Source organism: Haemaphysalis longicornis, unplaced genomic scaffold (genome assembly GCF_048455015.1).
Source record: "Haemaphysalis longicornis isolate Haplotype H1 unplaced genomic scaffold, Haemaphysalis longicornis Haplotype H1 scaffold_4, whole genome shotgun sequence".
Lineage (NCBI taxonomy): Eukaryota > Metazoa > Arthropoda > Arachnida > Ixodida > Ixodidae > Haemaphysalis > Haemaphysalis longicornis.
This window is the reverse complement of record NW_027526361.1, coordinates 100,867,964-101,011,443: the sequence shown is the minus strand read 5'-3', so window position 1 is coordinate 101,011,443 and position 143,480 is coordinate 100,867,964. Positions and strand designations below refer to the sequence as shown.

The 143,480-nt window shown below is 48.4% G+C and overlaps 5 protein-coding genes across 5 annotated transcripts; 4 read left to right on the top strand and 1 right to left on the bottom strand.

Annotated features, from left to right (window-relative positions):
• Positions 1-2,862: 2,862 nt before the first annotated feature.
• On the top strand, positions 2,863-23,403 carry LOC144179882 (disintegrin and metalloproteinase domain-containing protein 10-like). Its single transcript, XM_077708305.1, has 7 exons — positions 2,863-2,929; positions 3,486-3,639; positions 8,572-8,693; positions 9,491-9,756; positions 11,796-12,185; positions 18,527-18,677; positions 23,294-23,403. The coding sequence occupies exons 1-7, from the start codon at positions 2,863-2,865 to the stop codon at positions 23,401-23,403; spliced, it is 1,260 nt and encodes a 419-aa protein (XP_077564431.1).
• A 5,408-nt stretch (positions 23,404-28,811) lies between these two features.
• On the top strand, positions 28,812-30,621 carry LOC144179879 (disintegrin and metalloproteinase domain-containing protein 10 homolog). The gene is made up of 2 exons (XM_077708304.1): positions 28,812-28,969; positions 30,379-30,621. The coding sequence occupies exons 1-2, from the start codon at positions 28,880-28,882 to the stop codon at positions 30,619-30,621; spliced, it is 333 nt and encodes a 110-aa protein (XP_077564430.1). The 5' UTR covers positions 28,812-28,879.
• Positions 30,622-40,622: 10,001 nt separating this feature from the next.
• LOC144180462 (disintegrin and metalloproteinase domain-containing protein 10 homolog) lies at positions 40,623-57,943 on the top strand. Its single transcript, XM_077708805.1, has 6 exons — positions 40,623-40,826; positions 42,099-42,197; positions 44,316-44,506; positions 51,747-51,952; positions 53,449-53,571; positions 57,820-57,943. Exons 1-6 carry the CDS (start codon positions 40,819-40,821, stop codon positions 57,823-57,825), a joined length of 633 nt encoding a protein of 210 aa, XP_077564931.1. The 5' UTR covers positions 40,623-40,818; the 3' UTR covers positions 57,826-57,943.
• A 2,394-nt stretch (positions 57,944-60,337) lies between these two features.
• Positions 60,338-109,453, bottom strand: LOC144179878 (disintegrin and metalloproteinase domain-containing protein 10-like). Its single transcript, XM_077708303.1, has 13 exons — positions 109,439-109,453; positions 108,686-108,860; positions 101,167-101,429; positions 99,918-100,286; positions 96,726-96,912; positions 89,542-89,735; positions 87,720-87,912; positions 83,351-83,507; positions 81,623-81,721; positions 80,601-80,791; positions 79,412-79,611; positions 75,567-75,719; positions 60,338-60,664 (listed from the first exon to the last, which is right to left on the bottom strand). The coding sequence occupies exons 1-13, from the start codon at positions 109,451-109,453 to the stop codon at positions 60,467-60,469; spliced, it is 2,394 nt and encodes a 797-aa protein (XP_077564429.1). The 3' UTR covers positions 60,338-60,466.
• On the top strand, positions 72,264-75,080 carry LOC144178755 (uncharacterized). The gene has a single exon (XM_077706855.1). The coding sequence runs from the start codon at positions 72,264-72,266 to the stop codon at positions 75,078-75,080; it is 2,817 nt and encodes a 938-aa protein (XP_077562981.1).
• Positions 109,454-143,480: the final 34,027 nt, after the last annotated feature.

The window sequence follows — 143,480 nt, the reverse complement described above, 5'->3', positions numbered from 1 at the left end:
GCACGAAGTGCCAGTACTCTTAACCGTAGCTTGTTTAGTGATGTTAGTTCTCTCTTAGCTTCTTGTAACTAAGGCCGGTTGCTCGAGTCCGGCTCCTGCCATCTTTATTTCTTTCCCATCTAAAGCTTTCATTGTAATTTTTGTGGCTTAGGATAGTTTTCGGGGTTTTAAATGATTTGTTTCCAGTTCTTTAGGTTCTGTTCGGTTAATTTACGTTACGTTTCAGTTAATGGAGACGAATTAGTGCCAGACGCGGCATATTTTCATCGAAGCGTCGATGGACGTCGCTTTAGTGGAATGCTTATAGTACCGTCTGATGGCACTCTGGACACAGCCTACGAAAATTCAATTGCCTTCCACATTGTGACGAAGTACGACCAGCGAAGCTGTGGTGCGTAATGTCACAGTCGTCTTAGCGTCTAATTGTCATATAATTTGTTTCGGGATAGTTCCTGCAAAACAGCAGTTACAGCTGTCTTCTGTGCCCATACTGCCTACGTGACACCAAACAGTAATTCTGTATTGTTCACAACTTCACTGTGAACTAACTAATCCTGATAAGCAAACGAAATTCGGCGTAATGGTGGAGTCGTCTTAGCGGCTAATTGCCATTTACTTTGCTTCGTGATAGTTTTGATAACACAAGCCGTTTTCTGTAACCATGTAAGACGGCATGCTTCACTGTGCCGACCACGATGTGGAAAAGGCAGCTTACAAAGCCCAGGCTTACACCGATCTCCTATGGTTGGCTTCACCTCTAAGCACAAGTTCATTGCTGGGAATACTTCATTTTGGGTAAATATTAACCGTCTAGTATCAGAATATGAAGGCACTATAACCTTGTTTTCATTTTGTAGCGTAAGCTGCACTGGCCAAGGAGGAGGAGGATAAACATCTTTATTGAGGTTGAGCAGTTTCGCGTGGGCCGTGAAGGACCGTTCTGCGCAAGCGCGAGGAGCATTGGATTGGTTTGGAAGAATAACCAGCTGAACCTTAGCTCACGCTACGTATACCCTGGCATAGCCGAGCTAAGCCACTGCTAATTTTAAATGCAGATCATTTCTTTAACTCACGATGTCACCCGTTCTAGGCGTCCGTAGTAGTCCGCACCCCTCCCCCTACACTATATAAAAAATAATACTTACCGGCGCCTGGTTTCGATCCCACGACCCTGCGGGCGGAACGCAAGGTACATGGTGCTCTACCCACTGCGCCACAAAGCCGACACAGAATGGAAGGCTACGAACGCGCCTTATATCCTTGACTCATTCAAACTACGTCAAGAAGCTGTTGATACAACGCATTCACTACCTGTGGGCGGAACGCGAGGTACATGGTGCTCTTCCCACTGCGCCACAAAACCGACACAGAATGAAAGGCTACGAACGCGCCTTATATCCTTGACTCATTCAAACTACGTCAAGAAGCTGCTGATACAACGCATTCACTACCACCAACTCCCCAAAACACTAAACGTTAACGCAATACACCCACCCCCTATGCGACGCATTTACTCGAGTCCCCCTCGCGGGGAGATGGGCCCAATTTTTTTAAATGAATTTTTGCAATACACTGAAGGTACGGCGCAGTTTTGCGATCAAAAGGATTTCAATGGGAGCCGGAAGGTGGCGCTCCGCTTGTGTGTGTGTGGGGGAGGTAAACAGGGGTGCAAGGGCAGGATGCGAGAGGGGGAGCGATGGGAGTTTAAAACCCGGGGGGGGGGGGGGGGGGCAGGATAACCCATAAAGTTAGTGAAGGGTAGGGCAAACTAATAAAATAGCACAGGAAAGTCGGTTGGTGACAACCGACGTCCTGATACAACTGGAGGGCCTCTAATCGTCATCATCATTCTAGGGTGCCTCGACGCCAGCGCCGCCGTACACGCGTGAATCGGGGCACCCTAGTCCTATTCTTGTCTTCATCGCTACGTTGCCGGAGATAATCTGATGGATCCTAGCCATAGGCAGCAGCTTCGCGGTAAAGAGCAGAGTGGTGAACTGGCCGGATCACAGCGGTGCAAGTATACATGGCAGACAGATCAAGCGCAGGTATTTGTGGGTGAACGTCGTCGTCTTCAGTCAAAAAGGCTGTCTACCGCACGCGGCAGGTGCCCTCAGCCGGGGCATCGCATGATGCTGACATTCCCAACGTATTGTAGGTGCCTTATCATTGACATTTAATCCGTTACCCGCCGCGGTGGCTCAGTGGCTAAGGCATTGCGCTGCTGAGCACGAGGTCGCGGGCTCGATTCCCGGCCGCGGTGGCCGCTTTTCTGATGGAGGCGAAAAGCAAAAACGCCCGTGCGTTCGAGATTTCGGCGCACGTTAAAGATCCCCAGGTGGTCAAAAGTAATCCGGAGCCCTCCACTACGGCGCGCCTCATGGTCTGCGTTGCGTCGGCGCGCTAAACCATACAATCAATCGACATTTAATCCGTTAAAACTATACCGCAGCGCCCATCATCCCGATGTGGGTACATGACACCTCAAGCTGTATAACATAGTGTACGCCATTATAACAGCGTCATCACAACAACAATAATAATAATCATAATAATTACCACCGCTAACACCACCATCATTACCCCCATTATCATCATAACCAAGGAGAAGTGCACGCACAGCCCGCGCTCCTATCACGCGCCGCTCGCGACGAGGTGGAACGATCCTCCATTTTTTGCGTTCGCTTCGCTCGCTGCTACTGCTGCGTCACGCTCTTAGGTTCGCTGCCAGTAGCCCACGCCCACTGCAGCAGCTTCACTGCTACCTATTCACCGTGGTCATCCGCGTCTGCTGCCTTGTTTCCGCCAATTGGTGACCCGTACTCCGCAGCTACGATTCCGACATTCCGTCCTCGGGAGGCAATGGTGGCGAACACGGGCGGAAGCCTGCTACTGCTCACCTGCTTAGCATTGGGAACGGTCGTACAAGGTACGCAAGATCAACGCATTGCTCGCTTTACTGTCGTTAGCGCCATCCGAATGGCTGCATCGAAGCCGACGACATGTAACCTTGTGTTGCTACCGCGCATGGGCATCAGCACTATGAACTTGCTGCTTTATATGCAGTCCACCACACCTTTGGGGTCATAGGCGGGGCCTCGGCCCAGCCCCGAAATTACGTAAGGATAGAAGAACGCGCCTATAATAGTCACTGCCCTCCCGCGGGGCTTCCCCAGACTCTTTAGTCAGAGCTTTGTCTATTTTAGCGAGGTAAATATTTGAAGACGATTTCTCGTGGCAGTTACCGCAAACGTCTGTGAGATCAGTTGGTCGAAAGTTAAACGAACATGACTTTGTCTGTACTAAGCGCTTCGGATAACGAGATATTGTATCGTAACCTAAAGAATACGTGAACGCATACATTAGGTTCCCCAGCAGGGCTTGATAGTGTGGGTGGTAGCCTCCCCACTCACATCGAGCACTGTAGTAAGCGCACCCACGAATATAGCAGTGCAGGGTAGAATAAGCTGTATACGCACGCGCAGCCCGTTGGCTCAACCAGTTCGTGCGCCACTTCGAGCCCCTGTCGTACCCGCCCCTGCCCGTGCACCGGGGACACATGCGGGTCAGAAGGTCGCTTGCCCACCGCGAGCAGCAACGGCCCGGACACGTCTACCTGCGCTTCGGAGGCTTCAACAGGCAAGCTGAACCGCCCTCTGTATACGAGGCGTCCACGCATCTGTCTAGATCTGGCGTACTATCGCAGAGCATGATCCACACGCATGACAGAATTAGCCTTGCTGCGAGAAAAAAAAAATTGTTCTCAAGTACGTACCGCGCGACGAATGTCATGGCCATCAAGGGGAAGACTAGGCCCTCATGGGGGACCATTCCGAAAGGGTGGAAGAAAATAACCCAGAACCTTCCATCTTGAGAAACGTGATTGTAAGCCTTTTCCCCATAAAAAATAGTTATCAATGCCCCCATTAGCTGTCACAATATTTTATGATTGTGTCTATTATCCCGGCAACCGTGAGAATTACCGTCAGATATCAGTCGCCTCTCATTGGCTAAGCACGCTAGGCGGAGATTCTATGGGATAAATACTCCCTAAAAACCTGTATTTACAGCTTCCCCTGTAGCGCTGTGGTGTAGTAGTTGGTTTTAAACTTGAAGTCTCAGATTCGAGTCCTCCCACCAATGGGATGTTTTTTTTTAGCTTTTAGAATTTTTCGGTCATCATGATTTTATTTTTTTACTCTGGTTTTTACTATATCAAGAAAACGACGCACATGACTTCTCGAATGGGTCGAATTACGTTTAATATAGGTCGTGTTCTATGTCATTGGGCTGGGTAATATTAGGTTTGTTACAGTTGAACTGGATTTGGGTAGGTTGTGACGTGTTCGGTTAGGTTGCGCTAGGTTCGGTGAGGGTATATTATGTTTGGCTACGTTGACACGTAATATTATTCAGCAAATTTTAGGCCAGCCAGCTTTTATGGAAACTGCCGTGAGAATTCCCCGGAGGTAATTCTCACGGCTGCCGTGAGATTAGACGCAGCCATATTTTATATACTTCAGAATTTCATCGATGTATGTATTAATGTACCGGTGAAGCCAGAGCCAGTGAGATAGTAGACAGTTGTAGTTTCACGTACGTAAAAGCTCCTTGTACGTAGAAATGTCACAGGTAACCAGTGCGCATACTCAGAACGCAAGGTGCCTACGTGAGTCTTACGGACGTACGTGAGATTCAATTTTTTACGTTGCGGTGTTCACGTTGTTTCCGTACGTAGAGTTGACCAAACATGGCGGCGCCCTGCCCCCCCCCCCCTCCCCCCCCCCCCCTCGATTCACAGCGAAAACAGCTTCATCGCTTATCCTTCGGTGCGATATCATGTTCTAAGCTGTTGATTTAGCCTTCAATTTGCTCATTCTTACCCTCGCCTAAACTTTAAATCGACAAACAGCTTTTGTTTCTCGGATCGAAGAGCACTTTTTCAGCTGTTAAGTCTGACGAAATAGTGTTTGTCGTCGTCATAGCGGTGTGCTCGTGAGATCACGAATGGCTACAGTGACCTAATTGTCGCAATTCGGTTGGAAAATGATACTGAGCTACTCTTGGTTATGTTTCCGTAAGAAATCAATCTGCACCTTTTTGTTTTTCTTGCACAGGAAGGCCCTCCTGTATGACCTACTGAAGACCCATTAAATTCAATGTACAGCCGCCCAATTTTTTACCAATATCACGGGAGCGTCGACCGTTTGGTCGATCAGCGCCGCGTGATGGAATGATACGGCAAACTCGGCGAGAGTAGCCACATGCGCACTAAGCAAAGGCAGCTGCTCCCGTCATCTGCTAGGCTGTTCCAAGAGCAGACAGCCACCGCCGATTTTTTTTATTCGCTTATCACACTGGCTGCCACACTGGCTGCCATAATCAGCGTTGTAAAATGAACCTTGAGTTCAGTAACGCTTATTACTGTTTTCAGTTGGCGCCACGTGCCTGGTCTTGAAAAAAAAAAATTCGAGTATGGCAGGCAGTGTGATAAGTGAATAAACAAAACGCGTCATCCCTATTTCATATTTGCCGCGCTTTCGAGGCGCTTTTTCAAAGAAAGTGGTACGAGTTGTGCCGCGCCTCCGCCAGATCGCGCCCCGGGTCCCGCGACCGAGAGAAGACGCAGTGAAACATCCCCCTCGCGAGGGGCACGATCAAATGCAGAGCATTTCCAGGGGCGCACGACGTTAAGTAGTTTGCGTTACGTTAATGTTGTTGCACTTGTGGCAACTGCTGACGAGAGAGCGCTCGTCAGCAGTAATTTGAATGAGTCAACGATATAAGGCGCGTTCGTAACGTACCATTCTGTGTCGGCTTTGTGGTGCAGTGGGTAGAGCACCATGTACATTGCGTTCCGCCCGCAGGGTCGAGGGATCGAAACCGGGCGCCGGATAGTATTTTTTTTTTATATAGTAGGGAGGGGTGCGGTGCGGACTACGGACGTCAATGCGGGTGACATCGTGAGTTACTGAAATGCTCCGCATTTACAAAATCGGGGGTGGTTGTCTGCTCTTGGAACAGCCTAGCAGACGCCGGCAGAAGCGGCCTTTGCTTAGTGCGCATGCAGCTACTCTCGCCGAGTTTGCCGTATCTCTCCATCCCGCGGCCCTGATCGACCGAACGGTCGGCGCTCCCGTGATATTGGTAAATAATTGGGCTGGTGTACATTTCTTAAGGTTTATTTTCAAATACTTTGGACACAAACACCTTAACCGCACATGGCGTTGATCTAAATATCGCTGAGACAAGCCCGGGGGTGGTGGTGGTGGTGGTAGAAACCTTCTTTCTTGAGCGGTTCTCTGAGTAGTCTCTCAGTCTATAGGGATTCATTAGCAGGGTTACCAGGCCTCAACGGAGTTATGAGGCAAGGACCTTATTATGCCCTTGCTGCGGAAGTACTCGAATTATGCTCCTCGGCACTGCAGCAAGGACTTGTCTTCACCATTCATTGAGGGGTACCAGGCCATTGCGGGCTGGCTGGTAACGACTGGGCTGACGAGGAGGCAAAGAAGGTTTCTGCAAACGCAGATGTCGTACGTCTACCCTTCGCAAGGACGGACACGAATACCCTTCTGTCTAACATTCTCCGCCTCGCCTCGGCGAGTCACTGACAATCGTCATAGAAGACTTCACCGCCTGGACCTCGACTGCAAGTTTCGGTTACCTCCTGGTATTCAGAGAAACCACGCCACGCTGTTTCCTAGACTATGGCTTGGCGTAGCTTTTACCCGTAGCTACAAGCACCTCATAGGCATTACGAGTGACCCCGATTGTGAAACATGCCGTGTACTAGAAACCATTTCGCATGTTCTCTGCCACTTTCCACGCTACGCGCATCCTCGAGAACAATTAGCGAGATCATTGGCCCGTTTGGACTGTCGTGTGGTGTCAGAGGAAGTACCGCTCAGCCCTTGGCCAGACGCTCAGCGTTCCCACAAGGCATTTAAAGCTGTGCTGACATTTCTGCGCAGCAGCGGCCTCTCAGCGATATTGTAGTTGAGGCCCGTCCAGCTGAACTTTCACACATGTCCATTACGATGATAGGCATCTTCTGTACATAGTCATTTATTCATTTCTCCGCGATCTTCATCTCTCTCGTCCTCTATCCACGCTCTTTTTTGCCTTTTTCCTTGACCACACACAGAATAGCCGGCCAGATACACTACCATCATGCCGACCTTTCTGTGTTTTTTCATTTCAATAAAATCCCCCCCCCCCTCTCTCTCTCTCTCTCTCTCTCTCTCTCTCTCTCTCTCTCTCTCTCTCTCTCTCTCTCTCTCTCTCTCTCTCTCTCTCTCTCTCTCTCTCTCTTGTTTTTAAGATTCGGTTCCAATAATTAAGTCAATTTATGGTATTATAACGAATAAAGTCAGAACTTCCGCGATATCCGCATTTTCGAGGAAATGCAGGGAGTTACGCGGTTCGCCTTTTCCTCTATTTTTTATATTTTATTTCTTGGTTTTTCAAAATTCCGTTGAACAAATAAACTAAATCTTCGCTACTGCAACGATTAAAAATGGAACTTGGCGAAATCTGCCTTTTCGTGGAAGTGCAAAGCGTTACACTATTCGACATTTTGATTATTGCTTTAATATATTCTTATGTTCCCGTTTTTCAAAATTCCGTTCGAACAATGTCTCCATGTACGCTATTTTAACGATTACAGGCAGCACTTCCGCGAAATCTGCATTTTTGGGGAAATGCAGGCCTTACACGGTTTGTCTTTTGCGCTATGTTCTTTTATTTTTCTCATATTTAGTTTTTCAAAACTCTGTTCGAGCAATTATCTCCATTCACGCAGGTATAATGATTAAAGGTGAACTTTCGCGAAATATGCATTTTTGTGGAAATGCGGGGTTTTACACGGTTCGCCTTTTTCGCTGTTTTTATATTTTTCTTCTATTTGGCGTTTCAAATTCGGTTCGAACAATTATCTCCATTTACGCTATCATAACGATTAAAGGTGGAACTTCCACGAAATCTGCATCATTGGGGAAATGCAGGGCGTTACATGGTCCTGGCTTGGGGTACCCGTCAAAGAATGCTACGCATTAATATTCCTTCGTGGCTGTAACACAGATGCACATGTATCGCATTGATTCACTTGTTACGCTCAACAACCAACTCTTAAGGTGCTTCTTGAGCCTACAGTAAGCTGGGTGCGATAAGACTAAGGGGAACACACAACCTGTTAGAAAAGCATTTAGCAAAACGTGTAACCATCTCGAACCGAACTATAAAAGCAAAACAGTGGCGGCTGCTTTGCAAGCTCGATAATGTACCTATGAAGAAGTTTCGGCATGTGAAGAAGCAGAAATAGGGACAAGATCTAGTCAATAAAAAGAGGCCTCATCAACTGTTTTGAAAAGAATATGGGAAATAAGCTGTCCTAAAACAAAACGTCCCCCTCACCTCCCCCAATGAAAACGAAAATGTCGGTGACCCGCAGAGCCTAAGCTTCGGGTGTCATCCCATACTGGTATCCTGTGAAAGAGAAGAACGCTACTTGTAGTGTGTCGTGGATTATTAGAGGGGACAAATTCAAACAAGTCGGTTTTTCCTTCTCAGGATATTTCAGTTGAAGCTGAGGCCGGACACGTCCGTGTTTCACAAGGACCTAGTTGTGGAGACTTCGAGGTTTGGACGAGTCAAGCCAGACATCAGCCACATCTACAGCGGCGAACTTGTCGGTGAGTGGCGGAGGGCTGAGCCGATTGGGTATCTACGGGCATCTACTCGCCTCTGCTCGTATATTCTGGGCATTATTTGTGCTCAGGTCTCCTTTTATGCTTCATTCAGTCAAAGATGTAGTGAATGAGTGTGCAGATAGCTCTCCCGCGGGCAGCATGAGGGTCGTAGTAAATTTACACACGCTGTTTAAGCGCGAGTTGATAGATTTAGAACCAATAGAAACGGAGGAGTATATGCACGGAGAGTAGAGAGCAAAAAATGGGGAATAACGATGGTGTGAGAGAATCGCGGTGAGTGGGATAGTGGTGGTGGGGGGTGTGGGTCCGGGATGGGGGGGAATAATGAAACGGAGGTGGGTGAGTGGGAATGGGTAAACGAAAAAAAATACGACGGAGAAGTGGTGGAGGAAGAGGAAGCATTGGCGGAGGTGAGATTAGGAGGAGGAAAACCATGTAAGGGGGAGACGTGGAGAGGAAAGGATTGAGAGGGGCGTGGTGTAGGTAGGGGAAGGAGCAACAAAAGGAGGGTGGACGAGAAAAAGGACGAGGATGCAATATTTGAGGTGTGAAAGTTGGAGGATGTGACAGAGTGACAGACAGATATTGAAATCCTGAAGGCTAGAATGCAGCTATGGGTGGAGCCCTCGGTCCGGGGTTCCAGTCTCCTGGGCCCCTTTCCAGGCCCGAACGGTCAGGGGTCCCCTAGGCCCCGTTTTCTGAGCTGGCCAGAGCTGCCTCCCATAGTTACCACCGATGAATGGCGTCGTAAGATTAGGCGGTGGGCGTACACAACCCAGGGGACCCGTCGAGCCGCGTGTTCGGCGGACTGCACGGCGGCGTCTTCGAAGGCAGCATCCAGTCCCGCCGGGGCCACTTCTACGTCGAGGCGGCGCACAAGTTCTTCTCGCGCGGCACGCCCTTCCACTCGCTGCTGTACTCCATCAGGGACGTGCGCATGCCCAGCGCCGGCGGTGCGCACGGCTGGTGCGGCGTCCGCGGGGAGACCGCGCGCTGGATGAGTCAGCTGGCTGCCCACTCGAGGCTCGTGCAACCGCCACACAAGGTCAGTTGCGCCTACGTGGCAACGTTGGGAGGACACCAACTGCGCCTCTCAACGATACGGTCGGTCCGCGTCTCTGAAAAATACTTCTTCATGCTGCAGCTTCCACCTGCCTGTGGAGAAGGCAGGGCACGTTTTAGGGACGAAGCACCTTAAGGCCGAGGCTTGCCCGGCGTCCATGCTCACGGCACAGCACCGTGTAAATCGAAACATCTGTGAACAAAAGGTTCACAAAAGGTTAGAGAGAGAGAGAAAGACTGCTCCTGGAAAGCTGTGCTGCGCATGCCCGAGGATCATTGGATTGGATTGGATTGGATTGGATTGAATTGAATTGGATTGGATTAAATAGAATTGTATTGGATTGGATTGGATTGGAAATTGCCTAGCAGCAGTAAGCCCTCTCACGGGTGATTTACGATAAGAACGATCCCCAGTGCTTCGCCCATTCGTGAGGATTCACTTCGTGGAGATGCGTGAATTGTTCAAACAGCAGATCTCTGCATCTTGAGATTGTTCATTGGCGTTAGCAAAAAAATATTAAAAAAGGACTCCACCGGTGCGAGGCACCCGGCAGGACCTTCAGATAATGGCTTTAGCAAAAAAAAAAAAAAAAAAAAAAACTGGCTTCAATTTATGCGGTGAAGGTGGTTGAAAAGCAAAGCTTTAGACGACACCCATAACAATTGCCCGTGCGACGTCACTTGCATTCACACACGTGGCTCTGCAAAGAGTGAAACCAGAGATTATGCCAGCCGTTACCTGGAGTTCGCGGGGGCAGCGTCCGAACGCAGCCGCAGCGTCAGCCACGGCCGTGCGTCGGCGGGAAGAAAACGGAGAGGAACATCTTTCGAAGGGTGAAACAGCGGAACCTAGCAATCCTGATGTGCTAGCTCGGGGCTACACCGCTGCGCGACACAAGCGCTGACACCTAAACAAACAATTTGGCATGTGAGCTTAGTGATTTCCATTAATGCCTAGTAAGCTTGAGAATTGCGAGAAAGCTGAGGGAACTGTTATAATCGCAATTTATCAGAACTAGCTGTTGCATTCGCATTTTCTAATACCTCTTAAAACATAACCGAATTGGTAATCACCAATTTAGAAAACGGACTCCCATTCGAGGCAAGCAGTGCGCAAAAGGTAGAGTTTCTCTAGCGGCCAGATGTCTATGTGGTCTCTGCATTTTGTTTTCTCATCATGCAAACCAATGCTTAACCGCTTAATTACGTCGGGTCCGGGTTACCCAGGAGGTGCTGTCGAACAAGTTAATCAAGCCGTGCGAAGGAAGCACGCAATGAACGCGAAACTGCGCCAAAACAGGCCCAAAACAACCGTCGCTAAAACAGACGACAAAACAGTCCCGCCGACGGGCCCGCCGGTGTGTACAGGCACGTGCGCGCGAGGAACGCTGGGTAACGATTCGCCGCGCCTTCTACACGGTGCTCGATAAGTGAAAACCGCCCTCCCCCTGCCCCTCCTCAGATGCGTTGGGAGTTTCTAGTCGAGGACGCCACGAAGGAACCGTTGGCTGGTAGAGGTAGAAAGCTTTGCGCGTGACTGAATAGCGGCATCTGTAAAGGCTGGATATGCAGAAGGTAACGCCGGTTAGACTCGTAGTACTCTTGTGATAAGTGCGAGCCGATGCCACCGTGTGCAGCTTTGCTGCTCATGGCAGTCTTTTCAACAGTAATTACTCTGTAGTTATTTAGCGAAATCTAAAGTTTTTTGCGCAGCTAATATTGGTGGTGAAAACTTGCTTTGTGCACAGTTGCAAGTATCGCACGTTGCGGGACTAAGTCCCTGAACCATGGAAACTAACCCTTAGAAATGCCTGGGGAGTAAGATTTGACAGCGAATTACACAAAAAATATTCAGAATCCTGGAAACTTCTTTTAGCGTTTTCATCATCGCGTTGCTTTCTTCCTTTATTTCAAATATCATTTTCCTGAAGTGGTTTTAGTAGGTTCCTGAGAGGTGGGAATTTTGAGCGGGAAAGCTAGGTATCAATAGGTGAAGAAAATGAACATTTTTTTTCTGCGCAGGAGCGCCCGCCTAAAAGAACGAATTTAGAGCGCTGGCTTGGCCGAAGGCCCTTGGAGGTGGCGAAACACACCGAGGATTACGATGACGTTGAAGCCGACGACGACGACGACGACGACGACGTCGATGATGGGCACGGCGGCGGCAGTAACTCCAGCAGGAGGTCTTCACGCCGCTCGAGGCCCCACCCAAACCGTGTGTGTGGCCTGTTCGTCTCCATCGACCACTTGCTGTACGAGAAGTTCAGCGAGGCCGACGCCGGGGACCCGGTGCGGACGCGCGAACGCCTCTCGACCCTCATCGCGGGTCACGTGGCACGCGCCTCGCAGGTCTACCGCAAGACGAGCTTCGGTGGCATACAAGACGTCAGCTTCAACGTGCACAGGATTCAGGTGCGTTGATTAATTTCAACCGCGATGTACGGGGGTAATTTGTGTTACAACCTGTAACAGCTCAGGATGCAGTAGATTCGATGAATTTTGTGGCCCCAGCATTAGGTGTCCTGTGCTAAAGTGGCCATGTGCGTGACATGAGACATGACCCGGGCAATAATAACCTAACGATGATGTCATGATTTAATGTAAGAAAAGCAGCAGCTCTTTTACGTCGGCGTCACGCAATTTTATTGCTTCCTGCAGCTGTTTTCCTGACGTAAGCTCTTGTACTGAGCCCCTGTTCAGTACCAAACCGGCGTCACAGAGAGCTGGCTTTAATGTAACATTCCCTCAATCGCCGCTCTGCGCAGTGCAGCCGTGACGAGCCTTGGCAATAACAAAAGTATTTGCCACTACCCTTCCAAAATTTTAAATAGGGTAGTCCTGGTTTTAGGCGGGGTTCTGATAAGTCCGGAAAGGCACTCGTGGCTGATCTGAAACGAAGACGATTTGGTGGGAAATTACTGCCTATTTACGCTACTATACCGCTTAACTACCTTCACATTATGAATAGTGTATTTTGATTTTTGATTGTTGGGTTTAACGCGCCGACGCAACGTAGGCGATGAGGCACACCGTAGTGGAGGGCTCCGTATTAATTGTGACCACCTGTGGATCTTTAACGTGCACCGAAATCTCGTACACACGGGCGTTTTTGCTTTTCGCCTCCATCAGAAAAGCGGCCGCCGCGGCCGGGTATCGAACCCGCGACGTCGTTCTCAGTAGCGCAACGCCTTAGCCACTGAGCCACCGCGGCGGGTGAATAGTGTATTTTAAGGAGTAGCATTTTTTGCCAAGTACCCCCACAGCCCGGACCGTGTAACGCACAGATAGGCCTGCATTCGCACAAAATTTCAGAATTTCTGGAAGTAGCACATTCAATCGTTATAATAGCGTAATAAAGGTGTAAATGAAGGTACTTGGCCAGACAAAATTTCGAAAAACCAGAAAATAAGGAAAATAAACAAAATAACAATTTTACAATAACAATCTGAGGAAATCAAAACTGTACATCTTTTACATGTCCACTAAGCAACGGAGATTAAAAAAAATGTTACGAAAACATGAAAATTAGCAAACCATGTTAACGACCTGAACTTCCCCAAAAAAGCAATCCTGGAGGAATTACAAAAAAAGTAACCGTCATAATAGTGTGAATGGAGATAATTGATCGCACGAAATTCTGAAAGACAAAAAAGAAGGGGGAAAGAACAAAACAAAATAAGATTTAAAAAAATTCGACAAAACAAAAAAAATATGCATTTACACATCTAGAAAAAACGAAGATTAAAGTAAAAAAGCGCGGGAAAGAACATTGGAAACGTGAATAAAAAATAGCGAAAACGGACCAACCCTGCACTACTACGCCTTGTATCTGCGGAAGAATACACAATCGGCGAACTGAAGGCACTTCATCGCTATAATGGTATAAGTATACATCGTTGGCGCGAAGGAAGAAAAGAAAACCTAAAAAGCAATAAAAACCCCAACGTCCTTGCCAAATCTGACTGTCAAGAACTCACACTCTACACAAGCGGCATAACAATGCTACGCAATGGTAGAATATTTTCTGAATTTCTGCAGATTTCTTTGAAGATGGTAGGCATAGCGCAAGTCTGGTCTGTTTCGATAGTTTCATTTGTTTCAGTCATTGTTCAACGTGCTTTTTAAATGTTGTCTTCATTTTCTGGGACGGTGTTTAAGGCGCATATTTTTAAAGTACGCAATAAAGAAGACGCCGACCACAAGGGATATTTAAAGGAGCCATGAAGACAAAATACAAGTTGGGTTTATTAGAAAGACTGCTCAGTCCCGATAACAATGATACCGATATCATCGCAATCTTCGAAGAAATAACGGAGATATTAAAACGTTTGAAGCAGTCGCGACACCCTAGCCAATTTCCCGCAACTTTTCTATGACGTCACGGAACCCTGTTTGTGCTATTGGCGGCCGCCTAACCGACCTGTCGCGATGACACATGACTGCACGCCTGAAATGGGGCCTCTAGTTCGATTTGACCGCATCACTTGAATGCTAACGTGCAGTTAACGCACTGAAAATTGTTTTATTGTTGGCCCGTATGACGTCATTCTTGCTCATAACACGTCACTGTGGCGCAAAATTTGAAAGTTTTTAAATACTTCTTGCTTTTTTTCGTTAAAAAAACGTATTTTGTGGCTGTGATGGAGCTGAGTGACCTACTGAATCCTCGTTTTTTCAAATTAAACGAAGTTGTATTTTCTCTTCATGGCTCCTTTAAACAACGACGTTTCGGCACGCCGAACGGGAGCCTTGTTCAGTGAGTGGGCGGCGTCTCCTTTATTATATACTTTAATGTCATTCCCGACCAGACGGTCGTCCGTCGAAGCCTCGATTTCGCGCATATTTTTGATTGCCCTATTTTTCTACCTTTGACATTTTGAAAACTCTGTTCGAACTCTTATCTCCATTCTCATATCCAGGGCATTACACGCTCGGTCCGTGTTTGCTATTTTTAATTCGCATTGTTGTCGTTTTTTTCCGGGCTCTTTTAGTGTCGTTTTTGTTTTATGGGGTACACGTATAAAATTAGTGCTATAAATTTGCTGAATTTATTTCTGTAGATGTTTTCTAACTTTGTATTTTTTGCTTTATTAGTTGCCTTCCACCACTTATCTCAATTCTCGTTGTTATCGCGATTCCTTGTGTTACGTTGCATCCAATTAAACGGTTCCTGGCAAATTTAGAGAGTTACACGCTTGGCTGGTTCTCACAATTGTTTTATTCGTGTCAACAAAGGTTATTATCTGGATGTTATATGTTGGTTTTAATTTTTTGGGGTTGTATAAGATAAAAATATTTAGTTTGGTTATATCATTTTGTTAAATTTTATTGTTTTATTTTTGTTCTGCGAACTTCGGTACGACCAATTTTCCAAATTTACGATATTATAGCGATTTACTATGTTGCTTCTACCAGTTAAGTAGTTCTGTGCAAATGCAAGGCATTACATGTTGATGGCTCGGCGGGTACTCGGAAAGAATGCTACGCATTAAAAATCATGGAGCAGGATATACCACAGAACAGTCGTGGTGAGGGCTTGAGGCGTTTACCGTTATTGCGGTGCGACAACGTATTGAAAATTGCCACAACGTGTGCTTACTTTGCGCCCCTTTAAATGCACTGTTCGGCGAGGTTTCGCTATAATTCCACAAGCTTTCATGTGTATTTTGCTTTGATGGCGGCAAAGACAGAGTATGCTGCTTTTGTAACGTATACTAAGCACTCGTTCGTGTGTGATGGTTGGAATCGCTACTTGAATATCTTGTGATGGGATATATTCCAGTATGGCACCCAGAAAACTGTCATTCGGGGATGTACTAACACGTGCACACTTTCATATGTACATAACTTTTTGCAAGGCGCACACTAAAAATTTTCTGGGCCATTTGAGCCTTCTTACGTGCTCCGAAGGGGGAAGGAAGCCTCCCCTACAATTATGACGTGTGCCTTTTATATGCACGTCCAATTGTCGATACTGCAGCTACTGTGTTTTACTGTTCTTAAACACTTTAATTCTCCTTAATGCATTTGCTGCCTTTTTAACCCATGTTAACCTGTTTCAGTTCATCCACCTTCATTCGACTATCGTTAACCTAGCGTAAGAATAATAAGTTCTGTTTCATGCTCTGTACAACACAATAAAATGAATAACATGAATTGTAATACACCCTAATTCGTTTATATTCACCTTAACCTACGTTGATATAGCCTAAAACGTCTAAATTCCCCTTTATTCACATTAAATCCGTCCCTAATCTACGTCAATCTATACGAGGCGGCGTCCTAATTCGCGGACAGCTTGATAGACAGCTTGTGATTATAGACGTCTAAAGGAATAAGAGTCGGAGCGGCGCAGCGGTCCCGAATGCAAGCCCAACGCAGGCGACAACCTCGTAGCAGACATGTTGAGTGACGCAAGCCGCTGGGTTCGTAAATAATATTACCGTTATTATTACAAACATTAAATGATTTAAAAATTAAATAAAATCACCTTCACCGCTAGTTAGTGATGATAAATATTTCAATAAAACAACGAGTGCTTTTCTTACAGCATAAATAGACAAAAAAGTGGCTCTGGCGTCACCTATAGTTAAGACAGGAATGTAGCCTGCCTCGCTGCTGACTTTCATGCCGCATTCTAGAAGCAGTCTTTGTTGACTGCTATCATTCGAATTGTAACGGGGCATAACATGGCGGTCTGTCCGCGAAGACGCCAACGAATCTGTCTAAAGAAGACATTGGAACGCACCCCCTAGTCTACCTGTAGTCGTCTTAAGTAATACCAATCCAGCTTGTTCTATCTCAATCCACCGTTTCCCTACGTTAATCTAGTTTAACGCATCTTACTCCCTTTAATTAGTCATAACTCATCTATGTACTTTACTCCATTTTATTCTACCGTAATCCCACCCCACGTATCATTATTTTCATTCAGTATACACCATTAGATTTCCATCATGATTGATTTATTCCACCTTAATTCTTCGTATTCATCTTAATACACTGTAATTTAGCTTAATCCCACCCTACTAGAGCACGTGCCCGCTCGGGGTGTTCGAATGAGCGTCACGTCGGCTCCATTGAAATCGTTCAATTTTAATGAAAAATCATGACCGGCGACTGCATCTGACCACCGAACGTTCTTCCTAACTTCACCAGGAACATGAGGATACCATTAAGATCCCTGTGAGTCCTGAATTCGCAATTTTAGCAGCATCACAAGAGGACTGGCGCGCTAAGCCTAACGCCTCACTGGCGAGGCAACAACGCCGCCGGCTCCTTTGCCTCATGGAGCATATCCTCCTCGCTCGCCTCCAGCGTCACATAGACGATCGGGATCTCATGCCGGCCTCTATGTTTGGCTTCAGACCTCACCTCGCCACCAAGGACATCCTCCTCCAGACTAAAGAACAGGGCATGACACCGGCCACCCGATAATCTCCCACAGCGATGCTGGCATTGGACTTCAAGGGGACATTTGACAATGTTTCTCACTAAGTCATTTTGTCCCACGAGCGAGAGATGCATTCCGGGGAACGTGCGTACGCATACGTGCGAAACTTCCTCTCAAACAGGTAAGCGGTGATCCACGTCGGTGAAGTAAACTGAAAAAGCGTGGTAGTGAGGGCTTGTTGGTACATACATACTTTACAATTGAACACCAACCCTCGAAGAAAAAATACAGAAAAGAAAGAACCAAATAGCAATAAAGAGATTGTAAAGAACATATCTACACACAGACACGCGCGAAGAAGGTTGTCATCAATCAAGATATTCATTATCCTTTTGCAGCAAGTCAATAGATGGCTTGCTGACGGATGGATCCTTTTGCCTACGGATGACGTGCGTCTCGAAGATCTGTCTTGTGCACTGACCTTTGTATTTTCGAAGCACACGTGTCTGGTAGAATTTGGGCGTGAACTTGCACTTGGCATAATGTACGGCGAAATAGGTGCCTGTTCCTTTGCCGAAAGTGCCTGCATGTTCCCGCAGCCCGTTTAAGCGCTGTTGTTCAATTGTGAAGGTGAAGTGAAGTCCCACCCCGTTAACCTGGCGAGAAGAGGCACTCCACAGAGGCTCTCGCCATTGCTCTTTAATACCGCCACAATCAAACTGCCACAACGCCTTGCGTCTCTTCCAAACATAAGCATGACATCTATGCCGACGATGTGACAGTCTGGACAGTCACAGGCTCATGGGGGAAATGGAAGCTCACCTTCAAGAAGCGGCCGATCTGAGTACGCCAAATACTGCGGACTCTCTTGCGCCCCGCAAAAGTCGGGAACTCCTCGTGGTCCAACCAGGGACACGCAAGCGGTACCCATCCCCACCGATAGAGATACATCTAGAGGGCCACACCAATCATCAATCACAAATACTACCAATCACGAATTCATAAAAAAAGCTTCACTCGTAGAGGCCGGAACGGCAAAATTTGACATCAAAGGATGCCATCTAGACGCAGCTATTCCGGTGGACGATTGAACGCTGAGCGGCCGTTTCTCCTCCTGCTGTGTCGTGGTCACCACTGCCACCACTGCTTCGTCACGGGTGACAGTTTAAATTAAGGTTTTTCATACAACAAAAAAAAGGCATTAAATGACAAACGTGCTAGTTGTACAACAAGCATGCTGGTATAGTATAAAGCCCGAATTTCTTCCTCGTTTTTCCAAGGGCCGGTACACGGGAGAAGGGAAGCAGCCAGCCTGACTGTACAACGGTGTGATTACCTCCTCGCAAATGCTTCGTCGCAGATCAACGACACGTCGAGCTGCCAAAAGAGCCGCACCGGCTTCTGCCAGGAGAACATGGACCCATCGTTGTTCCTGTTAACTCTGGCCAAATGGAAAAAGTTCGACGACTACTGCCTGGCGTACGCGTGGACGTACCGCGACTTTGACTCGGGTACCCTCGGGTTGGCCTACGTTGCGAATTCTTCATGTAAGACTTTCTCTGCTCATGCGTCCTTGGGTCTAAGGACCCTAGATTTAAATAATCAAATGGTTTGGTTTCGCTAAACTCTGTATTTGGGTGAGCAGGGGCTGTATTTATTTGAATAAACGGAAAGGCCAGGAAGTACGGCGGAAAAACACGCGATAATGAATGAAATGCAGGAAAGCCGCATTTGACAGCGGATATGCTATGCATGGTGGAGATGTTGTACTTTGGAAACTAGCAAAACTAATCTCAGAATACTGCAGGACAAGAAAGGTTCCCTTGCCTCCCTCCCCCCCCTCTTAAAAATAAAATACAACAAATAAAAAAACGCGTGATGCCAAACAGCTGAAGAATTTCGGACTTATCTCATGGAAAACAATCAGATGTGTGCTAAAATAAGTGATGTTCACCTTCTTCAAAGGATTCTGAAAGAAAATAATGATGCGTGTTTTCATAGTATTAACACTTAGATAACGAGCCGCAGACCAATCCATAGATTTAGTCAGACAAAATAACATCAAAATAAAGCAACTGATAATAGGAGACCATCATTTGCATATTGAAACAAAGGAAGAGGAACGTGTCACCAAAGTCATTGAAATATGCAATAACTAATACATTAAAATATACATTAACTAAGGAAGGGCTTAAAATAAAGCCTTGTGGAACATCAGCTGTCATCGAAGTGCACACCCGCCGTGGTTAATCAGGAGATAAGGGGTTGTGCTGCTGAGCACAAGAGCACAAGGACGCGGATTCAGTTCTCTGCCGCGACGGCCGTTTTCTGATGGAGGCTAGAAGCGAAAACACCTGTGTGTTCGAGATTTAGGCGCACGTTAGAGATTACCAGGTGGTCAAAATTAAGCCTGAGCTCTCAACTACAGGGCGCCTCATCCCCTGTGTAACGTCGGTGCGATAAATCTCACAATCAATCAATCAATCAATCAATCAATCAATCAATCAATCAATCAATCAATCAATCAATCAATCAATCAATCAATCAATCAATCAATCAATCAATCAATCAATCAATCAATCAATCAATCAATACAGCTTACTGTCAATAACCGGCGAAACGCAAGAAGCAACAGCTTGTTCAATAGCAGACTAAGACATACGCTGTCGAATGCCGTGTTAAAATCTAGGAGTACGCAGGCCATCTGATTACGCTCGCTATTGCTCGAGATTCGAATGCCGTGTTAAAATCTAGGAGTATGCAGGCCATCTGATTACGCTCGCTATTGCTCGAGATTATCAGATAATTGGACAAGTATTTGCGTGACTTGATCAAGAATGAACCCGCAGTGGATTGACGAAAGGATATCAATGCCCTCCAGAAAACTTGTTAAGGTTGCTAGCACATGGTATTGAACACTCGACCCATGCATGTCAACACAGAAATGGGCCGATAGTTCACCCTTTCATTGCGTGCGCCTGATTTGTGCAGAGGACGCCGTATAGCAATTTTCATGTCAATACGAATGACGCCAGTTGCGATTCCGCGTTTACATGAATGCGACAGAATGCGATAGCAGCGCGTCAGATTTCCTAGCGCATCACAAGTAATGCGATGCGCTAGCGTTTACATGTAGCGCATTACCCCTGGTGCGATGGTGGCGCCATACGGTGTCGCACATCGAAGGTAAAGCAGCGTTTCTGGCGCTCCCAAACCTTCCGGAACGGCTGGTTCTGTTCTTTTTTCACGACTCGCAATTTCTGGCGTTTTACACTCGATTTAGACGTTTTTAAATGCAAAGCTGCGTTTACAGGGCTTACTTTTCTTGTCGGCATAATTTCTAATGCGATGCGCTCGCGTTTACATGCACTTCGAAAGTCTACTTACGCGTTTCAATCCACCCCGGTCTGGCGCATTTATGCGACGCGCTTTCCTAGCGCATTAGCCCCGTTTACATGGATGCGATGCGCTCGAAAATTTATGCGAGGCGATGCGATGCGCCACTTGTCGCATTCATGTAAACGCGGCTCGTGCTTCATTGTGTGAAAATTCCAGACCAAATCACTGATAAAAATTTTGCTCATGTGCGGTGGATTCTGGAGTTTTAGGATAAAAATATTTGCTCTGACTTAAACTTCTGTTACAAGTAAGAGGTAATCCTAATTGATTGTTCTTTTAAAGCAAAGCTTTCTACCTACGCTAGGCAACGGTTTCGTCGTGGCGTGCGCGACAACAAACTCCTAACGCGGCTTGGGAGGGGGAGAGCGCTTTTCACTCACGGGGCACAGTGTAGATGGCGCGACGAATGCTCATCCCGGCGGGCACGTCGACGGGACCCATCCATCGGATTTGTCGTCCGCTTTTGCGACGGTTGTTCTGGGTTTGTTTTGCCGCAGCTTCGCGTTCATTGCGCGCTTCTTTCGCACGGCTTGATTAACTTGTTCGACAGCACCTTCTGGGCAAGCCGGACAAGACGGAATTAAGTGGTAGTACGGCAAAGATGCCTTAAGGATTGGTTTGAAGGGCGGGAAAACAAAATGTAGAGACCACATACAGACATCTGGCGGCTAGAGAAACGCTACCTTTGGCGCACTGCTCTCCACGAATGGGACTCCGTTTTCTGAATTGATGAATACCCATTCGGTTGTGTTTTGAGGTGTATTATAAAAGGCAAAATGAACAGTGGTTCTGATTAATACCGATTATAAAAGTTCCCTGAGCTTTCTCGCAATTGTCAAACTTATTAAACTAACTAGTTTAGTATGAGGTTAATTGGAATCACTAAGCTCACATGGCGAATTGTTTTGGTGTCTGCGCTTGTGTCGCGCGGTGGTGTAGCACCGAGCTAGCCCATGAGGATGGATGGCTCCGCTGTTTCACACTTCGAAAGATGCTCCTCTCCGTTTTGTTTCTGCCGACGCACGGCCGGGCTAGAGCGGTGGCGTCCGCTGCTCCAGCCCAGCAGTGGCCGATGCTGCTGCGTTTGGGACGCCGCCACCGCGAATCCCACGAAACGGCTGGCAGAATCTGTGGGTTCAGTCTTTGTAGAGCCACTTGTGTGAATTCAAGTCACGTCGCATGGGCAATTGTTTTGAATGTCGTTTACAGCTTTGCTTTACAACCCACTTCACAGCGTGGATTGGAGCCATTTCTTTTGCAGGGACCATGGTTGCGAACTTTGTTTTACGCAGCTGGTAATTCCAGAAAAAACACCAAACTCAGGGGCGGAAGATTGCCCGTGTGCCTCCAATCCGCGTCCAGTATGCACCAGCGGCTGGTTCGTAGTACGTACGCGATCGAGCTGGCGTGCCTCCTCCGCCCGCTGTAGGTATTCCTGGACGTCAATGTTGAGGCCGTCGTCTTCAACGTGTGGTAGCATGGCGTCTAACATCGTCGCCGGCTGTCGAGCGTAGACAAGCTCGAAAGGACTCATCTGCATGGTTCTTGTGAGCTGTGTTGCATGTGAACGTGACATGAGGGAGTATTTCGTCGCATATCTTGCGTTCAACGTTGACGTATATAGACAGCATGCCCGCGATTGTCTTGCTCAGACATCTTGTTCGGTTCGCCCGTTTGTCTGTTGGTGGTACGCCGTCATCTTCCGGTGATCCGCATTGCTGTAGCGTAGGGCGCCTTACAAGAGCTCTGCAGTAAATGCCGTTCCGCAATCCGTGATTAGGACCTCAGGTTCTCCACGTCGCAGCACAAGTTGGGGAATGACGAATTTTGCGACTTATTCTGCAGTTCCCTTGCGAAGAGCGGTAGGCTCAGCGTAGCGCGTCATGTATAGTCTGTGACTACAACAATCCACCTGTTTACGGCTCGTGACGCAGGGAATGGGCTTAGAAGGTCCATTCCGATCTGTCGGAAGGGCGGCGATGACGGCACCGCCATGGGTTGCAGCACTCCCGCGGGCCTCTTGGCGGCGTTTTTCGCCGCCGACAGTCACAGCAGCTTCGAACGTAGTGGACGGCGCCAAGTGCAAGGCGGAACCAGTAGTACCTCGTCCATATATCTTCCCGAGCGAGCGTGCCTTGCCGAGATGCCCTGATGATGGGTCGTTGTGGCACGCGCCCAAAATTTGTTCGCGGAGGCAGGTGAAGACGATGAGAAGGTACTTAGTTCTCGCTTTATGTTCGAAGTTCTTCACTGGCACCAAGTGTTTCAGACAGAATGCAGCGGAGTGATTCTTAAATGTATTTTGGCACGGCAACGTTGCGTCCTTCGAGGTTGTAGAACATGAAGTGTAACTCGGGTCGGCTCGCTGCTGGGCGGATAGGTCGCTTTTTGTCACAACTCCGAAGAACGCAGCGTCTTTGTCGGAGTCGGGCCGAGAGAGGCGCGTGACAGGTAGTCGCGTCCTAATGATTTTCTCTGACTTGCAAACGATAATCACGTCGAACTCCTATACGCGCAGGCTCCATCGGCCAAGGCAACCAGAGGGGTTTATCATGTTTACGAGCCAACACAGAGCATGGTGGTGTGTTACCACGTTAGAGGGCCTGTCATAGACGTACGGGCGAATCTTGGAAATGGCCCATATTATGGCGAGGCAGTACGTTTGAGAGGCCGAGTAGTTTCTTCTTTTGATGAACTGTGGCTCACATACGCGATTACCTTTTAACAGCCGTCGTGCTTTTGTACGAGGACAGCACCGAGGCCCACGTCACTGGCGTCTGTGTGCAGTTCTGTCTCGGCATGCTCGGGGAAATGGGCAAGCACATGCGGGCGCTGTAGGGGATTTTGAAGCTCACACAAGGCATTCTGCTGCTCTTCCTCCCAGCCGAACTGAAAGCTGTCTTTAGTGAGGCGTGTGACAAGTTCGGCGATTTTTTCGACGAAGCTCCGATATTATGTGCTCAGTCCGAGGAACCTCCGCCCATTTTCCTGTCGTTTGGAACCTAAAAGTTGGCAATGGCGGAAGTTTTCGCTGGGTCAGGCAGGACCCTCTTGGGTTTGACGACGTGGCCCCAAAACCTTCGGTTCTTCGTATGCAAAGCGGCACTTTTCAGGTTTCAGCGCCATGTTTCGATCATAATGTTCTGTTTACCTCAAGTACCGACTCCAACCTTGCGAGGTGCTCGTTAAAGCTCCGGGTGAATACGACTAAGTCGCTGAGGTAGGGGAGCAGATGCGGCACTTTAGACTGGCTAGCACAGTGTCCATGACTCTTTGGAACGTTGCAGGAGCCGTGCGCAGTCCAAACGGCATCACCTTGAACTCGTACAGTCCGTCCGACGTTATAAATGCCATGTTCTCGCGGTCCCTCTGGTCGACTTCGATTTGCCATTACACGGTTTTCAAGTCCATCGAAGAGAAGTATACTTCGCGTGGCAGAGGTGGTCACTAGCGTCGTCGATACGTGGGACCGGGTATTCGTCTTTTTTCGTGATTTTGTTCCTTCGTGCGAAGTCAACGCAGAACGTCAGATTACCGTCTTTTTTCTTCACGAGCACAACTGCGGCCGAGCAGGAGCTGTTCGAGGGTTGCATGATGTCGTCGTTGAGCATGCGTTCACCTTGCGTGGGGATAACGTCGCGCTCATTTAAAGACACCCGGTACGGCGACTGTCGCGTAGGTCGGGCTTTATCTTCGGTGATAATCCGGTTCTTCGCCAGGGGCTGCCGTCGTAGCTTATTGAACGAGGAAAAACAGTCACTGTAACGCCTAACAGAGCTCCTAACCTTTCCTGTTTTTATTGCGGTACCGCCGGCTTCACGTCGAAGAAAAGGTGAGGCTCGGAGGAGTTCTCGGGAAAGCGTTCAAACTCGGCGACCGCGATCAGGTCACTTGCTTCGGGCATATCTTCGTGAAACACAACTGCGGTGCGCTTGTAAGTGCTGATACGCTCTTGAGAAATTTGTGACCAGAACGCGGGATTTTTTTTCTGCAAGCGCACAATGCCTTTTGCGACGAAAACACCATGCGCGAGAAGCAATCTTTGGTCGGTTTTCACAATTGCGTCGGTGTCAGAATCATCTCTGCAGTAGACGACGATCATCCGGCTTGCACGGGGTGACGGTGACGTGTTTATCAGCAATCCTTGGAGCAGCACACTGTATGGGGCTGGGCTCCGGCGGCATGGCGCGATCGCCAGAGAAGCTTAGTCACTTGGCATGCAGATCAACAATACCACTGTTGTCCGTAAAAAAGTGCATTCCCAGAATCGCTTCGCGGGAGCAATTATTAGTTGACGAAAGCAGAGGGGTACGTTTGGCCATTTATGATGACGCGCGACGTGCATGTTAACTGGGCGTGACGAGGTGACCCCCTGCTGTGCGGGCGGATATGTGGACCATAACAGATGGTCGTAACTTCCTTCAGCTTCGTCGCGAATGATCCACTCATCACTGACTGGTCGGTCCCGGTGTCTATCAGCGACGACGTCAAGGTCGTCAATGCATAGCCGCACGTCTATAGGATGTTTTCGTATTCGAGTTTCGGGTGCGTCGGGGCGTCGTATCTCGGCTTGCGCGCGATGATGGTCATTCGCTACGCGTCGTCGTGGTCGCCGTCTTGATAATGTGGGGCTGAGTCCTGTCGGTTGTGCGTCGCTCGGTGTGGTGGTCGTCATGTCCGGGTGTCACGGCCGGTTAGATCGGGCCGTCGGGCTGAGGGCGCGTCGTGCATCTTGGCCTTCGGTGCGTCGTTGCATCGTTGGAGGGTTTTCGTTTTTCCGCCGAAGTGCAACTTCACCTCCAGGAGTTGTTGATTTTAGTCCCCTCTTCCTTGGCTGGGGAACCTTCCACATGCGACGTCAGCGTTGCTGCGGCGGCTGGATGATCTGTGTGGATAGGGCGACGGCGAACAGTTCGACCACGCTTTGCCTCAGCTGCCACGGTTGACGTAATCATCTATCTTGTGAGGGCGCTGTCGAGGTAACGGACGAGGTGTATCGTCGGGGAAACCTGGCAGTCCTAGTCGCTTGTACGGGCAGCGTCGGCAGATGTGTCCGGCTTCTCCGAAGTGGTAGCAGAGCGGGCGATGATCGGGAGTTCGCCTTACGTCTGTCGTCTGGGGAGCGTTGTGTTGCATTGCTGGCGGACAGGCGGGCGACGTTAGACGGCGGAACAGCGTAGCCTCCTGGCGACGAACAACAGGAGGGTCATGGTGGCGAATAGCTGCGGCCATGGCTTTGGATTCTTGATGTTCTTATGGCGGCGTAGATATTCCTAGGGCCTGCTGCACTTCTTCCCGGATGGCCTCGGTAGGGGAACAACTGCGGGCTACGGTGCAGTGGGGAACAGCCAGCGCAGTTCTTCGTGGACAACGGCGCGAATGGTTTTCCGTAAGGTGTCCGTTGGCACTCCAGCGGTATTGAAAGTATTCGCCGGCAACGCATTGACTTACTGGTCGTATTGCTTGAAGCGCATGTCGAGGGTCTTTTCGATAATGGTAACCTCGGACAAAAACTTTGCAACGACTTTTGGGGGGTTGCAGATTAGTCCAGGGAGCTGCTCTTTTTTGACGCCATGTGGAGAAAGGGACGAGCCGTGGAGACCCCTCCCGATGATGCCTTTAGTTGAACACACTTCTGATGATGATAGTGGGGCACGAGAGAAGGATATACACTTATATCACAACATACTCCCCCGCGCGACAATGAGCATGGTTCGGGGCCAAGAAATTGTTCAGTCCATGGAGAGCTAATTTCATGTCCTAGTGGGCCAAAAGAGTTCAACACATGTCGGCTTCCACCTCCATCGATGGAAACAATGCCATGGCTTTTGTGGGCCTGCGAAGCAAGCTACTGCAGCCCCTTAATGCAGTCTTTTGCTTTTCCGGGTTGCGGGTATTTTTTTCTCTTTCTACAAGTCATTTTTCCTTGTAGCAGCCGGGTGCACGTGAGTCGTACTCTCCTTGCGGCTCTTTTCAGAGCGCACGGTTCGGTTTCTAGTGTTCGCTACTGTACCAGCAAAGTGCTCTGAGCCGGGGTGGGCTGCGCGCCTTCTTGTCAGGAGGTGAAGATGTTTTCTTGGTTTTCCTAACAGGAGGTGGCGCCGCTGATTTTTTTTTTTTTTTGAGCTGTGGTAAGGTATGAGCAGAGCCCCCCTTTGAGGTGCTCCGTCCTTGGACGCTTCTTCTTTGCAGTTCTCTGTTCCTTTCACGTGTACTGCTTCACCAGCGCCTTAAGTTTGAACATTGGAGGACACAGCAGGTCAGGACATAACAGATCTTCGGCAGAGTAATCATCGTCTCTATAATTGGTCAAGTAAAGCGCTGTTTCCCCTTTGCAAGAAGACTTCTCTTGGAGTATCTTTGGAGTCAGGTCATCGGAGTCAATGTCATTCGGGGTTTCTATTGTTTGCGATTGCTCATTCCAGGCAGAAATCATTGCATTTTGCGCAAGGAATATATTAAGGGTGGCCACTTCTTTGTATTGAGTCTCTTCGGGAGTGTGATTTCCATTTGATGATTTTTCACTATTCAAATATCTGGTCCAATTATGTCGGTTTTTCCTATGTTCTGCTTGAATTCGGTCTTTGCTAAACGCCCTCAGGTTTTCTCGAGCTTTCCTTGTTTTAAATATTTTAAGTTCGAGGTTGGCTTTTGCCACACAAACCAGGTAGTCAAAGTTGAATGCGTCTTCAAACTCGGCCTCCAGATCATCACTATCTACAGCCCCTTCCACTTCTCGGTTAATCTTGCGTACTGCGTCATGATGTTCGGTAAATTTATTAGCAAGATCAGTCAACTCACTTATTGCTGGTCGGGTTGTCGGGAGAATGTCTTCAACGTAGCCGATGAGTGCCGTGATGTCTTGTCGGACGATGCGCCGCCTTTCGAGAAGGGCCTCCGTGGTCCGGTCCAGCGTCGTGTCGATTGTAAGAGCTGGCGACCGGACTCAGAAGGCAGAAGTCGGCGTCGTCTCCGCGTCGGTCTTGTCTACTCTCACGGACATCTCGTGCTGTGTCGGGCAGATATTTCTTGCAGCTGGGTTTGTTCTGTCTTCTTCTTCTTAGGTTGCCCCGCTGTTCTCCGAGTCGGTTGCTTCCCTGTGTGGCTTCACTCCCGATCGCCAGAGGTGAGAAGGTGGTCGAACAGAAGCGAAATACTCTCGCTGTAGCTCACCTCTGGAGGTCCCTTCTCCCGGGTTTCACGGCACCAAAATATGTGGAGAAAAGGACGAGCCGCGGAGACCCCTCCCGATGATGCCTTTAGTTGAACACACTTCTGATGATGATAGTGGGGCACGAGAGATGGATATCCACTTATTTCACAACCCGCCACGCATTAGAAAACGCAGCTTCTTCTCTTTCGTCATTTCGAGGTCCGCTATTCGGAACAGCACCTTCATTGCTTCGACACCACCGTAGTTCTTCGACAATATAACACAGCCTTCATTAGGGCGTTTAGTGTGGGTCTGCAGCAGAAGTTCAGCTCGTTCTTTACGCACTACGGTGGTAAACGCTTTTATAAGTTCCGTTTTCAAGATAGACCATGACGTTAGAAAACTTTCGTGGTTTTCAAACCACACTTCACCCGAGTCCCCAAGGTAAACACACAATTGCCTTAGGATTTCTTCTTCGTCCCTTCGGTGGAAGATGATCACCCGCTCAAGTTTTTCGAGCCAATATTCTGGATCTTCGACGCATCTTTTTCTTGAAGGCTTTCTTTCTATTAAAGGCTAAGAAGAAATCAGAAAAAAATATTTCAGGGTGTCTTATTATAATGGCGGCTTTGATACACAGGGAAGAAAATGGCCGCAGGCAGCAGCAGCAGCAACGACAACAAAACTAACAACTACAACATTAGTTGCCACACGACAACAACAAAATTGACAATAATGGCAATAACAATAAAAAGAACCACAATCAACAACGACAACGACCACAGCCACAATGGCAATACAACAACAACAGCCGCCGTAACAGCAACAACAACAACAGCAAGAAGCAGAAAGACGTGATCACGTGCCTTTTGCGTTGTCGCGTTAACGGGAGAAATGATCTCACGGGGGTTAGCAGCGCTACGAAGGGACCAAGTTAAATAGATATTACATCACAGACCCAAAACACGTACAAATGCTACATGTGGTGCCTCCCTTTTGTTACACCCTCCCTAAAGGTTTTCTCAGCGAGGAGAGACCTAATCATACCGCGTTACATGCGCAGCGGACTCAGCGGGGTTATGCGACAGAAACCGGTTGGTACCAGCGGACCCGGGAAAACCGGCGAGCGGCTTGGTGAAGATCAACCTCAACACTGGAATCATGACGTTCATAAACTATGGCCATTACGTTGGCCACGCCGTCAGCGAGCTCGTCTTGTGCCACGAGATCGGCCACAACTTCGGCTCACCCGTGAGTGCTCTCGTCTGGCAAACCATCGCGCTAGAACGTCTTGCGCCTTAAAGACGCGTAGGTTTTTGCTCGAAGACATGAAAAATGCACAGTACCCTATAGAAACGTGGCCTAAAAACGCGCTTCTACACTTGGTTGCGCTTTACAGAAGCACTTCCCTGTGAACGGGCATAATAAAACTCATAAGAAAATCCCCAAATTTGTTAAGCGAAGTGGCTCAATTTGCTAGGAATCCCTTGAATATGAGCATGCGCGCACCGAACAATACGTTTTGTCTTTTTAAAATGTAAAGGCCTCTTTCGATGGGGTAGGCCTGGGTTTCGCAGTCACTGCCAAGCGCGTGCAAAGAAGTCGCAATGAATTCAGCGGCACAACGACATCAAATTTAGTAAAGAGTATGGTCGTCTAATATGGGTTGAGGTGCCCCGCGGTATTAGATTCCCTGGCAAAGCCATGGCATGAGGGCGCTGCGGAGTATTGCTGGACGAAATTCTGCCGCAGTTCTGGTCTTCACTAAGCTGTGTTTGCGGTAAAGAGAGGAGAAAACAGGGCTGAGAAACCAAGACGCAGCAGGGTTTCAATCACGGGTGTCACTGGGAGGATACCATCTGAGCTTCGTGTCGCTCGGTGCTGAAACGGAATCCCCCGTGCAGGGAGTTCCGGTACTTGGGGTCGCTAGCTTTGGGTGAACAGGTTAATTATCTTCAAGTGCGAATAGTATTCGCGGAATTCTGTTATGTGGGATCGTTTGGTGCAGTGGGGAATGCCTATGCAGTGTTTGGGTATTATTCCTCTGCTCCTTCGGCCCCGGGGAGGTGACTTTATCGGGCATCAGCCATTGGCGCTAACAGGAGGCGACAGCTCCACTAAAAGCGGGATTTCTAATGTTTTTACTGACAAATCTTCGGGAACAGCTGAGAATGTCGGTAACTGTGTCTTCTTCAGATGCAATGCCACATTTTTAATTCACAAGTGTGCAGTGGTGCCATCAATAATGATGTAAGACTAACTGCCACTAAGACTGAGAATGCGGAAGCACGTGCTAGTAGCTGTTCTTTTAATGCACATTAGGCAACAGCTGCGATTGGCCAGCGCTCAGTTTTTCTTATGTCGTGATTGACAACGATTGGCTTAATTGAGGTGGACTAATTTTAAAATTTCGCCCGTGCTTCTTAATGCGAATAGTACTTCTCTCTCCCCGTCAAAGCATGTCGCACATTCGGCACAGCTTCTCCGTGTCAGTCCATGGTACGTCTCTCTGCGAAGTTATCCCGTGCTTACAAAACAGTGGTTCCGTGCGGTCACTCATCCGTTGGAAGTATAGATAGGGAAGCGCATAGCCAGACAACATGGGGTGTGTTTTGGTCCCTAGAGCGTCCGTGCAAGTCCCTTTACTGTGCGCCGTGCAGCACGACGAGCCAGATTCGAGCCCGTGCGTACCAGTCAAGGAAAAGGGCGGCCATTACATCATGTTCCCGCACGCCTCCAAGGGCAACGAGCCCAACAACGACCGCTTCTCCAAGTGCAGCATCGCCAACATGACCAACATCATCAAACCGATGCTCGACGGCACGAGCAAGCGCGAGAACTGCTTGGAAGGTGAGCGCGATGCGCTCGCACTGGGAAATGCACTGCAGAAATATATTGGCTAATAACAAATGAGGCGATATCATCTGCTCCGCGGCGCTCGCCAGCCAGCGTTCGAAGCCATGTGTGCTGCTAATGCCTTCGGCAGTGAAGCGCCTACGGTCTACCTAAAAGATGTGGGTTGTTCGTAATAAGAATTGCAATATGTTCTTGTAACCAATACGGGAATGAACAGGGAACATTGGTGGTGTTTGAATGAATAGCTGATCAGGCCGCGAGAACATTCTTGGAGAGGATATACCTGCTGTCTCACTGTTCTCTTCAGTCGCAGAAATCCCCAGTTCCGCCCGCATTTCCGCCTCGCTGCAGTGGCTGCATTAGTGGGGACGTCAATAGAAGTAGTAGTGACGTCATAAGCGGAAGTTGCATTACTTACAGGTACGGCTGCTGTTCCACGTTGGCGTGAAGTATTGTCCAAATTGTAAAGTCCCGTCTTTCGTTGAAGATTATCACCAGGCCCCGTGGCCTCAATGCACACTTCTGAAGTGGGATTGTAACGTCGTTACGGCACCCCTACTGTCGTCCTAGAGGCAACATAAAGCCACCGCCAAGACATGACCGTGGGATTTATTGGTGCCCCTTGCTCCGTTTTATTGTACCGCTTATGCTAACAAAGACTTAAGACATTGCCCGTTCTGCTTAAATTACTTTCTTGTTACGTCCCTGCTGATGCTGTGTAGCAGAAATTTTTTTATGTATGTATGTATGTATGTATGTATGTATGTATGTATGTATGTATGTATGTATGTATGTATGTATGTATGTATGTATGTATGTATGTATGTATGTATGTATGTATGTATGTATGTATGTATGTATGTATGTATGTATGTATTTATTTATATTAATTAATTAATTAATACAGTCCTGCCGCTCATGAGACAAGGGCTTAGCTCTTTGGTGCCCGCGGTAAAATCGACCGATTTTTCGGTTTCAAAGAAAAACATTCTTTTTCTGCTAAAAACATCGGTTAGGCACTAATTACAGGAACACAAGATTCAGCTTATTTAACGCCCTTTCCTATAACATCAGTTTTTTTAATCAGAATATTAAAATCAAAATTTTTGTGAAGGTGTCGAAGAAAATGATAAAGAAGGAGTTGTGTATAAAAAACCACCAGTAGTAGAAAAAAAAAAGAGTATACATTTTGTAGGGAAACATATCAAAAACACGCCCTGGAAAAAATGTCGACTTGCAGGGAACAGTTCGTCAGATATATATATATATATATATATATATATATATATATATATATATATATATATATATATATATATATATATATAAAGGGGTTAGAATGCCTGGTGCTCATGCCTTGCAGTGAAACCCAACCTCTATTTCAAAATGTGGAATTTCGGGTGGTTCCCTGGAATAAATCTGGCGGTTTGACATTATCAGAGGCACGAATTTGTTGCCATGTAACGTAAAAACACCTTCCCAAAAACTGACTTTGCATTTACGGCCAGCACAGTATTTGGGACAAGCACGTGATGCGGAATAACATGCAAGAAGTTGATAATGGAACTCCGTGGTTGATGCTTGTTGACGTTCACTGTCAGTTATTCCTCAAAACATAACATTGCGCTTTATTATCTTCTTCCGACTCGCTATTGTATCCTTGCTTGCAGGAATGAGGTGCGATGTGTTAGAATTGTGCCCTGCAAACTTTGGCCGAGTAGCTGTTGCGTGATTAAAAAGATCAGCACTATGAGCTTCCTGCATTGCAGCACACACTAACATTTTTGAAATGAAACAGAAACAGTACAAAACGTATTGGTGACTCCGTCCAAATAGGCAGGTCAACTAAGAAGCAACTCTAGATCCCTGGCGATACCCTGGTATGAAAACGAAACTGGCAGGGGAACAGCTGGCGGTGTGTAAGTCCGGTTTGAAGCACTCTCTTCGTCGCAACATATATATAGTAGTCCAAAGTTCGACGAAAACTCGTCTGGCGAGGAAATAACAAATCCTGCCCACACACAAGCCTAATATGAGCAAGGAAACGTAAGCGAGTGAAGCCTGTGCGTAAAGCATGCAGTGGTAGGGCAGTCTTTCAAGCTGGCTGGTAATCGGTTCTACTCGCGTATAGTCCGCGGAAAGAATGGATTTTGAAAGACGTTAGTTCGACAATAAATCTCGGCTAGGTTTATAGTGTGTAAAGCTCGGGTCGAGCGCTTATCGATACGTGTTAAGTATGCGTTGGTAGCAAGACACAGGTTTTCATTCTACAGTAAATATAAGTGTTTCAGGCGGTCGCAGTAACGTCTTATTTGTAAGGTTAAAAGCTGGCCTAGATATAAAAGCGCTGTAGGGAAAATATGCCAACCGTAAGCATTGTAGACAAATCTGATGAATTTTCTTTGCACGCCTTCGAGCATGGATATACTATTCTGGCCAGTGTACGTGTCCCGCACGATAGACGCATATTCTAAAAGCGGTCTTGTGAAAGATTTATATGCGAGTAGTTTAATATCTGGGGGACAAGTTTGCAGTGATCGTCGAAGGTAACCAGTCTTTTATATTCAAAACATGTGCATTCCACCTAAGATCTGTTAAAATTGGGACAACCAAATATTTAAAACTCTTAACACTGGAAATACATTGGCTTTTGATGAAGTACGAGGATTTCAAATGGTTACGTTTTCTTGTTAGTGACATAGAGACAGTTTTTTTTAAATTTATAGTCATTTGCCAAGTGGATAACCATACGTATATTTTCGTGAGAGCTTCGTTTAGGAGCATTTGGTCTGCATTATTGTGTATTTTGTGATAAAGAATGCAATCATCGATGTACATGTTTTTTTTTGACCGGTACTTTTGAGAAGATATCATTGACGAAATTAAGAAATAGCAACGGTCCAAGTACCGAGCCCTGGGGGAATGCCAGAATAACTAGTGAGGGTGTGGAGGGCGTGCTACCTCTACATACACACCTGTACCGAAGGTTAAGGTAAGATTTTATCCACGACGTGAGGGTATCATTTTTAAGGATGAGTCTGAGTTTTAATAAGAGTTTGCGGTGGGAGGCGCGATCGAAGGTCTTTCCGAAATCAATAAATATTATGTCTACTTCACTTTGGCGATCTAGGGCTGACAAGAAATCGGGGAGACGCGTTACTGTAGATCGCCTTGATGGAAGCCATGTTGACGGTTGTCAAGTGCACTGTGTGTCGAGAAAGGCCACGAGATGCTTATATATGATATGGTCAAAGATTTTGGCGCATGCGAACAAGGAGACAGGACAAAATGATGACACTGTGTAGGAGTTGCCCCATTGGGTATAGGGGTAATTTTATGAAATTTCCAGTCATGGGGTAATTCGGCTCTAGATAAAGATGCCTCGAAAATAATGCACAAATACTTTCATCACCATTAGGCGAATCGCCCAAGAAAGGCGTTTGGTATAAAATAAACTCCTGGGGATTTTTTCGTATCAAGATTTAGTAAGCGAGGCAGCACAACACTTTCTGAAATGGAAACACTACCAATTGGCGGGAGGGAAACAAATTTGTCAGTAGGGGGCGTAACCCAATCATCGTGAGTGAACACAGAGCAGAAGAACTGATTGAACAACTTCATAGCTACTTGTCTGTCCGTTACAGTTTCGCCGTTATTATGAAGGTTGTAAGAATGCTTCTTTTTGGGAGATTACTGCTGCCAGAACTTTGCGAGGGACGAAAGGAGAAAGTTTTTATTTTGGTGCTTAAGTATTTTTTGCGCTTGTTAGTTTTCCTTTAACTGTAGGCGTAATGCAGATAGCTTGTTCCGGGTAGACAGCAGGGTTTTTATGCGGAGCTGTTTCCTGATCTTTTTCGTTTTACGTTCCAATTTGACTACTTCTTTCGCCTCCCAGGGGTTAGAGGGTCTAACCGTTTTCACTTTTGTGGGCACAAAGCGAGCTATACACTGATGAGCAAGGATTTTTAAATAACACCACATGTTAGCAACCGTCGAAGTCGGTGATTCACAAAGGGACACAAAATCAGAAAATGCGAAGTCTAGCTGGTCTATAATACTGACATCAGCTCGTGAAAAAATTGGGATTGCTTGGGCATCATTGCGCGTCGTTTTCACATGGTTTAAATGGACAGTAAGAAACACGATGTCAGGATCAGATATGCCTTAAAATATGTCTATTGCAGGGTTACGACGAACCTTGTTACTGCTAACGAAGAAAATATCTAGAACAGAGCTTGAGCCACCTTGGAAACGAGTGGGATAAAGCACCAGTTGAGTTAGATCGTGATAAGGAACGATGTTAAGTAAATGTCCCGCAGGCGCGCTAAGCGACTCTGGAAATTTTTTGTTTGTACGGCCCATTAAAGTCGCCTGCCAATAACAAATTGCAAGGCTCTTTTCTGCAGGAACATAAAGTTGCTGATTTCTCCAAAGAACTTGAGGTCGGCATGAGGTGGGCGATAGAAACCGTCAACGATCGTATTAAGCTCCCCTAGAAATACCTTTAGCAACACGCAACTACTCCAGCCAATTCAGGCAATACAGTAACATTCAGCGACTCTTGGAAAAGTATGGCTACGCCCCCACCCCTAGAATCTGCTTTTCGATATAATTTCTATCCGGGAGGCCAAAAGTGTTCATTGAATATGTTGGAATTCAACCAGGTTTCCACTATCACAATGATGGGGGTGTGTGCTCTAGGACAACACTTTCGAGGTCGTCAAGTTTTTTTTTCACAATGCTTCCAGCGTTAAGATTTAGGCATCGAAATAGCTTGTCACAACTGGTCTGTTGTCAGGGCTGTTGCGAAAAGGAGGAAGACCGGTTGCTAAAGTAAAGATCATCGAGTAAAGAGAAGGTGATTAAACGGCTGTTCCCAGCAGAGCCATGGCGCGGGTCTAGTTCCTCAACAAGGGCGACGCCCGCCCAGATTGATCATCGCGCCTTTCAGGGAGCCTGTTTATTGGAATGCTCGCCTGTAGATCATCATCCCATTTGTACAACACGTCGCATACTTCGTCAAGTCTTACTTTATACCGTCCCTAGCTCAGGTAGCAGCCGTGTCGTCCCACAGCTTCTATCTTGTTTCACGTGTGGTCTCCGAAAAGCCTTCCGAGATTGAAATGGGCGTTCCCTTTAACTTACTGCTGTTTCGTAGAACTTGCTGTTTCTCGCGGTGGTCGATAAATTTAAAATCACAGGTCTTAATCTGTTCGCTACCTTCCGTCCGATTCGATGTATTCTTTCGGCTAAAGAAACTTTTACTTTTAAGACAAAAAAAAATGTGTTTGACCACAGTTCCGAAAATGCTGTCAGACGTTTCATCGAGTCGTCCATCGATACCAAATATGAGAAGGTTATTGTGCCGACTATGATCTTCTAAATCCACAAGCTTGGCTTGTAGGTTACGTACACTCTTTTCGAGGGAAGGTATTTTGGAACAAAACTCTGAAAATGTAGAAGCTAAGGTTTTTATCGTAGCAAGCTTTTATTCTATTTCGGCAAGCCTTTCACGGATACTTTGCTGGCCTTGCAGCAGTTCGGGAAGAAGCTGCTCATTCGTCTAACTGTGCATACCCGGGTTTGGCCCGTTATCCCCGCATAGCATTAAAAGCGACAAGAAAAACTTTTCAGCAGGACAGAACACGTTATGAATGCGACGTGGGCACGTCAGCTGAATGAATCCTATATCACTTGTCTTAACAGATGAGGCATCACAACTAACCTGCATGAAGGAGACGAAAGGGCTTGGCACACTGCTGCCTGGCCGGCGGACGTGCCCACTGAAGGTGCTGGCTGGCTGCGGGCTCTTTATATCTGGGATAGGCGATGTCGATGATCCTAGAACGGAGTAAGAGGTCAAAACTGTTAACAACAGCGCGTGAACGCGTGGACTTCGGTACGTGCAGCGCAGCCTGCTGATAACCACCGGCGTGACCAGCGAGATTAGGGGACGGTGCTGCGGTAGCTAGGCATGCGAAAGCTATTGCCGATGCTTCCTTGTTTGGGTGGAGAGGTTCGACACCGAAAGCCCCTCACCATACGCTTTATGTGCCTGCGCATGCGTGCTAAAGCTTCACCGCACCAATAATAAACGTCTTGAGGCAATTTCTGAGTCAACGCTATGCTTCCTCCTTTCCTGCACAAGCTACGTTAGAATGGCTCTAGCCGACCCACGTTCAAGTTTTTTTTATATCGGAACGATACGAAAGGCAAAAAAATTAACGCCAATTCACTCTGTGAATGTGTTTGGAAAGCAAAGCTGTGAACGGTACCCACAATGGTTACTAATGCGACGTCACATAATTCACTCACTTCGCTCTACAAATATTGAAACCAGAGAGAAGTGAAATTCACTTTGCATACCCTTACCCTCTACTCCTTCAAACAGATATTCTTGGAAAGGTTAAATTAATGCATGAAGCATGAACGGTGCTTGGTTGAGTTGTTTTGGTATAGCACATGAGTGGAAACGGCTTTCACGAAATTAAAGCTCAAACCCGGTATTAGACGATCTCACTTCTCCGTCTCTACCGTCGCGAACGGAGGCGACGAGATCAGCGGCAGAGGCGGAGCAGGATCAGGAGGAGGAGTAGGAGAGGCAGAAGAAGGAAATACTTCTATTCAGATTCCTGAATAGCCCAGAGTGTGGTCCAGGGGAGTGGTTCCTCCTTCACTGTAGCCCATATTCAGTCCGCGCCAGGTGTGCTCTCTCTACCAGCTGAAGTTGGGTAGGCAGAGAGGGGCCGGACAGCAGCATCTCCCATGGCTCTTGTTCGGTAGTTGACGGAAAGAGAGGAGGGTGCTCAGGGCTAAAGTCGCACACCCCGATTATGTGGCAGAGGGTTCCTACTTCTGAGCAAAGTTTACATTCAGCGTCGTAGCGATTCGGGTGCATTAAGTGAAAACGCGTCGGGTGTGGGAATGAGCCAAGATTGTATGAGCCGTAGGGTAGATTGTTGTTCTATGGAAAGGTCAGGGTAAGGCGAAGGTAGGGTCTGTCTCGGAAGGCGATAATGCTGGGTTACGTCCATGAATGAGACAGGCGGGTGACCGTCACCATGCAGCTTCATAGCAGGGGGGCTAAAAGTACGGCTTGGTGGACGTATTCGTTGCCTTCCATGGAAGCATGAGCGGGCACCCAGATGAGCTGAATGGAACCATTTGGGGAGTGATTTTTTAGCACACGCAGTGCGGGTCGGGACACCAAACTCGACAGGTAATTCCGGTAGGCTTGCTGGGAAGTGGTGACTACCTTACGAACCCATGGTTGAGTGACAGCCAAGGCGATAGCTGCCTCTTCTGCTGCCGTCATGTCTTCGGTCTTGAGTGAGGCACAAGCAAGGAGGTTGGTTCTGAAAGTAGCCACGATGATGGCGTACTGCTGCCCTCGATGTTGGGAGGTGTCTGTGTAGCTAACTGCATGATCCCCACCGAGGGTGGTGTTGAGCGCTTGAGCCCGTGCTTGTCGGCGACCCGTGTAGTGTGAGGGGTTCATATTTCTAAGCAAAGGAAGCATCTTTGTTTCTTGTCGCCAAGAAGTCCAGGAGTACATCAAGCGGAGTGACATTCTGTGCTGCCCAGCGAACCTCGTGAAAGATAAGGTGACCCGCCGCAGTTCTGCTCATTCGGAGCTTCAGGATAGAAAGATGGCCCTCTATCAGCTCTTCAGCTCTTCCACCGTGTTGTAGAGCCCCGTGCTAAGCAGGGTCTCTGTGGACGCACTCATTGGAAGACCAATGGCTTGCTCAACCACCTTTCTAATCATTATATAAGGCATGTTTACGTACTCCTTGCCGAGAAGAAGACACGGGGTTGACGTAAGTGATTCTCGAGAGGACAAATGCTTGAACTAATCGAACGGTATGGGATTCCTTGAGGCCTCACTTCTTGGTGGCAACTCGCCTGATCATGTGTATGATTTATTGATGGTGTGTTTGAGGCGTTGCAAGGATACGTCACTCTTGGTGTTGGCGTAAAGATGGAGGCCCAGGATCTTGATGCTGGGGCTTTGAGTGATGGCCTGGCCATCAAGGAGTATTTGAATGTGTTCATTGACGTATCGATTGGCGTGATGGGGGACGACAAGGAGCTAAGATTTTTTTACGTGAACACTGAAAGCCACAGGCCCATTGGCGTACTAGAAGTGAGATGCCATGGGTTGGTGTGAGCTTCCTTTAATCGCTTTCGCGTGGCATTTAGCAAGAATGCATGGGTTATACCCCTAGATGTGCTTCGTGAGTGCACCCCTTGTCTTCCCCGACTCCGCGTGGGCTCGTAGCTTAATCACTAAGACGACGGGCTCTTGCTTTGTTGCTCTGTTAGGTCCAGGTTCGATTCCTGGCGGTGCAGGAAATTCTTTTATTTCTTCGCGGGAGTTTTCTGGTGACACCAACGGTCACGAAAGAACCCTTGGGGGGTAGAGGTAGAAAGCTTTGCTTTAAAACAAGAGTGCACTGCTTATCAGAGTAAGATAACTTTTATTGTAGGTATTAGCGGCGGTCGTGGTGGGCGAGTTTCGGCGTCGAACCGTGCCCCCCAAAACACGAAAGCATCGGTAAAAGCTTTCACATGCCAAGCCGCCGCAGTGCCGTCACCTAATCTCACTGGTCACGCCGGTGGCTATCAGCAGGCGGCGCTGCACGTATCGAAGGCCTAAAGTCCCTGAAATTAATTTCAGGGGCCTTACGAAGGCCACGCGTCGCGCGTTGTTGTTAACAGTTTTGACCTCTGTACGTTAAGTTTCAACGTGATGGCGTTTATAGGCTCATTTCTCGAATTTGCTGTGCCCGCTAGCCGTACGCTATCGGCCGTGCTCGTCAAGTGTCCACGGAAATACGTCACCACTGAAAACCGGGAACTACGACTGAGGCAGCCAGATGCAAAGGTTAACTGACGGGTGGGAAGGAGGGCAATGATGCTACGGCGGATGTTTTGACAGAAGTGACGCGTGATCCATAAAGCGTCGCGATTGCACAGTTGGTTTGCCCCCCTCCCCCTCCCAACGTTGGTGCATGTGCCGATCAGCCGCTATTGACGCGATACCGTCGCTGGGCTCATTCAGCTACTTTCCATAAATGCTTATTGTCTCCTATCAGCCGTGCTCATGAAGCAACCACGAAATACGATGTCCCCGTCAACCGAGAAGTATAAGTCTGCGCACCCAAGAGAGCTCGCGCCAGAAGCTGTGGGCGTAGTTGTTTAAAACCGAATGTGGAAAGGAGAAGGCGGGCTGGTAGGCTTGCCGACAATGACACTGCTGCGCAAAAGACAAAGGATACGTGGTTTCCATTGCCGCTTCTGCGCAGTGAAGTTCCTCCTCCCCCATAAAGCCGTTGTTCCTATTTTCCTTAGGTCAAACTTCAGCGCTCGGAGAGCATGACCGGTGAATGCCTCAGCTCTGTTCGGAGGTCTCCTTTGACGACGAGGTGCTACATCGCGTCAAGGGAGAGCTTCGCGTGTTACATCCTAAGACCTCAACGTAGATGTCTGCTGAAACTTTTTTTTTTTCATACGGTGATACTGCGGAGTATCCGACGAAGTACGGTGCCTGGGTTATCAGGCATGCATTGTCCCGTTGCACAGTGCTGGCCGCGGCTTCCGCCAGGAAAAGAAGCGGCATGAAGAATACGGAAGGGTTTGACATGCGGCTGCGTGGCCAGCTATCATGCCCACTGATTGATTGATTGTAGGGTTTAACGCGCCGACGCAACGCAGGTGATTGGGGGCGTGCCGTAGTGCACTGTAAAAGAATTTCTTCGGTTTACAGAACAAACCGGAGGTAATGTATTGCCGAGCACTTTCCGTAATTTCAAAAACAGGCAGCCTGTAACACGAACTCTTTGCATCCTAAACAGCGCTTGACAACACACCCACGAGGAAGAGGGGACACAAGACTGCGCTGACTCTCAACTAAACCTTTAATCGGAAGAAAACACACATATACACAAGCATACACCACACGTGTCTGTAAACGTCATCACATATATATCTCGGCTCAGAACTTTCGCCACTGCTGAGTGAAACCACTGGACGCGTTTCGTCTACTTTTCCGGGAGTGCTGTTTACTAAAGAAACTCTTGTCACCGGCTCGTGCAGAGGATAGCGGACCCATATGCGGCAACCACATCGTCGAAGGGCAGGAAAAGTGCGACTGCGGATTCACAGAGGCGGAGTGCACCGAAAAGTGCTGCTACCCTCGAGAAGCCGGTCCAGGGTTGGCGTGCACCCTGAAGAAAGGGAAAATGTGCAGGTCAGTGCTGCTCTGGAGCACGCGTGCAGCATAACGAACATAAGGGAAGCGCGGACTCCAAAGTGATGTTGCAGAAAGCATTAACGTTTTTTATGTGTGGATTGCCCAATGTCTGAGAGTAAAGCGACTGAACTGTAAAATTGTGGTTACGTGCGGAGCGCAATGGACACTTCAAACACTCGTATGCTCACTTTCAAAAGAACGAAAAAAAAAAAAAAACTAGAGGGGATGAGCACAGCAAGGAGGTAAAGAAAGTCAAAAATAGAAATACTAAAAACAAAAAAAGCAGTAAAATATGCGTTTGGGTGTTCCCATGTCAATCTCCTCTATGGCGGAACAAACACAGAAATAGCAGCCTCAAGAGCCGCGTTTTGATCCGCTGTGGTGCTTTCTTTCCCTCTAATAAGGAGCTTCAGTCGTTTGGGGGAAGCTAGTTTAGCCTGTCTAACTAGAATACATTTAAAGCGCAGCTCTTAAGCGCATGCTTCTTTGGTTTCGCTTAGTCCGTCACCGTCGGCATCACTGTAACCAAACTAACGAAGAGGACACCAAAGGCATGGAGTTTCATATCTGCCGCTGCAGTCGCGGGACGCCGTAGGCGGCGCCATTGCCGCTAGCAACGTTCCTCGCCAACTTGGTTTAGCTAGCCATATGGCTTCTTTTTGTCTCGAAGCAATATACAACGAAAAAGGGTAACATTTTTTTCTTGTTCATCGTACATGAAGCTTCTAAATAATCACTGACAAATTATTCTTTTTGGAGGTTCAATTTTATAATAAAAAAACAAACTATGAACCTTCTACAGCAATATTGTGGCTTTTTTGCAGCCAGCGCCAACTTTTCAGCCTGTCCATGAGCCATGCTAAGGACAAGTGGAACGTGCCTACCCGGTACATGACAGAACGCTCGCTGAAGCGCGGCTCCCCTAGACATTGGCGCCAGATTTCCCTCTATTATATATTACCATGAAACTCTACGACCGAAGGTAGGCGAGGTAGAGCAAGCAGGAAAACGGAAAAGGAAAGTATGGCGAAAGTGTGTAGGGGAGGAGCAGCCTGGGCGGCAGCGACGCGCTGCGACATAACGGCAGAGTAGCGCATGCGTCGTGCTGCCTTCGCTTATGACGCGATGCACTTCGAGAGACGCAGCAGCTATGGGTCGTCGCCTAGGAGATTGCAGTTCCCGCTGCGCTCAAATTTCGCATTAGAGAGTATCGTAATCAGTAGCCAATTCTTGTATACACCTGTTTGTGTCTCTCCCTTCTGCCTACAGTCCTTCGGCGGGCCACTGCTGTGAGCAAGACTGCACATTCTCCGACTCAAGCAAGGTCTGCAATCCTCCAACTGAATGCCGGAACGAATCTTTCTGCACGTATCCTTTTTGCTAGAAGGCTAATAATTTATACTTAGGACAGGGGTGGTAGGTAACGCCATTGCGAAAGAAGGAACTTCAGAGGGACAATGAAATGATGACGCCAGTTCCTCTAAATACCGGCAAGATGTTGAATGCATTATCCAATTGTAGCCAGCGATTGTTATGTGTTATTATGTGTTATTTTCGGGGAAATCTCGAGTAATGCCCCCACGCATGTCATTTGTGATGGAAGCAAAATACCATGCAAAATATATAGTTTGCGGAGCAAGCTTATGCATTCTGCAGTTGTTTTGGCTTTCAATTTTCATAGCTGTCATTTTTTTCACACAAAGATTCTGGCGATGTGCTCTAAGTGGAGTGTAACTTTGCCAAGTTTGCTACCATTATGATCCCTAGAAGTCATGCTGCAGTCTGAGTGAATTTAGAACAGGTGCAGGATCTCGTTTTTCAATAATTGGTCGTTTCATCTCAGGAACCCGTCGTCACCTACCGCTCGTGTGAACCTCAAATCACGTGCGACCATAATGAAGCACAAATACCGCTTGAAAACAAATTGTACAACCGCAGTAACCATGTCATTACAACTGGAATATTTTTTATTTAACAGCTTTACCGCTTCTTGCGCCTTTAAGCAGTTATTGTTAGTACTCCCAGAGCATTGTTCGGTAATGGGACGCTGCTTTCCCTAATTAGCATTGTTTATTCCTCGTGTGTCCCTCCTTGCTCAATGCTCTGTAATCGAGCCAGCAAGTTATTTTACTAAAAATAAATGAACACATAAATGAACGCATTGGAAAACATTGAGAGATACGTTTTATTGCGAAAACACGCGTTAACACTTCGGGTATAAAATCTGGCGTAGCCGTGGCCAAGAGAATCGGCCACGAGTACGCCACTTTTTTAGCCATCGGCCAATTTTTCCGTGGCGGAAAAATTGGCCGGTGGCTAATAGAACAGAGAAAATGCGAAAGATGCTTGGGTTAAAGGCGAACTTCTCGGGGAAACTTCTGTAAATGAGGCAAAGTGGTACAGCTGAAAATGAAATCGGCGCATATTTCGGTCTGTATGGGAATTGAAGCAGGTGCTTTGCAATCCTGCATGAGCAAGCACCCCCGTGGCGGTTATAATGCACTAGATGGCTCAAGGTGGATTCAGGGGATGTGTTGGGTCTTTAGACTTAAATAGCTTGTGTTAGAGACAGGTGCGAAATCCTACATTAGAGGTTTGAGCATGCTTATTATGTATGTAGCAATTATGTGAGCAACAATTAGATGTCCGCTAATAACGTGTGCATAGATTCAACAAGAAACCCTTGTCCTTGTCCAACGAGGACAAGGGTTCATGCTTGCTATCGGTGAGAAGAAACAAAGACGCAAAGGGAAAATTATAATGGTAACGTCAGCACCCACCCGTATCATTGGCACATGCCGTTCCAGCCAATGAGAAAAAAAGTTGAGTTAAAGGGTGATAACAATAATAATATTACAGGTTCAAGTATTGGAAACTAAGGCTTTCGCACTCACTGTATACAAGGAGTGCTTAGGAGTCCTCAGAATTTTGTAAAGATGTCGTCGAACAAAGTCATGTTTGGCACCTGACGGGTAATAGTGTTTGTTTCGCTATCGGTAAAACTGCAGTGTCCCCGCGCTCGCTTCAGGAGTTTGGTCCTGTGGCGACTGGTTGCAGATTCGTTTTTAATGCATTGTTTTGTCACAAATACCCGTGCAGCTCTTCCAGATCGGTTAACACAGAGCTAATAGTTTAACAGCCACCTCTGCTGACAACAAGGCAGTAGATGGCCATGAATTCCAGCGGTGCCATTTCAAAGGAGGAATTGTCAACATTGGCAAATCTGACATCAATCACTGGAACGGGGAGGTTGGGTTGCAGATGAACGAAGCACGTTATCGTCTACATTGGCGATGACAGTTGGTCAGCACTAGTCAAAGCGACTCCAGTGGGGAAATCGCCAAGCGTACTTATGTTAAAGCTGCTTGAATTTCCATTGGGTGTTCGCTCTATGTAGGTAATTATAGGGGCTGTACCAGGGTAAGAGGTGAGACCGAACGGGTCTTTATAAGTGAGAGTTTTCGTCTTCCTTGACCGCGCCTCCAGTGGAGACAACGCGACCTGTCCTCAGGGAGCTCCAGTTGCGAACATGACTGGTTGCAACAATAATACGCAAGTGTGTGTCAGCGGCGAGTGCGAAGGGTCGGTGTGCCTGATGTATGGGCTGTCGGAATGCACCTTATCCGGCTCGGCGTACTCGATCGACCAGAAGTGCCTGGTCACCTGCATTCATGATGGTACGTGGCCTAATGTTCACTTCCGTCGAGGAGGCATAACGCAGCTGCATGTACAGACTTAACCCTAAACCCCGAACTAACACTTCTCAAAGGGACACTAAAGGCGGAGTAACTTTGAGTTTTAACTAAAAAAAACATGCGTTTCGTAGCTCTCTTGTCTCCCTCGGCTTTTGTTGAAAGACAAACGATGCCTTGTTTGCTGGGAAATACTGAGATTGGCATTTCTGCCTGCCGTTTACCTCGCATTTTTCTACGATCATGACGAGCACGTCACGAAGCGCTAAGAACGTGCGGAAAAAAGACTTTACTCGATAGCCGCCCGTTTCCGGAAAGCTTGTTCTCATTGGCTTTCACTGTCGTCGCGAGATAGGAAACCATTCGGAAAGCGTCTTTCTACGGTCATGTTATGGCGGCGCCGAGGCTTAGGTAACAGAGAGTTTTAGCAGTCCGTCTGTTTCGTCGTGTACGTTGTTACCGTGATTACCGGAACCCGACTGCGCATGCGCACGCGGAAAGGCGAAGAGTAAGGGCGAGGAGGCTCCCCCACCGTGGCGAATGCACGGACATGGCGAAGGCCCGCCCGCGGAATTATTCCCCTACCGCGACGAATGCCCAAGTGCCCAGAAGAGTCCCGGTCAACACGGTAACTGCGTACATGACGGAACAGACGGACTGCTAAAACTCTCTAATAAAGCACCACCCCGGTACGCCACCCCGCGAGAAACTTGCGTGCTGCCGCGTGTAGGAAAGCGCACAAAATACACGCTTCAAATCGGCTAGCAGGGAAGTTTGCGGCGCCGCCTCCCGGTGTCTTGCCGACCGCGCTAACAATCTCACTAGTCCCTCTGGCTCCTGTATACGCGTACATATTTGCGATTAAAGTATGTAGGTACATAAAGCTCTCACGTTCGCCGATTGTGCTTGTAAGTTAAGGCGAAACATTTCCGATAATGGTCATTCCATGCCAAACGTACCAGCCGTAATATCGACCATCACGGATTTGCTCAATAAAAATTGTGGCTCATCCTCGCATGGCCCACAATGCTCCCTGGAAGTGTTTTTGTCCAAAAAAATTTTGTTCTTTTTCTAGCGGCCCTTTAACCTCCAGGGTTTAAAGCAAACTTACGTCTGTGAAAAAATTCATGAAAAAGTCACTTCTCTTACAATCGCCACCATTTTTTGTGAACATCATGTTGAGACCCTTGGCTGCTCTACGCCGACACGCCCGCTGGTGTGAGCAGGCACCTGCGCGCGAGGAACGCTGGGTAACCGTTCGCCGCGCCATGTACATTGTGCTCCGTGATTGAAAACCTCCCTTCCCCTCTCCAGCCGCGTTGGGAGTTTCTTGTCGCGCAGGTCACGAAGGAACTCCCTAATTCGAAATTTGCTCTCAACGCGAACTGTGGTATTCTCGGCCAAGGCGCATACCTGCTGTGCCTCAGAGTGATCGTGTGATCAGCGTACGCACGGAGGCACTCGCTGCTCTGCCGTTATTTCGCAGCGCATGAGCGCCGCCGCCGAGCATGTTGTAAATCGTGTTTGTACCTCACGAGCAAATGTAGCGTGGTTCGGATAAGCCACGCAACGACAACGAAGACGAAAGATAGGAAGGACCGTTGAAAGTGCAGAGGCTAGTGCTGGGCTTGTGTGCTTTTTGTGAAGCTGAAAGAACAACACGCTTGCTTCCAAGGATGCCAGGTTTTGCGTTACCTTTTTTGGGTGCCAATATGCGCTTTGGGGTGGTTTTCACACACGTATCTGGCGCGGGCTATGCATACAGCCCTTCCCCTCACACCTTCGGAGGAGGGCCGCGCGCCACCTCGACAAACCGCCGTCCCCGTCGCAGTTTCGCGACACCCTCCGTCTCCGTTATCTTTCAGTTTTCGGCCTTGCCATCTTTCGCTCGATTACGATGCCGCCGCTGGTCGTCAAAGTGCTGCAAACTAAAAATAAGTACAAATTGCGAATATTGACAAGCTCGCGTTCGGGTGCGTTCGCTCAGCGTGCTCCGCAGTTGTCGGCTCCAAAGCACCCCGAGTCCGGAAGGGCACTGTGTTTAGTGTCCAGAAACACATGTAAAATAACAAAACATGCGTTAATTATGTGAACTCATCAAATGACCCATTGTCGGCGTCGGAAAAAGTAAAACGGATCCTTGAGAAGCTTTACATATCGGGATCCTAAACACGTCTGTACACTAAAGATAAAATGACGGAGCGAAATAACTGAAGTGCATGGACGAGTGAACACCAGGAAGCGGAATTAAGCAGTGTTCTAAACTACCCCATTACAGGTTGGGAGGAACGATCAGCGGGACAACGCTCTGGGGACAAGCGGAAACCATTTGAAAACGCGAAGGCAGATCGCGAGGCAAAGTGTCTCGAGCGGCAAGATTACGAAATCCTTTGACAACGCGAGTCGGAAGTGAGGCGCATTAAGTTTGAACCGCATGGCGCGTTTTTGCACGCGATACGGGCGCGTCGGCGTTGCGCGTGCGATTTTTTGGCGCCCGCGTCGACGATTCGGCGCGCCGGCAGCTTCCTTGCTCAGAAAATGACGCGCGTCGCGCGTGGTTGTGGGAGGAGCCTGGTGACTTGCGCCAATGTAGGGTGCCTGGATGTTCCTCCTCGCCGCCCCTCCGTGACGGGTGGAGACAACTGCGTCGTCTGCTACGGAAACCGCCATGTTGAACCCCGCCGCTGGGGCAGCGCGCTGCAAGCACGGGGATGTCCTATCGGATTCTTATATGCACACGCATTCCGTGGCCACAAACCGCTTCCAGAGGGAAGGAGAACTTATTTGTGGGCTTGTTTGTACGTCTTAACAGTGAAAACACTGCGCTAGCTAAGTCGACAAGACGAAATAGCGGGAGAAACACGGCACACAGAGGCGCATCCGTGCCTACCGCCTATACGTGCGTCTCCTACTTTTTTGTTTTGTAAACTTAAGTCAGCGCAATGTCTCTACACTTTTAAATGTAACACGCATAACAATGCATCAATGAGGCTCGCTTCTTGATCGTTAGTTTTGGTGTTAAATCTCATCTGCGAAAAAGTTACGTCTTATATAAGTGCGTTCGACCGGCAATGTATTGTGAAAAGACTTCGCGGGAGAGGTATGTTACATGAATCGCCCTGTTCTTCCACTAAGTCTGTCTGATTTCGCAGTTAACTGATATTAATCATGAGCCTTCTTTGCCGAAAATCATAGCCGCAAAAAGCATACCTTGTATATGCAAGATAATGCGCAAATGGCGAAGCGAGGACTCAGTTGTTGTAGTAGTGTATGTAGTTGTATCTCCAAGGGGAAAACAAAAGCTAAAAGTGAATGGACGAAATAGCAGAGGCTTATCTAAAGCACCGCGGTTAACACATAAAGAAAAAAAAAGGAAAATCTGCCAAGAAGCACCAAATGTAAACGCTTTGTAAATGAACAAAAATGCCTAATCGGCGAAGCCATTTAATAGGTACAGTAAATAGTGGCGCAGCATGCAAAAGTTAATTTTGGGTGAGGGGGTGGACCTTAGAGCTGTGCACGGGCCGAAATTTCTAGGCCCGGCCCGACCCGCCCCTATAGAGACACGGCCCAGGCCCGGCCCGGGCCCGAGAAATTCATAAAAATTGAGCGCGGCCCGAGCCCGACGAATATTTAAAATCTGAGCGCGAGCCCGGCCCGAGCCCGCCAGAGTGTTGTTAAATATCATCCCTAGTCCGACAGGATATTAACATGAACTTGAAGATGTTTGTTGTTAACCTAAAAAGCGTAAGCACAAAGCGAATACGACTGTCTAAGATTTAAATTTCCTTTAAACTTGGACCGAACTTTGTACAACTTATCCTCAGAAGCTTTTTTTTTTTTCGGTAGCCGTGTAACTTCATTTGCCAGCCTTCGAAATCAAGGCACACTCGAGGATACCTTAAATGATTCCGAGTAAGGTGATTTTTTTTATTATTGTAATTCTTCAACAGATATTGCACCTTGCGTTCTTCCATTCCTTGCTGAAATTTTTGTCTTTCCCTCTAGTTACGTTGGCAGCATGATTTTATCTGCGCTTCAGTTCTTTCTTGCCTTTAGTCATGGCTCTAAAGAAATTCTTGCCCGAAATAATTATGGGCTCTGCTTAGAAAATTGGTTCTTTAAACTCTGCACACACTGCGAAATCCAGGCCACGTTTGTTCTGTTTGTTTTAGTTTGAAAAGGAGAGAGCAAATACAATCATGTTGTAGTCGGTGGCTGGAGTGTCCTCGTTTCCTGGCCCGCTCTCTCCCACTAAGCTGATGGTTTGATTGATTGTAGGGTTTAACGCGCCGACGCAACGCAGTCGATGAGGTGCGCCGTAGTGGAGGGCTCCGGATTAATTTTGACCACCTGGGGATCTAACGCGCGCCGAAATCTCGTACACGCGGGCGTTTCTGCTTTTCGCTTCCATCAGAAAAGCGGCCGCCGCGGCCGGAAATGGATCCCGCGACCTCGTGCTCAGCAGCACGAACTAAGCTGGTGGGACCCAGACGTTTCTTTTATTGATGTGAAGGCTTTCTAAGTGCAATCGTTTTTTTTTATCATATCTTTTAACAGCGCGGTAGTGAATCAGCACTTCCTTTTTTTTTGTTTTCACTTTACCGGAAATATCAAAAAACTTTCTCTTGCCAACAATTTAGAATTTGCTGCACAGGATAGCCGTGCCTCAGGAACTGCCCGGGCCGGATCGGACCGGCCCGGCGCGACAAAATTTTTGGTTCAAGCCCGAGTCCGGCCCGGGCCCGAAATATTGCATGCTACCCGGCCCGAGCCCGGCCCGCGGGTCGGGCAGAGCTAGGGCTTTCGGGCCGGCCCGGGCCCGTGCACAGCTCTAGTGGACCTACCTCCAAAAATGGAGGAGGGGAACTTGTAAGAAAACTATCAGAAAAAAGAAAAATCGATTCACAATTAAAAGTAAAAGGATTGGGGGTCATTTGGTAAAAAGTTAAAACAAACAAACACAACCAAACAAAGCGAGAAGTCATGAAATATAATTCAAGGGGAACTGATTACAACAGAAAGTCTCCCAGTTTGCTACACACAGCCACATCTCGTTATAATACTCAAAATGATGCAATGAAATCCCAAAAGTACGTGTCTGGTTCAACACCTTCACTTGATCAATTAAAAATATTGCGCAAGATACCACCACAGAAACATTCGCCAACATTCGCCAACCATTCCTGCAGTGGTTTGTGCACAGAGGCACGCAGCAACCAGGCATTTTGAGCCGCTAATCGCGGCCAGACAGTTACAGCACGTCGGCCGGTGCTGTAACTGTAATGGCGGTCGGCGGCTCCGAAAACCGGTCGAGGCGGCGAGGGACCCTGCAAAGAATGTCTCCACCCTTCACGGAGGGGCGGGCGAGGAGGAACATCCAGGCACCCTACGCCAATGGGGAGGCGCGCGCCTCATGGCGGTCGTTTCGAAGCGCTCGAGACAACCGGCTGGCAATCTCAACGAGTCTGCTCATGAGGCAGCGCGAGATCTTACCCTCCGCTCTGCCCCACGCCACGGCGTGACTCCCCTTCCGCTCCCCCCCCCTTCCCCCTTCCACATACAATGAGGAAACGAAGTACTATCTTCATAACCGCAGGATTAACGGTTTGCCGCATCCTAAACTAAACCGGGCTCGGGCACTTACATTACGCTTACTGCAGACTGGCACCTATCCTTTCCAGCGGAGGCTCAACATGTTTTATCCTGAGACGTATAAAGAGCCTTATTGCACGGACTGTGGTGATTTAGCCATACTAGAACACATGCTCTGGTCTTGCGAGTGAATTGAAGACCCGGCTATCAAGGACGCGTCCAGGTGGGAGGCTGCACTTCGCAGTCCGGACCTGGACGATCAATTCTGGGCTCAATAAAATTGGCAGTTTTGATAGTTGGTTTTGATTCATCGTAAGTAGCGCTTGAAACGGGACACAGAAGAGAAGACACACACGACGGCGCTAACTCTTTCTTTCTTTCTGAGTATATATTTGTGTTTACGCCTAATAAAGTCAGTTGCGAGTTAGCGCCGTCGTATGTGTCTTCTCTTCTGTGTCCCGTTTCAAGCGCTGCTTACGATGAATCAATTCTGGGCTGTCCAGCAGGCTCACGACGTGGCTGTTCGGCTTGGCCTTCCGGTCCCGACGTGGGAGCGGCCCGCTTAGTGGTTAATTATCGCTACTTGCAGGACCAAATAAAGTTTTCCCTCCCTCTTCCGCCAGAGATGTTTAGGCTTACCACCCTGGCAGATATTGCATGGGCGCTTTCACTAGCGGCGCGGGTGATGTTTTATAGAACCGTTTTCGCCCACATTATAAGCTCCTTTACCGCACAAGCAGCTTCGCACGTGCTTTGAGCGGCATTTTAGAGAGCGCTTAGAAGCGGTCGCTCGAGCTCCCGACACACTTCGCGGCCGAAGCCGCCGCCATGTTGTCGCCGCCTGTCGCGCCGCGCGCAGCGTGCGGGTAGCTCCGCCGCGGCGGCGTCAGCGCGCCTGTGATGTGCGCGGCTCGTTTTCGCCAGCAGAAAACGCTCCATGCGGTTCACGGTTAGGCTTTCCGCTGCCCATTCATGATTTCGCGTTCACAACCCGTGAGAAGTATTTTTGTAGCGTAAGCTACACTGGCCAAGGTTGAGCAGTTTCGCGTGGACCTTGAAGGGCTGTGCTGCGCAAGCGCGAGAAACATTGGATTGGATCGGATTGAAATCCAATCCAATTGGAGTATGGGTGCCTGCGCATTGCACGAGAGTGACGGGATAGCCGCGGCTGACGCACTGGCGCCGGCGCGTGCCCTGCTGTGTGCATCCGTTGCGCAGTAACCAAGTATGACGCTGCGCCGGAGCCGCTTGATAGCCGTTTCGCGTGGGTCCTGGAGAGCCGTGCTGCGCATGCGCGAGGAGCAGTGACTGCACTGGACTGAACTGGATTGAATTGGATTGTATCGGAAATCGTTTTATCAGCAGTAAGCATGATAATCAGCTAATCCTAGACAACCAGGAAACCTAAAAATAGCCAGCTGAAAGCTCACGCTACGCATATTCTGGCATAGCCGAGCTAAGCCAATGCTAATTTTTTTTTGCACCATAAGTGCTGCTTGTGAGGTCAGTGTTAGGCGTGCGTAGCGAAACTAGCCGAAATTGCGAAAGGACAACGAAAAATGTTTATCCCCTTCTCCCTTTCTTCACGCTTTACCATTCATGCTTCGTTCGGTTCTGAAATTCGCTGCAGGAAAGTGCAAGCCGACATGCGAGATTCCGGAAATGAAGGCGCTCTGCGGGCTCCGGATGCAGCCGGGGGCCACGTGTGACGAGACACGCGGCTATTGTGACGTCTTCCGCAAATGTCGGCACGTCGACGAGAAGGGACCTCTAGCGAGGCTCGAGGAGGCGCTGTTTGGTGGTGGTGTCATCAAATCTCTGAAGGCATACATCCTGGTGAGTTCGCTGTGTGGTTGCGGGTGTAATGCATGCGTTACTTCTCTTTAAAGGGACCCTGCAACACTTTCGATAAAAGCTTTCACTCTTTCCTTCGCATCTGGAAGTATCGCGAGCACGGAGCAGCACTAAGTTGCTCGTCGCACCAGCTACGCCTTCCGTTTCTGCTTTGTTTTTGTGGGCTTATTTTTAAAGTTGCTGTCGAAAAGCATTCATTGCCGCAAATAAAGGAAGACCGACCAACAGCCGCTACATGGCCTTAATGACGTAATTCGAGCAGTCGAAGAACGTCGACCGGGAAAGAAAGAAAAATCTTTTGAGCGAGTTTCCAAGTTATCTGATGGGCATAGAGCGGTAATTTTTGGCTGAGGTACTTTGCGACCCCCTAATCTAAGTACTGTGTGCGTTGGGTGACTACGTTCTTGAAACATTTAGGATTTTAAAACGAGTTGAAAAAAGTGTTGCAGGGTCCCTTTAATATGCACATCGTCTCGTTGCCTGGTGAGGACCAACCATCCAGCAATGTCTGCTGCTATTACCTTTGAAGCGGGAATCATATCGCCAATAGTATCGTGGGCCTTTAGACAGTGTTAGCGGTTATTCGGCCACTACCAAGCTGTTAGAGGTCTTTTCGTTAGTTCTGTTTAAAAAAAACATCGAACGCACCAGCCGAGTGTAACCACAGATCGGTGTCTTTTAGAGGAGTACGCAATATAGAAGCATGCAATATCGTATCCCGAGAGTGGATATAGTGTGGGCATTGATTGATTCGTACTTAAAGAAGCATGCTGCGTGAAAAGAACTGACTCCGACCCCAAGAGAACACCGTTCAATTAATTGTCTCAGACTGGCCGCACTGTTAGCGAAGCCGGAAGCACGGTACAATTAATTCACTCTCTTCTCGTGCAGCAAAAATGTCTAGCGATGGTTTTATCTTGGATGAGTACATTATATTCGTAAAAGCGATCTTAATTTTTGTGTGTGTGTGTCTCTGGTGGACGGGTGTATACAGAGTGGGCTAGGAGACGGTAAATCAAATTTGATTCTTCGTTACGAATTGGTATTACCGTCAGTTGGCATAAGCGATGTGTGAGGTCACAATGCACGAACACACATTTTCAATGTACTCGTCACTAATATAGGGAGATTGACGCGCGTTCTATCTTGAGGAGGGAGAGCATGATTATGTTCTCTGTGCACTCTGCATCATAGGAGGCAATAGATGGTGGTACAGTTTCTTATTACGGACATCTCCAAGGCATAGTATCTCCATGGCTCTGCCCAGATGCCTTCGCTGTTTTCCAGGCACGACCGTGTTTGGTTGCAGTACGTCCACAGGTGCTTATCGACATGGTGTGGGATGGGTTTGGGGCTTCTGGGCGTTGAAATTAGTGCTTTGAGAAGAGAGCAGTAACTGTCCTTGAATTAGGGCTTTGCGCTTGCATTACGTACGCGCCAATCACCCTAATGGCGTTTTGTTCCGTTGTCATTCACAGGAGCACCCGTTCTGGTCGTTCGTATTCTTCCTGCTCTTCGTGCTGGTGATGGTGGTCTTCTTCCGCTGCTTCTCCCAGCACACGCCGAGCAACAACCCGCACAAGCCGCACCGGAAGTGGAGAGTGAGTATGCGCAATCCGAAGGCATTTTTTGTAAGCCCAAACGTCACCCGCACTCGAAACACGCACTATACAGGGGGTCCTTAATTTATGGCGCCCGTTAATGTTTCCGTCCTATCGAAAACTCGGTATCTCGGCCTTAGCAGCAATAGTCATCTTGTCCCGACAGCCCCGCCTCATACCTTGCAACGAAAAAACAAACTTTATGTTGTCGTGGTATGTAGGGGTGGGCAATACTCCACAAATAGACTGTGCGCCTTCCCAATGGCTCATGTCATCTCCTCTGCCACCACGTAACTTTTGGTGGAGTGCGCGGGTCCATCCTCATCCTGGCCCCAGCTTCGCATCTCATCGGCTTCTGCGCAATCATTGAGGGTACGTGAACCGTGTTTGGAAGCCCCTGTTGAGAAATAAAGAAGCGCAGGCAGGGGGCGACGGTAGAAGAGGAGGAAGAGGAGGATCGGGGTGCGCTCACTGCTCGCAAATAGACTCAATCACCGTATCGGAAGCCAGGCGCTGCTGGTCCTCTTTTGCTACACATTTTCTGGTGCCGTGAAACCCGGGAAACGATGCACGAGCGGACCCACGTTCGACGGCGCAGCGGCTGCGAGGCACGCGAGGCTTGGATACTTTCGTGCTGCTTTATCCTGGGAGCCTTGCCCTCGGCCGCCGCCCCTTTTGGCTCGTGCCCAAGCCCGCCCTTGACCCATAGTATTCGAAACCCCAGCGTCTTGCTTCATCGACTGGTGCCATGGACGATCCTCGTATTCGCCGAGATGTCCTGCGAGCGACCATCTCCGGGACCATGATAGTACTCGACGCCTTGCTGCGGAGCCAGGCAGCAACGGCCCTTGACAGACAAAATGTCCTCGACCTTATTTTGCATGACCAGGTGAGTCTTCACCAACTCGACGCTCAAGTTCAGGAGAACCTGAAGGATGAAGAATTTGATGCTGACGTTTTGGAAGCCATCGATTACGACGAGCGTATTTGCGCCCTGAGAACGCGTGTACGCTTCTCTGCAAGCCAAGACTCTGCCGCAAGCCCCGTCCTTCAACCTCAGGCGGCCCTGTTCACCACCCGCATCGCAACCTCGACTATTTGCTCGCTCCCCAAGGAGGTCCGGCGGCCAATGGTCCCGGGTTACGTGCCGCCCGTCCGGGAAATGACTGGCACGCGGGTAGAAGAACAGGACAACGGCGACGGAGTCGCTTCGGCCTTTCAGAACGCCAAGCAGGACACCGAGGGGCTCAGCCAGGGAGAGAGGCTCCAGCAACTGCGCAGTCCCGCTGCTTCCGTGACTGCAGTATCGGGGAAGTCTCAAGGACACTCCCGGGACCTCGGCGTCACTGACGCGGCTATCGTTTCTGAGACGGCTCAGCAGCCGTTCCGTGAATCTTGCCTAGCCAACGAGACTTCTGCTTTGGAGATGTCGAAGTGGCCCCAGAATGACGCTGGTGTCACAGACGCAATTCTCACTTCGGAGACGTCAATACAGCTCTCCCACAACCCCCGCATCGACGACTCGACATCCGGTTCGGAGACCTCTCACCGGCCTTGCCATGACCTTGGAATCACCGATGCAACTCCCGCTTTGGAGGCGTCCCTGCGACCCTGTTGCGATCGTTTCGTTGGGGACGCAGCTCTCGTTTCTGCAACATTTCGGGAGCCCTGCTGCGGTTCGCCAACTGTTTCGTTGGGTCCGGCAACGAAAACGCGATTCGCGGGGAAGGTAGACCCGCTTCAGGGGATAACGAAGCGGATGCTTCTGCGGCGCTCCGTGAGCGAGGTTCGACTTCAGAGGCGAGAAGCGGCCGCTCTCATACTATCCCGTTGGCGACGAATCCACGCTGCGACACAGAACGGTTGCTTCGATGGTGGCGACCCCGTCTTTGGCGAGCACGATTCCATGCTGGACGCGCCTTTCTGCTACGCTTACGCGCCCGACCAAAGTGAAGTCTCCTTGTCCACCGATGAAACAGCATTGTTACTACAGCACATCGATCGATTCGCGGAGGCCGGACAGGATATGAGCACAGCCACAGTGATACTGCATTCGCTGTATGTTCTGTGCACTTGGTTGCCCGCATCATCTGTTTCCTTTCGATCCTGGCGGCTGCCTTCTGGTCGAAAACCTGGAGCATGGTTTCTCTTGACGGGTGACCATAGGAACATTCGCGATATTCACTTTTAGATCCTAAGTCACTTCGATCCAGCAACCCAGCAAGTGCTCGTTGCCCGTGACGCTGGCTATAGACATGTACCGAGATCGACGGCACCGAGACATCCAGCAAAATGCTCCACTGAATCCCCCAGCCAGCCTACAAGCAGCGCTACTGTGGAATTATGCGCCCCCGGAAGTCGAACAACTGGTCGTAGTGAGGCCCGGACTCCGCCAATTCCTGCGCAGCTGTCAGCTAGCTCCCATCCAACTTAGCGGCGGCGGGAGTATGTTGAGAAATAAAGAAGCGCAGGCAGGGGGCGACGGTAGAAGAGGAGGAAGAGGAGGATCGGGGTGCGCTCACTGCTCGCAAATCGACTCCATCACCGTATCGGAAGCCAGACGCTGCTGGTCCTCTTTTGCTACAGCCCCAGCACAGCGGTGTCCAGAATTCTGCGACGTCCCCCGCCTCCGTATCTCCTGCCCAAGACGAGCCGATCCAGAGCCGACAAGACAGGCGAGATGTAACCAGTAGATGATTCGTGTCCACCACCCAGTGGTCGGACGTGGTTCGGAGCCCTCCCTGGTTTGTCGTTGCCGTGCTTACATCGCTGCTACGGGGCCAGTGTTCACATATTCACAAAAATTATCGTTATCCGTGGCGGCAAGCGGTTCTTCCCCGTGTATTTCATCGCATTGCTCATCTGCATCATCCGCACAGTGCCACGGCTTCGACCGGGGCGGTCGCCCTTAACCGGAGGGGTGATGTCACGGGACATATAGGTGGGTTATACTCCACAGCACCATAACCAAAGGCCAGCGGCGACGACGACGAAGGGGCTTGCGTACCTTGAGCTGGCTTTGATTGCCGCCATGTAAATAATGTAAATAGATTGTTCGCCTTCCTCATGGTTCATGTCATCTGCACTGCCGCCACGTAAAAATATGCAAGGGAGGCTCAGGTGCGTTGTAAACTAACAGTTCTATCACATACAAATTAAAGGGTTGCCGCACACTTTCCCAGCTTTTCTGGGTCATTTTGCACGCGCTTTCGTGCGAGAAATAACACGCTTCATTATGTAAAACGCACAAACTTGGGATGCACATAGCGGCCGAGTACGGGACCATGCTATTTGGTTTCTAAAAGTTTTGTGTGTTCGAGTCTTTCAGTTGGGCAAAAATATACGTGCCGACGAAGTTGAGTACAACACAAGCGCTGGCAACAGTGAGCAGCTAAGTAAGCGCACGTCAGAAAAGTTCGTACGCTTTGTGTACCTACCTGTTGAACGACCCTCCTCGTTGAGCTGGTGACGTAGAAGCGACAGCGCAGTCACAAGTGAAGCAGCATTATTTGTTCACGTAGAAGCGAGAAGCTAAACGTGTGCATGAGATAAGGATTCATTAAAACTTGGTCTGACGTCATCGCAGGAGTTTGAGTTATTTATATCGTATGGTTGCACACTTCGGTAACATAAGTGAATGCACCATTTTCCCGAAAAGGTACTACCAAATACATTCAAAAGCAAGATCGGTACAAATATTTTTTCGCGTGTTTATTTTCAGTGGCCTGAATTGTTTGAGTGTGTATATAAACGGTAAATACAAGAAAAGAATGCAAGCTAGAGCACTGTTTCTGGGGGATAATGATTTCTTCGGAAATAACATGCTTTATTATATAGAACACACAAACTTGGGATGCACATAGCGGCCGAGTACGGGACTGTGCTATTTGGTTTTCAAAAGTTTTGTGTGTTCGAGTTTTACAGGTGGGCAAAAATATATATGTGCCTACGAAGTTAAGTACAACACAAGCGCTGGCAACAGTGAGCAGCTAAGTAAGCGCACGTCAGAAAAGCTTGTACGCTTTGTGTACCTACCTGTGTCACCCTTAAGAATCCTTATACGTTTTTTGAAAGCGTTTTAAGCAGTTTTCATTCGCAAGCCGAAAAATAACCTGATATTTTATCTGCAATGCATATATGACTGCGCAATTCAGGCGGGCTACATCTCATGGTTTCGCCGTGCTCATCAGTGTTTTAAGAGCCTTGCCCATTTCATTGGAATGAGTGCGTGTGTCGTTCCTGGTGCAGAAATAAATCCAAGATTCGGGACTCGAGGATGCACCACGGGCCCTGGAAGTTGGACGCAACGCTGTTCGGTGACCGAAACTTCGGAGCCTCCGGAAACCCATGCGAGCGTGTCCTCAAAGCGCCGTGGCCCCATTATATATAATAAATATTTATCTGCTTCGCTTGATCGGATGGACGTTTTTCAAAGCAAAGCTTTCTACCTGTACCAGCCAACGGTTTCGTCGAGTGCGCCACAAGGAACTACCAACCAGGCTAAATACAACTACTAGCACCGCCAGTCTGGAACCTGGGCCCGATAAGAAGCGGAGCGAGAGCCCGTCGTCTTAGCGACCAAATTAAGCCCGCACGTGGGGATGGAGGAGACAGACGCTGGTTTTGATTCAGCGGTTGATGAGGGGGAGGGCGCTTTGGAGGGCACAAGAAACGAGTGACGGGGAGGCAGTGGGATGTTGCAGGGGCTGCTCCTCCTCCTCACCCTTGAAATACTCTCCTGTTTTCTTTCTGCCGACGCACGGCCGAGCCGCACACGCACACGCACACATGTCCACGCGCACACACACACCACACGCGCTAACGCACACGCATACACCAGCACGCACGCACGTGCACCCCCCCCCCCACACGCACGCGCACACACACACACACGCACAAAATGGCCGGGCATCTATATCTAGTCGCATCGCTGCAAATCTCCAGAGACGCTAGTCCACCGCCGCAGCGTAACGGCCTCTCTCCTCTCTCTCAAGCGCACCTCCCACGCTGTGCCCCTCGTGCCTCGGTCCTCCAATCGGAGCTTTGCGGACCTCAATTTTACCACTTCATATAGTCTGGAACAATAAAAAACTTACAAAGAGCGCGAGAAAATAATCGAAGTAGAGACAGACACACGAGAAAAAATTCCCTCGCACTTCCCCGAGGGGGAGAGTGTGTAAGTGCGAATGCACGCTTGTTGATTGCGCGATTACGGTGGATATCGTGATCTTGGAGTGGAGAGGAGGCGCCCAACACCCGCAGTCACTGAGCGGAGAGAGGAGGAGGAGAGTAGCGCCCGCCGTTACGGCGAGGGCTACACGAGCGCCCTCACGCGTCGGAATGCGGAGCGCCCGCTACGCGAGCGAGAACTCTCCCGCCTGAAGTGGAGAGGAGGCGCCCAACACCCGCAGTCACTGAGAGGAGAAAGGAGGAGGAGAGTAGCGCGCGCCCATCTCCCCCCGTTGCTAGGGAAGACGAGGAGGAAGACGAGGAGCGCGCGCACCCGCAGCTGTTGCTATGCGGACGACGGCGGCGGACGATTCAGGCTCGCTTAAAAGTGCATTCGCACTTAAAAAAACATTGAAAATAACAGCCCACTGACGTTTCATGCAGAGGGCTTTTTACGCTTGTAATCAGCGGCCTATCTTGGTTGCCGGGTTGTGACAGAGAGTTTTCGTGTGCGTTGTTACGGCAATCGAGATAGGCGGCTGATTACGCGCGGAAAAGGGTTGCGTTGCACTTTCGGGAACAGCGTAGCAGACGATGGTTGCAGTGGCGGGACCATTCGACGCATTCGAACTGTGCGGTCCATTCTCGCTCGTTTCGGCGCTTTCTACCGCGATACGGCGCTGACCCAGCCGCAGATCGACGCTCCCGCGATATTACGAAATTCTGCGGCTGCACAGGAATGTTGTGTGTCCTGTGTTTGTAGTGTAAGGTTGTGTCTGTTTTGCGAAATAAGCGCTTCAAGCAAAAGCTTTCTAAGTGTAACCGATGGTGACCTGTCAGAAATCTAATGCGTTTCGCCGTAGGCCGGTTGGTCGACCGAAGAGCTCTAATCTCTGGACACACGGCATGTAAGTGAAACAAAGCTTCATTATATCGAAACGGTTACTTTACAATCGGGACAAAGGAACGGTCATAGATAAGACAAGCGAAGGTTCGACACACTTTTAGCGCTTCTGTCTTCTTTTGGGAGGGACGGTAAATGTTTTTACGACAGACAGACAGACAGACACAGACAGACAGACAGACAGACAGACAGACAGACAGACAGAGACCAATATTTTCGCTTTTGAGTAGTTTAGGAAAGACATTCGTCTTTCATGTGATGTCAGCTCCTCTCCTGGGTGTTGTTTGCTCCATGGCAGCCCCTACCGGTCGTATCCATTGGCGTAACAGGTACCGCTAAACAGCTGCGCTGCTGGTGAAGTCGAATTACGATAAGCTCCGGCCTCTTCTGGCACCAAAGTACCTCTCTCCTCTCCTTCATCCACAATTTATGGTCTGTCCTCACTTTCGTTCCCCGATGAATGCTCTTGAAAAGGGTTATCAGCCCCTTTTGCAAAAGGTGAAGGTCAACTTCAATGTTGAGGGGGGAGATCATCACGGTGTTTTTGGACGTGTCCAGCGAAATGGCGCTTCAAAGATGTGATAAAGCGAAGGTTAACTTTGCAGGGCCATTAGACACGAGACCATTGCCTATTTTTACAGCCGCACGTTCTTTTTAATTGGACATTTTTATTTCTTTGAAAATTTTCGCAAATGTTCTAAACAATACAAAGCGTTGGAAGAACTGTCAGCTTTAAAATAGAAGGTGAATGCAAAGAATTTATTATACAAGCTGACGTCGTCAACGCAATAGCAGGCGGCGCTCGGCATCGACTGCGCCCTGCTACGTGTTGGGCATCGGATTCGGCGGCGGCGGCGGCGGCATTGGGGCGGGCTGTTGCATGATGCCTGATGCCATTTGGGGAAGCTCCGGCATGTCGCCTGGTGCCATTTGGGGAGGCTCCGGGATGTCGCCTGGCGGTATTTTGGGAGGCGGCGGCCCTTTCATGTAAATTACGTTCGTCGTTTCGTGCATCTGTCTCTGCAAACACAGGAAGAAAAATTTGCCGTTTAACAGAGTGAAACAAAGTGAGTTCGGTGATAGCTCAGTTCTGGCAAAGCGGGTGCCACACAGCCTCTTTCGCAGCAGCGATTACAGCGTCTATAAACAATGGACAATAAACAGACGCTGCCTTGGCCGTCGGCGCGACCGCTAAGTGAACTGCGGAAAGCTCGGAAGAGAGCCGAATTTTGTTGAGCGACAACTCGGTTTTCCCGCCGAAAGCGCGCATTGAACGCACAGATTCTTTAATGGCAACCGCCCTTGCCGTTTTCCTTCATCCCTTTCTCTGAAACCTCATCTTCATTGGAATGAATGAGAGATTAGAAGCTTTCACTCTACAACCACACGAAGGGCTGAATAGAGCTTGGCTAAGCTTGAAGCAAATATTGACAGAAGGATACGGTTTCTGGGTTTGTACCTGCAGTAATAGAGGTTTTGCTCTTAAAGAGGGGTGCATGAAAGTGACTGGTTAATATAATTATAGCATAAAAACGCTTTAACTTAATCAGCACGAATGTCGATACTCTGTCGTTTCAAGCAGCTACAACTTAAATATACTTTTAAGGTTGTGCGGAACGCTTGTAACGGCCCACAAGCCATGAATCGTCCTGAACAGACATTCCACGGCCTCTACGGCCAGCTACGTCGCCGCGTCACTGCTGATCGCGGAGAGCCGAACATTGGCGGTGAGCGCGAACACAGGCGGCGCTGCGAAGCGCGCCTCCGTGACGCCAGCTTTGGGATTCTCGCATTTGTCGTCTGCTTCACTCAGGATCGCTCTCCCTGCTGTTTCTTTGCGCTCGGTCAACGTCTGATGCTTGTCCGCACCAGAATTGGCGTGTGGGTAACTTTTTATCATAATAATAGGCTTAAAATCGCATACACTAGCTCATGGTGTCAATTAAAGTATAGTTTTGGATACCGCTACGGGAGAAACATTGCCGGCGCCACCCCATTCCTTGCGAAGCCGGTCCTGTGCGGAGCGCGAAGAGTCAGAGATAGGCGTCAGCTTCTCATGTAATCATTCGAACAAAAGGAACAGTCAGCTGCTAATAACCGACAACAGCGAAAATGGAAGACCAAAACAAATTCTAGGCCTTCAGGTCTGCAGGTCGGCTTTGGCAGAAGGCATCACGATTCCTGGTAATCATATGTAAGGTAAAACAGTTTTTGCAACCTTGCCGAACGCTCGAACGCGTTTTGTCACATCACTTTACGTTGTCAAGGCATGAAAGTTTACCGACATGCACTATAGACTGCAAAAACTGTAGGTTGAGTTCCAAATAACCCAGTGTGTATATACGCGCGTGCTGATTCTATACCAGGCATCTAACCAGTACGGAGGTTTATTGAGCAAAACGAGTCACGTCTTCGTTAAATTTATAGTAACACATATATGTTTGTTAAGACCTGGAGGGATATTTCGGAACATTTTGCACAGCCATATCTTCCCGATATTCGGATATGCGTTATAGGAAAACTGCACTCAAGAGGAGGAGGAGGAGCAAGGGGAGGAGGGGAAAACTTTGTTTAACAAATTAAATCGATCTGGTTAGTGGGCCGGGTCCTCAGTCCAGGACAAGAGAGTAAAAGTAATTTTCTTCAAATCATAGAACGCCATCCCGAGTAGAATAGGATTTGTTCTTCGCGCCTGGAAGGATTGAAAAGCAATAAAGAGCTACTTGGAATTCTTCTTCGGTTTCGAGTCTTGTAATATATGCAGGTATACTATTTATTACGTTAGTTAGCGAGTATATCATGCCTTCAACACCGTAATCATGTCATCATTGTTCGAGTTGAGAGTCAGTTCGTTATGATAACGATATAATTACGATAGAAATTCGGAGCACAAAAGCCGCCTTCGAGTACTGTGGGCCACGTTGTTTAGGGCGCGATCGCGGTATAGTAGCACAAACCTTCTCATTGTATTTGCATGTGAATAAACAAAGCACGCTGCGGATATGCACCTTCTTGCACGCAGCCGTAATGAAAGCCAATTTGTGAAGAAGGGAATGTATGCCATACAAAATGAAGGAAATATCCACACTACGTTTGTGAGGCTCCCAAACATCCCGAAACCTCCTAATAAGAAGTTGGTGACGGCGCAGAAAAATTAATGCGTTGGGCAGAAAAAAAAAGCAAGAAACATTAATCCGATACAAGACAACAACGAAAGAAACAGAAGAAAGCCGCTTTATTTCCTGCTGTGCGATGAGCGTGTAGAGGCCGCTGCTTGGTACGTAGTATTAGACTGTTGAGTCTTCATAGGAGCATCTCAAAAATACTGCAAGGAAGCCTACGCATTTTGAATACTTATCGAGAAGCTCTGATCGCTGATCCTCGCGAATAAGCAAGAAAGGACGAGTTACACACGATCTTCTGACCGATACTCTGAAGAAAGTTGTTCTCTATCTCTTCGTGTGTTGCAAACTTGTGGGGGATACAGCTTCAAATTATTCAGATGCGTCAGAAGCTGGCAAAATAACTGAGTCGCTAGAAATACGCTTTTTAACGCACTACAGCAACGAAGCGGGCGATTTCTAGCCCAGGCACTGTTGCCCCTCACAAGCGGAGTGTATCAGACGACAGCGGCGCGAATCCCTAAGCCGACGTCAGAGCCAGGGGGCGCCACTCAAAGATTTCACCGCCAATACGCACGGACAAACACCCTGCGCCCAGTAACGCGCAAAGACTGCACTGCCTTCTTCACTGTACAGACGTGGCGCATGCTGACACCAAGCGTTCTTTCAAGTACAGAGTACTTTAAGGGCCAGTCTTGTCGTTGTAGCTCGTTCGCTGCCACACCGTCTAGCGACCGCCGGAAGGTGGCGTTGCGGACCCAAACAGAGCCCCGCGGGTTCAAGACCCGAACACAGGCTTCGAAAATATGCCCGCTTGCCCGTCGATTCAGCCTTTCGGCCCAGACAGGCAGGCAGACAGACAAGGAAGTTTATTGGTGGTCCTGAGGGACTCCGATGACGCCCTTTTCAGGGGGCTGATGAAGCCGCGGCCCGCTCCCACGCTGGGGCGGCAAGTCCAAGCTGCACCGCCGCATCGTGGGCTCTCTGGACAACACAATGTTGACAGCTTACTACAACAAGCGGTTTTTATAAAATTAAACCTGGATGTAACGAACCTCTATGTAACGAATCCTTGATTTAACAAAGTTTTTCGAATCCCCATTGACACCCCTATTGAGAACCCATGTGTTTGCGGCCAGTATGCAACGAAACGTCGCGGCAGTTAACCTTGATGCAACGAAGTGGGCGAGCTGATCAGTCATTGTTTTTTGCAGTTTTACTCAAAAATCGACAGGACAGATGTACTTGTTTAGCGAATTTTAACACTAACGTAAGGAGCCAGCAGCAATGAAAATGTCTGGAATCGCCTAAACACGAAATTCGTCATGATGACGATAATGATGAACGGTTGTTGTTGTTAAATCTTTTATTCAAAAAGGGAAGGCCGGAGGCCTTGTGGGGGAGTTGGGAGGGGAGGATTCATGGTTGAAGGGGGCTCGTATGAGTTCGTGGTCTTCGGGAGGCGGCATCAGTTTTTTACACGACAATTGTTCAGCATTGAATGGTCCATTCACTGGTGTAGGCCATCGCTATATAACTCGCGCTAGACCGCTCTTAGTGGCGAACCGTATTATAAGGTTAATGATGTGTTCATCTAATGTGAGGGGATCGATACGGGTTGAGGAATCTGGGTTTGGGGAAGTGAAATTCCGGTATCGAGAGAATTTGGGGCATATCCAGGCCAGGTGGTGCAAATCATCCTTGACGGCTTGCTGACAGTATGGAAATTTTGAGTTGATGGGGGTAGTACCATTTGCGAATTGTTTCCGGTGAAAATGATGCATCTGTATAGAATTTGTTTCTAAATATTTCTTGGGTTCTTGTAACGGAAGGTCTTTGTGAAACGTGGTCCTTCGGCGTAAGTTGATTGAGTCGGAGTTTCTTTTCGTGTTTGTACCGGTGTATGCGGATGGCGGGGGGTACGCTGGTATTTTCGGTCGTGTCCAAGCATTCAGGAAGGTCTGAAGGCTGGGCGACGGCGGGGACAGCGGAGGAGAGAAAAGAGCAAGCCTCCTGCGCAGCTTCGTGGGCTGCCTGATTCCCCGGTGCCGCCAAATCATGGCCAGGAGTCCAGTCTATGCGGACTTGAATGCCATAGAGTTGTAGGGTCATTGTTTGCCTGATAATTTGGTTTACGGAAGGGAGCGTTAAAAATGGTTGCCGAAGTTCTTGAAATGCTTCGTAGCAATCGGTTAATATCCTGATCATTTTTGGTAATGGTTGGTTGCGGTCGTACATCAAGTAGTCAAGAGCATGGGTAATGGCGAGTAGTTCCGCTTCCGTGGGGGTGACAGTAATTTTGGAGTGTCGGGTTCCTATAAGGGTTCGGTCATCTGGGGAAACCCAGGCAGTTCCAAAATTTGGGGGTGTCAGCCTGGCATCAGTATAAATGTCGATTTGGTCGTGTTCTTTTGGGCTGAATAGCCTCTGACAACGTTTTTGTCTAGAAATGGCCGTTGTGCAGGTGATGGGGTGAGTTGTTCTTGGTTCCGTCAAGAGAGGTCGTTGCCCCGGAGGAATAGGTATCGGGAAATCAGGTAAGGGGATTCGATCTTGCTTACCCCAGGACGTGAGTATGGCACCTTGATGGGTAAGTTTCCGCTTGAAGTTGTATTGGTCGGTTTTCTCTTGAATACTTTTTTCAATTGGTGGAAGGGCAGCCGCAGATTGGAGGTTAGAGATTTTTTGTGTGGCGTGGTAAGCCAGTGATTGTACGAAGAGTCGCATTGTGAATGACATTAAGAGCACGTCATTGGGTAGAATTCAATGTGTAAGATTGGGCTCCATATGTAAGAATACCGACTGCGACGGCACGGGCAAGTGTCTGCACTGCTTTTTGCTTTGCTCCTTAATGCTTATTAGATAGTCTTGCAATGACATGTTGAGTGTAATCCCATTTCTGTTTTAGTTGGTTCATCCATACAGTCGGGCTACTTTTGTAACCGACGGGGATGCCTAGTAGGCGAATGTGGTAGTTTGGCTATGATTGGTGTGGTGCCAACGATGATGCAAGGCGGGCTAAAGTCGGGAGCTGGGTTGCGGCCAAAAACTGACAGAAATTCTGTTTCATTAGGGGCTAAGGAAAGCCCGAGATCCTGTAGGGTAGATTCAATGCCTTCTACTGCATTTTGGAGGGCCGTAATCATAGTTCGTTCATTCGGGTAGTCCCTTGACTCGGTCCATATTGTGATATCGTCCGCATAAATAGTAAACCTCGCAGTAGTGTCTCTTTGAAGGTTCCGGGCGATCCTAGTCATGGCTAGGTTTAAGAGTGTGGGACTAAGGATTGAGCCTTGAGGAACTCCTCTGTCGAGGTAGAAGGTACGAGGGGTCCAATCTGGGAATGTTCCTTGAAGCTTGATGGGGCGGGCTTCTAGGAAGTTTCGAACCCATGTCTGTGCTCGTTGGCTAGCACCTTAGCAAGTTCATCGAGGATGGCGCTCTGACTGACACAGTCAAAGGCCTTTCGGAGGTCCAGTGTGAGTACATAGTCTGGGAGTCTCGAACAGCTTGAGTGATTAATGACGCGTCACAACAGCCATAGGCTGCCGGTAGTGCCGAGATTCGGGTGGAAACCAGTTTGCGCTGGGTGAAAGTATGGTTCGACATACTCGAGGTAGTGCACTATTCAATTGTTAATAAGTTGTTCGAAGAGTTTGCATAGGACAGGTGTGAGGGAAATTGGCCGAAGATGGGAAGAATCGTTAGGAGAGGTCTGTTTTTTATTACGTTTCGGTATGAGATAGATGAGGGATAGCTTGAGATGATGAACGGAAGGGCTAGCACCATCCCGTGGCTAAAGTAGCACTCACTTTTAGTTTTGCTTGTGTAGCGTGACACCACACCAGCTAGGAAGCGCCACTACACTTCTCGTTTTATTTTTGCCCGCACGGCGAACTACCCTGCGTTTCCACGTGTAAGTGAGGTTTCGGTTCCAGACATGTTTTGAGGTGCTAGGCCGTCCTGTCGACGAGTAGTCGCGCGCGTCTCCACTTGTATCTGTGGTATCGGTTCACCGGTGATGACTGCTGGTGCTAGAAAACGAAAACCTGCGTCCTTTCAACAAAAGCGCCCAATTTAAAATGCCGTCTCCGCTGGCGAGAAAGAAGAAAGTTGCCGCATCGTACAGTATCCCAGCTAGCACCCTGTCAACAATATTGAGTTTGGTAAAGAGCGTCAAGTTTGCAAAAAAGGCCCCCTTTCAGCGTCAGTTTGGTCCTTGCAACGCGAAAAGTGATGCTTAAGTTACGTTTGTTAATATGGGGGTAGGCGACCTTGCTTCTGTGGAGCCCCGTGTAGTGACTACGTTCATGAGAAAGCAGCAGGCGCAACTCATGCAGTTTCTCGCTGTGAAATAAATCCATGCAGGGTGAGTCCACCTTCACTGATGTCTAACATTTTTGGCTTCGTTTCTGCCTTATTTCCGCGAGCCTTAACTCGAAACCTGCATGTAACGAAAACCTGGATGTAACAAAAAATTGCGAACTTTCGTCAACTTCGTTACATCCAGGTTTTAACTGTAGTCAATCATGTGGCCCATTATTAAATAACCCGTTATTTTGCGCTAAGACAACTGCAGGTACATTTGAGGCAAACTATATGCAATTACACTGCAGCCCCCCGCGTCCATTTAGTTGGGAATGCTCGCTGGGTAGGGTTTTACGATAGTAATCGAAAAATAAGTGCCGGCAAATAAAAAAAGAAAGCCGCGTTGGAAATAGTGCACGTGTTATACGAAAGCAAGCACAAAAAGAACAGAACTCCCGCTTGTGCCATTGCAGACAGAACAAGAAACAAAAGATAAAAAAAAGTATGCGAGCTATCCCAGGAGAAGGCACCCGGGAACTGCAAAGGCGGGAAAATTGAACTGCACTGAACCAACCTCATGAAGAGAGGAGTCAGACACAGAGGGGCGGAGCGTGAGGGGTGGTAGCAAAGAGCGTTTGAACGGAGCCACAGCTTTAATGGAAAATCACTGCTGTGCGCTTCCGACCGCTTTTACGTTGTGTGGAACGGCTTATTTGTTTCTTCTGCGCTGCATTGTCGTTCACTCCCCCGCCTTACGGATGCTTTAGCAGCTGTCTTACGACTGCAGTATCCCCTCTATTCGCGTAAAGATTTCGGTAGATGTGGTTACAGTGGCCAGTAGCGTAGGCGCAGAGCGAACATCCCCGCATGCTGGCTTTACGGTGAGCCAGATAACTCGCCCCCTGAAGAGCCGGCGATTCAAGCACGGCGAGAAATATTGCTATTCTTCGTTGCTGAGAGGATTTTACAGCTATAGAAAATACTTGCAGAAAAGATATACCGTATTTACCCGATTCTAACGCGCCCCCGATTCTAACGCGCACCCGATTTTCCGGGCAAGAAACAGAAAAAACTTGCACCTCCGATTGTAACGAGCACGGGACTTTGTGACCCAGACAAACGAATGCGAGAGAAACGGGCGATTTATTTCCCGAAGTAATCTCACTCATCTCATTCCTCGTCGCTCTCCGCTGACCACAACATCTCAGCCTCGGTGCCTTCAAGCACGTTCGCGATGCCACACTTCTGCACGAATGTTCAACCATGGTCTATGGGATCGTGGCCCACGCCTCGCACGCCCATACCGTGAGCTTCTCCAGAGGTGCACGCTTCAGCCGACCGCTCGTTTTGAACGCGTGGGAGCCGCTGCTGCTATTGCTGTTATCAAGCGCGCAAGTGAAACGATTTGACGATTTGTGTGAACGCCGATGGAAACGCCTAGACGCTAAGCTTGCTGCGTCCGAAAAATCGTTGCTAAAAGCTTTGGCGCCACCTTGAGATTGCGATGGCGATGGGTCGGACGAAATTTCCGCTGTTTCGGCAGTTTCGGTTTTGTATCCGATTCTAACACGCATGCGATTTTTCGGCCTATTTTTTCGGAAAAAAAGTGCAAGTTAGAATCGGGTAAATACGGTATTTACAAATACGTCTCTAACGCAGAAGCACTGTTCCCAGCAACATCTGCAAAGAATACTGACTTCAGCTGCACCTCAACGATACTCTCATCATATATAATGCTCTCGCGTGTAAACACAGTCGCAGAAGGTTGCTGCATGCTGTTTCAAGCTTGGTTTGGTTAAAGAGGAGGTGGACGATCGAGTTGGGCTTCCCCGTATAGTCGGGGTTATTGGTGTGTTGCTCCGGCAGGCTTACACTAAATACCTATTACTAATCCCTATTACTAAATATGCTAAAAACATTCTGCAAGCAATGTTGACCGTCAAGAACGTAGTTAGTGACACGGCATTTCCCAGTGGTTGCAACACAGTATCGGTGCTCACGTCTTGAACGAGTTATGGAATACTGTTTGGCTGTTAACAAAAAGAAAGCAAGGCCAGAGAACCAAACGTTCTTGTCTTGAAGCATCCAAGACACCATGTCCCGTTAGAACGTTGTTCCCTTGCCATAAGCTAAGGTGTATGTACAATCTTTGACAAAATTTTCTCCCCCGCACCAGGATCGCCGGAGGGAGCGGACGTGTCTCGTTGCAGCTCCTGCAATTGTGACGATTAATGCAGCGTAATTGCCAGCTACGAAAGTTTATTTGGTACCAAAGTGAGCGGTACGGTACGGGGAACCGGCCGATACTACCATCGACCAAGTGGTACGTGAACTTTCACCGTTTTCTGGACTTTGAAAGTTCGCCATGTGCACGCCGAGCTAAGCCTTAGGCCTAGCTCACGAGTACGGCCCCCGGGGGCACTCTCCCCGGAGCCAGGCCTAACAACGCGTACGACCAAGATGGCGTCATCACCGGCGATGGAGGTGTGCGAGGCCAAGGAACCCGAGACCATGCCGGCAACTACCGTCGGCAACTTCGAAGGAAGAACGTGCGTTCAAGTAGGAGGCCGCGACGCGACGCCCGGCGAGTCGAGCGGATGGATCGCGGCGAGCAGAAGAATGTGTAAAACCAAGGACCAGCAAGGTGAGCGACCAACTCTCGCCTTGGAACGACAATCGAGACCTAAAGAGCGGGCTAACTTCACCAAGCGCGTTACGGAAAACATTAAGAGAGCTGCCCGTATGCCGGCAACGATACCCAGGGAAGACCACAAGATTGTAATTAGACCGAGGGGAGGCCTAAACATGGCCAAGATCGAGACCTCGGTTGTCACGGGCGCGATCATGGCGGCCGCAGGTACGGTGAGGGAACACGAAGGGGAAGATACGGTGTGCGTCAACGCGGCGCAGAACATTATAGTAGTTAGCACCCCAAGCGAGGAAAGAGCCGAATTGTACGCCAGAGTCAAGACCATAGAATTCGGAAACATGGAGTACGAAGTCTATGCATACCGAACCGCGCCCGAAGGGACGGTCAAAGGAGTAATTAGAGGCATTGCGATCGACGAAACACCAGAGGACATTAACGAAGCAATTGTGACGAAGTACAATTCGCTAGCGCTTGAAGCGCACAGAATCGGAAACTCTACGGCAGTCATCGTCCTCTTCGAATGACATAGGGTACCCAGATACGTGAAATATAGAGCGGCGTTGATAAAATGCGGACTCTACAGAAAACACCACGAAGTATGCCGATGCTGCGGCAAAGTTGGACATCGAATTGATGTTTGCCCGACCCCGGAGGCCAGAGTATGTTTCGCTTGTGGAATAGCTAACCCTAACGCGGAACACGAAGGAGTGTGTAAGCCCCGATGCAAATTATGCGGGGGTGAGCACCCGACGGGAGACAGGGTGTGCAAAAACAAGTTCAAGGTGCCCTTCGTAGTTACGAAGCGGCGATGGGAGTGAAGGACAGGGTTAGAACAACAACAGCTGCAGAAGACAACGCCACCAAAGACGTCAGACTTCCCGCACCTGCAGGCAAGCAAGGAGAGAAGCGAGAGTAGACGGCGCAGTACCAGCTGTGGAAGAAATGCTAGCCGACAGGAGCCCCCGCCACCGCCGCAGCGCGAAGGAAAGCTGACGTGGTCGGGCGCAGTGAAGGGAGCCAAAGCAGAGGAAGTGCCTAGGGGCAAGCAGCAACAACAACGAAACGAAGAAAAGCCCACGAGAAAGGAAGTCTACGACATGATCAGGGAAAGCAGCGAACGGATGCTCAAAATGATAGACGATAAGATCGACAAGCTAATAGAGGCACTGAGGTCCAACATCCAACCGATGGCTCAGACCCAAACGCAAAAACAGGAGCAAGCCGCCCCAGAGATACCAGCACCGATGAGGAAGGAGGAAACAGCCATCACCGAAGAAGAAGCCAAGAAGAAAAACATCGAGAGCGACGAAGAACACCCCACGGAACCCAGCAACAAGAAAAGGATCATCGAAAACACCAAGGAAAGAAGACTCATGGCACGTCTCGACCGCATGGACAGGGAGCGCGAACAGCTAGCAAAAACGACGAAGGATAAGTTTAGCCAGATGGAGAAAACGCTGCAGGATCTGCAGAGCGGAATGAGGCAGATGCAAACCCAATTGCAAACATTCATGCAGAGCATGGAATCCCAAACGCAAGCGTTCATGCAAAACGTGGAGACCCAGATCAACACTAAATTGCAACAATTATGGACCCAACAACACCAAGTACAAGTACCAAGCCAGACCGAAAGACAGTAAAAGACCAGAAGACAGACAGGGACCTCCTAATCTGGCAATGGAACTGTAATGGTTACCAATGTAAAAGGGCAACGATAATACAACACCTAGAAGGGATAGACAGGAAACCAGACATCTTCATGCTTCAAGAAACGCACTGCATAGAAACACCAAAACTACCAGGGTACAGAGCACACGCCAAAGCTGCAAAGACACTGAGCGAAAACAAGACGGGAGCACACAGGCCTATCGGCGGGGTGTGCACGTTCGTCCGTAAGGGCATCGTCTTCGTCGAGCACGAGCTGAACACCGGCAACTGGACCGACAGCTGCGTGGTATAGGTGATCATTGGGAGGAGGACGAAGACAAGCACACTCGCCGTAAACGTGTACAGCAGTCCGAGGCACAGGAAACAGAAGTTTAGCACGCTCATGCAGAAAGCGCTAAGAACGATAAAAAAAGGAACGGTAGTAATCGGGGGCGACTTTAATGCACCACACTACGATTGGGGCTACGACAAGACCACCGAAAAAAGAAGATACTTAATGCAAGGCGTGACGGACGCAGGGTTAATTTTGATCACGAACCCTGAGACCCCAACGAGAACGGGCACATCGGTCGCCAGAGACACCACCCCGGACCTGACGTTCGTAAGGATCGAAGGCAGAGGGGATGCGACATGGAAGAACACCAAAACCGATCTCGGCAGCGACCACATGATCATAGAGATACGAGTCCCACTCGGAAACGACACAAGCCAAGAGAAAAAAAAACACAAATACACGAACTGGGAAGAGTTTCGCCGCCACCTCCTAACTCAGCACGAGAAAATAGAGGACATAGACACGTGGGCAAAAGCGATCGTGGAAGCAACCGAGGAAGCAACGATTGAGATAGAGACAGACGGAAACGTACACACGATGGATAGCCGACTGGCCCACCTCATCGAAGCAAAGGAAGCCTTAAAAGGAAAATGGAACCAACAACGTACGAACAGAAAGCTCAGAAAAAAGATCGCCGAAATTAACAGAGAGATAGAAAAACACAGCAGGGAGCTCGGCAAACAACAGTGGGAACAGACATGCAGGGAGGCGGACGGACAACTCCACATGGGTAGAACGTGGAGACTGCTCCGACACCTCTTGGACGAAACCCAAACCAAGGGCGAACAGCAGCATAAACTCGGCAAAATCATCCACAAGGCGATCGCGAAGGACGGGGAGGACGAGGTGAAGAGAAAACTCGACGCCAAATACCTCCCGGTTTCCCCGAAAGAAAAACACCTAGAATATCAGGGAACGGAAAACGCCGAAATAGACCGGGACATTGAAGAATGGGAGGTACGAAACGTCATGCAAGACCTCAATAGAAGATCGGCGGCGGGACCCGACCAAGTAAGCAACAAGGCACTACGAAACCTCAACGACGCAACGGTCGCGGCACTGACGGAGTACTTCAACAAATGTTGGAGGGCCGGAAAGCTACCGCGCCGATGGAAGGAAGCCAAAACAATTCTAATACCGAAGCCGGGCAAACCACCCGGCGTCGAGAACCTAAGACCGATATCGCTGACGTCGTGTGTAAGCAAACTGCTCGAACACGTACTCATGAAAAGGTGGCAACACTACCTCGAAGAAGCAGAACTATACCCGGACTCGCTCATCGGGTTTCGGAGTAAGCTAGGGACCCAAGACGCTATGCTACAGCTCAAGAGAGAGATCGTAGACTACGACATAAACACCAACGACAACAGAGCAATACTGGGCTTGGACCTGCAGAGTGCCTTCGATAAAGTTCGGCACTCGGCGACCCTTGCCCAGGTATCGCGCCTGAATATGGGAAAAAGATCGTACAACTACATCAGAGACTTCCTTACCGACTACAGAACCCGAATCTGCGCGGGAGACCTACAACTACCAGAGAAGACACTAGGCAGCGAGGGAACGCCGCAGGGAGCGGTAATCTCACCGCTGCTCTTTAACCTAGTAATGATCGGGGTCGCCAACCGACTGCAGAGCGTCGAAGGAGTACGACATACAGTCTACGCCGACGACGTAACGCTATGGGTCACCGGCGGAAGCGACGGCCACATCGAGAGCAAACTGCAAGAAGCACTGGAAGCAGTAGAAGACCAGCTGAGGGGCTCGGGACTGGTATGCTCCCCCGTAAAGTCGGAACTCCTAGTGATCCCGCCCAAGGGAGCGAGGCGCAACAAGCAGCCCACCACAGACGGCGACAATATAACAGTAAGAACACAGGGGGGACACACCATTCCCCAAGTAAGCAGGATCAGAGTCCTAGGAATGCTCATCGAACGCAGCAGGGTCAACGGAGAGACGGTCTCCAAACTCGACGCCAAGACCGGCGCGGCGATGCCACTCATAAGAAGAGTGTCGAGCAGAAGAGGTGGGATGAAAGAGGAACGACTCGTAAGACTCGTTCAATCCTTCGTGGTCAGCCACGTCGCATACGTCGCCGCCTTTCACAATTGGCGGCAGTGCGAGCGGAAGAAAGTCGACGCGATGCTGCGCAAGGCATACAAGTCGGCGTTGGGGCTCCTAGGAGGCACGAGCACGCAGAAGCTCGAAGCCCTCGGACTCCACAACAGCCTGGAGGAAATAGCGGAAGCCCAGCAGACGGCGCAGTTCACAAGACTATCGGAAACCACGACTGGCAGAGAAATACTACGACAACTAGGCGTCAGCGTCAGAGAAGATCTGCAGACGGGGGAGCAGATACCGCGGGAGACGAGCAAACGCATCGTCGTAAGCCCGATCCCACGGAACATGAACCCAACGTTCAACAAGGAAAGACAAGCACGGGCTAAAGCGCTGATAGCACTTCACTCAAACGACGAAGGGGCGGTATTCGTGGACGCGGCCAGCTACAAAAACATCAACGGCGTCTTCAGCGTCAGCGTGGTCGAAGCCAAGACCGGCGAGACCAGGCTTGCGGCAAGTGTGAAGACCAAGTCGCCGAACCAAGCCGAGGAAGTGGCGGTGGCACTCGCCATCGCGGACCCAAGAACAAAGACGGTGCTGTGTGATTCGCGAACGGCAGTGCGCAATTTTGCGAAGAACCGGGTGAGCTGTGCGGCCGCGCGTATTCTACGCAAGGCCGAAACCAACAGCGACAACGACGGTGAGGTAATTAAGTGGTTCCCCACACATGCGGGCGAAGGGGTGGCGAGCTCGCTGGGGCTCGCCAACCACAACGAGACGGCCAACGCCGTGGCGCGAGGATTAGCCGGCCGTGCCACGGGAACGACGGTCGCCGACGAAGTGGATCGCCCCGACAAGCACACCATGACCAGTTACAGCGAGGTGATCTCATGGTATAGACTAGGAAGACGAACGATGGCCCTGCCTCACCCCGGGCTGACTAGGGAAGAGGCGGTTGTGCTCCGTCAACTACAGACAAACTCAGTGATTACCCCAGTGCTAGCCAAGCACCTGTGGCCGGAGGTTTATGTGACTGATGTGTGCAGACTGTGCGGGAAGGAGCGGGCCATGCTGGCCCACATCCTAAAAGACTGCATAAGCGCGAACAATGCCAACAATGCCGACGTTCTCCCGCCCCACATAGAGGAGGCGAAGAGATCCAACGACTACGGCGTGCAACGCAAGGCCGTCCGGCAGATTCTAGCGGCCGTCGAGAGGCAGCGACCGGACGGGCCGGAGGCAGAAAGGGGGAACCCGAGTACGCCGAAGACCACCGGGAGTGACTCTCGCCGCTAAGAAGACGTCCGGCCTCGTCGACCCAAGACTCCATCCGAAGAGGGTGGGGTAGGGGTTACTGCAGGAAGCTTAATAAAGTTGTTCTCTCTCTCTCTCTCTCCCGCACCTAAAGTTTGTAGGCCACAACGAATTCAAAGTCGAAGCACAACGTTTACGGTGACCAGAATAGTTTATGACAGTAAGAAAGACAGATGTTTTATCAAGGTCTCTTACATAAAACGTTTGAGCTTCACTCGACACGTAAGCTTGTTTTGTGGCCTATGTCCTTCTAGCGTTGCCGAGAAAATTTTGAAAAAGACTGTGCATACTCCCAAACGACCATATTTCAAGTTGCACAAACAGCTTTCTGCGCTTACATTCGAGCCCACATCAGGTTTCATATCTCAGTTATAAGCGCAATTGACCCTGCGACAGTTACTTTTACACCTAGTGCGAGAGCAGCGCAGCACAAGAAGCCCGCGTTTGTTTCTTATGAGGAATGCTTACGAAAATGTTGCCTGGGCTCCGCAAGGTTTCGGCAAATTGCAAAGCCGGCTTCCGCGGGTGGCTGCTCGGCGTGTGCACTGCCAAGATGCGCAGGAAGAGCGCCAACACGACGCCGGCCACGACGATGTACAGTACCGTGAGGAACGGGTGCTCCTGCGAACAGCAGCATATATAGTTAGCGGTTTATCATAAGGCCATTCTGTCGCCTTCGGGTTTTAAATGCAGAGCATTTCAGTAACTCACGATGTCACCCGCGTTGACGTCCGTAGTCCGCACCGCACCCCTCCCTACTATATATAAAAAAAATACTATCCGGCGCCGGGTTTCAATCCCTCGACCCTGCGGGCGGAACGCAATGTACATGGTGCTTTACCCGCTGCGCCACAAAGCCGACACAGAATGGCACGCTACGAACGCGCCTTATATAGTTGACTCATTCAAATTACTGCTGACGAGCGCTCTCTCCTCAGCAGTTGCCACAATTGCAACAACATTAACGTAACGCAAACTACTTAACGTCGTGCGCCCCTGGAAATGCTCTGCATTTGATCGTGCCCCCCGCGAGGGGGATGTTTCACTGCGTCTTCTCTCGGTCGCGGGACCCGTGGCGCCATCTGGCGGAGGCGCGGCACAACTCGTAGCACTTTCTTTGAAAAAGCGCCTCGAAAGCGCGGCAAATATGAAAAAGGAATGACGCGCTTTTTTCCGCTTCGTTGGCTTCGTTCGCTGGCTGTTTCACTGCGTGCTATAATTGCACATGCAGTAAACGGGTTTCCACCGAGCTGATGTTTCAACCAAATGGGTATGCCAGCCTCAATGTTAAACACAGCGCAACGACTTTGCTTGCTAGCACGAATCGGTTTAAACGGCAGTAATGTCGAATTTTTGGTTATTTAACTGCTGTTCCAATCACGCCACACTGCGCCAATAGCGAGATACTCCTACGTGCGTTCGAGAATAGTATCTTTTGTGGAATGCTAAGGCATAGTAGCGCTAATATCATTCTTGAGAAAGTCACGGAAAGAAAGTTCTTGAACATCCAAGCATTTCAAATGGGTTGTAAATGTGAAAGACAGATATTATTTGAACGTCTGGGGTGTTTTGCAACCGCCTTACGTTGTCGAAGGGTGTTGTAATCATGCCGCTCGAGTCACTTCACTGCGCGATGCAACTCAGCGTTTTCGAATAAATTCGATCTGTCTCCTACGCGTTGCGCCGCCCCTCGTTCCTGCTGTATTGTAATTGGACAGTTGACAACGTCGCTGCTTTTCTCTGCTTGTCCATTGGCTTATTTGGCTGCGTAGATCTGCTCTCTACATCTACGGTGTACTATCGTGGGCGAACACCTCTCGCTACTAGCGAGTTTAAGCTCGCGCTATCGAACACGTAGTGGCAGGATAGAAGGCGTCATGGTAATCAGCGCTTTTAAGGGAGCCGTTTCTATTACGGACGCCGGCTTCCTTGTCAAAAGGGAAATTTAAGACCATCCCCTTAAAGGAACGGCTGTGAACAAGGGCGTGCCAGCTATAAAACAGGTTTTGAATCAATCCACGCGTTGAAAGTTGTAGGAACTGTTAGTTTCGTGTATACTTCGTAACAACAAAGCTGCTCAAATGGCTATATTTGTAATAATATTGTCACGGATCTAAGGACGACGCAAGTTTCTTAAAGGAACACTGTTTAATGCATTGGAGTTGGGCTGCTCTAAAAGAATACACAAACAGCGAATGGGCAGTAAACAAAGTGACTTGCAGAGGCGAGTCAGCAAACCGAATGCCGGGGCGTTTGCCCTACAACATTTATCTTTGTGTATAATTGGAAACGTTGAATCAGGTCCAGAGTAATGGTGATCAGAATTCTAGCTAGTGACGACAGGGTGCGCCACTCTCGCTATCAGAGCAAATAGCATGTGCGACATACAAAAGAAAGGTACGGTAACACGCGCTTCGTCGAGACGCTCAAAACAAAACATAAAAGTGAACAAAACATAAAAGTGAACATAACTAAAGGTGTGATTCGGGGTAGCATTACTTAAAGGGGTCATGAGGACAAAACACAGGTTTGGTTCATTCGAAAGAATGCCTCGTTTGAATCATATTGACACCAATTTCAACGCACTATTCGCTCAAATACGCTACATAATTAGGAAAAAACGGAATGGCCATGCGACCCACTAGCTCATTTCCCGCAACAGAACCTATGATGTTATATGAGCCCAGCTGTGTGATTGGCTGAGTCCGGCAAAAGCAAACGCTAATTAGGCACAGCTCATAGGCTTTGCGAACGAACTATTTGCGCTTAAACATACTGCATATTGAACAGTAAGAGTGGTGCGGTAAACAATGAAAGTTACGAAAATGCACGTAACCATAGGAGCAGCGGTGCGTCCTGCTGTTGCTACTGGGCGCACTAGGCTTGTTTTAGTTGTACAACACTCCGCCGCTTTGAAGTTGTTTTACAGGACACTGGCAGATTGGCGCAAGCGACGTCGTCTTACGTGACCTTGTTTGTCGAAGATAATCCCATGATTCACGAAACGATTACTTTCTGGAGTAACAAAAACAAGCCAGGTGTAAATACGCTCAAAAACAAAGCAACGGCGGACAACGGTTCGTAAATGAGGGTAGTCGCGCCATCTCGGAGGGCGATGGCAAACAAGGCCGCGAATCCTAATGACGCAGTGGAAGCTCGCTTGAATACACACGCTTATCACTTCATTGCTGACGTTAGGAAAACACACGATTTGGCGGGAGAATCTAATTTTTAACCTAAATTGATTAATTTCTAAGTGAATACGGCATCATTTGCTGCCGGACAATCGCTGGGGGCACTATAAAACGCGAACTCTTTCGAATAAAACGAACTTGTATTGTGTCTTCATGGCCCATTTAATTTCTGGCGTTCAATAGAGAACCAGAAATCTCTCGTAAAGCGCTGGCCGCTACACCTCTGCGGGAATGTGTTGGTGTGTGGGTAGTTCAGGATTGGGGTGTTTTGGGACTGGTTCGAAACAAATAATCCCTTCAGTAAGGGTCGGCTAATACACCTCTACGCTTTTGACTCTGCCCTTGTTAGGCTGAAATATAGGTAGCCCTAACGTTGAGCCTAACGACGTGCCATGCAACGTTTAAGTAATTTCCCGTCGCGCGTCGGAGCATTGGGCCTATGATTGGGCCGTCACGTAATCGTCCTCCCCCCTTTATGTGCTCCAGAAGCACGAATTAAAAAAAAAGAAAACGTCGTTGGTAAGCGTTCGCCTCTAAACCTGTGTGGCCTGTGCAGCTCCGCGTTTTGATTGTTTTTGTTCCTGCACGCCCTAAACGAAAAATGCCTGGTCCGGAGCTGCAATTCTCAATGCGGCCATAGAAAAACAAAAGGGCGACAATTTTTGTTTGCCCCAAGTCACCCATTCATTCTGGAATTTTTTGTGAATTATCTATGTTGACCAAAAACGTTCCCTCATTTGCTCTCAGTTTTGTCACAGATTTCCAGTGTGCAAAACATCTGTTTTAAGAGCCAGGAGCCCGGCAGGAATTGTCCAGTTTGCAAGACCCCGTACAGGAAAGGGCAGCATGCGCAGTTTTGTTCAAGGCCATAAACTTAAAATGTGTTAAGGCAGCCCACTCATCTGGCTACTTGAACCTCACTTATTATGATGCAGCCGATGGCAGAGGACTAGTGCGCAGGTAAGGTCTAACTGGTTAAGTCTAGAGTTAAGGGTAGCAGAGTTAAATCAAGCTGCGTTACGTATGGCGAGGTTAAGCATAGCTGGAGTTAGTCTACGTGACGGGAGGAGCATTTTAAGAAAAGAATGTTGGGGGTTTAAAAAGAGGAAGTGTTCCCACCTCTATGTAGTCCTTGATGCTCCTGTAGGTCTTGCCGCCAAACAGGGCCTCGTGAAGCCTCGTCAGCGGACCTTTCTCGTCCATTTGACGGCACTTGCTGAATTCGTCGCAGAACCCGCGCTCATCGTCACACGTCGAGCCTGGCTGCAGCTTCAGCATGCAGAGCTCCCCCGCAAGATCGCAGCCTATCCTGCACTCGTCTGCGGCGTATAAGAGCACGAATACCGCAAACCCGCAAACCATTTTCCAAGCAGTGTGCTGTCCTGTTAATTTCTTTCTTTTAAGGCTTGTGAAACATCTATAAAAAAAAAAGTCTCCTTTTTCCTTCTCCCCAATGCCCCGACTGCGGAGCCCCAGAAACCGCCTCATATAAGGTCTTTCATGTATATATAATAGCAATACCATCACATATAATTCCCTCTCATCTCTTCTGAGGAGCACTGGGAGGCGGCGTTAGGCATCTCGGACCCCCAAGTCTAGCGAGGACTTGCCTAATGTGCAGCTCAGGTCATCGGCACCCTCCAAGCGCTGGTCACCCCAAGTCGTTAGTTCAACTCATGCCCCAATGAAGTTTATTCTCTCTCTCTCTCTCTCTCTCTCTCTCTCTCTCTCTCTCTCTCTCTCTCTCTCTCTCTCTTTGAAGCATGTGCTATCGTCCTGGTGTGTGTTTAAGTAATGTTAAGAGGGGATGATACGCCATTGCCTCTATTGAAAAGATGGATGAGGAATACACTCTTACGCTATAGGGCCCATCATTCATCCTTATGTAAAGCGTGATCATGATAGTGGGCATTCCCTTATACATGAGAGCCTCCTCCACCACTGTCCCTAAGTGAGAGTGCACAAGCATTGGCTTCCTTCGATCCACTTTCACTTACGTTAGGCATGGCGCGACTCTCCCCCCTACTTTACAAGGGACCCTATAGTGATGATATTCAATTTCCTACTTCAAACTTCTAAGACGCTCTTAAAGAGGAATGGTGACGGTGATGATGCGAATTTTATTACGTAGCAACTTATGCGTGAAGTCACAATACAACTAAGCGTGGCGATGTCTAAGTTATATTTTTAGGACGAATCATCAAAATGGGAATGCGGCTATGTTCCCCCAGGGAAAGACAAGCCATGCCACATCAGTCATTTCCAGTGCGCTACTCTGGTTTCTGCAAAGAGCCGCGGGAAATCTCACCTGAGCGTTCGCAAGCCACCATGCATTTTTCTTCAATGGAGTAACCTGCTCCCGACAGGCTGCATTCCGTGTACCCATACTTAAGGCACACCGAGCCTAGACACTCGCCGCTCAAGCACACTTGGGTGCGCCTGCCGCACAGCGTCATGTTAGGCTTGGCCTCCCCGGCGGGACAAGCACTCGTGTTACCTCTGGAGGCTATGTCAAGGAACGCCAACGCCAGACACAATGAAATTTCGTTAAAACATTCAAACCTTGTTGGCCAGACACAATGAAATTTTGTTAAAACATTCAAACCTTGTTGGCCAGACACAATGAAATTTTGTTAAAACATTCAAACCTTGTTGGCCAGGTACAATGAAATTTGGTTAAAACATTCAGACCTTGTTGGCCAGACACAATGAAATTTCGTTAAAACATTCAAACCTGGTTGGCCAGGTACAATGAAATTTGGTTAAAACATTCAAATGTTGTTGGCCAGACACAATGAAATTTTGTTAAAACATTCAAACCTTGTTGGCCAGGCACAATGAAATTTGGTTAAAACATTCAAACCTTGTTGGCCAGACACAATGAAATTTTGTTAAAACATTGAAACCTTCTTGTAACCAGGCAGACTTTTTGGGTCGACTTTTTTTGACGCGCTTTAGTTGCGTCGGTTTTTTCTGGACGCATTTAAAGTGACGACAAGAGCTAAGTAGTGGTGGTTTAATTAAAAGAAATACGTTTTTGAGAGAACACTTTACGGACAAGTATATAAAGAGGTAAACTACTTTTCAAGCTACTACTAGTGGTGGGGAATTGTATACATGTTAACAGTTTTAGTGCCAATGGACTCTTCCGCACAAATGAGCACAATATAAATCCGTAACAGAGGTGTGTACGAATGACCTTGACTAGCATCTCAAGCTGATACGTCCGGGAGACTTGCTCCTGGCTGAAAGATTTCTGGGTCGACGTCGGCGTACTTTTTTATTACATGCCGGCTGGGAAAAGCGCAAGAAGCCCCGTGAAAAGGATACGTGCAGTAAGAATGACCACGGCATTCTGTGGCGGGGCTGCAGAGCATGCTTGTGGGGGCGAACTCGCACTCTGCAGTGCAGCACGGACCCTGCGAAGGGCTGGAAACAGAAGGCGAGATCAATCGCTGCGCGCGGTTTCAAACGGAGGCCAAGATTACAGACGGGAACAGTATTTTACGGGGTCATAGTGTTAAGGCGTCTTGAAATTTTCTACGTGTTTTAGATTTCAGACAAAAACATCCAAAACAAGATAGATACTCTTATTTTGGATGTTTTTGGAGCCGGTGGAGCGACCACATTCCACCAGCTCCAGACCAACTCCTACCCCACCTACCATCCTCCATTATATCCACCCCATCCAATATTACAGTACCTGCAAATTTTGCCCCAGCCAGGCACCCCGCACCATCTGGTATCGGGATGCCAACAATCGCCATCCCTTACACCAAATCCCTGTCCCACATACGAGCAGTGGGTGAACGGGCTGTCCAGCTCGGACCTCTCGACTCAGCGCATGCTGATAGAGAGAGGGGACGGGCAGCCAGCAAGGAACGGGTATCCCGGACTAGCGGATGCCCCCCACGGGGCCGGTGCACTCACCATCCTGCACCACTGCGCTCGGAATTTGTTTATTCTCTCTCTCTCTCTCTCTCTAAAGCAGGCTGGCGTTTTATGAGACAGGTAAAGACGGGCGCGTGTTTAGAGTTCTGTCTGTCTCTAAAGCAGGCTGGCGTTTTATGAGACAGGTAACGACGGGCGCGTGTTTAGAGTTACCAGAGCGCGCAATAGAACCATGAATACTGCATACAACTTTGATTAAATAAAAAAATGGCCTTGTCGCCGTAACAGTTACGGTATTTGAGCGCGAACATTTGTAAAAAACAAATTGACAGAACGACTCATACGTATAATGGAGCATTACCCAGTGAAGCTGTTTGGTTTCATAGGATTGCTCGCCTTCACGAAACACAACCTCATGTCTGTGGCCCCGTACTATGAATTGTACGAAACTGCTGCGATTGGTGGCCCGAGCATCTGTGTCGCATTCGGTGACATACTACCCGCCGCTCTCCGTTTGTGCTCCGGCTGCGACGTGACCTGTCCACCTTCTCGATTTTGTAAAGCCTGAAACACAAGGCGCGTTTTGCAGGCGGTGTAGGGCGTCAACTTGACACCTAGATCGACGGCTACTGCTGCCTCGGCTAGAAAACCCCGTGTGGCGCACGTGGCAGTCTGAGGGGCCTAGCTACTTGCGTAGAAAGAATGCTCCTGTGGCGGCCCTTTCAATCAGGCACCAACGTCTCGGCCGCCAAAGAGGTTAGGCTTACCACCACGGCAGATACTTGATGACCGCTTGCATAAAAGGCGCGTATGACAATTTGTTGTGCTATTTTAGGACATATTATCCTCGTTTACCTCATGTATGGCATCGCGCATTTGTTTCCTTTTAGCGAGCTGTGACAAGCTGTTGCTGGAGCTATCTGCGCCACTACACGGCCAGAAGCAACGCTATGTAGTCTGCGGCAGTCGAAAGAGGATTCGGGAATGCATAAAGGCGCAAGCTGTAAGCATCTCCGGTGTAAATATTTGAAGCGTGTAACGGCAAATTGGTGGCATTAATTGAAAAGGTCGGTTGATTCCGTCTTGTACAATAAAAATTCCTACTGGTTGCTCGAGGCGCTGCATGTGTGCATGTGATTCCGGGACATGCTTTCAGGCGATACCGACCTGCAAAGCTTGCCGGGCTTGAGGGTGCACCCCTTGGCGCCGACGCTGTTGTCTCGGGGGTAGCAGCACGGCTCCGAGCATTCTCCCTCGTGGTAGCCACAATCGCACTCCTCGTCTGCTTCCACCAGCTGGTTGCCACAGATTGGACCGCTGTCCACTGGGAACATAGAAAGGAGAAAGCGCTTACCTCCTGCGAATTGACCGGCAGGCAATATCATCGTCAATATATTGCCTTAGAGGAGAAGTCAGGGGCACCAAGCTAAAAGCTTGGAAGCACGCTGGAGCTTCTGCTGACTGTACGTAGGGACAGATGTATTCAGAGCGCGGAACTGTTCTTCCGAGAGGGTCCGATTGCGGGAGACGTATTCAGGGCCATTAAAAAACGGAAATGGGAGCAGTAAAATGAAAAAAAGGTTGCTCAATTACGTTAATTTTTTTGTAGTTCAAGTCGAAATATCGCATGGCTCAGAGGAGGTGAGGGGCCGATGAGTGTTGCGTGCGCAGAGAGATGATGCTGCGTCTTAAAGGGACCATGCAAGATTTTTTCAACTTTTTTTCGAAATCTCTAATTCTTCCAGAACCTAGTCAACCAACACATCTAGTACTTAAATGACGCGATCGCAAAGTACCTGAGCCAGAAATTGTTGGTCTATACCCATCAGATAACTTGGAAGCTTGATCAAAGGAATTTTCTCTCTTTCCTGGTCTTTGCGTTCTTCAACCGCTCGAATTACGCCATTACAGCGGCGTAGCAGCTGTTGGTCCACTTTCCTGAAGAGGCAGCAACGAACGCCTTCGATAGCCACTTAAAAAAGCCACAAAAGCACAACAGAACCGGAAGGCTTATCTGATGCGACCAGCAAATTACACAGTGCCGCTCCGTGATGGCGATAACCCTAGAATTCGCAGTGCTTCCAGACGAGAAGGAAAGGGCACAAGCGTTTATCGGAAGTGCTTCAAGGTCCCTTTAAAGGGGCCCTGAAAGGCATTTTGAGCACACTAAATGAAGTAGCGCAATCGTTAGATTGGGTCGTCAAGGTCATCTGGGCCAAGTATTACTCTTTTACGCGCAGCGGAAAGCTCACACTTTTGTTGCAAAGTTTGTCGCTTTTTTCTCACCCTTTCCTTCGTGTTTTTGGACCCCGCCATCTTCACATGTCTACATCATCGATTCCCAGGTGTTCGTCATGAGCTAGACATCCTGCTATTGGGCGGCTTTTTCACGCACTTCCGGCAAAGAGATGAGTCGTCTGCTCAGCGTCGACTCGCCGGCTGATCTGCCAGCGTAGTGCCGGAGTGCTTGGACATTTTACGACAGACGAAACAAGTGTAAACAAACGCTTAACCGTTCGTATTGAATGCAACACGGCCATAACACGACATGGATATTGTCTTACCGGAGTACGTTCCATAAAGAAAGCGTTGAAGCCCCGTGGCACTTCTTTCGTGCAATCGCAGAGAACGCCCTCAGCCGAATGCCCGGGTTTGACGGATACATTTTTTCCACTTCAAAACAATCCAGAGATGCGTTTCGAACGAACACAACGTCACAACATGCGTTGCAAGTCTGAACCGCGATTGACAGACGATGGGTTGCCTCCTCCTGCCCGTCGTAAATTCGGCACTCACCTCGCGCGCGGTTTGCGGGGACGAACAGCAAGTCACTTAACTCTGGCGCGCAAGCCGAGATGGCTTTTAGCCACGCACACTGCACATACCCCATGCGAGGTTGAGTCGTACGTCGCTCGAGAAAGATAACCCAGACCATGGGAAGCATTATCCACCCGCAGAAGCATGACGTCGCATTTCATCGCGAAACAAAGGCGTCCACAACACACACACCATCGCCTCCTGTAATGCCAAACGCATCTCACACTTCCTAATGAGAGTGAGTGGTACGTCTGCAGTGCCCACATGTCGCGAGGTGGGGCCCCGAGCTGGACCGGGATCACGCAACCGTAACTGACCTCTGGGGCGGTTTGTGCCTTGTTGCCAAGGCAACCGATGTTTGAGATCGTCAAAGAAAGGCGCTCGCTCCAGCGCTAGAAAGCTCAGAGCCGCGCCGGAGCATGTTTTGCCAACGTTGCCGCTCTCCACCACGCGTCGCCCCAAGCTGAACTAGTCACATGATTGAAGCGTTTTGTGCACGGGTTCTGTATCGGTTTAAAATGTCTTTTTCACATGGCGCCGGCAGGAATTACCACCACCGCAAAATAAGACCCGGCACCAGCAGGGCCCCATCTGATACGGCGCTTTTTGGATAAACAGTGCGCGGTGCATGAAAGGGACCGAGCGTAAGATCCTCCCCAGCGGCTGCGAGTTCGCCGCCGATTAAAAGTCACGTGCTGCACTGCAGCAACGCACACCGCGAAAGGGCAAGGCCAGGCCACCGCACACATGCGGCCAGATTTTTCGTTCGCTTATCCATCCTTGAGCGGAGTGCGGAATTCATGATGTCAACAAAACTTGCCCGTAGCAGACGGCAGTCGGAGGAGCGTAATGCGGAAGTACGTCACCGCTGACTAGCGCAGCATCATGGGAGGGAGTGCTCGCGCGCCGTCAACAGTTGAAAAGAGGAGGAAACGCGGCGCGACGATAAGGCGCGGTTTTTGATTTACGATTTCTCAGCTAATACTCATCGTTTTAACAAAATTCTTGCGGGAGGAGATTGCTAATACATTGTCTTATTTGGTTACATGTACATCCATGCATCGGCGGAAGGTATTTCAGGACCCCTTTAAAGGCGGCAGCTCTTCGAAAGTTCAGCTCGTCGCAGCAACCAGTCAGGCGACGTGACGTGCTCCCTTAATCTTACGCCCGCTGGCAAGTTTAGCTAGTACAACCTCGGTAAAGTGAAGGAGACTTATTGCCTGGCTCTCCCACACGAAATAAGGTTGCGAAACTGCTATAAAATTGCCCTTGGTTATGGAAGACACAATATTTGACAAGATGGCAGATGTTTGAAAGTCCGTCTTAGAGAGCATAACGACAATATTAAGGCATAGCTGACTGCAAAACTCGTTTCGCTTCTGAACAAACTAAAGTCGGACTACCAACGTTACCTCTGGGTTGTACCTGGACAGCGCAAATCCCCTGGCTACATTGAGTGGCGTCATCTATTGAGAAGTGCGACGACAAATTTCGCAATTAGGGGAACCTGTCTACCTTATGTACACCTCCTCAGTTTGCCTACGTTTTGGTGTTGCGCTCGGGCGCACTGTCCGTCGTCCATTTATTTCAATATCTCTTGAACAGCGCGTTGAATTAGGCTACGTCTCCATTGCTTTTATTTCTTCTCACACGCAAACGTGCAACGTCTCTCTGAATTTGAAGGCGTTCCAAAGGGTGAGGTGTTCCATAGCACGTGCAAAAAGACTCGGCAGAAGAGAAAGGGTACGAACAGCGGTGAAAAATATAGGAGACCGATCGAAGTCCTTCGCGGACGCGGGGTGGAAGCAAAGTGGGTCAGGCGTGTCTTGGTTGGTCATTAATGCTTTCTAATTCAGAACACTCAAGATGCGTGTAGGTGTTCCTGGACTGTCCTCGGACCGCGGATTACTTGCGATTACACTACCCCTGTGATCGCATTTGGGGATTTGAGTGTGTATGGGTCGGGGCAGCAATGGAAGTGGCATACGCATATCATGAAGGAGACGTTTGTATTTCGATGCCAGTGCGATGCGGCTTAAGGGACCACTATGCGGCGTTCGTGCATCGATTTAACATTATCGAAGAATGCGGCAGCAGTTGTGAGCATGCCGATCAGTGTATAGCATAGCGGCAACAAAGCCCTCGTGGACAGCGTTGCTAAGTAACAATGACATTACGCGCGATTGGTAATGCACATTTTCAGGGCGGGATCGAATTGAATTATACATACTCCCTACCTGTATATTCTCAAACGGACAATAGTGCACGTATGGCCTCATCAGGAAACGAAACGCTTACTTTCTCTCGGCGCGATCAGGTTAACGAAGGGGCGAAACCAGACACGGAAAACAGGACAATTCCTTCCCGTCTTTGCTCCTGATTGCCTGATTCCGGACATCCATAACTTGACCTGGAGCGTGACTTACGCGATGGCTGCCCTATTTCAGTTAGGTGGCACTGGAGCAGCATCAACAGGCCAGCACTATCTCTTTCCCACTAAACTATGTAAAGAAGGCTTCCGAATACCAAAACACCCTTCAACTAGTCCAAAGATCCTCAGCGAAAGAATTTACACGGCTGCTTTGAAGCCTATCACCCGCCACTGACAGCACCAGCACATTTCGTGCGCCAAGTACTCAGAAAGTGCTTCGCGCCTTTCATAGGTATACATTCAGGTCCTCTATCAAACGCTGCATGGGCGGCGTCATATAACGCTTACCTTGGAAGCAGTTGGCACGGGCGGTACTTTCGCCTTTCAGCATAGGTAGAATGATTCTGCTGATGTTTTTGATGCTGCAAGGGGAGAAATTGTCATTGTTGGGTTTGTTGCCCGACGAAGAGCTGGGGTACATGAGAAAGTGGCCCCCGTCCACATTGTCAGGCACGCAGGGGCTGCTGTCCGGAATGTCGTGCTGCGTGCAAAAGAAGACGAGTCATTCATTGAACTAGCACAACCTAATTGCAAAAGATCAAAAACTAAAAAAAGCAATCTAGCTCCTCTAAACGGGTAGAACGAAGGGTCACCACAAAAACCAAGTACGAGCGATTTGGACTCGATGACTCGCTCAACGAGCAAAATAGCAAAAAAAAAAAAAGCGGACCGCAAAAAAGGCTGGAGCAATGTTAAGAACAGCGTTTTGGCGGCAGAGAAGTTGGAGATCATACAGGCTTTTGGAAGGCAATTGCGGTGCGAAAGCAGTACAAACGTAAAGAAGCGCTTTCTGTGGCGGAAATTTATCCGAAATTCACAAGAAAGTGTTCTGAAGTGTTTGAGTGGGAAAGGGGCGTTTGCTTGTGTAATTGGCTGCGTTTTCATAAAGACTTGGCGAGGGGTCGGGCTGGGTGAGCCTCTTAAACGGTTGCGACGGCGTCGCTTGTTACCCGGATGCCATGTCGATCACGTGTGCCATACGTGTAATGTCTCGCTAAGGTCCAGTCGCAACTGCTCGATGCTGATAACTTACAACAGCAGTCGACGTGCCGATGCAATGACGTCCCCTGGATTTTGTAAGTGATCCCCTGGTAACCCCTCTTTTCATGCGTGCGAGCTGCTTGTCGCTCTGGTGCGGGAAATACGGACTGGGTGAAGCCGTTACCTCGTCTCTGAACGTCAGTTATATAGAGCGAATGGACTCCCACAGACCTAGGTGACTACAGGCGCTTAATGGTGTCAAGAGGAGGTTTTGCCGCAAGTGCAGTTCCGGCTACAGCAGCAGCGCACCGTCCAGCATTAGCTCACCCTTACCTAGGGCCTGTTAAAAGTCTCACTGCGAAGTGTTCAGTTCTAAAGCATATCCAGCCCTGTGCGTCCTAAGGGGGATGGACAATTATTATCTTGCATGCCAGTTGATTGGGTTGCCGTATATGAGTTTAAGGAGTGATGATAAGCCTTCCTTGTATGAAAACCAAAGTACTCCACCTAATCCTTCCTTTCGGCATTTTTTTTTTTTTGCTGAGTCGAATACTTTCGCCGTATAAGGTTCCAACTTTTCCGACAAACTTCGTTTACAAACTCTCAGGGATATTACGTTACATTCCGGAAACCTGCATGTTCCCATGGCAGGTTATCTGTTACGCAGAGTGTTCATATCCAGATCTAGAGTGTGCCTATGGCATAAGGAAGTTTTCTTTATTTTTATTTCATAATGAGTCCTTAGTTAGGCTTTTTTTTCTTTTTAATATTCTCCATTTTATTTCGTGTAACACCTCCGAGAAATGTAATCGTGCGCCGGTAATTATTATGACGAAGCGTTTACAATCTATAACGAGGGCGTACATGTAATGTCATAATTTACTCCACGAGGTAAAACCATTGTACAGATAACACGTTGGTATAACAAACAGTTAACTTTTCTATTGCTAATCGACCGCAACACTGCATGCCCACCACAGAGCAACGGCCTGCAGCTTTTTTCGCGCCGCACATCTCTTTATTTGGGTCAGAAACGCAGTGGGCGATAATTATTAACCGTTGCTTCCGCATGGCGCCAAAGGATGTAAACGTACACATTAGAGTTTCCGTGCGAAAGACTCATCCTCACCGGGGACCCGAAGCTGTGGCCGATTTCATGGCTGAAAGTCAGCTCGCTGATGGCGTGCGGGACGAAGTGGCTGGAGGAGAGGAAGCTGACAATGCCCGTATTAAGGTTCATCTTGGCCAAACCGCGCTCTGGGTGATTAGGATCCACGGGCCCTGTCCTCCTCGTGTCGCACACGCCAGCGCCCTGTGTCGGCGCTGCAAGAAATCGTGTAGGACCGTAAGATATCATGCAAAATAGACCTGATTCTTTATGTTTTACATATGGCCTGTGCGGCGCTTTACTAGCCTGGCATTCCGGACATACCGGGGCATTCGCGTCAGATAAAGAGCTTTACCGAATCACGACAACTTCTATAATGGATGGAAATGTAGATGCCCTGTATGGCGATACAAAAGAGCTTTTGTCCTCGCACGCAACCTATATTGACGTATGTAGGAGTTGCGCTGGTCCCGTATAGAGAAATAGGCGAGCTTATCCGGCATAGAGAAGTCGCATATGTATAGCCGTATCTGTATATGTATATGTATATGTATATGTATATGTATATGTATATGTATATGTATATGTATATGTATATGTATATGTATATGTATATGTATATGTATATGTATATGTATATGTATAGACCGCTTGTTGGTCTGAGACAGTTTCTTGGCCTAATCTTCTAAAAAGGGGGCAAATAAGCGTTCGTGCTCGGTATGAAATCCTATACAGCTGCAATCTGGACTTCAACAAAATTAAGCCCATACAGTCCTACACGGCGGATGAAGGAGCTCTTCGGCCTTTATGTTCTCCCGCTAGCTTTGAAACGGCGTCTCTAGAAGGGCTGCGGGATCATGACGTGGTGCTTCGGGATTGTCGCCACGTGGAAACAGTGGCAATGCAACGGCCAACGGTGTAAATTTGCGTGTCTCGTGCATATAAATTTCGGCGTTTTATACGCACAGTGGTGTTTGTGCCTGCGTAGTGCGATTCTGTGCCTCAGAATAATCTGTGTAATCCCGCAGAAATGTGCCAATTCTCAGAAGCCCTGGAAGCAGCAGCAGCATATGCAAAACGTGCCGGATTCTTCCGGAACAACGTAAGTCTGCGTGTTTCTTCTCTGATTTCGAGCAAGTATTCGAATTTCTCAGGACCACCTCTGTTAGGGCGTTCACTTTGAATATCTGTGCTTCGGTTAGCAAGGTATACCTTCCGCTTCACTCAGGACACCTGTATACGGCAAAACAATGCGCAGAGGCTGACCTTTAGTATTCCTCTGCACGGGGCACATAGGTGTCTTCAGGCAAAGCAATGCTTGTTTTCGGTCCACGTCGACGACCATTCGCGTCTTATTTCCGGATTCGAAACACCAGAGCCTTATTTTGTGCTCACCTATAATTGTCTGCATTATGTTTCCGTATAGGTAAGGGTTCACAAAATTTTGATAGGAGACGCTCTCCTGGCTGATTCCACCAGAGGAGGAACATGCGTATACAGCCGCATTTTTTGTTTGTTTTTCATATTTGCACGAGGTATGCGCAAGCCCGAGAAAAGATTAAAACTGCAACCCGTTTTCCTCTAGGGTGCGTACTTCGCGAGAAAAACAAAATGCAAATGTGGCGTGGGTGACGCGCGATTTCCGTGGGCTGCAGCTTTTTTCCAAATTCATGGCTTTGCACGCGGCAATGTTTGATTGCCCGGACTAAAATTTGTTTGAAAACAAAAACTGCACCGAAAAGAAAAACAGTTCAATGAAAATTTTGCGTTCTTTCGTGAAGAAAAATGAATCAACCAAATTGTGAAATCGGGCCAGACGGTAGTTCGCCGCTTTAGTTGACGGCCCGTATCTCCGTATCTGCAATTGTGACGAACTTGTAAGTGATAGGTAATGTCGACCAGATATTTGTAATTGCAAAATATCGCTTGTCTAGAAAAAAAATAGAATCATACGCAAAAAAGACTGACTGCTGTGCTTTTTCTAAAAATGCGTAACTTTAAAAATCAAGAAAAAAATCCCGGTCTCGATATTTTTCAGCCTTAGGGAAACGGGACTGCTGAAGAGGGTCGACAACACTGCTGAAAAACATGTCGCATAATTTTGTTTGTACCGAAGTTATAGGCGGTTGAAATCACGCGTCCGAAACGCGTCTTCGTGCGGTGTGCACCGCTACTGTCGCTGCTTTTCTGGCTTCGCTTTTTTAAAGACGATAGTCTTTCTTGGGCTACTTAAACCCAGAAATTTTGGTCTGTCTGTATGTCTGTGTGTCTGTATGTCTGTCCGTCTGTCTGTCTGTGACTCGATTCAGCCACTTTTTTTTTTCTTTATTACCGGTTTCAGACATCGCAAAAACGTGCTACAGATAACAAACGCTAGCTTTGCCTAAGCCAACGTGTTATGTCTAAAAACGGGGCATAGACAACACTTTCTCTACTTCCTGCCGCCACTCGGGTGTACAAGGTTGACCCTTCCACATTTCTACAATGCGATGAACGCTTTCACAGAAATACTGCCTCGCGGGCCGTCCATCAACGTCCGAGTAACGAGCTGCCAATCGAGACCTCCATATTCCGTGGAGGACCAGCAACATCAATAGGTCGTAAGGCACTCCATTATCGTTCTCAACTGCCAGAAACCGTATACCATGAGGATCCAAGGGGAGTTCCTTTTTCAAAGTTCTCTGAAGTACATCCCACAAAAACACCGCATCCCAACAGTCCAAAAATACATGTTCAACAGTTTCCGGCTTCTTGCATAGCCAGCAGTCTGCTCCCCAGGGCACGAACAAACCCTTCTCAAGCATCCACGTTTTAACCGGGAGCACACCAACATGAAGCTTAAAGAAAAACGTTTTAACACCCGGCGAAACAACCATTGCTTTTACACGTTTCAAAACATTTTGTCCTGGTCCACTTCGAAACATGGATCTGTATAGTGGCACAGGAAAGCAGATTTCAACGAGATCTTTGTACAACTTCTTCTTCGACACTGAAGTCAAATACTCCATGGAAAAACGCGAACATACAAATTGTGTTGCCTGTACGACTTCCTTTAGATATCCGTGAAGTCCTCCGGTATAACACAAAGATGACGTAATAACAAACTGAGGCAGAAATCTACCTAACCTAACCTGAATTACAGTGCGAAGTAGGGGGTCCTTCACCTCACGCAAAAAATAAAATCTATTGACTACTTGTCGCAGAAAAAGATGCGATAGTGACAAACCACCATCACGCACGCGTCTCGATTCAGCCACCCGGCCAAAGCAAAACAATGCCTGCGCAATAGTCTTATATAGTCACAGCTAAATCTACCCGTCTTGGTCCGGTGTAATGTTCATACTTGTCAACATTGTTGAAGAAGAACAAGACATTACGTAAATATGAGACAACAAATTAATACAGAAGTGATATTTGCAGTGTTCCTTTATAAAAATTCAAACATGCTTGACTTTTGCGAAATTAAATACTTCATCAACTGCAGAAAAAGAATTTACTCCGCCGTCGCCAGCTGTCGCCAGCGCCACTATAGCTTCTGGCGCCATTTTAAGAAATGAACCGGCAAGGTTCCACTAGATAGTTTCCACGTTCTGCTTGCAACGCACGTGGAGTAGGTAAACGCGGTTCTATAAACGTTGAAGTAGGGTGCCTCGATTAACGCGCGTCTTCGCCGTACGGCAGCGTTCGCATCGAGACACCCGGTTTGGAGCAGTGGAACGCGGGAAATTTAAAATGATTTAAGCAAACCTTTGGTGTCTTTACCTTGGGAGGAGCGCGACGCAAGAGGAACAACATGAGAGGTGAGCGGTAAAGCGAAGGGAGGCATTTACTTGGCAAAAGTCGATAAAGACTATCGTCTTTTGACGACATTTGCAACGAAAGGGGCAGATACGCGGCCAATTTTTTTAAATAAAGAGCGAAGCCAGAAAAGCAGCGGATGTAGGGTGCACACTGCACGAAGACGCGTTTCGGACGCGTGATTTCAACCGCCTATAACTTCGATACAAACAAAATCATGCGACATGTTTTAGGTGCGAAGTACCTTAGGACCGCACAATGTCCGTCCGCGTCCGTGCGCTTAGCATTTACAATCGCAAAAAATCACACAGGCACCGGCAGGATTCGAGCCTGGTAGACCAGACAGAGTTAGTTGCTGCGTTCCAATTCGCGGACAGCTTGGTAGACAGTCTACGAATCAGTCTAACTAGACGTCTAAAGGAATAAAATTGGAACGGCGCCGCGGTCGCAAACGCAACACCAGCGCAGACGACAGCGTCGGACAGCGTCGTAGCAGACATGTTGAGTTGAGCAAGCCGCAAGTTTCGTAACTAATATTACCGTTGTTATTACAAACGTTAGGTAGTTTAAAAATTAGGCAAAGTCATCTTCATCACTAGTAAATTATACTAAATGTTTGAATAAAGGAACAAGTGCTTTTGTTTCAACTTAAAAACACAAAAAGGTGACGCTGGCATCGTTTTTCAGTTTAGACAGGAAGGTAGCCTGCATCGTTGCTGACTTCGATGCTGTCTCCTCGAAGCAGTCTTCGTTGACTGCTTTGTTCGAATTGGAAGGGGGCTTAACATGGCGTACTGTCCGCGAAGACGGCAACGAAGCTGTCTAAACGGTAAATTGGAACGCACCCAGTGTTAGTCGTCTTACCCATCGGGCTACGACCGTGAGTTAGTCCCCGAGAGACAAACGGCTTACTCCCTCGCCTGTAGCGGTGCGGATTACCTTAGGACCTCCCAATGTCCTTCCGCGTCCATCCGTGCGCACGCCAGCATCAAGTGAAAATCAAGTGAAATTCGATTTGAGCCGTGAGTTTCAGTTTCATTCAGGGAATGATCAAGGTGCAACTTACGGCTAAAATTGAATGACGGTCGGGGCGCTAATCGGATGTCACTCGGGCCGCAACTTGGATGTCATTTCGAGTCCCCGTACTCCGCACCCTCGCCATCATCCACGGAGTGGAGATGGTGCCATTTTTTTTTTCAGCAGTATTGCCAGCCCTGTTCAGGAGTCCCATTTCCCTAACACTGAATAAAATTGAGACCGGGATGGTTTTTATTTTGATTTTTAAAGTTACGCATTTTTAGAAAAAGCACAGCAGTAAGTCTTTTTTGCGTATTTTTCTTTTCTTTCTCTAGACAAGCTCTTCTCGGGCTTGCGCATAAATCATAGAAATAGGGGGTAAAATGCCCGTGTACACGCGTGTTTGTCCTCTCCTAGAATCTGCCGGCCAAGTCATGCCTGAAAAGGCCACTCTTCGCGCCGCAATGCCATGCGATCCGCTGCGGGGAGTTTTCGCTGCTGTGCCCGCTCGAAGCCTGGCCACGGCGGTTCCACGGGTTAACCCCTGGTCTTAACGGCTGCTTTGTCGGCGCTTGGTCGCGCAGTCTCGCCATGAAAGGCGCGCCGCCGGCGGAGCGCAAGTGTGGCGGCTGTTGCCTAACTTTCATGAAACACCGTGTGCATAGTCTCCGAAAAAGCACACGGATGTTTCGTTTTTGATAGCTGGGTTTACGAGCGTTAAACGTGACCGATTTTTTGGGCTGTTCTGATATTAAAGCAAAGCTTTCTACCTCTACCAAGCAACGGTTCCTTCGTGGCGTGCGGGACAAGAAACTCCCAACGCAACTGGGGAGGGGGGGGGGGGCATTTTCAATTACGGAGCACAGTGTAGATGGCGCGGTGAATGATTTCCCAGCGTTTCCCGCGCGCACGTGCCTGCTCCCAAAGCCGGCCGCGCCTGCCGGATGGCTTAGTCGTCTGCTTCAGCGGCGGTTGTTTTGGGCCTGTTTTGGCGCAGCTTCGCGTCCATTGCGCGCTTCCTTCGTACGGCTTGGTTATCTTGTTCTATAGCACCTCCTGGGCAACCCGTACCCGACGGAATTAAGTCGCCGTACGGCAAAGATGCGTTAGGATTGGTTTGCAGGGCGGGAAATAAATTTAGAGACCACATACAGACATCTGGCCGATAGAGAAACGCTACCTTTTGCGCATTGCTAGCCACTAATGGGACTCTGTTTTCTAAATTGGTGAATACCAATTCGGTTGTCTTTTAACAGGTATTTCAAAAGGTGAAAGCAGCAACTGGCTCTGATAAATAGCGATTATAAGAGTTCCCTCAGCTTTCTCGCAATTAGTTTAAATCGGCATAATTGGGAATTACTAAGCTCACATGCCGAAGTTTTTCAGTGTGCGCTTGTGTAACGCCGTTGTGACACACGCGCAGACACAAGCGCCGAGCTAGCACATGAGGATGGCGAGGTTCCGCTGTATCACCATTCGAAAGGCGCTCCTTTCGGTTTTCTTTCTTTGCCGACGCACGACGCCGCTGTAGCCCGGCCGTGGCCGTCGCTGCTGCGTACAGGACGCCTTCCCCGCGAATCCCAGGTAACGGCTGGCAGAATCTCCGGTTTCACTCGTTGTAGAGCCGCGTGCGTGAATTCAAGAGATGGTGCATGGGCAATTGTTGTAAAGTGTCGTTTACAGCTTTGCTTTCCAACCACCTCCAGAGCATGAATTGGAGCCAATTTTTTGTATCATTAGCATTTGGTAATACGTATTCTGAATTCCATTGCTAAACTGTTCGTCTTGTGTGCTGCGCTGGATACATCGCGCATGTAACGCAGATGTCCCCAATTGCCTTTTTTTGTTTCTTTGACATGGACTGCGTTATACACATTTGACACGGCCTGCCAGACCGAAGCCAATCCAACTCGGAGGCTGAAGAAGCTCGCGACATCTGTAAAAGACCTGCCAACGTTTAGAATAAATAACCAGCCGCATTATAAAAAAGGTGATCTGTGTTTGTTTTTACTTTAGTACGGTAAAATAATATTTGCTTATAAGCAACCCTTCGATGCCTGCGTAGAAAACCCCAACAAAGCACGGTAAAACAAGTAGTGCTGTGTGCACTACAAATAGGCTTACTTTACAAGACACCGCTGCTTCTATATGAGTACTGCATGTATAGGGGTCTTTTGCACATCAATCCCATGTGAGTCGTGCGTGTCACCTCTCATACACCTTCTGCATGACTCCCATCCTGTGAAAGTCCCCTCTTATAACACCTTCTCGATAACTCCACTTCTGTAAAGTTCCCATCCCGTAAAAGTCCCACTTGTCATGATCTCATGTGCTACAGTAATTCGCAGTAGGAATTTTCCCAACTACAGCTCAAATGCAGCGGGTCTCACGTTCGTCGAGGGCCATGTAGGCCAAACCGAGCAGACCGTCGTCGAAGTCGCGGTACGTCCACGCGTACGCCAGGCAGTATTCGTCGAAGCTCTTCCACTTGGCAAGGGTCAACAAGTACAGGGCCGAGTCCATCCAATCTCGGCAGAGGCCACTTTTTGAACCCTTGCAACTTGACGTGTCGTTTATCTGCGCAAAATATTGGTAGACACGGTATCACCGTCTTTTCGCCACGCATTGAGTGCAAATCAAAACTCCTCTAGGACCTTTCTGCGGTAATCGTTCGGCAACCTGTCTACAAACGCTTTGCGATTGACAGGGGAACCTTAAGTTATCGAAATGGCGGTGCCGAGGCGTGAACAATGGGAGGAGCGCAACAAGCCAGCTAGCGGTACACTATACTGGGGTAAAACTTTCTGTGGCTATGCAGTGAAGGCTATATAGAGCCGAAGCACGCGGGTTTGCTGCGAAGCTGGAAGTAGCCCAACAAAAATAGTTTCATGGGCGTAACTTAAGCAATTCAAAAATATATAGTTAGTGCTTTTTATCCTTGAATTGATATGCCAATAGATTATCAGCCATAATATGTGAAACAGAGAGGGATATTTTTAAACTCTCGGGTGTTTTTGGTTACCGCGTTCGCCACTGGCATCGCATAGGTTCTCTTAAGAAATAAAAAAAACCTGGCGTTTTTATTTACGGCAGATTTCTTTACGTACGGTAGCAGGCCACTTCATTCGCCGCATTGGATTTATCAGAAGCTTGAAAACCGTAAGCTGTCAAAACAAGGAAGGAAGTAGTCTCCAAAGTGTGCGCCCGAGTGAGACTGACGCAACCAGGACTCCGTCATTTCCGCATTTCGTTCGGTCAGACTGCATGCCGGCGTAAGCAAGCGTACTGTCGCATGGTTCAAGGCTGAGGTTCCGAGTAGTCACTGAAATTCCCAGAGGGTACAGCGGCTTTATTTGGTAACTGAAAGAATACCTGAAGTTACAGGATGACAAAAGTGCAGTTGTACCATAGTTTCACCCTTCAACGCACACGACGCGAACTAAATGGGATTTTACTTCATGTCACAGTGTGCGCGTGCTGCTCCTTCTCCATACCGCGCGAGCACTATTTTAGCACGCTACACATGCCCGCGGTGCTGTCTAGTTTTGAGCCCCAGATGAGTTTACATATGAGTCCATGCCCTCAAAGCTTCATCACCTACAAAATTCACGTGCTTTCTGGACGATACAGAGTTGGACGTAGTCGCTCCCGCTGTAAATAATTAAGTCGGTCCGCGTTCTCCAGTCAAAGCGTTGGCATATGTGTCGAAAAACAACTGAAGCGTAGGGAAGGAGACGCCAATATGCCTGCATGCACAGTGATCATGGTTCAGCGCACTCAATAACAGAGCTCACGCGAAGAAATGAGCTCTAGACAAAGCGTATCTGTCACGCCGAAACTGAAACCGAAATTATTTATCGGGAACTACTTTGGCGCAGTAACACAAAGTAGTTAGCTCCCCGTCCTTGTAGATTTCGCTCCACTGCCACAAAAAGCTAATTGTCCATGAGTATAGTGGCATGCTAGTACACAGGAAACAAACCAGCTGGACCACATTTTAGATGCGACGCTGAGAGGAGCCCTGCCCCGGCGGCCCTGTCCTTCCTGCGTCGTCGTCGTCCGCGTCTGCACAGCTGCGTCTCTCCTGCGCTCACCCCCTCTCCTCTAGCCGTGATAGCGCGCCGTCTCCCCCAACATCTGTAGCACGCGCAGTGCGGTGCGCTCTCTCACTCCGCCGGTGGGCGGCGCTGCGCGCGGCGCAAGCACGCTGTGCGCATGTGCAGAGCGCTCTCTCTCCGCGGTCCCCTGTCCTTCGGGCGCGCTGCGCGTATAAGCGGAGTGCCGCGCTCCGGCCGGTCTCTCAGTCGACGGTCGTCGGCGCTACGCTTGCTCTCTCTCTCTCTCTCTCTCTCTCTCTCTCTCTCTCTCTCTCTCTCTCTCTCTCTCTCTCTCTCTCTCTCTCTCTCTCTCTCTCTCTCGCATTGCCCGACGATTGCTCACGCAGTTCGAGTAATCGACCCAACGGAAACGCACAATGGAACCCCGTTCAGCATCGCATCACACCAGGGTTCCCGCGAGGGGAGGTGGGCGTAATATTTATTTTATGAATATCGATTGGAATTATTTCTTTCAACCCGTTGGCTCTCAACGCTTACGCACAAACTTCGCCATTTGTGGGTTTCGCGCGTAATACGGCCGCTGGCCATACGTATACGCTCTCCACATTCACCACATTGCATGGCTACAGCCCAATCACGTGAGTGCAAGGACGCAATCACCACAGAAGACTCCACTCCAATGTTAGCGTTTGAATCATCTGCGTTCAGGAACTCTTTTCACTGTTGCAACACGCTAGGTTCGGTTCGGTAATAGTTCATTAGGATGCAAGTCAGCGTGCACGACGTCTAGTGGTATCTGTTACTCCTTTAAAAATGACGAATGAACAAAGACACAGAAGGACGATTAACTGCGGGATCCATCCGACACGGATCAGTGACGCGTTTTGATCAATCAAGATAGCTAGGTTGTTTTCTTGAAGAAAGCTCACTGTTGAGTTGCAAGACTAATTGCCTCCTTTTCGAAAGGACGCTTAACTGAATTCGCAGGTATTTATGTCTTAGCACACTGGGCTGTTCAAATCAAATAACCATTTACTTTGTTTTATAGCGAGAATCCAGAGTCTTGGAGTTTGAAAGAAAAAAAGCACGCAAGTTGTTGCGGCCAGGTACGTTAGTGATAGGTATTACAGTGATGTCACATTGGTTTTCAAAAGCAATTTGTTTGCTCACGCAAAATCTATGCCGGTTCGGCAGACGAGCATAGGACACTGAAGTCTATTCGTCACAACCGACGTCCCCCAATCAATGGAAGAGAAAAGTGCATGGCAATCAGCACTCCAACACAACTTTTTAATGAAAAGAATGTCTGAAAATTTCCCAGTAAACACCAGGGATTACCCACACATTCCAGACTATAACAACGTATAGAATTTTGTTTTGTGCTCCTTTAACCATAAGAAGACAGCGAGTCTGTGGTTGTGACAACACGGTCATAAATATACACGGAAAAGATCACGGGGTTGTTTGAGAACACACGGAACTGCCCGACATGCAATTTCTGGAGAATGTCCCTGTCGGACGCACCTCAACCTTGCTGACAGTGAAGCTGATGTCTCTTATGCCCCAGAAACTCGTACGACCGTAGATTTTGGAGGCGCGGGCGACGTGAGTTGCGATGAGCGCCGAGATTCGCTCACGCGCGCGCATCGCGTTCCGGTCCGGTTGGAAGAACTTGTTGTAGAGCGTGTGGTCGATGAAGATGAACAGGCCGCACACGCGGTGTGGGACCTTGTATTCGGCGTTCCTCGCGCTCGCGTTCTTCTTGTCACCCGGTTCGGCATCGGTGTTGTCGTCGAGCTCGGAGTAGTCCCCGGTGCGCTCCTCCACTGTTCCCAGTGGCTTCCGGCCGATCCACTTGTCTGCCTCGTGCGCCGCGCTGGGGGTCCGGAGATTCTGCGCGGCAGAAACGCGCTCTTTAACAAAGCCTAACGTTGAGATGGTTGGTTTAGTTAGACAACAGCTCTGAGAACGGTACGGGGAAGACGGGGACAGCGCTTGTCCCGCCCCTTTCTCGCCTCGATGATTGATTTTAGCGTTTAACGCGCCGACAAAACGCAGGCGATGAGGCATGCCGTAGTGGAAGGCTCCGGATTAATTTTGACCAACTGGAGATGTTTAACGTGCGCCGAAATCCCCTTTGTCGCCTCGTCGTCCTGCGTAGCTACTACTGTCAATACCACAAGACACTCCGTTATTCCATCATTTTATTTGAACTTGGCGGACGTCAACGAATCTGCGTCACAGATGACGTGAGTACAGTGACGGCTAGAAGTTGAGGAACTATGGCTACTGTTGTACAAGTGTGATTGCTCCAACGCAAACCTTCCTTGGGTACGACAATGTGCGACAAAAATTGCAAGCCCATTGAAATGTATCCTTATTAAACTCGATTTGGAAGTCAAATCCCTGTTAGCGTGTCTGGAATCCTGACAGTTTCCAGCGGCGCAGTGATGCGGCATACCAAGGTGGTCTGCAGTGTAAAGGTGGGGAATGGTAGTCTACACGCTTAAAGCGTTGTTCAATGTCGGCGAAATGCTTCACCTTATAGCTGCCATTGCTTTTTAATAAGAGAATAAGCTAATTATATAGTTCTGTAAAGCTTCAGACGTTGAGTTTTCCGCGCTGGGGCAAGGCGACAAGCCACAGAAGCCAAACTCAGGGTACGCGAGCACGGCTTTCCTGCTTGGTAACAACAGCATCCTACTTCGTCTCGGGTTATACACGACGTTAAACCTTTCCAAGCCACTGTTCCGGACGATGTGGAAGTGCTCACATTTTGAGGCTTAACTGGTGTAGACATGGCGACGAGCTGCTTCATCCAGCGTTCAGTCTCCCCACGCAGGCCGCACCAGCCCTGGGGCCCGTGGGCTCTCGGCATCCGTACGTCGCGGATGGAGTATAGGACGGAGTGGAAGGGCGTCGGACGGGGAAAAAAGCTGTGCGCCGGTTCCACGTAGAAACGGCCCCGGTTGGTTTGAATGGTGCCCTCGAAGACACCGCCGTGGAGTGCACCGAACACGTAGCTTGAAGGATCGCCTGTGTGCAAGCGCGGCAGTCGACTCCGCTCACAAATAAGCAATCGTTTGTAAACAATAAACAACTGTAAAGCGCTGTCTATCACTTGCATGCACTTCCAGTATAGTGCCATGTTGGCGGGCCCACGTGCGGGGAGACTTTCGCGATTGATGAGATGCAGTGAGATGCAGCACTGAACTCAATATAACTATCATTCAAAGCTCTTACACCTGGGGTAACCAGTTTGCTGTTCACATCAGTCGTGGTATTTGTCTTGTATCTAAGGGGTCATAAGAGAGATTACAGCAGCTTCCGAACTAGGAAGGATAGCTGTGTCAGTCAGCCACGTGTGCTGCTACATAACTCCCGAGTTTACCTTTTGGATGTGGTTTGGTTGCGTTAGCCTTCATTGTTTTTATTATACGTGCCTAGTGAGAACTTTTAGCTTTTCTGTTTTTACGTAGTGAATTGAGGTCGCCAATGAAATAGCTGCAATGTCTTTGTGATAACAGGCTTTTGTTTCACTCACGACCACACTCATCAACACAAATTTCTTTGCGCACTTGACCTTGAGCTGACGTCAAGACTTCCTCACCAGCTTCATCGTAGCCTGGGAACCTTGTACCATCGGGAAACAGTTACAGTTAGCGTTTCGATATTGGATTTACGCTGATTCCTGTTGCGACAACTGTGCGTCTGAAGAGACAGTTCAGGGGCGCGGTTTCAGAAGTCCTGAGTTGGCTCGTTCCCGACTTTCCAGCTGGAGTTAACAAAGCAGTGATACTGGAGCACCCGATAAACCTCGAGCGAAACCGGCGTAGTCGAGCGGAGCACGCTTGCATTGTCAGCGCGCCCAGTTCAGGCCGCTCACGTTGAAAAAGCACGGCTTGTGCAAACATCCGCGTGCAGCGCCGTCTGGAATCGAAATCCATTATACGCTCCGTTGCGGAAACTAGATAGCCTTGCTATTTCTTTTAAAACTCCGGCCATGGCACCGGCCTTCTCTCAAAGCTGCGCCCTGTAAAAGCGGCGCGGGGTGGCTCCCATTTTCTCGGTGTTGTGTTCTTCCACTGAACTGTGTTTGCTACATGGTTTTAGTGCGGCTACAGTGCAAACCAAACGCAAGCGCAGACCAAGTAAGCGAAGAAGGGAAGGCGCCCTCTGGCTGACTTTGCTTACGTGCGGACGGCGGGCGTAGTATCAGAAATCGCCCCAATTCAGCGTGTCATAAGCGTGTTTGAACATCAACGAGTGTGTTTTTGACCTTGAAATCGTGTCATCGCCCATGAATTGTGTTTTCACTGTGTATGAAGACGGATGCCGCGGGAAAATTTTTTAGATGCAACGCATCTCTTTCACCCGCCTTGTCCCTCCGGCGTATTCCGGCGGCGTCCGCATCCCTCCCCCATTCTCCTCACCGCGCCAGCTGCGCGCTAGCGCCGCTCTCACCGCAGCGCCATCTGCGTGTTAGCGCTCGGCTGCGCTCGCTCCGTCGCTGTGCTTTCACACCTTTTCTATTCCACCCCTAACCTCCTCCCAAGTCTTTTATCCCCTCTTTCCCTCCCCACCGCACTGGGTTGTATGCAGGTGAGCTCCCTACTGAGCTCGATAATATCCCCAGTGCACTTTCCTTTCTTCCACCAAATCACACTTCTTCCGTCGCCGTGCCAGCTGTGCGTGGGAGCGGGTTAACACATGCGCATGCGCTGCTCTGCGCTGCTCTCTCTCATTCCCCTCACCGTACATATAAACGCAGTAACTGCGCCGCTCCGCTCAGTCGTTCCGCCGGCACTCCTCCGATGACATCCTCCGGTGACCGCCGATGATTTGAAATGGAGACTAACAGGCCTGATATCGCGATGGTCGGCGCAACCGTAAAATTTACACCATCTTCCCGCGAGGGGAACCATGGGGTAGATGCAACGCATCGGAGGTGAACATGCTGCGTAAATAGGACACACAACAACAGCAATCCACACGCTAACATAACGGAAACGCAACGGCAACCCCCGATGCGTCGCATCTACCCCATGGTTGCCCTCGTGGTAAGATGGTGTAAATTTTCGTCTTGGCCGCTCTTATTGTTCGGACTAGAGCGAACTCTTCATTCGTACTGAGGACCTCGCGACTGTGGCACATTGACTGACTGAGACTTGGGGACTTCGTTCGGTCATTGTTTGCTGCTAAGGTTTGTTGCTGGAGCATAAAAGGCAAGTGACTTCGTGGGTGCGACGCTACCCCACCCGCGAAATCGACGCCACGGTTTGGTGGGGCTCCTGTCTCTATATACGCAGCGCCCACGAATGGAGTAGGTGTTTTATTGACACGACAACTGGGAGAATACTCTGGATTGATACAGCACAGCCGTGTTGAACTCGTGAGGCTCGTAATGGCGGCTGCTGCGGCGTAATTCATTCTTCACGGTCGCCGTAGCAGGCATCTTTCTATTCCGGCAGATCGTTTTCTTTAGCAGAGGAGAAATTTCGAGCGGGGTTGTGTGTTGTGTCTAGAAAGTACTACGCATTGGCTGTGTGGTATCATCTGGACCGCGCAGTACCAATTGTCGCTGCGGTTTTACGTCACGGGCACCATCCACGTAAGAGTTGGTAGCAACGGCACCAGCGACCGCTACCAGTAGACAGTCTGCCGGTATGTGCGCAATAAGGTCACTGCAGTCATATTTTTCGCCTTGTTTTCGGTGGTTCAGCGGACATGGCTTCCGCAGGTTCTCCCATGCGTCTATCTGTCTGCAGCAGGAGCGTGCGCTTCAGTTATCGTCTGCTCGCAAAACTGCCCCGAACGAGGGGTTGCATAACCGTGCATTTAAATTATTGTCAGCGCGGCAGACAGTTTCCTTTGAGGCGTCGCGTGTGGCACCATTATTACGAAAACACTACTTACAGGATGGTATTATTGGCAGGAATAAGCGTGAGTCACTGGCCAAATCAAAAAAGCCTTGTTCAGAGATCGTGATAGCCGTTTGATGTTTCGGTGCCCCTACGGGTACCGAAACGTCAAACTGGTTTTTTGGCTTTGTCAGTTATTTACGTTTCATTGTTGCAATAATGCTTTTACCTGACCAAGCGGTATTTCGTCAAATGCTGGACTATGACAGGATGGTATACAATCGACGGCGTGTATCTGTTATCGGAGACGATCTCTACGCATTTCAATGGGTTTTGTCTAGCGTTGTCGTCTGGCAAAGAGCACAAAATCCAAAGCTTACGAAGGGGAGAGTTGAGACCGAAAATAACACCGCGACGCCAGAAGGACCTCTGTCTTCCTTCACCCGGAAAGAGGGTGAAGGAAGACAGAGGGGTGATGTGATTGGACTCTATAAAAACAACCCTATAGAGAACTTCGCCGAGTGAGAATGGTGAAGAGCAACGCAAAATAAAGCAAACAAACGTGAAAAGTTGTGGTTGTTGATGCTACTGTCTTCGCAGCACATTGGGAGTTTTGAGGAGCTCATGCTCCCAGTTTTCAAAATCCACAAAACTGTAAATTGGAAAAGTAAATGTAGTAGAGTAATGCGTGACACGTGAACCTGATGGCACGTGAGAAGGGCAGGTGCACATCACCTGATGGCTCAGAGGTAAAGCACTCGCCTCGTATTTAGCCGTACTTCATTACATTAACCCCTCACTGTACCCCACAACACTCTGCCAGCACTGAGGAGAGCGGGCCACATTACATCACCATATGTGGGCCTGCAAGTACAATCCCTTCCGTCTCATCACCTCCCTCGACCAGGTGGGAAGCAGCGCTGGGTTGCTGAAACCTGCATCTCCAGAAGTCGCTCACGGGTCGGGCAACCACAGTCGCCGAACCTCTACGGTCTTCGGCCACCAAGCTGCGCTAACCCTTGGTTAAATAAAGTGTTCTCTCTCTCTCTCTCTCTCTCTCTCTCTCTCTCTCTCTCTCTCTCTCTCTCTCTCTTTCTCGTATGCGGGAGGTACTGGGTTCCAATCCTGGTACCGCCGGGCACCCACCAGTTTCTTTAATGGGTACAGGCGTCCCTGGTCGAGTGCGGACCCTTGAATCACGTCTGGAAAGCTGTCTTTACGCTTGCGAGGGGCCCCTGACTCTTATCCATCTGGCGGAGCCCCCGGCCATCATGCCGCGTTGCACCATTGCGGGGGGTGAAAGAGTGTGGTGGCATGTCCTGCCACAGGCGGTGGCGAGTTAAGCGTACACCGTGGCTGTGGCAGGCACCATGTGCATTCGTGTGCCTTGGTGGCGTCGGGAAACTAACGTAGTTAACTAATAAATGAAAGATAAGAAACTGACGCAAACACGGTATAGCACAAAAGAAGCCGGTAGAAGTAATTCGCACCGAAAGAGAAAGAAATGAGAGCGAGGAAGAGACGCAAGTACAATGTAACCGTAAAGAAGTTGTTAAAGAGTATCGCCCAGCTTTCGCCGTCACAGAACGTCAGCAGACTTGCGAGCCCGAACGAAATTGCGTATAGAAAAGCGGGGGTTTAAATAACGTAACACCGAGCAGCAAGTATTTTGAATGGGCGCGTTTCCATTACCACCTTTCTTTTTTTGCGAGTCGGCTTTAGTCACGTGATTGCATTGTCTGCCACGGATGGCAGAAATGAACAGAAAGTGCTTCTTTGGGCGACAAATTCCCAACAAAATGTTTATAGGAACACCTGAAATAAAAAATAAAGAAACTTTGTAGTGAAGTACAGTTTAAAAAATAAAATCTCGTTAAAGTAAAGTAGTTGGATTTTTCTGCGAGAGAACACACAATAAAAAATTCGCGATGCCCAAGTCACGCCTCCTTCAAGCGCGCTCCCCCGGACCGGTTACGTCACGTCAGTAATCAGCAAATTGAATGAATAGCATTTTTATGGCGCTTGAACCCCGCCTCGAAATACTATCGTCATGTTACATGGGCGTCGCTGAAGCTCGCGTCTCCCTAGTTCCGCTCAATCTCGGCCCTTCACGAATAGCCCCCCAGCATGTCTTGTTCCGACGTCATGATAGCGTGGAGTGTAGGTTAACCTTTTTAAGCTACACAGCACATCAATGTTATGAGGACAGATAAGTAACTCTAAAAACACGTACAAACGCATGGGCTTCCCGTTCTGAGCAGCGCCCAGCCCTAAAAGGTACGTTCGCATACCTGTGCGACTTCGGCTTAATTCAGCAGCTTGCAATTTTCAACACTCTGAGACTTTCTCGATTACCGTTTCGTTCCTAATTCAGTGGACCCCTCTCGTAGATTGTTTCTCTTCACGGACGTCCTCTTTCTTGGGAATTTCTTCCCTGTTCCCCTCCCCTAACAGAGTAGTCCGAATTCGATTTTGTACGTCGGCTCAACGCTGTTTTTAATATATACTCTCTTGCTTCCTCTCCCTTTCTCTACCTCTCCCTCTCTCCGGGAACATGATAACTCCGGAAAGGCGTGTCTTGCCTACAATGCCGACGTGAGCGCTGCAACGAGATCGCAACTTAATGAAACAAATCGAAAGCAGCCTATACTTTCCCTTGTCACCCGCCGTTGAATTTTTCTATCGCCATATGAAGCGATCTATGTGTGTATGTAACACAGAGTTACCTTACGTTTGTCATGGTAGCTTTTTACGCGTTTTTTTTTTCAGTGCTTCTTAGCTGTCTAACCATTCTTCGGTTGGACAGAGTCCCTGCCGCCTTTTATTTGTTAAACCCTGTTTCCGTGCTCTCCAGAGGTTGTTTGGTACGACTGGTATAATTCAAAACGGTCAGCCACAGCAGCCCAGTCAGCTTTCAGCCAAAATGAAGCAAAGAGCGGTGAAGTGAATGGCTCAGCGGTTCTCCATATAGACACAGCCTTTGCCTGCCACAGGCGAGAAAAGACTCGTATGCCATCACCGCCTATAGAAGAGGAGCTACTGGAAAGGACATGGCGCATTGCAGACCTCCATCTACCCTGTAACAGCAGAATATGTTCTATAGACAAAACTTCTTTCGCATTTCATAGGCACCGTGCGCAGCGGTTCTAACCAGTTTTTAACGCGGGAGCGTATGTGCCCACACTATCGAGTTGTGTATATGCCATTTCTTTGAACAAGGTTTGTATCACGAATCTATGTCCCAGTTGTATCGACTTAATTTCAAACGGCAAGCATCGTCGCTATGCAAAATTGTTCTGTCGGAAGGCGAAGCCTCTCAATCAAGGTCATAGCTGGAAACAATGCATTGCGAGCAAGCAAACGCGATGCCCGGAAATTCCGAAGATAGTTAGTATGTGGCGCTGCATGCAGGACCGGGCGAAGCCCGTCGTCTGCTACCGTGCATAATCAAGGCGCTCTCCCACTCTGGAGAGCTGCAGAACTATACAGGCAAACAATAAGAGGCACAATTATATGAATAAGAGGGTAATTAAAGAAACAGTGAAAACAGAAATGAGAGCATGTGTTTTGCTCAAGCGAAATACGGGTTCAGTTCGTGGAATAACCTTGTAATTGTTTCGTCGTCCGGTTGCCATGCTTCTGAGAAAACTCTATAGAGATCCAATTCAGTTTTTAATGAAAAAAGCTGTGCTGCCTTACTATAAAGCATGCTGTACCGAAGATCTACAAACAATTTAAACTGCTATGGGCCTAGGAGTCGCCGCATATTATCGTACTCACACGTACGTTGCTGTTTGTCACCTCCCCCAGAAAAACAGCAGCCGCAGCAGCTAGGAAATCGACCCCGCATCATCGCTCATGCTATAGAAACGCTCGGTGTTCACGACAGTCTAGTACATGTCGCTGATTTCAAGAGGATGCGAAAGGAGCAACAATGGAGCAACATGTAACAAAAACGATATCTTTAGAACGTTACCCGCCACTTTGTTGGTGAAGCCAGTGCGGAGATAAATCGTATATTGAGGAGCAGGTGGGACACGAATGTAATCTCACGCATACAGACAAGATCCATTACTTTCGTAATAAATTTCAATACGGCGTGGCTCGCGTTTGCTTCAAGCTACAACTATGCCACTTGGTATATATAATTGTGAAATTATTCAGACCTTCATAATAAAGCTTTCAAATATTTTTGCGTTCCGGTTCCAATGTTTCATCGTGAGTGAAAGTCTTTTCTCATTCAGCACAGCGCTCCAGTAGATCCGTCAGATTAAAGGAATCCCAAATCGCAAAGCTGAGTTTCATGGAGAACGCCAACGTTACGGAGACTGCAAAAAACGCGAATCCTCCCAATTTGCGTTACAGTTAACAGCGAAGAGTCCTGCAATGGTGAGATGGTATGTTATCGCGACGCGCTTCTGAGGTATTTACCAACAACTTTGCCGCTGTAGATGTGGCTAATGTCCGGCTTGACCTTCCCGAGCGTTGTGGTCTCAACCACGAGGTCCTTGTGGAACACGGACGAGTCTGGCTGCAGCCGCAGCTGGAATACCCTGCGGAGTAAAACGGCTTCGTCCGAATTTGTACAAAGTAGTACACTATAATGCTACGCTGGAACTGCATGTAGGATTGAAGCAACGAAAAGAATACAGGGTGTTGCGACGATAGTTGAAATACCTTAAAAGTTTTTCATGAGCGAACCGCTGCTCTGTTCACGATCAAACTTTCCACGATGGTCGCATTTCGGGGTCTATTTTGTTTGACACCAGAAACAACGACGCTGTTTACCTGTTTATTCTGAAAACAAATACAAACGATTTTCCCCTATGGGAAAATGGCGGATGATTTGGACGTGCCAACCAGCACAAGCTGATCTTGAAACGTTTCGACGCTTGGTTCAGACATGCCAGGATTCGGTCCCTACCAGGGGCAAAACTTGATCTTGTAGTTGTTTTCAGATAGTTTGGTTGCGGGCGATGTCCAAAGAGGCTTACTCAGACAACTGGGTGCCCGCCATAAAACGGGGGAGCGTTTATTACTGATAAAAGCTTGCCCTTTCCTTTGTTAGGAAGCCGCAGCTGTTGAGGATTACGAGGGCTTCTGGGTATGAAAATGATCCATAACCCATTTGCTTTTCAGGTAGTTGCGAATTGTTCCAGCAATTAATTCTTCGACCACCCATACCGGGTACGATGTCATGGATAAATCTGTTTGTCTGGCTAGTGAAACCAGGACAGTATGGAAATAATTCTCGTAATAACCGTCTACAGGGCACTACGGATCTCCAATGCAGCCCAGCAGACGCAGAAGCAGAAAGTATACCGTCTTCTGTGCATCGCCTTTTCTGCTTCTTGTACTTCTGCTTGGCTATGTTCCTGATCAAGAACGCTGTCCGACTGCCTAATGCCTCTCAATCGGTGTTGCTACTTTGTTGACATATTGCCATCAAAAACAGTTCAGTTATACTCATACTGTTCAAAGCCCAAGCTGACATCAGTCATTCGGCTCCGAGAAACCAGGTGGAATGCGCAGCATGTGCAACTTGGCCAACAGCTTATTTTTGTCTGGGAAGCGTCGAAAGGGAAGAGCGGAGAATCTGGGTTCCTCGTGCATTCGGTGATACTGCGCCTGAGTGTTCCTGACTGCACAAATAAATTAGCATTGCGCTACATATTGACTTGAGAACGGGTTTAGACAAGTCAGAGTGGGGTCTCTGTAGAACAACGCGCAAGAAACTCAATTTTGTCAGACGAAAAATCAGACGCACTCACATGCGCGTGATGTCATTATTCATCGTTGACATCCCGTCACCAACATGAATTTTCACGAACTGGTCACAGGTAAGCGTTGTACCCATTAAAATTAGCGTCACAATCCCGTAACTTGCCGCTATCACCTCGCACCAAGCCACGGGGTTGATACAGCTGCGCGGAGGACGTGGATACCCGCCATCGTTATTATCGCCAGCGCTGCGTAAGCGGCACCGTGCGCCCTGATGCAACAGGAGAGGGGAAAGGAAAACGGCGTTGGAATGTAACAGGAAAGGGGGGGGGGGTGGAAAAGAAATGATATGCAGGGTGTGAAAGCTGAACACAAAGAGGCAAATGGTAGCAGTAGAAGGGAAAGGAGAGCGGAGGTATAGAGGGGCAAGTCGGGAGGAATGGAGGCGGGACAGGAGGAGCTTTACCTGGCATCAGAGTCAGAACGGTTACAAATTTTTGACTTCATTTGCAGCGAAGCAAGCATGTACACGGAAATAACTTTTCCATTTTTTTGACCGTAGACCCCACGCCAGCGAAATAGCTGCTGTGGATACCGCGCATACGCGCTATACGCAAGAGCTTCCCCGGAACGTACCCGAAATGCAACATAAAAAACTGCTATAGAGCTTTTAAGTGCAGAGCACTTTATGGGCTCGATAACGGTCGATGCCAAGCGGCTGCCGGAATCAGGCGGCGCAGCGAGATAACGGACCCAACTAGACCCTTCTGTATACCGGCGTCAGGGAGTCACGCTGAGGCTTCCAAAACCACACGGTTTCAATATCATAACCATTCAAACCTCGCGCACCGCTGGCGCTTGTCATACATCTCCCCGTTGCTTAGCGCAAAGAAAACTGCAGGTACATTTCAGGCCAAATATTGTGTAGATAACCGGCAGCCCCAACGTTCATTTAGTTAGGAACGCTCGTTGGGTTGGTTTTTACGATAGTAAGCGAAATAAGTGGCCCCGAAAGAAAAAAAAAATGGGCGTTCGAAATGCCGCAGAAAGGCACCAGCCGCACAAGAAAAAAATTACGCGTTCGAAAAGACGAAAAACAGCTCCAGCATACGAAATTAAAGCAAGCACAAAAAGAACAGAACTCGCGCAGGAGCAGTTCAAGCTGGGGACGCACGAGCACTGCGAAGGCGGGAAATTCGAATTGCAAATTTATCGAGAGGACTGAGATAGGAAGACGAAGAGCCTGATGGGTGGTAGCAGTGAGAGGATAACGGCGCCACCACCCATTATGGAGAATCACTGCTCTGCACTTGCGACAGCTTGCTTTCACTTTGAGTGGAACGGCTTCAATTTTTAGTTTGGATTTTCTGTGGTTATTTCGTCTCGGATCTACAAAGTAGGTATCTTGTATAGAACGACTCTTTTAACTTAAAACAACACTGCAGCTTTCCGTTTCATACTTCGGCTTTGACCCAAATACTCACCCGTTATCTTTAGCGCCAGATACTGGGGAAATTTGAGAATCGCGGTATCAGAGCTAGCAGTTGGGGAGGCTGTATCCTTTTGTATACATCGTTTTCACGGACACTGCTGTGAATGAAGTTGTTTTGCAACCCTTCGGCACCCAAGAGCCGAAATTAGTGAGCCCGCCTGTGTTCAGGAAGAGGGGACGCCAGTTGCTCCAGTGCTTCCTTTCCCTAATAGAAGAGGGCGCTGCCTGCCCGTCCGAAGTCTGCATTCACTCCAACCTTAAAGTGTGATAGGTCGTTTTTTGATGCGTAGCATTATTTGCCAAGAACCTCCCCCTCCCCCCCTCCCCCCCCTCCCCCCCCCCAGCCAGGAGCGTGTAACGCTTTGCACTTCCACAAAAATTCAGATTTTGCGACACTTCCAACTGTAATCGTCAGAATAACGTAAATTGGGATAATTGGTAGAACTAAAGTTTGAAAAAATAAAATAAGAAAAATAATAAAAAAAACTTACGGAAAGTGTGAAAACGTATACCGCATGGCACTACCACAATAACGCGGATTTCGCGAAAGATTCACCTGTAATCGTTAAAATTGCGTAAATGGAGATAATTGACTGAGCGAAATTTTGAAACACTAAAAAAATAAGAACAATATAAAATAATTACGGGAAATGGAGAACCGTGTCATCTCTGCATTTCCACAATAGTGGAGATTTCGTGAAAGTTCCAAATGTAATCGTTATAATAGCGTAAATCGAGAAAATTGGTGGAACGAAATTTTGAAAAAACAAAAAAACTAACAAAAATAATAAAAAATAACGGAAAATGTCAAAACCACATAGAATTTCCATAATAATGCAGATTTCGTAGTATTTCGACCTGTAATCGTTATAATAGTGTAAACGGAGATAATTCGTGGAACGAAATTTCGAAAAAATTAAAAACTAAGAATAACATAGAATAATTACCGGAAATGGCGAACCGTGTAACGCCATGCATTTCTACAATAATGCAGATTTCGTGAACGTTCCAAGTGTAATAGTTAGAATAACGTAAGTGGAGATAAATGGGCGAACGAAATTTTGAAAAACTAAAATAACAAAAACAAGAAATTATAGAAAATGTCGAAACGTATACCGCACGGCATTTCCACAATTATGCAGATTTCGCGAAAGCTTTGCCTGACCTGTAATCATTATAAATGCGTAAATCGAGATAATTGTTCGAACGAAATTCTGAAAAACCGAGAAAATAAAAAATTTTTTTGTAGAATTCAAATTTGGCGCCCTTCGAAGAACGCCTCATAGTCTCTACAATGGCAGAAAGAGGGCGCCAGGAGTCCGCTAGAAGTAGGAGTTCCTGTATAAACATCCCCCTCGCGAGGGGCACGATCAAATGCAGAGCATTTCCGGGGGCGCACGACGTTAAGTAGTTTGCGTTACGTTAATGTTGTTGCACTTGTGGCAACTGCTGACAAGAGAGCGCTCGTCAGCAGTAATTTGAATGAGTCAACGATATAAGGCGCGTCCGTAGCGTCCCATTCTGTGTCGGCTTTGTGGCGCAGTGGGTAGAGCACCATGTACATTGCGTTCCGCCCGCAGGGTCGAGGGATCGAAACCTGGCGCCGGATAGTATTTTCCTTTATATAGTGTAGGGGGAGGGGTGCGGACAGCGACGGTGCGGACTACAACGGGACAACGCGGGTGGCATCGTGAGTTACTGAAATTTACCGAAAATGGCGAACCGTGTAGAATGGCGAACCCTGCATTTCCACAATAATGCAGATTTCGCGAATGTTCCAAATGCAATCATTGGAGTAACGTAAATGGAGATACTTGGTCGAACTAAACTTTTAAAAACTAAAAAGTAACAGAAATATAAATTACGGAAAATGTCAAAACGTATACCGCGTGGCCTTTCCACAATAATGCAGATTTCGCGAAAGTTTCAAATTTAGTCCTTATAGTAACGTAAATTGAAATATTTGGGGTGGAAAAATTTTGAAAAACTACAAAAGAGAGATATTAAAAAAAATACGGAAAATGGCAAAACGTATAACGCATGGCATTTCCACAATATTGAAGATTTCGCGAAAGTTTCACCTGTAGTTATGATAATATCTTAATTGGAGATAACTGGTGGAACAGGATTTAGAAAAAAAAAAAAACAAATTTCACCGGAAAAAAACTCACACTCAAGACAGGTGGCATCTGAATGCTACGCATTAGTAGATGACTCTCTGAATTTCTGCAGAATTTTTTTTCTATAATAATGAGTCTATACATACAATCTGTATAAAAACAAACAACCTAAGAGGACTCCAGCGCAATTCGCCAATGGCTGGACTACTGTGCGGAGAAATTCCGGATTAGTGACGCTTGCCTGTTGAAGCCTGTTATGCGAAGGTAGACGTGTCCGGGCTGCCTGTCTTGCTGGCTGTCACTCAGGGAGCGCTTGAGTCGCATGTGGTCTCGGTGTACCCTCGATGGCCGGTAAAACAGCGGCTCGAAATGGCGCACAAAAGCGTTGAGCCGGCGTGCTGCGTGTTGGACATTCCACAAACAGCCAAGTATTAGTCGCTATTTCTAGAGCGCCATAAAGTAAATTTCTATTTAGGAGCTGGCCGGAAGACTGGTGGCTGCTATTTCATTACTGCTTAAGTTCCGCGAAATGCCCTTTGCATTCAAAAAAGCTCCATTGGTTGCTACTTCAAATTCCTGTTTCATGAATTACAAATACCGTCCCGCCTTTTCGCTTCTCGGTGACGTCACATACTAGTAAATGGCGGGAAATACAAATGACGATTTTATGGTAGCTCCACGGCTAATAGATGTGATATAGGATGACACACCTATAAATATTCTTCAACTGTTGGTTGCGACAGCAGCGCGTATCAACAATGTGGGCCACAAATTCAAGCTGTCTTTTACGTCATCCCTTACAACCAAACGCTGTGATGCGTAGCAACCGGTGCTAGGGGGCGCGGTGTCAACACCAGCGAGCACAAGTTAGAGAAAGCTGCTGATTGACTACCCTCTGGCAAAGCCTGATAATAAAAGGGCCCCGACGAGAGAGGAAGAATGAGGAAAACATCGTCACAGTTCCCGCTTGAATGGTAAACGCGCAGCTCTTAACCGCACGTCACGATGGACATACCACTCTTGCAATCGGAAAAGTGTTCGGAGGCACCATCCGTCAACGACATGAAGCCACTAGCGTCCCGCCAATAATCAACGACCGCCAAAATTTTGTAAATGTAATCTACATAGTATATATTAACGCAGTTGCGGGACATTAAAATGGCGAATATTTATGAGCTCTTATGTTCCATCTGGAGAAGTATGTAGCGCCGCCCCCGTTCTGGATGGTGAAAGAGAGGGGTTACAAATACATCTGAGAAAAATTTCTGACCCAAACCTCGACCGATAAGGGTGCCTCGGTGCGGGAGCTTTACTGTGTGGAGCCCCTGAAACTAAGCCATCGCATTAACTGTATGGGAGCGACGTCTTTCGCGTACGTTTGCGTCCCATAATGGGTTCTGTGGATTCCCGCAACTAGTCTAAAAAGCCTCCGTCACCGTCGTCTTCGGCATGCAATGATGATGACATCCAATTCAGCTTTGAAAACATTTTCAGGCAGATTTTGTAGACTGTATAAAATCTTGAATCATTCTGTAACCGTCAGAATCTGTGCCGTCTACAAACGAGCAATTATTTTCGGTTGCCTGAAGCTGAGAGCCCGCTGCGCATTAGCCAAACTTGCTACAGATCATTAGCCTCGCAGTACGGGATGCTGAAAGCACTACTCGCTTTGCAGCCAGTGACTGCACAGGGAACGTTTGGTTTTGCGTAAAAGCAGCCTAAAAACAGCGAAGCTCTAAGCAAGAAATAAGTATTTTCGCACTGTTGTTCGGACCATTGGGAGATAGTCGCTGTGTCTTCTCGCACCCGAGAGGGCACCCGAGATGGCACAGGAAAAATATCGTCGTACTCAGGCAAAAAACACGTGTATTGCAAGACGCGCCAGTGACTTCGACGAGGAGCGCGACAACAGCGCAGTTAACGAGAGTGATATAGCTAAATTAAGCGAATACGGTAGCGCCTGAGCACCCTGCAAGCAATGGTAATTGATCAGTGCTTCTGTAGTTCACAGAACCTGCAGATGGTTAGCGGATGACGCATACTCTCACCGGAAATGCACAAAACGCTGTCCTATAGAAATATGAACTTCGGGACCTGTAAACGTGCGTATGGTGGTGGCGATTTAAAAGCAAATGAAAGGGGTAATTACTTCGAAGCAAAACGATCAACTTCCAGCTGAACGCAAGAAAATTTTCTCTTGGCAGAAATGACATTGGAAGGGTGCAGCAATGACTGCACTATTTCTTTCACTATGTTTAAACTCGCGTCAGAAACCTTTAATGTACTTATCCAAATTCGCATTGAAATTGTGCATATTGGAGTTTCTGCAGCAATTATGCGGCCTTGGTTGCGGAAACCAGGTTGCAAATACGAAACTGTCCATCCTTGAGGACCACATCGAGAAAAGGCGGTTACAGTGTATTTACCCGTCTATAATAATAATAATTTACCGACACACACTTCCGCCGCACCCGGTCAAGCCAAGTAAAAAATGGCCTCCAATCGACGGTGTGAAGATGGTTGGAAAGCAAAGGTTTAAACGACACCCACAACAATTGCTTATGCCACTTGAATTCACAGACGTGGCTTCACAAAAAGGGAAACAAGATATTCTGCCAGCCGTTACCTGGAATTCACAGGGGCGGCGTCCCGTACGCAGCAGCAGCGTCGGCCACGGCCGAGCTACAGCGGCAGACGCCTCCGCTCTAGCCCGGCCGTGGCCGGGAGAAAGAAAACGGAGAGGAGCATCTTTCGAAGGGTGAGACAGCGGAACCTAGCCACCCTGATCAGTTAGCTTGGGGCTACACCACCGCACGACAAAAGCGCAGACACGGAAATAATTCGGCATGTGAGCTTAGTGATTCCCATTTATACCGGTTGATACCAGTTAGTTTACTAAGTTTGAAAATTGCGAGAAAGCTGAGGGAACATTTATAATCGCTATTTGTCAGAACCAGTTGCCAGTTTCTTCTTTTCTACTACCTCTTAAAACATAACCGAATTTGTAATCACCAATTTTGAAAATGGAGTCCCCTTCATGGCAAGCGGTGCGCAAAAGGTAGCGTTTCTCTAGCGGCCACATGTCCCTATGTGGTCTCTACATTTTGCTTTCTCGCCCTGCAGACCAATCCTTAACGTATATTTGCCGTACGATAACTTAATTCTGTCGGGTGCGGGTTACCCAGGAGGTGCTGTCGAACAAGTTAATCAAGCCGTGCGAAGGATGCGCGCAATGGGCGCGAAGCACGCCAGAACAGGCCAAAAACAACCGTTGCTAAAGCAGACGACAAATTCGTCGCGCCCGCCGCTGTGAGCAAGCACCTGCGCGGGGCACGCTGGGTAACCCACTCGCCGCGCCATCTACCCCCCCCCCCCCCCCCCCCTCTTTTCGCCGCCTCCGCCGTGTTGGGAGTTGGTTGCCCCGCACGCCACGTAAGAAGCGTTGGCTGGTACAGCCAGAAAGCTTTGCTTTAAAAAAGTAGACACTGATTTGGGGTTTAAGACTCAAGCCGGCACAGATGAATGCGGGGTAAGGAATGGCGCGAGGAATAAACGGCTGTGGCGTTTTTCAAATTACATACCCTCGACAGCAGTGTCCAGCAAGAAGCCGCTGAGGAGAAGAGGGATGAAAGCAAGGCCGGTGACCATGGTTCGAGGAAGGCGATGCGGGAGCCTCGTAAAAGCTACAGTCGAACAGCGGCAAGCAAGGCGCAGTACCGAAGCAGCAGTAGCAGTACCAGCGAACGTGCACTAATCGGCGTCTTCTTTCGTCTGATGATGATGATGTTCCTTGGTGAATCGTGCAGAGGCTTCTTCCTTGTAATCGTGGTCGTCGTCGTCTTCTTAATTCAGTGCAAACCCAAAGATATTGTTACGGTGAGGCATGCGTGAAGCGGAGATGTATTTACAAGGCGTATTACAAAAAAAAAAAACAAAAAAAACGAGGACACCGGGCAGGCCCCTCACGCAAGATCTTTGTTTACCCTCTCCTTTCAGCTGCACCCCGCAGTCTCAGCGCGTTCAGCGCCACCTTCGTTTGGCTACAATTTACCAAATGACCACAAGGCTTTACGCAGGCTATGTACTGGCTCCCTGTTCTTATTTCACGTGCATGCTACACCGCAGCAATATCATAGTCCGTTGACAAAGACAGTGATGTCGAGAAGGATGATGATAGTGATGCACTCGGGGCGTTTGACACGTACAAAAGGGGGTGAATGACCAAGGCTTAGCCGTTGACGGTTTTACGGCCGCGTATTTCGAAACTCTGCGCTGCACAGAGCACCCACGTTACATGTCCGTTCGCCCGATGCATAACGGTAATTAAACGTCGTCAATGGTTCTGCCGCAAACTAAAAGTGACATAAAACTTACCAAATGAGTATTGCTAACAAAAAAATCACGTAGTTTTCAGTTAAGAAAAAAATTACATTAGGAAAAAAAATTAGGCAATGAAAAAAAAAAACTAGGAGCTAGACCTGCTGAGGCTCGAACGGACGCTTCACAGCCAGTAATCAGTACTCTACATCGAGGCGACAGAGCCCCAAGGTAGGCTCCTCTTAGCAGGCGCTCAGAAGAATAGCCCGAGCAGTGACATCACACATGTCACGGGGGTGCTCTGTGCAGCGAAGCGTTTGGAAACACGCTCTCTGGTTAGCGTTAGCTGAAGGGGTTTATTCAGCTTATTTAGGAGAAAAGAAAAGAAGGATATAAAACTGTAGAAATCACACAACGATATAAGCTCAAATTACCCACAATTATGTATTCCTTAGCAAGCGACCATTCGCTTGAAGACACGCTTGAATATTCCTAGTATTTCCTTTTAACGCGTAGCATTCTTTGCCGAGTGCGCACACAGCCGCGGCCGTGTAAGTCCCTGCATTACCACAAAAAAAGCAGATTTGGCGGAAAAAAATACCGTTAATCGTCATACTAGCGTAATGCAGATAATTATCCAGGCAGAATTTTTAAAAACACAAATTTAAGAAAATCGAAAAAACTGGCGAAGCTTGCGCTAAGTCGCCCAAGGCTTGAACCATAGCGTAGCTGCAGGATTTCTTTCTACGTGAGTACTGAAGGACAGATCACCCCGGAATTGTGCAAGTTTGAAATTGTTTATATACATGTTGACTAGAAATCCCACGCACAGTTCTCTTCTGCCCTCTAGACCACGGTAACATAGAACGTGTCCCTTTTTCAGCACCGTAAAGGCTTCACCTGTCCTCCTAACCTCACTAAGCCCTATGACATCCCATTTAACGCCCTTTAATTCCTCGGACAACACGTCTAGACTCGTTTCATTAGATAAGGTTTTGGTTTTAAACGTTGCCAGGTTCAGATTCCAATGGCCGCCTGTCCGGGTCCAGGGATTCTTAGCAGCCTCTACTGCGTCACAGGTCTGACCGTCGCCGTGGTCAGTTGCTTCGCAGCCACTGGAGACTGAGGGCTTTGGGTTAATTGGCATATTCATGGGAGGTTGTGGCCGCTACTATACCAGGGTGGTCAATCCTGCTCTGGCGAGGGAGTGCGTTACCGGAAATGGTCGGCGGGGTCAGGCCGCACCCCAAGCCCAAACTTCGAAAAGATAAAAAAGCTTCACTTGTCATTTACTTTCAAAGGTAGTGGAATGGCTCCTGATTGTTTCCGTCCTTGGAAATGCGAATGAGGTACGTTGACGTGCTTCCAAGCACATCCGCACTCCAGGGGCACGGGATGGCGGACATTATAGCTGACACCGTCATCCCAGCTACTGTTCGGTTTGACACCCCATATCTCTAGCGTTTGCCCCTTGAAGGATGAGAAGACTTTGGCGTCTACGCATTCGCCCAGATTCTCACGTGCCTCGAGACGACTTCACGACTTTACATTTAGCTAACTGAAGCACACGCCTTCGTGAATTGCGTCAGTGTGAGGTCATTCTCGCTGAGGTCTTTTGCGAGATCCCGAGTACCAATTTAAATACCTTCAGAGTGGCACTTAAAAAAGCTGCTGAACTGTATGTATACAGTGCCAGTTCTCAGAATTTGTGCATTATTTTGCTCTTGTAGGAGCCGATTATACGCGTATTGCTTGGTCATTCATATGCCACATGTTTTATATTAGGGCCCAGACCGCAAATTTCGGTTAGATAAAGGTTAAATTTGTAAATTAACTCGTGCCTTTCTCTTGGAAGAGGCCACTTGAATTGTTAACGCTGCCATAATTGTTTGGCGGCTCTGAGTCGCTATGCTTACATCGCAGCTACTTTTATTTTATTTCTTTTCCGACAAATAAATGTTTCACCTAATAGGTCCAACAACCTGTGGCACAGTAGACCTTTTACGCCAGTAAATACCCCCTCCCCTCATCCATGCTTCTTGTGGGCTCGTGCGAAACTTATCGCGGGGCATCACCTTCATTTTCGTCGGTGTCCATCGGCTCACAGGTGGCGCACTTATTTTTCTTCGTTGGAATCAAGAGCCAAGAAATTAAAGGGCACTTGTTTTTGATCGGTCCTATCTTTTTCTTTGAAGGCTTCCGCTCGACGGTTGCCATTTATTATGGGCTCGAATGTAGTTTAGGAATCTGTAGTACATGAAGTAATGCAACAAGCCTCATTGACGTCCAACACGAGCTTTTGGAAGTCAATGTGAGGGGCCTTTGTCCTGCAGTGGACATAAGTAGGCTGTTGATGGTGATGATGAGGTCACATCAGGTCGCAAACAGTGTCGATTGAAGTAATCGTGGTGAAGAAAGCTGAGCGGATTGAGCTGAAGTTCTGCCACATATGACACACATCGAATGATTTACCCTATAAGCGTGATGAAATTTCGGCAGAAGAAGCAGCTTCCCTAATTAAAACGATTTTATTTGTTTTGCATTTGCATGAATAATGCCTGCGAAGCAAGCAGTAAACTAGCGGGAAGGCTGGATATTGCTCTTTCGTTAGAAGAAAACAAAGTACATACATTCACCGATGAGCACCATCATCGACATCAACAACAAGAAGGAATCAAGCAACCTCGCCCCGATATCTTCTTTGGACGCGGTGTAAGTGAACTCACCTCTGAATAATTTTCCCGGGGCCTAGAACGCAGTGCGAGGGTTTTGTAAGCCGTAAGGGGCAGCCCTATTCCAGACACGTAAGCCCCTTAGACCTGGCATAGCCGGCATAGAATCCGAGACTCTGCCGCCGTAGGGCCTTCGACGGCGCTACGAGCAGCCGGAACTATTTGCCCATTTTAATTCAAACCCCGCAGAGGGATAGCGATATTTGACAGCTGTCAGCGTTCCGCGCGCCTCGTGGTGTTTCGTGGCCTCGGGGTGTCCGTGTGATTAACTGTACTGTCCTGAGGGTGGTACCGGTACTGTGTCGCTCGGTAGCTGGGACAGATGCATCGTTTGTGTCGATGGTTGCACTACCATCATGTGTAGCAAGGCTGCGGACTCGGGAGCCGGTGGCGTCGCGGCGTGAAGGATATAATAGATAACCGTATTTTCGAGGACTTGCCAGAGGACGAACACTTTAAGTATGATGATGTAGTGTGAAGGCCAATGATGGAATTTTATCGCAATGTGTACGGTGTACGTTTCACGTCCGTGGGTGATCTTGGGTGGTTCATGCTTGAACGCTTTGCGTGGGTCGTTAAAGACGCTACCCCTCGTCTCCCCCTTTTGTGGTCGTGGGATACTTCAATGTGGGGACCAGAGGAAAATTGCGCACGTGATTCGTGCTGGAGGAGTTTATTTTGCTACGTCGTACGGATCCAAGCCAACTAACAACCCAGCGGCGGTCGTGCACGTACCTGTCATCGTCAAAGAATACACCGTCGGTCATGCCTGCACCAATCAGCTTCACAGGCCAACCACCTCCTCAGGTCCGAATGGCGTAAAAATTTTGCATTTTTTCGGAATCTGAATTGCGCTAAAAATTTCTGCATTCCGCAACGCCGGGTTTCAGCAGAAGTAAAATGGCCCAAAAAAAAAAAAAAAAACACACGACCAAATCATTTTAAGCCATAGATTTCTACCTATACCACCCAATGGTTTCTTCGTGGCGTGCGCCACAAGAAACTCCCAATGCGGCTGCGGAAGGGGAGGTCGCTTCTTGGAGGCGACCACGGAGTAAGGTAAGGAGGAACGCCTACTTCGGGCCCTGAAACATAGCTGCCGAGATCAAAACGCGCGCGGGGTGATCTCGGAGGCATGCCCAAGTATTCTAGTTGAATACAGCCAGAGTCCCTGAATACTTCTTATTGAAGGGCTCGGCTATTGGCGGTTAGCGGGACCACGGGCGGCGCTGCGATGCGCGCCTCCGTGACGCCGGCTTAGGGATTCTCGCATTTGTCGTCTGCTTCACTCGGGATCGCTCTCCCTGCTGTTTCTTTCTGCTCGGTTGACGTCTGATGCTTGTCCGCAACAGATTTCGCGCTGCGTAACTTTTTATTATAGTAATAAACTTAAAATCGCATGCACTGTCTTAAGGCGTGAGTTAAGTACCCCTAAGGAAGAAACTTTGCCGGCATCGCGCCATTCCTTGCGAAGCTCCTGTGAAGGCGCATTTCTCTTTCGCGTGTTACCGATTCCTATGAAAGAAGGATCAACCACCTTTCTTTTTCGCTCGACCGTCCGCAGCTGGCCAAACTTGACAGCAAATGACGTTACACCAGCGCTCAGATACTCGATTACTGACAGGCGAGTTCATATAAGGCGACTTTTGGGGAGGAACAATGTCAGAGACTTTTTTGCTGTTTGGTATATTCTCTCGATGTCGACACACACCATTGAACTGCGACTTGAAGTTTGCTATGTTCTAATATTGCACAGTGCGTAACAAATGTATTGAATATTCAACTTAACCTCAGGAAGAAAGAATAACGAAAATGATTGCTAATAAAAGCATGAACACGTTATCCTCTGCGCTGAATAACCCCCAAGTGGAGTTATGGGCCGAAGACTCCAGCATCTGTCATTCCTGCAACAACCGAAATGGAATGTGCTGGCATTACCTCTATTCTAGAACTCTTTGAAGTTGCAACGTCCAGCAGTCAGATTTAAGGAACAACTGAACAAAGCAGCAGAGCAGATAGCTATATGTGTTTTTCATAGCTCGGTTCTTCTGCCCTTCTTTACAGAAAAACATTCCTTCCTTCTGAAGCCTCTACGGTTCACTTGTAGCGACGGGCATCGGCGACACTGGCAGCGCCACCCTCTGCCCATTCATGGAACTCCGAGCCGTGCTCACGTTTCTCTGGCGCACCGTGTACCTGCAGGCCGTCCGCCGCTATTATTGGTACACGGCGCTGGAGCTGATTTACGTGGTGGTCGTGTTCACGGCCTTCCAGGTACCGGAGGTCCCTGCAGATATACGCCCGCTCGCCAATGAAACTGCCACAATTTCGGCCGATGACTTGCTAGCCTTCTTCTCACCCACGGCAGTGGTATTCACCCCAAACACCAGCTACTACGACTACCTGATGCGCGCCGTTATCGCCGAAATCGATGCGCTGCCCACCGCCAATCTAGGTACGCCCAGGTTCGGTTGAACTCGTGACGACGCAAAGTAACGGTGCATGGAACCCGATGTGTGTTCGTAACGCGTAGGATACGACGGGGCACGGAATTCTATAAGCTACGTACCCGCACAGCTTCGTTTTGCTGCTTTGAGTTAAGCGCTAAGTGTGTCCTAAAGGGTTGGCGTTGCTCAGATTGGCATCAGCAGCTCTAATGCGAGATCACAGCGCAGTTAGGCAAGGACAAACAGAGAGAAATTTCTCAGTGCTGACCTGTTTGGTTGTGCCCTTCCTCTGGCATTTCAGCGCTGTGTGCTGTCTTTTTTTTTCTTGGTTTGTCTTTGTCTAAGCGCCCGGTTAATCCCATTTCAAGATGCATTACCAAGTAGCCCACCAAGCCGTACACTTGTCAGCCGATCGTTAGGCCGGTTGGCTCCTCGAGGAGTCCGGTCTGCACGCTCGATGCCTACGAGAACAGTTTGTGCGGACGGAGCTCTAGTGGTGTCAGTGCGTGGAATGCTTAAAGTGTACGCGGTCCACCCAAGGCATGAGCAGATTACTTTGAATAGGGAAACACGGCCGGCCGAAAGGGGCTGTTTGTCACACAACAGTTGATGAGTTTGGCCGTAGGGTCGCCTGCATGGTGCGCTCTCTCTTCATGTACACTCTTAGGCAAAAAGGACTAAAAGTTCGTCCTTTGGGGGACTAACGGCCGTTGCCACAATCATTAGTCCCTTTGGGGACTAAATGTGAGGGGACGAACGGTTAGTCCGCCACCCGGTTGGTGCGTTCCGATACTCCCCAAGGGACGAACTTCCGAGTCTCAGAAAAAAAAAAAAAACCGACGTCTGCAAACAGGGATCGAACCGCCGACGCCCGTAAACAGACGCAAGAAGCCCAACGCGCTACCACTTCATCACGCAGCAGGACGGATTGCCGGTAGATAATTTTCAAGTGTACAGCGTGTAGTGCTGTGCCAGGTGGTGGATTCATTGCAACTGGTGCCGGAATTTTTATCCGTGCAAGCGACCGTGACCCCGATTTGCGCTTTTCGCTTAGCGCTTTGCTAACTTGAGGGTCCATTGCTCATTTCGATTCTAAGTGCAGTCTCACAATCAGTTTTTTCTCGTAAAGAGCAATCGACTCGTCGCCTGTTGAGATAGATGGCTGGGTGATCGGGCGACTCATTTGTTTATGCACAAATTAGCGCAAACTAAGGGTATTCTTAGTGTTCGATACATGCGGTAAGGGCTCTATAGATATATGGTGTGTGAAAGCGGTCGTCTGTGTGAGTGTCAGAATAGGGAAACAGTACATATTTTCCTGCATCGGCGAAATCAAATTTGGTGTTGCTTAGCCTGAATTCTTCAAGTTAGCGTCGCTAGACGATCGGAACTGGGAGATGCAACTGGGTTTTACAGCAGTTGCGGCATTGTCATAGCTTTGGCGCACAAGGCAATTATGTACCGAGTGTAAAAGATAACTTCAAGACGCATACCTGTAGCCAGCACTTTTATTTTGCAGTTGTTGTCATCAGCAACTAATGCGTTTTTTCGCGTCAGTGAAACATACATATTCATTACGCTTGGGGATCAACGTTTGCTATTGTCAGTAATATTTGTGGTATTGTTGACGGGCTTCAAATCTTTCATTGGCCGTTATTACCTCGCCCGAATCGTAGGCAACACGGCGTATCACCATAACCTCGCCGAGAAGCTCCTGTCGATCACGCATCGCCGCTCCTTGCCATTACCCGCCGCTCGATTGACACTAGGCGCTTTTTTTATAATTAACATAAAGATTTATTTTTCCCAGTGGCACCTAGTAAAGGACCCACTGACTGCAATGACTTGTGTTTTGGAAATCTGAAACTGTCCACAGATATATGCGCGAAATGGGAACGAGGACGCCATTAGGGGATTAAAGGAGCCATGAAGAGAAAACACAAGTTTGGTTCATTCGAAAGATTGCCTCGTTAGAACCATAACGACACCACTTATAACGCAAACTTCGCTCAAATAAGCTACATAATTAGGAAAAAAGGAAATGACCATGCGACCCACCAGCTCATTTTCCGCAACAGAACCTGTGATGTCACCTGGGAATGCTCTGCGATTGGCGGAGGCCGGCAAAAGCAAACGCACGTTAGGCAGGGCTTACAGTTTGCATAGCGAGCTAAATGCCCGTGAAACATACTGCACATTCTTTTTATGACAAAGAACGGTGGAGTAAACGGTTGAAGGTCCGAACGAACACGCAAGCGTGTGCGCCAATGCGTACGAAACTAGGCGCCGGCCGAGCTCGACATCTCGCCGTCGCGCAGACGAATTTTCGGGTTCGAGGCTCTTCGGGGCCAACGAACCGTTCCAGCACGCCCAGCCGCGACCTTGCTTCGTATCGTAATCCCTTCACAGGAGGTTGGCCGTCATATCGCCAACCAGCAAAGGTAAAAATAGAAACGAGGGGAGTAAGGAACAGCAAGAAGCGACGAGATAGTGCCAGTCGTCGCGTAAGTTTCGAATGGTGTTGGCTTGCTGCTGTCGTTACGAGCTCGTTTCCAGTTTACAACCACTGAAAACTTCAGTTTGTTCGAGTACTTTACAATGAAATTTCGTTGCTGCGTTTTCAAATGCCCATGTAGTACGGGCAAATCGTCAAGGGAGTGCGACATCCCCGCCGGTGAGGAGATCTCCTTTCATGTGCTGCCCAACGACGAACCTAGGCGAAGCAAGTGGCTACGTTTTGTGAACTTTGCAAACGGAGGAGAAAGAGAGCTAAAGGAAGTACGAGTGTGCTCGCTTCATTTCCGAGGAAGTGATTACGGCACGGACTTTTACGTTAGCTCACTCCTGGGACATGCTGGCGCTCGTCGCCGACTTCGTCAAATCGCTCTGACCTTGGGGAAACAAATGCCGTAAACACCGCGCATTGACGCTCGTATCTTTCTGGTCGAAGCAGAGAGCTCGCGCGAACGGCTTTCCATACACGACACCGGCCAACTGGCATAAGTGATACTGCTACTGAAATTGAACTATTATTAACCGTAATCAAAATACGGCACATACGTACCAGTCTATATTCGTCCGTCGCGACGGGGCTGACGAGGCAGCGGTGCCGACGGCTGGGCGTTCGTCTGTTGTGGCTATAGCGGAATGGTCGCTTTCCCGTCCACCGCGTATCCCACAACTCTTGCCGCTCGTGAACTTGGAAGCATTGAGCGTTTTAGTGGTGTGAGGTTGTTAAATGCAAGCCCGAGCTCCTCGGCGAGAGTTTTGTTCTCCGGATCAGGCGATTCCATGACCAGGGCTGCGGGTGCACTAGGTTTTACTAGTATTTTTAAAATGGCCGCCGTCTCGATCGACTCCCGCGTGTGGGTGCTATATGGAGTCGACATACTAAGTATCTGTTTCATGGACCGGCGCTATGACGCCATTGTACACGTCACGGAATGTTCAATTTTAGCGGGAGATTTAAAATTTTGGCTTAAATTGCCTTATTTCTCAGTGAATAAAGCATCATTTGCTTCCGGGAAAGCGCTTGGGGTACTATGAAACACCTAATCTTTCGAATAAAACAAACTTTTGTTTTCTCTTCATGGCTCCTTTAACGACGCAGCAAAGGGACTAAATGCATGCGTTTCGTCTTCACGTTACTCCTTATAGATCGGCGGGGACGAACAGTTAGTCCGGATTTGCGCACACGGCGCACACTCTGCTACAGATACTCCCATTGAAGATGAACTGTTGCCCGGGAAGACTAACAGCTGTATTTTAGTCCCTATTTTAGTCCTTTTTGCCTAAGAGTGTGGATGATAACATTGCATCCGGTTGCTAAGAAGTGTAGGCCGGTGGAAGTTACTTGTCACAGCATCCACTACGCACTTGGTAACTGGAGGCAGTAAATGGAGCACTAGTAAGTTTACTAACTGAAGCAGGTAGTGTGCACCACTACCTTCAGCAGGAATGGCCTAGTTAATAACACGGCCCCTAGCTACATGCTTTTACGAACTTGCCATGCGTAACCTAAAGTAACGCGCGACCATAACAAAGTGTGCACACAGTAAACTTTTCCCCACTTTTTCGCCTACAAGGGTGTAATAATATTGTACCATGGCACACCAGTAAAATGTGTTTTAATTAAAAAAAGAGTGTAAGAATTTAAAAAGGGTGTGCTTGCCAACACGCTAAAGTAAGGGTGTGGGTATCGCAGCCACGCGTGACAATGTGGATCGGCTGAGCGTGCAGCATGACAGAAAGACGCATTCAACGTGCAGATATCACACTTAGAAAAACAATAAATTGAGCAAGAAAACCAAGTGTACTCTGGGGGAGAGTGAATATACATTAGTTACCTTAGAAGTACATCTGCTCTTCTTGCTTTTATAGCCTACAGGGGAAAGTCCACTGATAGGGACGGCGGGCTTGTCGCAAAAACGAAATATTTTAGCGATAATTTTGGAATTAAAGCATTTTAATGTGAGAACATACAAGTCAGCATGTGGATTTACAAAAACGTTTTAATCGTGAAGTGGATTTGGAAAATTCAGTCAGTTATTATGTTCAATAGGTCATACATTTTTTTTAATATCAATGAATGTTAGTATCACACAAGCAGCAGTTACTAAGTGCACGGTCTGGACTAGTAACAATAGCATTTAGGGTGCGTACTTAGTGGCATCACCTAGGAACCACTCCGCGGGGTAGGAAAGTTCATGAAAAGTTGGTAAATACAACCCGTCACTACGTTTTTACTAGGCTTTTTGTTAAGAGCGAGGACTATTTCGCTGTCCGCACAGTGCACACGGAATGCAAACATGGTAACAGCCAGGAGCAAAAATGTTCGAACACGGAACGACGGACTCGTGTAAGATAATGAACGCGTTCAGGTGCAGACTAGCTCTATGTAAAAATGCTAAGAAGCTTACTTGTTCTGTGAAGAAAACTTGCCCAAATGTTGCGTACAAGATAATGAACGCGCTCAGGTGCAGACCAGCTCTCTGTGAGAATGCTAAGAAGCTTACTTGTTCCGCGAAAAAAATTTGCCCAAATGTTCGCTCCTACTTGCAGCCGCTAATCATTTTTTCACGGTATGCTGCCCTCACCTTAGATGACGGCACTGACCCCGATAACCGCCGAGAGGCGGCGCCGTTCCTGGCCACTGAAAACGAGGAGTCATTGCGGAGCGTATGCTTGAATGCGAGTCGTTATACCCGAAGACTTCTGTCGACAGAGATGCCGCTGTGCGTGACCTTTGAACCGGCGACAACTCTTCCGGGCCTCGGATACACCATTTTCCTCCCGATTGTACCGCTCCTGCCGTGGGAGGACGCCTCGCTTTCGGAGGACGTATGGCGTGAGTGCGAGGTGCATGCAACTCATACCAACTGCTAACCCTGCTAAGATGCCTCTTCCTGGCAGTCGCAAGCAGTAATAGCAAATATTAAATTCGCTACTAGAGAGGGCACGGTTAGGGGCAGTTGTTTACGTGCATGTTGTTCTCCCGCTCGCACACTGAAAGGGAGTCGAATTCCTTGCGCCGAACTCGGCTGCAGAAGCGGAGGTAGATGCACATTGGTGTGGGCATTGTCCATAGCAGCGAAACGACCCATTGGCTGCAACGCCTCCTGTGGATCTATAGGGCGTGTCTCAGAAACAACCACATACAAAAGAAATTAGTCGCGTACCTGCCTGCTTCCCTGTAGATGTCGACGAAAGACGATAGTCTTGTGCCGCCCGTGCAAGATGGCACGCTCTCCTCTCTCACCCTCTCTATTTATGCTCTTCCGCTCCCCTCTCGCGCCTAGCCTTTTTAATGCGAAGCCATTCGCTGAAATTTTCCCGCTCGCGCATTGCTCGGGCGCCATCTGGTGGGAGAGCATTCAACTTGCCTGGCTGCTTTTGATTGATTGTGGGAGACACTGAAGGCAACCAGAAAGTTGGTGTCAAACGAAAGTCTGACCTTCCTGTAACAATTTTAGCGTTGATTCGGTGACGAAAGGTGCCTTTAAGGGACACTAAAGCCTGAATAAAATTTTGTGTAAGTAAAATATCCTACGTTTCATACCACTATTAGCTTTTGTTCGGCGAGAACGGACGCATTATTTCCTGAGAAATGAGTAAATGAAGCTGACATTTCCCTCTCTTGTTTTCCTTTCTTTTTTCGTGACCCAGCCATCGCGTAGCAAAGAAGGAGCGAGGCACCGGCGGGGTTTAGAGTGTAAACCGTTGGCGCTAGGCGCGCTCACTCTGGAAACGGTAGCTTTTGTAGCGTAAGCTACACTGGCCGAGGTTGAGCGGTTTCGCGTGTGCCGTGAAGGGCCGTTCTGCGCAAGCGCGAGAAGCATTTAATTGGTTTGGATCGGATCGGATCGGATCGGATCGGATCGGATCGGATTGGATTGGATTAGATTGACTTGGATTGCATTTGATTTGGATTGGATTGGATTAAATTGAGTTGTGTTGGATTGAAATCCAATCCAATTTGAATACGGGTGCTGAACCTTAACTCATGCTATGTATATCCTGGCATAGCCGAGCTGAGCCACTGCTAATTTTTCGGTCTCCAAGTTAAGGCCGACCACCGAGAACGTTTCTGATTTCTCTGGTCGACGAAGCTGGCTTGCACTTATGCCGGCAGAATAAGAAATTCTTTTAGACGCCCGAGCACCCGGTATGGCCGCCTACACCGGACACCCACACCCCATCAAGCCGGCCGTGAGCGAAACCCCTTCAGAAGCGACAAGTTCCGTTTCGAAAATCGGGCAAACGCGGCTGCCGGGCTAGGCCAACGTATACATTGTGGGCTAGGCGTTGCTCAGGCGGGCGCTTCCATTTCACGTCGTCTGGCGATCACGTCCATCTGATATTCTCTTCTCACACGCCAACCTAGCGTGAAATATACACTTGCTTTCTGGCACCCGTCTCGAGTAGTCCTCGTGGCCGAGGTCCACCAGTCGTAAACATGACAAGAGTACACCTACGCGACGCGCGATTTACGGATTCTTTATCAACAGCGTCTCGCTGCGAAAGGAACAGCACAAGTTCGGAATCGGTCGGATAACCGCCTGCAGTAAGTACCCTGACCTTCCACGGGCGATAATGTTCAAAGCAGGCGCGGGCAGGCTTTACCGTTAGCAACATTTACCGTTAGCAACATTACCGTTACCGTTAGGCGGGCCGCTTCTTTGAGCACCTGCAGTGCATCTTGTTCCTTTCGCCGCTTTTTGTCTGAGCTATTTTTTGCAGAAACTCGAACGTTCACCGTGATGGGATATATACTTCGCTAATTGCGCACAGCGTAGAGCAGGTCTTTTACAAAGTGAAACTGAACGCACGATGGCTGACTGATGCATGAGAGAGGCAGCTTGTCTTGCAATGTACAGAGAGCTAGCCTGCGTTTTTAAATTACATCAACTCACGGGTAGTTTTGATTGACATTCATTTTGCGTGCCCAGCCACTTAAGAACTGTTTATTTGAGAAAAAAAAGCATTTATAGATGCTTTTCCAATAAGCTCTCACCGTTCACAACTTTCGGGACGTCATAAATTGTAGTACCGAAAAGCCTTCTGGTTGTCGTCTCTTGTTATCACGTTTCTGGCGTTTTCTGCCTTTTAAACAAATTCTAGTCGCGGGGATGGTGTATTTATATTCTCGGGACGTTAATCTATCAATACAGGCCAACTCGTTGTTACCCTTTAATGCCGCCGATAAATCGCTGATCAAACACCAACAAAACGTGACACAAACAGTGACTACAGTCGCTGTTTGCGTCATGATAAACCGGAAGCGAGCGAGGCAGCGGTGATGTATAGGCGCTCAGAAGCAAACAAATACAACGCTACCACGTACAGAGCAGTTTCGTTAGTTTTGGTCAAATCAGTGCTGCTATACCGAACTACCACGTCCTTTGCAGCTCCGGACAACTATGTGAAATGTTGGGACCCGAGCTCAGCATTGACGCTTTGATGGAGAAAAACATGTCCTTTTGAAGCCCCGCGATTGTTGGTGCCGACACAACCGCTCATGTGCAGCTCGCACACTTCCTCGAAAAGCGGTACCACCGCCCCAAGTATGGATGAGTAGCGCTATGCAGCAGCAGGCAGGAGAGAAGTTGTGCACGCCAGACGAGTTAAGCACTTCCGGTGCAAGTTGCGCGATATAGCCTGTGTCACCGGCAGCTGCCTTCCCCTTCTGCTCTGTTTTCTAGGTTATTTTATAAAGAGCTACGCGAAGGAGCTGCGCGTTCTCGGTGGGCTCGTCTACCAATCTAGAGCAACTTGTATTCTGGCTTCAGTCTCTAACACGCCGAAGTTACACGTGGCCTCTGAGGCGTGCAGTGGTCGAGGGCTTCGGATTAATTTTGGCCATATGGGAATCTTTGATGCATGCGTAAATTTAAACACCAGTTCGTTTCCGATTTTCTTATCTATCATAAATGCCGCCACCACGGCTGAGATTGAACCCGCGTCTTGAGTTCAGCAGCGAAACGCCGTAGCCACTGAGTCACTACGGCGGGTGACTGAATGCTTTTGACGCATTGTTTTTTCATTGATACAGGCATGCCTCGTTAATATGAACGCCTCGTTCCCACAATAAATCGTCCATAATGTGAGTCGTCCATTGTAACGAATCAAGGTCAAACACACAAACATTAAGAAATAATCGTTTAAAGGAGCCATGAAGACAAAATACAAGTTGGGTTTACTAGAAAGTCTGCTTAGTCCCGATAACAATTATACCAATATCATCGCAATCTTCGAACAAATAACGGAGATATTAAAGAAAACGTGTGAAGCCGTGGCTACCACCTAGCCAATTTCCCGCCACTTTTCTATGACGTCACGGAACCTTGTTTGTGCTATTGGCGGCCGCCTAACTGACCTGTCGCGACGACACATGACTGGGCGTCTGTAATGGTGCCTCTAGTTCGATTTGACCGCATCACTTGAATGCTAACGTGCAGTTAACGCACTGAAAATTATATTTTTTTCTTGGCCCATATGACTTCATTCATGCTCATAACGCGTCACTGTGGCACAAAATTTTTTACATCTTTTTCTTACATCTTTTGTGGCTCTAATGGAGCTGAGTGAGATACTGAATCCTAGTTCTTTCAAATTAAACGAAGTTGTATTTTCTCGTAATGGCTCCTTTAAGGAAAATTCGTTTCAGGAATAATCGCTCAAGGAAACATAGGGGGAAGATCGGTCGATTTACGCTTAAAACCAGCCACTGCTTCCACCGAACTGACCAGAGAAGCCTTGCGTTTTACAGGGAATATTGGAATGAACTATTATCGTCCTGTTGTCGAAAGCCTCAGGACTTCCTCTTTCTGAAGTATGCTGCACTGGACAATCTTGTTTGATGGAAAAACGGTGTCACCCTGTCATCACTACCTTAGAGTGTTATTCGCTGATCACGAATGTTCGCGATCTTATTCGACGGTACTGGAAGGAAGAACGTTCCGAGATAAATGCATGCTTCGGCTTTGTATGCTTCTGCAAAAAGTAAATTCCTGGTACGCCCTGGGGCCTCGGGGGTCACCAGTCATCTTTTATATTTTTTTTCGTTGCAGGCCTGTGTCCACAATAACGAGAAAAAAGTGCCTGTATTTTGCCGTTTCGTCCCCAAAATAGACGTCCACAGTCCGGACTGCGGGTTTCTATATTAACGGAGCAGAATTGCACGGCGAGAGACCGGTCGCCGGAAATTTCATCCATATTGTGAGGTGTCTATATTAACGGGGTCCATATAACCAGACATGACTGTATCACGAAAGAACAATATAACGTCTACTAGCCTTGCCTCTGCAGATTATGTACTAGCATACCGCAACAAAAACGCCTCAGGTCCAATTGGTGCTGCATGAAGAGAACATCCCCTATCAATGCCAGTGGTTTTAGTATTTGGGAACGGTTTTGTCTTTATATACTTTTTTTCAAGTTGGCAAAATGTGTCGACTTTTGACAAGGTGGCTGGATCGAGTGACAGGTATCCAGACTGCCAGACAGATCAAAATTTTAACTGTGATGTATCTCAGGATGGACTATCGTCTTTAAAGTATGCGGCTGCTTTGAAGCAACGCCTCCATGCTTGCTAAATTCACGTGGAAAAGCAGAGAGCTAGGGGATGGCCGCTGTTCAGCTGCCATTCTCCTCGATTACATATTGTAGGTACCTTTACATAGTGTTTTATCTGATTCATTTTTATACTTCAGCACGTCAGTTTTTTCTTTGTTTTGCTCGACCATGTACGATGTTGTCATTACATTCATTATTTCGCGTTTAACGTCCTTTCTTTCATCTAATTTAGCGCTATAAGTATGGTTTTATAGAGCAACCTAAATATATTTTTACCAAAAAGCTGCTGCTTGAGGTTTATTTCCCCGTTTATTTCTGGTTGGCTTTAAACCGGTTATAGCTTTGGGAGAGCGGGTGGGGATCTCCACTTTATTTTATATTTTTGGGATACGTAACAAGATAAGCGAAAACGGGAATTTGGCCGTGCAATAGCTGATGCCGAGCGGGGAGTGTGGATTTGGCAGTGATAGCAATATGGAGGCAGTGCGTAGTTCCCTACATACAAGGTGCCGGCGCATTGCCAAAGCCGCGAAAGCTGTGGTGGGCCGCAACTTCTCAACTTTTACCCATGGGAACACAAAACGCAAGTCACTTGTAGGTTTTTCTATGAAACTCCTCCAACCACGTATATCCATTCATCCTGCGTTAACCAACTGGCTTACAATCTTTCGGCATGTCCTCCCGCGCGGAGAGAGAGTGAGAGATGCTCGAGGGATTGACGGCATATCGTCTGGTCGGGAAACATGCTTGAAATGGTTTAGTGGTCACTGACCAAAGTCAAAATGTACAAATGACGTTTCGGGAGTACTACGGCTCCCTTGTTCACACTGAAGCAGCCGGCTGGACGTCCCCGGTTTATGCAGCACTGAGCGGCATTTTCAGTGACTTTGCATAGATAGGAACCAAAGTTCCATCGTTTCTGTTTAGCGTGCTGGACGTTGCCTGCATGATTAGTGACTCAATGTTTCCATGGGTTGATACATTCTTTGCCGTTGCCATTATCCTTGTTTTGTTTCAGTTAATCTGATGGCCGATTTCCGTCGCATGCTCGTCGATTTGTTTGTTAATACCTTTTCCTTCCGTACGTTATTCTGGGGTTCTTTCATGCGTCTTTTGAAGTTCTTCCCTTCGCCTATGTAATTGAGGAACAGTCAGCGCATAAAATGTCGTAAACAACGCCCGGAAACTTTTCGCGAGGCAGCTGGTCTTTCACGTTTACAAGATGAGCCCGTATCTTGCTCTTTGGGCATGCGCAATAGTGACGCCGTGTTTGCGGTCACCATTGCGTACGTTCCAACGCCGTGTTTGCTGAAAAGGCGCGGAAGCGCTTCGCTGATTTCTGACGAATCCGGGACAGGGGCTCGCTTCATTTTTTTCTGTATTTCCACTTTCCCCCGAAGAAGGCTCATTCGTTGGTAACAATCTTTTGCAAGTATTCATAATAAACGAAAGTGGGTAGCCATTTCTTCGCAAGTCAGTTTTAATTCTGTTCATGTCTTCGTTTAGAGCACCATCTTCGCGGCATATTTCTCTGGCACGGTTGGTTAGAGAAGCCACCACGGAGCGCTTGTGACTGGCTGGATGCACTGAATTTAAATATAGGTACCTTGCAGAGTGTGTAGGATTCGAGATTAACTGGAACGAAACAAAGATAACGACAACGGAAAAGAATGTATCAAGCCGTCGAAACCTTGAGCCACCAATCATCCAGACAACTTCCAACACGCTAAACAGGAACGATCAACTTTGGATCCAATCTATGCGAAGTCCGAACGTGCTGCTTAGTGCTACATAAACCGGAGACGTCCAGGTGGCTGTTTCAGTGTCAACCAGGGAGCCGTAGTGCTCCCGAAACGTCATTTGTACATTTTTACTTTGGTCAGTGACGAGTAAACCATTTCAAGAGTGACAGAACTTTACTAAAAGAAGATGCCCCTGGTCCGGAGCTCCGGTTGTGGATCTGAGGGCCAGCTCTGCACGTTCCGTCAGCTGTCGCTGGCGGTCTACCAGCCACTCCCCCTATTTGGAGAAGGTGGCGTGAGGCATGGGCGAAAGAGCGTAATTCTGCGTGCAAGTACAAAGTGTGTGATACAAGTCCGGGTATTCCCCACATTGTGAACATTGTGGTGTGCCCTCCATTTTTCGGAATTTGTGTATCACATAAGGGGTCGGAAGCGACCGGGTCTGTCGAAGTATAGCGGAGTGCCGTCGTGTTAGTGTGCTGTGAGGTGCCGAAGACAGCTGCCTGGAAAAGCGTTGCTCCCGAAGAGCTTCTCTTTTGTCAATATAGCGGCTGCCCGAGAAGGGCATTGCCCTCGGATGACCATCCGCTGGTGCCCGGGTGTTGTGTTCACGGGCGAGAGGATTAGCGCGCTCATTTCCAGGAATGCACTCATGCTTTGGGGCCCAGAGCAGCGTGAATTGAGTTGAGCTACTATGTATTGCATTTTCTATTATCGATGCCTTAGTTGTGTTCAGCTGGTTGCGAATGAGCTGGCGACACGCCGCTTGTGAGTCGCTGAAGATTATCGCACTGTCTTTCTGTGTGCCGGGGCCCTATTCTCGCCTGCACAAATTCCCAGGCAATTCGCTATGTTTTTTGTGCGTAAGCACAACGTAAGCAATCAGTGACGTGTTGTACGTATAGCTATGACGACATGCAGTGTAATTTGACGCTTCACTCATAAAGATCACAACCAAGGTATCAAATATTGTGCATAAAAGATATAAAACCCTTGGCATGTATTATAAAAATTTAGACGGTAGCTGAGGTTGGCAAAGGAAACACATTTTTGATGATCGAAATTGGCGTCAGCACCACAAGGCGATCGAATAACGTTGATCCAAATGTGAGCGAAATGGGGATGTTGAGCTAAAAGACATCGCACAATCATTTTACCGTATCTATTTATTTCTTTAAATCGCTTTTAGTAGCATAGTTGAGCTCTGTGCTTCAATGCAAGCTTTGTAGCGTTATCACCTTCCCGGCCACCACCGCCGCCAATTTATCGTCTGCTGCTATGTTACAAGTTCAAGGTGTGATCACAGAAAAAGGCGGCCGTGCCCATGGCTTGTATGACACATAAGAGCAGCAAAGCGCTACGCCTGATAACCGCGGTGCGCCCCGATTCACTCATTCGTCAAGCGCTGTTCTAAACAAAAGACTCACTTTTCTTAGTTATTTTTCTTTTGAGTTCGATCATGTGACCAAGCAGCTTACTAAGAGAAGTGTGGACAAATGCCATGCATTGTGTTCTCTTTGTCATGGATAGTCTTGTACTGCCCTCTTATGTTGCGGTTACGCAAAACAAACGATTTTTATTTTATTGCCAAACATAAAAGCAAAATACTGCACGTCATTTGTATGCTCCATGATCGCTGATGGCTGATCGCTGAAACGGCCGAAACTATTATTTCTTTCGGTAGAAAACAGGCTTTAAACCACGCGTCATGCGAAACTCCGCCTGCTGCAAATTCCCGGACATTTCGCGGTGCCGAAGGTCAGCGAAATTTTTTGCCCTATTTCGCGACGAAAACAGCCACCATTTTCAAGCTCTTACGTAACATTACGTCACTTTTACGCAGCCTGAGGTTTCCAGTGTGTGACGAGTCATTCCCGCCAATTGTTTAAATTACGTCACGCCTTTTCAGCCAATCACAGAGAGGGAATGTATTACAAGCAGTATTGTTGTTGAATAGCAAAGACAGGCCTACGTTGTCATGTCCGGTGCATTTAGTTTAGTTTTTCATAGCCGGCCAAGAATTATGCGCTTTCAGTAAACAGAAATAAGGCAAACTTCAGAACTGTTGACAGTAAACGTCATGAAACGTCAAAATGACTAAACCACACACAACCGCTTTGTAAACCGGAAGCACGTGACCAAAATCGAAAGCCACTCAGAAAAGACTTCCGGCAAATTGCCCGATTCCCCGGGTATTTGTGCAGTCGAGAATAGGGCTCCAGCTTTCAATGGCTCTTGTTATTGCTCTTGATTCAAGGTCGGCTGCTTTTTGCAGTTTCTTTTCTGTGGCTGCTGTGACAAGCTCCGATTTCCTGTTTACAACTGTTATGACACCTGTTTCGGTGGAGAAACTGGCGTCCGTGTACAGTGTGCCAGATCTGTTTTTTCAATACATTTCACGAGGGTCTTTGCACGCAGTGCTCTCCGGTCCGTGTGCCATGTGGTGCTCATGTTAGTTGGTAGGGGGGGCTATTTTGATCCTTGCTCTGGTGTTTGCAGTGAGCTGCGTCTTGCCAGATATTATTATTCTCTCACTTCATAGCCGAAGCTTCACAAAATTTGGATTCCCTTTTCGGAATCCCGGAGTCGCTGAAGCTGGCTGATCTTGTGCGCAGTGATCAATTTTTCGAGCGTGTTTGTGGTGTCCGTGTCTTACAACGCTTGCGTTGACGTGTAGGCAAAAATGCCTAGCGCTACTTTTTGTGCTTTGCATAGAACGATTTCTGGATTTTTTTTGTTCTGCTTTTTAGGATTCTAATACGGTAGATCGTACAATAATTTGGAATGGATGTGCGCCTCTTTGATTTGCAAGGCGTCCTCTTCCCTAAGACTCCTGTGCCTTTGGTGATCCTTGCCAACATGTAAATAACGTGGTTGCATTATTTCACGAGTTTGCCAATTGTTAAACTGGCTTTGCCGTTGTTCTGAGCGGTCAGTCCCCGAACCTTAATGTTAGGTCTTTGGGCAACGAGCATGCCGTTTATGTGGACTTTCAGTTGTTCGTGAGCCTAATTTTTGTTTTGTTGGGTAACGACCAGGAGCTCTGATTTTTGCGATGAACAGGTCATTCCTCCTATTGAAGCATAGCTCTGGATTGTAGGCACTGCTTTTTGAAAATTTTCTTCGATGTATCCCAATGAGCCTATTTTCATCCATACCGTTATCTCATCCGCGTATATCGCATGTTTTGTACCTTCTATGGTATTGAGAATTTTGGGAAGATCCATTATCGCTATGTTGAATAGGAGCGGCGAAACTATGAAATATAGTTTAGAAGAACTTGTTGGTGGACGAGTTGGTGCATCTTCAACGTAAAGTAAAAAACTGCGCGATTTTGAATGTCCACAAAAACGGAGGAAACACAGGACAGGCGCAGGACAGGCGCCTGTCCTGTGTTTCCTCAATTTTTTGTTTCCTTCTTTCTTGCGATTCGAGGGAGCCGAGTGTTAGTGTCATGCGCTGGTCTCTCAGAAAGTTCCTCACGTAATTGTGCGTTTTTTTTCCGCAGCGCGTTGATTGTAAGTTTGTCAAGGTGATATCATTCGATACGGTATCGAAAGCTTTCGAATTATCGATTGTAAGGATAAGCTCGTAATTGGGCTCTACTGGGGTCGTCTGTTATGTCCTCCTTGAGTTGTAGAAGACAGTCCTGGGCTGAAATTCGGTTTCTGTAGCCGATGAGAGTTGGGGGGAACACCCCCGTATCTTCAATAAATTTCCCCAGCCATGTCAAAATTACCTTTTCCATTAGTTTTCCCGAGCAGGAGGTCAAAGAAATTGGTCTGAGATGTTCCAGGCACAGCGTTTTGCCTTGTTTCGGTATCAGTACAACCTTGGCCGATTTTCATATTCTCGGCACATCTCCACTATCCCAGACTTGATTCATGAATGTTTTCATCTTTTCATGCAAAATCCTCTTCAGAGAGATTTCAGAGGAGTGCATACGATTGCCCGTCATGTCGCGGCGTAGTGTTCCGCTTTATTTTGTCATGAGATGCTTTAATTGCCTCTACGTCGATGGGTCGCGAGCCGATGCTTACGCTCTTGACAGGAATGTACACGTAAAATGCATGTCTGTTGTCAAACAAGCCCAGCTTTTGCTTATAGAACAAGCTACTGCGTCAGCAGCATGATGCTTGCTAGGGATGCCACGCGCAGAAAATCCGCCTTACCCAGAATCATTAGCGCTGTTAACATCACACACTGACCTCGGCGTACTTCCCTCTGCTTTAGGTGGCCTACTGCCGTCGACCTTCAAATAAATTCCGGCGGCGCTTTCAAGGAGATGCCCGCTCTACGGGTAGCCTTGTTAGTGCATTTTGGCTAGATCGCTACCTCTGGGGTTTGTACGGAGAAAGAGAAAATGTTTTAATAAGGGTCCTACACGGCCTAGGTTCTCAGGGGAGTGGTTTCTTCTTTCCAGGAGCTCATATGCAGTCCGCACAGCCTGTGCTCTGGTAACCAGCTGAAGCTGAGTAGGCAGACATGCGCTGAGCAGCAGGATCTCGCAATACGCTATTCGGGAAGTCGACGGAAGAAGGGGAGGGTGCTCGGAGCGAAAGACGCCCATACCGATTAGGTGGCCGACTGTACCAACGTCTGGGCAAAATTTTCATTGCGCGCCTTGGGGTGGTGGTGTTGCGCGGTTGGGTCCTTGCTTGTCGCCGACCTTCGGGGTATTTAAGAATGTGCCCTCAATCAGATGCTTGCTCGCTGTCTTTCGGTGCGGATCTGGGTCATTTGCTGGCTTATTTGCTTTCTGGCAAGCCCAGCAAGAAGATGCGTTTTCTTCTTTGAAGCGCTGGGAAATGTTTCCAAGAGCAAATCAACTGCCAGCAATTTTTCTTTTTCACAGGTCAGGCAGCCAGACATCAATACATCATTGACAAAACGCACATAAAGCTACAGCAAGAAATGTATAATTCCACTGAATTGCGGCTTGAGGTGAGCGCAAAAATGCCTTTTCTATACTTGAATAGGATATCATGCATGATCATTAAAAATTCTATAAATGGCGGGTAGAGGGTTAAATCTCGTCGCCCCTTAGGATATCGAACTGCATTGGAAACTTCATTGCTGCAAGATCAAAATATCAGTGAATAGGAGGCAGAAACGAAAGCTAAAACAATGGGACGGCACCTTCGGAAGCGTTTCCTTGCCCGAGGTGCTCCACGGTGAGAGTTCGAGGGAAAACTCGGCCGTCCAGCATCGCCTTCTTATAAAAACGCCGCTTTCACGTGGCGTTCCACGGTGCAAACCATCTCAAACAGAAAAACGGCACCTCCACGCAGGGGCGTAGCCAGAAATTTTGCTAAGGGGGGCCTGAGATTGCCCCTCGACCTCCTCCATGTTATTTTACAAGGGATGAAAAATGTGAATATAAATACATAAGTATTAACTAATATTATACATAACTAATACCTGAAAGTATTAACTGAGATTTAGTATTATAAACTGCAAATGCCGTGCTAATTACTGTCAAGAACAAGGAAAATAAAATATATCCTAAAACATTATTCACACATTCAGAGAATTGTGGCAGAATTACGACCACTGCTTGTAATTTTCTGTTTTTCTATATGAGAAGAAATAGAACTTAAAGAAATATGGTAATGTAGAACAAATATAAATATATATGCTTAACAAACTCTGAAGCAAAAAAACGTGGAAGTAAAAAGCTAATTCACCTAAATTGCACAAGGCACGGAGCGTATATTTTAAACGGGAAAAGCACGAAACAATCGACTTGAAGCTGGACGTTGTATTTATTTAATGGTAGCTTTGTCATGGAAGAATAACTTATTTCACTTTTGCACACATGCTACGGTTAGGGAGAAATATTACCACCTTTGTTTATGCCAATATATTGCGTAGGAGCAGTTTGTACTGCGGATAATTGCACCGAATTAGTCTCACAAAAACTACGCCAAAATGTAGAGTGGGGTGGACAGTTATGAAGTGTACAGTTATACAGAAATGCCGTTCTACATCGCGCTAATATACCGGCGAATTCGCCGCTGCGGCGCCGCTAACTACGATTTTTTCAGCGGCAAAAGATCGTTTCCCGGGCGGCGCAGCAGCAAATTCGTATGTAAATTCCATAATGTAGATGGGAAAAGGGGCGGGGGGCGAAGTGCAAGTCGTTAGCGCACTGGTTTCCTGCTGCAGCCCATGCTTGCATGGATGTACTAAAGCAGCCAGGCCTACTGTTTCGGCCGCGAATCTCCTCTATAGTTTGTTCTCAGCAGTGACTCTCGTCACGTCGCGGAGCAGGAGCTCGCCGAACACCCCCGCGGATGAAGGCCTTGCATAAGTGTCAAGCATTCCAGGAGAGGAGCGGGCCTCCATGGGAGAGTAGGTGTGATGTACAGACAGGATTCGTGGAGGTCTAGACAAAATCCTATGATGGTTGCGGTTGCCTCGGCCACCGTTCATGACAGCGCGACAATATTTCGGGGGGGGGGGGGGGTTGCTGAAGCATTATTAGCCAACCGTCCCTAAGCCCCGGCCTCGACGAGGCATTCCACAGTGAACAATTGAACTCGGCAGTAGCGAGAGATGATGATGAAGGGAAGAGAGGAACAAAATGCCAAATTCACCACTCACGTCTACTCTTTTGTTACACATCGGCATGAGTTCGAGGAGCAGCGAAAGGCGCAGGAGGAGACAGATAGAAGTTATTCGAAAGCAATAACGGAGGTCGGAAAACAGTGTCCACCCGTAAGATTGCCAAGCCTTTTTACAACGCGAGGCGAAACACGGCGTATCAGATTTTCAGCCGGACATCCGTGCTTGCGCATTCGCAACGCGTATGAAGTACTCAGGTGTGCTCGGATTGTATTTTTGCGTTAATTATGTGAACATGCTGCTACAGGAACACCTGCAAGCCCATAAGTCTAAACGCGAGTGCTATTATAACACACCCCCGCTGCATAATGAACGCAGGGGGAGCCTCTCGTTCTTTCGTGAGTTTTAAGTCCAGTGCACTTTAGGCGCTCGCCTTATCGTCGTAGCTCCCTCGCTAAACCGAAGTAGAATAACAGGGCGTCCGGTGGTAACTCTGTCGTTCGCGGCGTACCCCCGAGGCTTCGAAAGCCAAGCGGTCTATATAGTCATAAGCGTTCGAAACTCGTGAACCGCTGAAGCTTGTCCTACACCTCCCCGTTGTTTAGCTAAAAAAACTATAGGTTTATGTGAGGACAAATATACGTAATTAACCGGTAGCGCCCACGTTCGTTTAGTTAGGAACGCTCCTTGGGTTGGTTTTTACGACAGTAAATTAAGCGAAAAAAGCGGGAGCGCAAGAAAACAATGACACGTCCGAAATGAGCAGAAAGGCTCCAGCCCCGCACAAAAATTACGCCTTCGAAATGACGCATGAAGGCTCTAGACCCGCAAGAAAAATTACGCGTTCGAAATGACGCAGAAAGGCTCCAGCCCCGCAAGAAATAAATACGCATTCGAAATGACACAAAAAGGCTCCAGCCCCGCAAAAAAAAAATGGCGCGTTCGAAATGACGCAGAATGGCTCCAGGCACGCAAGAAAAATGGCGCATTCAAAATGATGCAGAAAGGCTCCAGCGCCACAACAAAAATTACGCGTTCCAAATGACGCAGAAAGACTCCAGCCCCGAAAGAAAAATGGCGCGTTCAAAATGCCGCAGAAAGGCTCCAGCCCCACAAAAAAAAAGATGGCGCGTTCGAAACGACGCAGAAAGGCTCCTGCCTTGAAAGTAAAATGGCGCGTTCGAAATGACGCAAAACAGCTCCAGCCTTGCAAGAAAAATTGCGCGTTAAAAATGATGCAAACAGCTCCAGCCCCGCAATAAAAATGGCGCGTTCGAAATGACGCAGAAAGGCTCCAGCCCCACAAGAAAAATGGCGCGTTCGAAATGAAGCAGAAAGGCTCGCGCCTTGCAAGGAAAATTACGCGTTTGAAATGCCGCAGAAAGGCTCCAGCCTTCCAAGAAAAATGGCACGTTCGAAATGACGCGAAACAGCTGCAGCCTTGCAAGAAAAATTACGCATTCGTAATGACGCAAAACAGCTCCGGCCCCGCAAAAAAATGGCGAATTCGAAATGACGCAGAAAGGCTGCAGCTCTGGAAGAAAAACGGCGCGTTCAAAATTATGCAGAAAGGCTCCATGTTTAAATTTCCCGCCAGCGCACCGCGCATGTCATCGGCAGTGGACGAAGACTAGCTGGGCATGCACGCCCCCCTGCCAAAGAGAAAGAAATACTAGCAAGAGAGGACACTCCCATAAAGCCCTGCGGCCGAATTGACTAGCGCACCGAGCGGGGGGACAAAGAACTGCTCACTTTCGGTTTTGGGTTTCGCGGGCACAGATTTCAGCGGGTAGTTTAAATGACTGGAAAGCGCTGCTCACGGCGACGGGCATCGGTACGGTATTCAGACGCTTTCATGCATTGGTTAGTGTTTATTTCAATATATCATTCTCAGGCTTGGTGCGCGCAGTCTTTAAAAAATTATTTTTTTGAAACGTGAAATTGCAATTTACAGTACCGTTTACAGATGATTACGAATTATGTCGTGTGTTCACATCTTGTCAAGCCACGCCAT

Coding starts and splice junctions, on each gene's coding strand:
- LOC144178755 (XM_077706855.1), top strand. CDS start 72,264: ATGGATAGCCGACTGGCCCACCTCATCGAAGCAAAGGAAGCCTTAAAA.
- LOC144179882 (XM_077708305.1), top strand. CDS start 2,863: ATGGTGGCGAACACGGGCGGAAGCCTGCTACTGCTCACCTGCTTAGCA. Junction 9,757..11,795: donor TCGTGCAACCGCCACACAAG/GTCAGTTGCGCC, acceptor TTTTCTGCGCAG/GAGCGCCCGCCTAAAAGAAC. Junction 18,678..23,293: donor GTACCGCGACTTTGACTCGG/GTACCCTCGGGT, acceptor ACCTTTTAACAG/CCGTCGTGCTTTTGTACGAG.
- LOC144179879 (XM_077708304.1), top strand. CDS start 28,880: ATGACGTTCATAAACTATGGCCATTACGTTGGCCACGCCGTCAGCGAG. Junction 28,970..30,378: donor GCCACAACTTCGGCTCACCC/GTGAGTGCTCTC, acceptor TGCGCCGTGCAG/CACGACGAGCCAGATTCGAG.
- LOC144179878 (XM_077708303.1), bottom strand. Junction 81,722..83,350: donor AAGCCCGGCAAGCTTTGCAG/GTCGGTATCGCC, acceptor TTCTGTTTCCAG/CCCTTCGCAGGGTCCGTGCT. Junction 79,612..80,600: donor GGTGGCTTGCGAACGCTCAG/GTGAGATTTCCC, acceptor TATACGCCGCAG/ACGAGTGCAGGATAGGCTGC.
- LOC144180462 (XM_077708805.1), top strand. Junction 42,198..44,315: donor CGGAACGAATCTTTCTGCAC/GTATCCTTTTTG, acceptor CCGCGCCTCCAG/TGGAGACAACGCGACCTGTC. Junction 51,953..53,448: donor CTCTGAAGGCATACATCCTG/GTGAGTTCGCTG, acceptor TGTCATTCACAG/GAGCACCCGTTCTGGTCGTT.